At 44.2% G+C, this 144179-nt stretch overlaps 3 protein-coding genes and 2 long non-coding RNA genes across 6 annotated transcripts; 1 reads left to right on the top strand and 4 right to left on the bottom strand.

The window, feature by feature from the left end:
* Positions 1-66628: 66628 nt before the first annotated feature.
* Positions 66629-70627, bottom strand: LOC139580234 (uncharacterized). The gene is made up of 3 exons (XR_011676010.1): positions 70328-70627; positions 67172-67295; positions 66629-67008 (listed from the first exon to the last, which is right to left on the bottom strand). It is a non-coding gene; the product is annotated as an uncharacterized lncRNA (long non-coding RNA).
* A 2941-nt stretch (positions 70628-73568) lies between these two features.
* LOC139581443 (CCR4-NOT transcription complex subunit 6-like) lies at positions 73569-103948 on the bottom strand. Its single transcript, XM_071411211.1, has 12 exons — positions 103476-103948; positions 102463-102587; positions 101953-102139; positions 101626-101711; positions 101413-101517; positions 101254-101322; positions 100945-101102; positions 100622-100776; positions 99752-99906; positions 80045-80278; positions 79603-79811; positions 73569-78236 (listed from the first exon to the last, which is right to left on the bottom strand). Exons 2-12 carry the CDS (start codon positions 102572-102574, stop codon positions 77988-77990), a joined length of 1719 nt encoding a protein of 572 aa, XP_071267312.1. The 5' UTR covers positions 102575-102587; positions 103476-103948; the 3' UTR covers positions 73569-77987.
* A 108-nt stretch (positions 103949-104056) lies between these two features.
* simc1 (SUMO interacting motifs containing 1) lies at positions 104057-112370 on the bottom strand. 2 transcript variants are annotated; one of them, XM_071411209.1, is made up of 9 exons: positions 111711-112370; positions 109497-111029; positions 109087-109413; positions 108743-108903; positions 108474-108584; positions 108113-108244; positions 107846-108002; positions 105122-105206; positions 104057-104393 (listed from the first exon to the last, which is right to left on the bottom strand). In XM_071411209.1, the coding sequence occupies exons 1-9, from the start codon at positions 111852-111854 to the stop codon at positions 104185-104187; spliced, it is 2859 nt and encodes a 952-aa protein (XP_071267310.1). In that variant the 5' UTR covers positions 111855-112370; the 3' UTR covers positions 104057-104184. The 2 variants fall into 2 exon arrangements, with proteins under 2 accessions (XP_071267310.1, XP_071267311.1); XM_071411210.1 differs by having other exon boundaries at positions 110895-111029; positions 111711-112363.
* A 4924-nt stretch (positions 112371-117294) lies between these two features.
* LOC139581444 (uncharacterized) lies at positions 117295-136764 on the top strand. The gene is made up of 3 exons (XR_011676219.1): positions 117295-117522; positions 123993-124100; positions 136548-136764. It is a non-coding gene; the product is annotated as an uncharacterized lncRNA (long non-coding RNA).
* Positions 136765-138896: 2132 nt separating this feature from the next.
* LOC139581904 (protein TsetseEP-like) lies at positions 138897-139649 on the bottom strand. Its single transcript, XM_071412102.1, has one exon. The coding sequence runs from the start codon at positions 139647-139649 to the stop codon at positions 138897-138899; it is 753 nt and encodes a 250-aa protein (XP_071268203.1).
* Positions 139650-144179: the final 4530 nt, after the last annotated feature.

The following is a 144179-nucleotide window of genomic DNA, read 5'->3' as shown; positions in this document are numbered from 1 at the left end:
GGTCAATCTGAAGCCAATGACAGTGAACCACACAGGGTCAATCTCAAGCCAATAACAGTGAACCACACAGGGTCAATCTCAAGCCAATAACAGTGAATCACACAGGGTCAATCTGAAGCCAATGACAGTGAACCACACAGGGTCAATCTGAAGCCAATAACAGTGAACCACACAGGGTCAATCTGAAGCCAATGACAGTGAACCACACAGGGTCAATCTCAAGCCAATAACAGTGAACCACACAGGGTCAATCTCAAGCCAATAACAGTGAACCACACAGGGTCAATCTCAAGCCAATAACAGTGAATCACACAGGGTCAATCTCAAGCCAATAACAGTGAACCACACAGGGTCAATCTCAAGCCAATAACAGTGAACCACACAGGGTCAATCTCAAGCCAATAACAGTGAACCACACAGGGTCAATCTCAAGCCAATAACAGTGAACCACACAGGGTCAATCTCAAGCCAATAACAGTGAATCACACAGGGTCAATCTCAAGCCAATAACAGTGAACCACACAGGGTCAATCTCAAGCCAATGACAGTGAACCACACAGGGTCAATCTCAAGCCAATAACAGTGAACCACACAGGGTCAATCTCAAGCCAATAACAGTGAACCACACAGGGTCAATCTCAAGCCAATAACAGTGAACCACACAGGGTCAATCTCAAGCCAATAACAGTGAATCACACAGGGTCAATCTCAAGCCAATAACAGTGAATCACACAGGGTCAATCTCAAGCCAATAACAGTGAATCACACAGGGTCAATCTGAAGAAAATAACAGGGAACCACACAGGGTCAATCTCAAGCCAATAACAGTGAATCACACAGGGTCAATCTCAAGCCAATAACAGTGAATCACACAGGGTCAATCTCAAGCCAATAACAGTGAATCACACAATGTCAATCTGAAGCCAATAACAGTGAATCACACAGGGTCAATCTGAAGAAAATAACAGGGAACCACACAGGGTCAATCTGAAGAAAATAACAGGGAACCACACAGGGTCAATCTGAAGAAAATAACAGGGAACCACACAGGGTCAATCTGAAGCCAACAGTTATAGGATATGGTCATGCACACAAACACCCACACGCAAACCCTCACACACACTTGAACATGCACACACTCATACTCATTCAACTTTTTCACTCCGGACGCTTTATCTGGACATGGTTCGTCAGCACCTTCAACAGCCGAAGCTAAGTAGTAACATTAACATGATGTCTTCTAATTGCAGTCGCTGTACTCATAATATACAGGAGAACGATCGCCTTATGGCGAGGATAGCTGTGCTGCAAGCCCAGCTTCAGACGCAATCGTTAGGCAAGGGTAATTTCAGTGTAGGAAAGGATGAAACAGCGTCTGTGCCACCAGTAAGTACAGATAGTAACGTTAGTATAAATCCCCCCGCACAGTCCCCGCAGCCGGACAACTTTCTCATGGCTTCTGGAGGGAAATGCTGTAGGAATGCTCAACTGGTGTCGCTCATTCAGCCGACAGAAACTTTCAACCGGTTTTCCCCATTAAGTAGCGAGTCGGAGTCTGAGGCCGAGTCTTCTCTTGTCTCTACTCCTCCCGTTACGGGGTCTGAGACGCCGAAGGCTCCCACCATTAGCTCTGACAAATTGAAAACCCTAGTCATTGGCGACTCCATTACCCGCAGTATTAGACTTAAAACGAATCACCCAGCGATCATACACTGTTTACCAGGGGGCAGGGCTACCGACGTTAAGGCTAATCTGAAGATGGTGCTGGCTAAAGCTAAAACTGGCGAGTGTAGAGAGTATAGAGATATTGTTATCCACGTCGGCACCAACGATGTTAGGATGAAACAGTCAGAGGTCACCAAGCGCAACATAGCTTCAGCGTGTAAATCAGCTAGAAAGATGTGTCGGCATCGAGTAATTGTCTCTGGCCCCCTCCCAGTTAGGGGGAGTGACGAGCTCTACAGCAGAGTCTCACAACTCAATCGCTGGTTGAAAACTGTTTTCTGCCCCTCCCAAAAGATAGAATTTGTAGATAATTGGCCCTCTTTCTGGGACTCACCCACAAACAGGACCAAGCCTGACCTGCTGAGGAGTGACGGACTCCATCCTAGCTGGAGGGGTGCTCTCATCTTATCTACCAACATAGACAGGGCTTTAACTCCTCTAGCTCCACAATGAAATAGGGTGCAGGCCAGGCAGCAGGCTGTTAGCCAACCTGCCAGCTTAGTGGAGTCTGCCACTAGCATAGTCAGTGTAGTCAGCTCAGCCATCCCCATTGAGACTGTGTCTGTGCCTCGACCTAGGTTGGGCAAAACTAAACATGGCGGTCTTCGCCTTAGCAATCTCATTAGGAGAAAGACCTCCTCCATTCCTGCCATTATTGAAAGAGATCGTGATACCTCACATCTCAAAATAGGGTTACTTAATGTTAGATCCCTCACTTCAAAGGCAGTTATAGTCAATGAACTAATCACTGATCATAATCTTGATGTGATTGGCCTGACTGAAACATGGCTTAAGCCTGATGAATTTACTGTGTTAAATGAGGCCTCACCTCCTGGTTACACTAGTGACCATATCCCCCGTGCATCCCGCAAAGGCGGAGGTGTTGCTAACATTTACGATAGCAAATTTCAATTTACGAAGAAAAAAAATGACGTTTTCGTCTTTTGAGCTTCTAGTCATGAAATCTATGCAGCCTACTCAATCACTTTTTATAGCTACTGTTTACAGGCCTCCTGGGCCATATACAGCGTTCCTCTCTGAGTTCCCTGAATTCCTATCGGACCTTGTAGTCATAGCAGATCATATTCAATTTTTTTTTGTGATTTTAATATTCATATGGAGAAGTCCACAGACCCACTCCAAAAGGCTTTCGGAGCCATCATCGACTCAGTGGGTTTTGTCCAACATGTCTCTGGACCTGCTCACTGCCACAGTCATACTCTGGACCTAGTTTTGTCCCATGGAATAAATGTTGTAGATCTTAATGTTTTTCCTCATAATCCTGGACTATCGGACCACCATTTTATTACGTTTGCAATCGCAACAAATAATCTGCTCAGACCCCAACCAAGGAGCATCAAAAGTCGTGCTATAAATTCTCAGACAACACAAAAATTCCTTGATGCCCTTCCAGACTCCTTCTGCCTACCCAAGGACGTCAGAGGACAAAAATCAGTTAACCACCTAACTAAGGAACTCAATTTAACCTCTTGAGAATACAGGGGGTGCTGTTTCAACTTCGACATTTTGCGTTCCCAAATTAAACTGCCTCGTACTCAATTCTTGCTCGTACAATATGCATATTATTATTACTATTGGATAGAAAACAATCTCTAGTTTCTAAAACCGTTTGAATTATGTCTGTGGGTGAACCAGAAGTCTTTCTGCAGCGAAAATCATGACAGGAACTGCGAAGGTCTGAAAACTAGGCTCTGATCTCGGATCAGTTTAAAGCTCTCTATGTGTCCTATGGGTCGAAATGAACTGCACCCGCCTTCCCCTGGATTTCAGTAACCAATGAGAAGTGGAATGGAGTCTCTACGTATTTCTCAGACTTTATAAAAGGCCATGGAGTGGAAGGTCCGTTCTTTTCGACGCTCGTCAAGACGCAAGAGAGGACATCAGGATGGCATGCTCAAAAGCTCTCGTTATCGGCCTAAGATATATCCGTCTGTGATTTAATTCGATATAGGTGTTAGAAACATCATAACGAAGTTATTTTAAACCGATTTATATCAGTTTATGCGAGTATATTGCTATTTTCGGAATTTTCGTAGTATTGCGTTTTGAGGATTTGGACATGTGTGTGCCACGTAGCTATTGTTAGCTGCTAATTCCGAAGTTGAAGAGGACGTTTTACAACAAAGCAACGATTCTTTTGGACAAAGGACACCTTGCCCAAGATTCTGATGGAAGCTCAACTAATAGTAAGAACTATTTATGATGTTAATTCGTTGTTCTGTGGAAAAATGTAAAAGTATTTTTCGTCCATTATTGCGGCACTGGTCTGGCTGTAACGCACACTGTATGTCTAGTAACGTTAATTTTAAAAATCTAACACAGCGGTTGCATTAATAACTAATGCATCTTTCAATTGCTGTCCAACCTGTATTTTTTTTGTCAAGTTTTCGATTATTTATTGATTAGATTAGGTGCCTTTCCAAGATGGCGCCGGCCAGAATGCATGCCATGTTTTTACTGATTACATTGCATAACCACGATTTGTGCTGCTAAATATGCACATTTTCGAACAAAAGCTATATGCATTGTGTAATATGATGTTACAGGACTGTCATCTGATGAAGTCTATCAAGGTTAGTAAAATTATATATCTTTTGCTGGGTTGTTACGATCGCTAACATTTACTGCTGGTAAATGCAGTTGTGATTCTGGCTATTGTGGTAAGCTCATATAATGCTATATTGTGTTTTCGCTGTAAAACACTTAAAAAATCTGACATATTGGCTGGATTCACAAGATGTTGGGTTTCATTTGCTGTACGCTGTGTATTTTTCAGAAATGTTTTAAGATGAGTAATTAGTTATTTGACGTTGGTCTCTGTAATTATTCTGGCAGCTTCGGCACTATTTCAGATTGCAGCTGCAATGTAGAACTGTAATTTATACCTGAAAAATGCACATTTTTCTAAAAAAACATATGCTATACCATAAATATGTTATCAGACTGTCATCTTATGAAGTTGTTTCTTGGTTAGTGGCTATATAAAACTTTATTTAGTCGAATTAGTGATAGCTACTGATGGAGTAAAAAACTGGTGGAGTAAAAAAAGTGGTGTCTTTTGCTAACGTGGTTAGCTAATAGATTTACATATTGTGTCTTCCCTGTAAAACATTTTAAAAATCAGAAATGATGGCTGGATTCACAAGATCTGTATCTTTCATCTGGTGTCTTGGACTTGTGATTTAATGATATTTAGATGCTAGTATTTACTTGTGACGCTATGCTAGGCTATGCTAGTCAGCTTTTTTACTGTGGGGGGTGCTCCCGGATCCGGGTTTGGGAGGAATTAGAGGTTAACCTTGCGCAATACCCTAGATGCAGTTGCACCCCTAAAAACGAAAAACATTTCTCATAAGAAACTAGCTCCCTGGTATACAGAAAATACCCGAGCTCTGAAGCAAGCTTCCAGAAAATTGGAACGGAAATGGCGCCACACCAAACTGGAAGTCTTCCGACTAGCTTGGAAAGACAGTACCGTGCAGTATCGAAGAGCCCTCACTGCTGCTCGATCATCCTACTTTTCCAACTTAATTGAGGAAAATAAGAACAATCCAAAATTTATTTTTGATACTGTTGCAAAGCTAACTAAAAAGCAGCATTCCCCAAGAATGAGGATGGCTTTCACTTCAGCAGTAATAAATTCATGAACTTCTTTGAGGAAAAGATCATGACCATTAGAAAGCAAATTATGGACTCCTCTTTAAATCTGCGTATTCCTCCAGGGCTTAGCTGTCCTGGATCTGCACAGCTCTGCCAGGGCCTGGGATCGGGAGAGACACTTAAGTGTTTAAGTACTATATCTCTTGACACAATGATGAAAATAATCATGGCCTCTAAACCTTCAAGCTGCATACTGGATCCTATTCCAACTAAACTACTGAAAGAGCTGCTTCATGTGCTTGGCCCTCCTATGTTGAACATAATGAACGGCTCTCTATCCACCGGATGTGTACCAAACTCACTAAAAGTGGCAGTAATAAAGCCTCTCTTGAAAAAGCCAAACCTTGACCCAGAAAATATAAAAAACTATCGGCCTATATCGAATCTTCCATTCCTCTCAAAAATTTTAGAAAAAGCTGTTGCGCAGCAACTCACTGCCTTCCTGAAGACAAACAATGTATACGAAATGCTTCAGTCTGGTTTTAGACCCCATCATAGCACTGAGACTGCACTTGTGAAGGTGGTAAATGACCTTTTAATGGCGTCAGACCGAGGCTCTGCATCTGTCCTCGTGCTACTAGACCTTAGTGCTGCCTTTGACACCATCGATCACCACATTCTTTTGGAGAGACTGGAAACCCAAATTGGTCTACACGGACAAGTTCTGGCCTGGTTTAGATCTTATCTGTCGGAAAGATATCAGTTTGTCTCTGTGAATGGTTTGTCCTCTGACAAATCAACTGTACATTTCGGTGTTCCTCAAGGTTCCGTTTTAGGACCACTATTGTTTTCACTATATATTTTACCTCTTGGGGATGTTATTCGAAAACATAATGTTAACTTTCACTGCTATGCGGATGACACACAGCTGTACATTTCAATGAAACATGGTGAAGCCCCAAAATTGCCCTCGCTAGAAGCCTGTGTTTCAGACATAAGGAAGTGGATGGCTGAAAACGTTCTACTTTTAACTTCTTGCAACTATAGGGGGTGCTGTTCCGCATTAGCATTTTTTGGTCTCCAAATTAAACTGCCTCGTGCTCAATTCTTGATCGTACAATATGCATATTATTGTTATTATTGGATAGAAAACACTTTCTAGTTTCTATAGCCGTTGGAATTTTGTCTCTGAGTGGTACAGAACTACTTCTACAGCACTTTTCCTGACAGGGAGTCAGATTTCAGAAATGTTGACCCCTGATCTGGGGTCGGTTTTAAGGTGCCTGTAAATGCTATGGAGAAACCGACACTGCCTACGTCTTCCTCTGGGTGTCAGTACGTCATCACGCTTTGAATGGAGTCGATTGCACAATCAGAGCCACTATAAAACAAGAAGACGTGGAAGTACCGTCCTTTCCCTTCGCGCGTTTTACGCAAGATGAACATCGGACTTGCCTCTTTCCAAATGGTTGTTTAGCCAGTGATATTTCTCCGGTCATGTTTTTAGTCGTTATAGTTGTTAAAAACATCATAATGTAGTTAATTTGAACCGTTTTATAGCAATTTATATCCGTTTAGTGCGATTTTGAGGAATTTCTTTGTCGTGCACTTTGAAGCTTTGGTCACGTTTCGGGGTCTCGGTCGATGTTAGTGGACATTTCGAAGGACAGAGGACATCTATCGACCAAAAGAAGATTAGACCCAAGAAAGGATACATTGCCCAAGAATCTGATGGAAAATCACCTCATAGTAAGAAATATTTAATATGATAAATCGTTGTTCTGTCGAAATATTTTAAACGCATAATCCGCCATTTTGTTTGTTATCGCTTCACTTGGCGAACCCTGTATTGCACAGTAAGGATAATTTTAGAAATGTAAATCAGCGGTTGCATTAAGAACTAATTTGTCTTTCGATTCCTGTCAACCCTGTATTTTTTAGTCAAGTATATGATTAGCTTTCGATTAAACTAGATCACTCTGAAAGATGACGTCCGACATTTTGAGGCTTGATTTGCCAGTATTTTCATTGTATAACCACGGTTTTGTATGGCTAAATATGCACATTTTCGAACAAACTCTATATGTATGTTGTAAAATGATGTTACAGGAGTGTCATCGGAAGAATTCTGAGAAGGTTAGTGAAAAAATTAATATATTTTGGCGATGATTACGTTATAGCTCTCTTTGGCTTGAATCGCTGCTCTGGTAACGTTTGCACATGTGGTATGCTAACTTATCGATTTATTGTGTTTTCGCTGTAAAACGCTTAGAAAATCTGAAATATTGTCTGAAATCACAAGATCTGGGTCTTTCCATTGCTATGCTTTGTCTATTCTTATGAAATGTTTTATGATGAGTAAATTGGTCATACACGTTGCTCTCTATAGTAATTCTAGTCGAGGTGTGATGGTCGGTGCAATTGTAAACTGTGATTTCTACCTGAAATATGCACTTTTTTCTAACAAAACCTATCCTATACCATAAATATGTTATCAGACTGTCATCTGATGAGGTTTTTTATTGGTTATTGGCTATCAATATCTTAGTTTAGCCGAATTGGTGATAGCTACTGGTGGAGAGAAAAAATGGTGGACAAAGAAATTCTGTATTTTGCTAACGTGTTTAGCTAATAGATTTACATATTGTGTCTTCCCTGTAAAACATTTTAAAAATCTGAAATGGTGGCTTTATTCACAAGATCTGTATCTTTCATCTGGTGTCTTGGACTTGTGATTTAATGATATTTAGATGCTACTATCTACTTGTGAAGCTATGCTAGCTATGCTAATCAGTGTGTGGGGGGGGTGGGGGGTGATCCCGGACCCGGGGTAGAGGCTCGTGAAAGGTTAAACTCGGACAAAACAGAGATGCTTGTTCTAGGTCCCAAGAAACAAAGAGATCTTCTGTTAAATCTGACAATTAATCTTGATGGTTGTAAAGTCGTCTCAAATAAAACTGTGAAGGACCTCGGCGTTACTCTTGACCCTGATCTGATCAGTTGGTTATATCTGGAGTACTTCTCCTGCCTTATCCAGTGTCCTGTGTGAATTTAAGTATGCTCTCTCTAATTCTCTCCTTCTCTCTTTCTTTCTCTCTCTCGGAGAACCTGAGCTCTAGGACCATACGTCAGGACTACCGGGCATGATGACTCCTTGCTGTCCCCAGTCCACCTGGCCTTGCTGCTGTTCCAGTTTCAACTGTTCTGCCTGCGGTTATGGAATCCTTACCTGTCCCAGACCTGCTGCTTTCAACTCTTAATGATCGGCTATGAAAAGCCAACTGACATTTATTCCTGATTATTATTTGACCATGCTTGTCATTTATGAACATTTTGAAAATCTTGGCTCTCTCTAATTCTCTCCTTCTCTCTTTCTTTCTCTCTCTTGGAGGACCTGAGCCCTAGGACCATACATCAGGACTACCGGGCATGATGACTCCTTGCTGTCCCCAGTCCACCTGGCCTTGCTGCTATTCCAGTTTCAACTGTTCTGCCTGCGGTTATGGAACCCCTACCTGTCCCAGACCTGCTGTTTTCAACTTTTAATGATCGGCTATGAAAAGCGAACTGACATTTATTCCTGATTATTATTTGACCATGCTTGTCACTTATGAACATTTTGAACATCTTGGCCATGTTCTGTTATAATCTCCACCCGGCACAGCCAGAAGAGGACTGGCCACCCCTCATAGCCTGGTTCCTCTCTAGGTTTCTTCCTAGGTTTTGGCCTTTCTAGGGAGTTTTTCCTAGCCACCGTGCTTCTACACCTGCATTGCATGCTGTTTGGGGTTTTAGGCTGGGTTTCTGTACAGCACTTCAAGATATTAGCTGATGTACGGAGGGCTATATAAAATAAACTTGATTTGATTTGATACACACCCTCACTGGCAAAGAATTCCGTTGAAATTAAAGTATTCTCAGAGTGATCTTCATCTTTGTCCATCACTTAGAAAGAGAGAGAGCGAGAAGTAGAGACACGGAGAGAGAGCACACAGGGGGACAAACACCTACCTGGAGGTGACAGCATTCCCTTCCAAATATGCCCCCTAGACACAACTTTGACAAAACAACCAACAAAAACGGGTTACACCTACAGCTCGTCCTTTAGCAGTAGTAATGTAGATTCATTTCAAGCAGAAAACCTAAGAAAGTTAACAAAAATGACATTTCTTTCCACAGGGCCCTGGGGTGAGACAGGGATGCGACTTGAGCCCCACCCTCTTTAACATATATATATAGCAAATGTGGTAAACCATTGGGTGTTTTGTTTGAGCGCACAGAAATGGGCACAGAGACAGGGAGGTTCTAGTCAGAAGACACGCCTTTACTGGGCAATATAAAATAAACATAACAAAAAAATAACTTAGGGCTAGCTCGGTCCTTCTTCTGGGCCGCCTCGTCTTATTCGATTCCTTGTCCCGGGAGCTTTGTTCCCATCTGTAGGCTCACTCCCTGCCTCTCCTTTTTCTTCCCGTGCTCCATTTCTCCCCTAAGTAACCCAAATTGGTGCCATCAGCGTCGTGGTGAGCAGCCCGGGTACTCCCAGCAGAGGGAACCAACATCGCAGCACAGACCTCCCCTCAATCACCAACCCCCGGAGTAGACCTCCCGGGATACCACACTCCCCCCACCCTTAGCCCTGACCAGGAGGGAGGCGTGTTCAGGGCTAGGTTTGCCTCCCTCATCGAGAGGGCTTCCGCATTGCCGTGCCGGTCCCCCGAACTGTGGATGACAAAGAAAGAGTACCGCTGTAAGGACAGGAACCAATGGGGGGAAACAGTCATTTGTGTCCTTACTTCTTACCATCCACACGAGGGGGGGCATGGTCGGTGATCAGGGTGGACTTCCTCCCGAGGAGGTAATACTTGATCGTGTCCAGCGCCCACTTCACCGCAAGGCACACCTTGACAATCGAGTACTTCTCCCTCGGGAGGAGCTTCCTGCTTACAACATGATGTGCTTATCATCTTCCTGCTCTTGGGACAAGATGGCCCCCACCCTTGTGTCAGATGCTTTTTTTGGGAAGTCTGGGGTGACGAGTATCAGGTACAAACATTCAGGGTCTTAAATGCCGCCTCTGTGTCCTCTATCCACCGCACCTTCTGGGGTAGGTCTGTCAGGGGAGAAGCTATTGCTGATAAGTTAGGTACAAATCGACTGTAGTAGCCTGCTAACCCCAGGATGACTTCACCTGCCTCTTGGTTCAGGAGGCCAGCCATTCCCTAATGGCGGCTATGTTATTTTTCATGGGGCTTCACGTTTCCCTGCCCGATTCTATAGCCCATGTACTCCACCTCGGAGTAGCCCAAGTTGCAATTGTGGGGGGTTAGGACCTCGTTCAGGCCCCGGAAGTCGTTGCAAAAGTGGACGGTCCATCCGGTTTTGGTACCAGCACTATAGGGCTAGACCACTCACTGTGGGACTCTTCCAGTAGGCCCATCTCTAGCATTGTCGTCACTTTCCGCTGGACCGCTTCACTCCAGGCTTCTGGTATCCGGTATGGCCGTTTAAGCACTTTTTCTCCCGGACGTGTGTGGATATGATGTTCCATGAGATCTGTGTGCCCCGGCGCCTCAGAGAACATGGACGTATTCCACTGGACCAACTTCGACGGAGGGCGGGTTCTGCTGTGGCCAGGTCCACGTTGCGCACAGCACCTCTCTGCATGCCATCTCTTCAGTAGGTTCACATGGTAAAGCTGGATGGGTTTTCTCCGACCCGGTTGGCGGACCTTGTAATTGACGTTGCCTACCCGCTCGACGATGTCGTAAGGCCCATGCCACGTAGCCAGGAATTTTCTCTCCGTTGTGGGGATCAGCACCAAGATCTTCTCACCCGGGTGGAACTCTCGTGGTTGGTCCCCCTGGTTGTGTACACATTCCTGGGCGCGTTGCACCTGAGCCATGTGCTCCCTCACCACTGGCCAAATCGCCTTTATCCTCTCCTTCAACGTGTTCCACCACACTGCGCAGGGGGGGTCGGTTGTTCCTCCCAGACCTCCTTGGCTAGGTCCAGCAGTCCGCAGGGCCCACGGCCATACAGGAGTTTGAAGGTGTAGAACTCAGTGGACGCTTGGGGCACGTCACACACAGAGAACATCAGGTGGGGCAGCAGCTGGTCCCAGTTCCTCCCATCTTTCTCGATGACCTTCTTCAGCATCTGCTTTAGGGTCTTATTGAAACATTCAACTAGCCCATCCATTTGTTGATGGTACACGCTGGTCCTCACCTGTTTGATTTGTAAAGATTGAAGACATATTTCATTACACAAGACATGAATGCGGTGCCCTGGTCTGTCAGAATTTCCCGTGGGTTTTCACCTGGCTGAATATTTTTATTTTTTATTTAACCTTTATTTAACAGTGGGTTAACTGCCTTGTTCAGGGGCATAACGACAGATTTTTACCTTGTCAGCTCAGGGATTCGATCCACCAACCTTTCGGTTACTGGCCCTATGCTCTAACCACTAGGCTACCTGCCACCCCATTAATACATGGAAGAGCTCCCGTGCGATACCTTTCGCTGCTGCCGTGCGTAAGGGGAACGCCTATGGATATCGGGTGTCATAATACATGAGTACCAGGATGTATTGGTGTCCCCTCGCGGTCTTCACTAACGGACCCACCAAATCCATCGCCACCCACTCAAATGGCACCCCTATAATGGGCAGATGAATCAAAGGGTTTTAATAATGTGTCCTCAGGGCTGTGATCTGGCACTCCAGGCAGGTACAGCAGTAGTCCTCTACGATGCGCTTCACTCCGGGCCAGTGAAAACGATTCCTGATCTGCTCCCTGGTTTTCTCCATCCCCAGGTGGGCCCCGAGCAGGTGGGTGTAGGCAAGCTGCAAGACAGTATTAACATACTGGGTAGGTAGGAGTAACAAGTATTTTGTCTCCACATTGTGCTTTACTACCTGATATAATAAATTTGGCTTTATGGTGAACTGTGGGTAGCACAACTCACTTACCACGGGTAACAGCTCACCATCCACCGCGACAACCTGGCCCCTCGCATTCTGGAGGTTGCGAGGGGCCTAATTGGGCCGTCCCGAATTGGCCTGTGAGGCCTTCCGTTTTGGGTGGCCCGTCTGGTCCCGCCATCTCCATAAAGGGGAACCTAAAGTACTCCTCGGACAATGGCTCGTTTCCCAGTGCGGGGTCGTCTCCCTCCTCCTGGTCTGACACGGGCTCAGTGGACACCTCTCGTGGCGGGCGTGGGTTGAGCAGGCGACTGTCCTTTTGCCTCTCCTTCCTTCCTTGAGCGTCCGTCTCCCCAGGTCGCACCTCCACAGCGCTTGGAAGAGAGGGCAATCTCTGCCAAGGAAAATGGGCATGTGCAGGTTAGGAACGACCCCCACATGTATCTGGCACTCCCCCCATGGTTGGATACTTCCTTGTGTCCCCGTGTACACATGACACCGTCACCTCCACTTTCCCCTCTCGTGGTAGCCACTGCAGTTGGGCCAGGGTCACCATGCTGCCGGAGTCCAGCAGAGCACTGGTGTTGATGCCAGACATTCATACTGGAACCATCGGAGGAGCCGTCTTGGTGTGCGCCCAACAGGAGGTGACATAACTTGTTGGAGGGCATGGACTCCTCCCGACCGGGGAAGCTCCACCCAAGGTGTCCCGGCTCGCCCCACTCATAGCAGCGCCTCTGATCTGGGTCTAGCAGTGGACGTTGTTGTCGGTTTGGTTCGCCCTCCCACTTCACGGCCACGGCTGGTTCCATCTGGGCCCCCTTCAGCCCCTCGTCTCTCTCTGTGCTTTTCTTCCCCCTCCCCACATCTACTCTCTCCGCCCGGGCCCCTTTCAGCAGATCCTGCGTGTTCTGGTGGGTTTTACCGCAGTCAACAAATCCTCCAGGGTTTCGGGGTTCTGCATACTCGCCGCCTTCCTCATCTCGTAGGGGAGGGCCTCAAGGTACCAATCAAGGAAGACCTATCGATTATCGGGAGGGATGGTACGTCGGCCAGTAGCCAGCCCTTGGTAAGGTGCACCAGGTCGCTAATCTGGGCGTGGGAAGAGATGGTGGAATGGAAGGCCCGGTCGTGGACCACAACTTGCGAGGCTGAATCCATAATGGCTCAGGATCTTGAGTTTGAGTCCCTCATAATTCGCTACCTGGTTGGCGTTCAAGTCAAAGTAGGCCTTTTGGGTCTTCCTGGGAAGGTAGGGTGGTAAAAGGCTGACCCAGTTAGGCTTGGGCCACCTTTCCCGCTGCGCTGTCCTCTCGAAGGTGCACAAATACGTCTCTACATTATCTTCCTCCATTAACTTGACTATGAACTGATTCGGGCTAGAGTCCTGGGTCGTATCAACTTTTAGCTGGGCTATCTCTGCTACCAATTGGTGTTTTTGTTGGCGCTGTTCCTCCAGCGCTTGCTATTGCAGAGCTTGTTGCTTCAGCTGGCTGAGGATAAACTGAGTCACCAGTTCCTCTATGACAATCTCTGTACGCTCGACCCCATGGCACCCAAAGTTACTGAGTTGCCCGCATTCTCCTCCACATGTGGTAAACCGTGGGGTGTTGGGTTTGAGCACACAAAGATGGACACTTAGACTGGGAGGTTCTAGTCAGAAACACCTCTTACTGGGCTACATAAAATAAACATAAACAATAACTTAGGGTTGGCTCAGTCCTTCTTCTGGGCCACCTCGTCTTATTTGGTTCTGTGCCCCCGGAGCTTCGTTCCCATCTGTAGGCTCACTCCCTGCCTCTCCTTTTTCATCCCACAGTGTGCCACGTTGCTCCATTTATGTGGCCTGCACAGCTGGTTGGCACTCTCCCATAATTGGTGCCATCAGCGTCGGGTTGCCCAGCCCGAGTACTCCCAGCAGAGGGACCCAACGCCGCAGCACGTACCTCCCCTTTATCACCAACCCGCGGGGTAGACCTCCCAGCATACTGCACAAAAAAATGGCGAGGGCACTAGAACAGTCTGCAGCACCCGGCCTCACCCTACCAGAATCTGAAGTCAAATGTCTACTGCTTGCAGATTATCTGGTGTTTCTGTCTCCAACCAATGAGGGCCTACAGCAGCACCTAAATCTTCTGCACAGATTCTGTCAGACCTGGGACCTGACAGTAAATCTTAATTAAACAAAAATAATGGTGTTCCAAAAAAGGTCCAGTTGCCAGGACTACAAATTCAAATTTAATCTAGACACCGTTGCCCTAGAGCACAGATAAAACTATATATACCTCGGAATAAACATCAGCTCCACAGGTAACTTCCACAAAGCTGTGAACGATCTGAAAGACAAGGCAAGAAGGGCCTTCTACGCCATAAAAGGAACATACAATTCAAAATACCAATTAGGATCTGGCTAAAAATACTTGAATCAGTTGGTTGTCAGGTCTGGGGTCCACTCACCAACCAGGAATTTAAAAAATGGGACAAACACCAAATTGAGACTCCGATACCCACTAACTATCAAAATCCAGAAAACCACCTAAAAGGAAGCAATTGCCAAACCTTCCACAACAAAGCCATCATCTACAGAGAAATTAACCTGGAGAAGAGTCCCCTAAGCAAGCTAGTCCTGTGGCTCTGTTCACAAACACAAACAGAGGCCCAGGACAGCAACACAATTAGACCCAACCAAATCATTAGAAAACAGATAAGATAATTACTTGACACATTGGAAAGAATTAACAAAAAAACAGCAATTTGGCCCTAAACAGAGAGTACCCAGTGGCAAAATACCTGACCACTGTGATTGACCCCAAATTAAGGAAAGCTTTGACTATGGTCAGACTCAGTGAGCATAGCCTTGCAATTGAGAGAGGTCGCTGTAGGCAGACCTGACTTTCAAGAGAAGACAGACACTGGCCACAAAATGAGGTGGAAACTGAGCTGCACTAACCTCCTGCCAAATGTATGACCATATTAGAGACACATATTTCCCTCAGATTACACAGACCCAGAAAGAATTTTAAAACAAATCCAATTTTGATATTCACATATCTATTGGGTGAAATACCACAGTGTGCCATCACAGCAGCAAGATTTGTGACCTGTTACCACAAGAAAAGGGCAACCAGTGAGAACAAACACCATTGTAAATACAACCCTTATTTCTGTTTATTTATTTTCCCTATTGTACTTTAACTATTTGCACTGTATATAGCCATAACATGACATTTGAAATGTCTGTATTTGGAACTTTTATTAGTGTAATGTTTACTGTACATTTTTTATTGTTGATTTCACTTTTATTTATTATTTATTAAACTTGCATTGGCAATGTACACATATGTTTCCCATGCTAATAAAGCCCTTTTGTCACGTTCCTGACCTATTTCTGTTAGTTTGTTGTATGTGTTAGTTGGTCAGGACGTGAGTTTGGGTGGGCATTCTATGTTGTCTGTTTCTATGTTGGTTTAAGGGTTGCCTGGTATGGCTCTCAATTAGAGGCAGGTGTTTGGCGTTCCTCTAATTGAGAGTCATATTTAGGTAGGTTGTTTCACAGTGTTCGTTGTGGGTGGTTGTCTCCTGTTTCAGTGTTTGTCGCACCATACGGGACTGTTCGGTATGTTTGTACATCGTCATTTTTGTGTAGTCTATTTTTCCCTGTTCGTGCGTTCTTCGTGTTTTATTGTAAGTTCGTATGTCTAGGTTTGTCTACACATTCGTTTTGTTATTTTGTTAGTTTATTCAAGTCTAGTTCGTTTTCTGTCTTAGTTGTTTGGTCGTGTCTTTATTAAATCATGTCATTTCACAAAGCTGCGCCTTGGTTCAATCACTACTCCTCCTCTTCGGTTGAAGAGGAGGAGGACTACCGTAACACCTTTGAATTGAAATATATATAGAGAGAGGTCTGTAGTGTGAACTGACTCAACAGTGTTGTCATTTGATTTATTATCTGGAGAGAAATGAAATAGATATTCAGATACAGAACATTAAAAGAGGGTGTGGCACTCCCTTGAGAAATACACTTTCCATCTCAAAACGACGTTCAATTAAAATCCGTCCTTTCAGCAGGCCGGTGTAGAGGAGGAATCAGCGCACACAGACACGCACAGGAGTACACTCAAGCATGCAGACGGACACACAAACACACGCAGACACACCCTTTCAGCAGGGAGGGATAGAGGAGGAATTCACCAGAGAGACTGACATCAATAAGACCATCCCTAACCCCAAACAGACCTGAGCATCAATACACCTACTCACACACACAAACACTCACACTTATACACACCCACGCTCACACACAGACATATTCCTACACATAAACACACAGACATATTCCTACACATAAACACACAGACATATTCCAACACATAAACACACAGACATATTCCTACACATAAACACACAGACATATTCCTACACATAAACACACAGACATATTCCTACACATAAACACACATACTTATTTCTGCACATAAACAGTAAATAAACCAAGACACACATATAGAAGTGTTACAAAACACACACACACACATGGCCCAGCTGAAATCCCTGGCTGTAATATATTCTGCTGCACACCTCCAGTATTGACTGAGCTGGCTGTGTCTGGTGTCTCTTTAAAGGTGAACAGCTCCTAATCTCACTGGAGAGGAGACGGCCAGGCAGCACCAGATACAGCACAAGATACAGCACAAGACACAGAAAATTCAGCACCAGATACACCCGATACAGCACCAGATACACCATATACAGTACCAGATACACCATATACAGCACCAGATACACCATATACAGCACCAGATACACCATATACAGCACCAGATACAGCAGATGCAGAACCAGATACAGCACCAGATACAGCAACAGTTACAGCACCAGATACAGCACCAGATACATCACCATTTACAGCACCAGATACAGCACCAGGTACAGCATCAAATACAGCACCAGATACAGCAGATGCAGAACCAGATACAGCACCAGATATATTGCCAGATACAGAACCAGGTACAGAACCAGATACAGCACCAGATACAGTGCCAGTTACAGCACCAGATACAGCGCCAGATACAGTGCCAGATACAGCAACAGTTACAGCACTATACACAGCACCAGGTACAGCACCAGGTACAGCACCAGATACATCACCATTTACAGCACCAGATACAGCCCTCCAGTACAGTACCAGATACAGCACCAGATACAGCACCATATACAGCACCAATTACCACGCCAGATACAGCACCAGATACAGCAGATACAGCACCAGATACAGCACCAGATAAAGCACCAACTACAGCACCATATAAAGCAGATACAGCACCAGATACAGCACCAGATAAAGCAGATACAGCACCAGATACAGCACCAGATAAAGCAGATACAGCACCAGATACAGCATATACCGCACTAGACACAGCACCATATACAGCACCAGACAAAGCAGATACAGCACCAGATACAGCAGATACAGCACCAGATACAGCACCAGGTGATAGAGGTCCCGATAGCCTGGTGATAGAGCTGCGTCGGGCTGTAATGTCATGGGAGGGTGCGCCTGGTGATAGAGCTGGGTCGGGCTGTAATGCCATGGGAGGGTGCGGCTGGTGATAGAGCTGGGTCGGGCTGTAATGTCATGGGAGGGTGCGCCTGGTGATAGAGCTGCGTCGGGCTGTAATGTCATGGGAGGGTGCGCCTGGTGATAGAGCTGGGTCGGGCTGTAATGCCATGGGAGGGTGCGGCTGGTGATAGAGCTGGGTCGGGCTGTAATGTCCTGGGAGGGTGCGGCTGGTGATAGAGCTGCGTCGGGCTGTAATGTCATGGGAGGGTGCGGCTGGTGATAGAGCTGCGTCGGGCTGTAATGCCATGGGAGGGTGCGCCTGGTGAAAGAGCTGTGTCGGGCTGTAATGCCATGGGAGGGTGCGCCTGGTGATAGAGCTGGGTCGGGCTGTAATGTCATGGGAGGGTGCGGCTGGTGATAGAGCTGGGTCGGGCTATAATGCCATGGGAGGGTGCGCCTGGTGATAGAGCTGGGTCGGGCTGTAATGCCATGGGAGGGTGCGGCTGGTGAAAGAGCTGGGTCGGGCTGTAATGCCATGGGAGGGTGCGGCTGGTGAAAGAGCTGGGTCGGGCTGTAATGCCATGGGAGGGTGCGCCTGGTGATAGAGCTGCGTCGGGCTGTAATGCCATGGGAGGGTGCGGCTGGTGATAGAGCTGGGTCGGGCTGTAATGCCATGGGAGGGTGCGCCTGGTGATAGAGCTGGGTCGGGCTGTAATGTCATGGGAGGGTGCGCCTGGTGATAGAGCTGCGTCGGGCTGTCACGTCATGTGGTGTATATTGCTTTGGCTAAAGGTATAAGTTGGGGGATAGACAGTTGAAGGTATGAGTTCCTATCACAGGGAGGTTGGCTAAACAGGTGGTTGTGTACTAGTACATTGGCAGTGAGAAAATGTAGAACATGAGCACACACACACACATAAACACACTCCTCAGGTCTCCTCGCTCTTCCCTCTACCTCAGGTCAATTATTCAATTTCTGCTGCTAATTGGATGCCGGCGTGAACCATATTTTGTCCCAGCTGCCAATCACCCGCCGGCTCATGCGTGAATGAGGAACGAGTGCGATGGGTTCAGGGCTCTCTGATTCGTGGGTTTACCTGACGGATGAGGAAGCAGCACCTCGGAGGAGAGAGAGGAGAGGTCCCGAGGCTGGTGCTGAGGTGGTAAGGTAAGTGCCCAACTGAATATCACGCAACAGCCAGCCATCGATCCTGATGGAGAAACATTCAATAAAACCCACTTATCTAGACAGAAGTTTAGCCTCTGCTGCTGTTCTGCCTCACCACTGACTGGGGCTCAGGGTCTGGTGTCTGGTGGGATGATTTAAACAGTAAATGGTCTAGTCTTTATCTGACGCTGAAGAAGGCATGTTTGGCTAAACACATCAATGGTAAGCCAAGACATCATTTCCACAATAAAATCACTAGCATGGCTTTCCTGTTTTGACTTTGGTTGAATGTTCTACTTAACTGACGATAGAAGCACAATCTGTAGCCAATCTGTCTCATAAATGATCTACTAAGTTTCCAGGACTGTTTTTAGCGTAATGGTTTGAATGTGTTTGAAGATCAGTATGTTTAAGAACACACAAAAGGACAGTTAAGCTAATGATGTCACCTTCAAAAGTGACATCATCAGACCAATGATTTCACCTTTACATCAAATGTCACATCCTTAGCATGTCTGTGTAATCGCTACCCAAATATATCATCGTCATCCACTCAGTCATTTCTCTGTAATTCATCCTGAAAGAACCTCAGTAAATGTTGTTTAAGGTGATTTAACCCAGACAATAACAAGATGGAGCTTAGTTTCATCCAACTCTCCACAGTCAACTTCAAATGAGCACTGTCGTACGTAAACGCCAGTAGACATCTATAACACTGGGACGTTCCCAATTTCTTAGACTACAGCCGTGATAAATGTTGAGAAAGGTTGTCTCTTAAAATCAGTTGTTGTAAATGTGTTGTTTTGATCCAACTGGGTACATAAAACATCAGGGGAAAATGTTCCCGGCTAAAAAGCGTCTGGAAAATTGGAATGATACGCCAGCCATCTGAGAATCATCGGAAACTCGACCTCGTTGCGGAGAAATGCTGGTTATATTTCAACAGACACTCATAATGCTTACTGAAGCACTAATAGGTCACCCAGGGAACTGTTATGAGTTTGATATTATTTGACGTTTTGCTTCCGCTTTATTTGTGGGATAGAAACATGTTTTTCCAGAAACTTTTCTTCCTGGAATGTCAATGAAATGACATTTGGAAAAACAATGGGTAACATCTGAAGCTCGTCTAAATACAATTTCCCAAATAATAAACATGCAAACAAAGCTTTCCTTTTTTGTCCACACACACAATCTACAACCTGCCCAGCTGCATCGGAAGAGATGGGAAATCCACCTCCAGGCAAAATATACTCTCACACACACACATACAGAGGGAGAGAAACAGAGCGAGATATAATCCACCTACAGGCATAAAACTTTCTCCCACTTTCCCCATAACTCTGGAACACATGGGCAGTATCCCCGGTGTCCACTGCCAGCTGTACAGAGTACACCTCACTCACAAACACACACACACAACACACTCGGTGGCCTGGGGCAGCATCCGAGGCAGGTCCATGCGATGCTCTCAGGCTTATTGGAATGTAATTTTGGTCTGTTCCCAATTCATCTTGACCACCTCTTCCCCGGTCCACCCCCGGTCTCCCCTCGGGCTCCCTAACAGCCTAAGTATCCATGGTGAAACACACCAAGGCCAAACGCTACTGCTGCGCTCCAGGCACTGTGGATAAGAAATGCTTAGACCATACACCAAAATGTACACCAGGGTTGGGTAGGTTACTTCTAAATGTAATCCGTTACAGTTACTAGTTACCTGGAAGCAAGTAATTTTAACCCCCTTAAGAGGTGCAGGTTAGTAGATGGCCAGGGTGGGGTAGGTTACTTTCTAAATGTAATCCGTTAAAGTTACAAGTTACCTATCCAAAATTGTAATCACAACGTAACTTTTAGATTACCCAAACTCAGTAACGTAATCTGATTACATTCAGTTACTTTTAGATTACTTTCCCTTTAAGAGGCATTAGAAGACAAAAATGTATGTCACCAATTGAACGACATCTATTGCAGGATAAATCAATGTTAAAGTTTACATAGCTGGCCATATATGGATGCTAAATTTTACTTTATGGGTTGGTTATGTAGGCTTCTTCTAACCCATCGCTTTGGCATGCTTTGAGCGCTACTGAAAAGTGCTATTTACATGTGAAAAATGAATGCCATATGCTGCATTTGCTATAGGCCTATTGTTTTCCTATTTGTTGGTGACACTATGATATCTTGATAATATGCAGCTGTTTAAAGGGCAAATCCACAGATGAAACGATAACAAAACGTTCGCCCTGGCTCTGTTTTGATATAAAAAGATGAGGGACGGGCCTGGAAAAATGTAACCACTCTCAGATTAATAGACAGAGCTATGGACCCAAGGATTGATCATCCAAAATTATTGTTTTAACAGTGTTGTGAGGCTATACAGTGTTTGTTTACATTTACAAACATTGGATTTAAACAAGCTTATATTTTGGGTTCTCATGGAGTGTGACAGATGAACTAAGCTCATGAGGCATTTATAAGTTCTATTCTTCAATAATCAATGGAAATATATACAGTACACTACCGGTCAAATGTTTTAGATCACCTACTCATTCAAGGGTTTTTTATTTTTACTATTTTCTATATTGTAGAATAATAATGAAGATATCAAAACTATGAAATAAGACATATGGAGTCATGCAATAACCAAAAAAGTGTTAAACAAATCAAAATATATTTTATATTTGAGATTCTTCAAATAGCCACCCTTTGCCTTGATGACAGCTTTGCACACAGTGCCAGATAGTTTTCCCCAAACATCCTTCCCAAAGTATTCCTTGAAGTAGTCCTAAAGTTTCTCAAAAATATCTGTAATCTGAATACAATATGTTTGCTGGTAACGTAACGGATTACAGTTACCGTTTTTTGCTAATCCCTTAAATGTAACGGATTACATGTAATCCGTCACTCCCCAACCCTGTAGATGGCACAGCTGCAAAGTCTTAAAATCTGATTTTAAACCTCACCCTAACCTTAGCCCCACTGCTATGCCTAACCATAACCTTAAATGAAGAACAAAAAGCTAATTTTGTTTACAAATAGTCAATTTTGACTTTGCAGCTGCACATCTAGTGGAAATTGCTCAGTTCTGCCTCCAGGGCAGGACTCGTCCTAATAAATGTCAACCTGGCATTTAAGAAGTCAAAAATTAATATTACCAATTGAATGACATCTATTGCAGGATAATCAATGTTAGAGTTTACATAGCTGGCCATACATGGATGTTGTATTTTACTTTATGGGTTGGTTATGTAGGCTTCTTCTAACCCACTGCTTTCTACTACAGATAATAATACTGTTAGGTTATATCTTTATATTAAAAAAAACGGAGTCTCTCTGATTTCCAGTCATTCCAATTAAGTTAATCGCCCTTGATCTTCACGAACAGGACTTGGAAATATGGAAATATAGATTAACCAAATTGTTTTACCTGAACATAACCCCAAAACTAAGGACTAATTAGCCTACAAGGTTGTTTAGAAATCTGTTGTCATGGAGGAATGATTGGGCTCATTGCTTTGAGTTGAAAAATAAATGCTGCTCTCAGAAATGGCATGCTTTGAGCACTACAGGAAAATGCTATTTGCATGTGAAAAACTAGATGGTAATTTATCATGAAGAAAATAAAAGCCCCACTTCTGATCTTCTTAAATTATTCTAGTTGTTGACAGTATGGAGCACACTACCACAGGGGAGTTTAGAAGGGAGGAAATAAAACTGTTACCCCATAATGACAAAGCAAAAACAGGTTTTTAGAAATGTTTGCAAATGTATTAAAATTAAAAAACAGAAATACCTTATTTATAGAAGCTTTCAGACACTTTGCTATGAGACTCAAAATTGAGTTCAGGTGCATCCTGTTTCCATTGATCATCCTTGAGATGTTTCTACAACTTGATTGGAGTCCACCTGTGGTAAATTCATTTGAATGGGCATCATTTGGAAAGGCACACACCTGTCTATATAAGGTCTCACAGTTGACAGTGCATGTCAGATAAAAACCAAGTCAAGTCAATTGTCCGTAGAGCTCTGAGACAGGATTGTGTCGAGGCACAGATCTGGTGAAGGGTACCAAAACATTTCTGCAGCATTAAAGGTCCCCAAGAACACAGTGGCCTCCATTATACTTAAATGGAAGAAGTTTGGAAGCACCAAGACTCTTCCTAGAGCTGGCCACCCGGCCAAACTGAACATCCTGGAGAGAACGGCCTTGGTCAGGGAGGTGACGAAGAACCCGATGGACACTTTGATACAGCTCCAGAGTTCCTCTGTGGAGATGGGAGGGCCTTCCAGAAGGACAACCATCTATGTAGCACTCCACCAATTAGGCCTGTATGGTAGAGTGGCTAGAAGGAAGCCACTCCTCAGTAAAATACATATGACAGCCCGCTTGGAGTTTGCCAAAAGGCATCTAAAGACTTTCAGACCATGAGAAACAAGATTCTCTGGTCTGATGAAACCTAGATTGAACTCTTTGGCCTGAATGCCTAGCGTCATGTCTGGAGGAAAACTGGACCCATCCCTACGGTGAAGCATGGTGGTGGCAGCATCATGCTGTGGGGATGTTTTTCAGCTGCAGGGACTGGGAGACTAGTCAGGATAAAGAGAAATATGGAGAGAGCAAAGTACAGAGAGATCCTTGATGACAACCTGCTCCAGAGTGCTCAGGACCTTAGACTCGGGCGAATGTTCACCTTCCAATAGGACAACGACCCTGAGCACACAGCCAAGACAACACAGGAGTGGCTTCGGGACAAGTCTCTGAAAGTCCTTGAGTGGTTCAGCCAGAGCCCGGACTTGAACCTGATCGAACATCTCTGGAGAGACCTGAAAGTAGCTGTTCAGCAACGCTCCCCATCCAACCTGACAGAGCTTGAGAGGATCTGCAGAGAAGAATGGGAGAAACTCCCTAAATACAGGTGTGCCAAGCTTGTCATATGCAAGAAAACCTGAGGCTGTAATCACTGCCAAAGGTGCTTCAACAACGTACTGAGTAAAGGGTGTGAATACAACTTGTCCAATCAAGTTGCAGAAACATCTCAAGGATGATCAAAAGAAACAGGATGCACCTGAGCTCAATATCGAGTCTCATAGCAAAGGGTCTGAATACTTACGTAATTAAGATATTTCAGTTTTTTATTTTTAATACATTTGCAAAAATTTCCAAAAAACTGTTTTCACTTTGTCATTATGGGGCATTGTGTGTAGATTGATGTGGATAATGTTTTAATTAATACATTTTATAATAAGGCTGTAATGTAAGAAAATGTGGAAAAAGTGAATGGGTCTGAATACTTTCTGAATGCACCGTATATAGAATATAGTATTTAGTATATATATGAGGAGAAACTGAAATGTTTTTTGTTTGTGTATTTCCATTTGTGGAATAATTAGATAAAGCCTGGAATAAAAAAAGGGCCACATTTAATTAAATTATAAAAATGTTTAGCTTCTATGTGACAATGTCTCCCACATGAATCTTCTCTTTGTGCCACACTGGGTTCAAATGCCTTCTGAATCATTTTTCTGTATTTATAATTATTGTTTTGCTAACCTTATTTACTATTTTATGTATAGATTTAAGTTAAAAAATATATTATATATTTTTTCTTCACTCTTTATGCGAAGCGCACTGCAGAGAACACCAGAAGAATTATCACTGAATTATCACAGTGAATTATTGTATTGTTTGTTTATGTGTCAATTAATCCCATAAGGGATGGGTTGCTAACTGGCGATTTGACACAAAAATACAAATTTATTTTCATTCATTAATTTTCATTCATTCATCCAGCAATAGTTGAATAGACCAGTGTTACATTATTAAAGTAACCAGTGATTACATGGCTGTACATAGGGCTGCAGCCTTTAAGGTGCAGAGTTGAGTAAGCTGGTGGTAGCCGGTGGCCTTGAGATAGAAGCTGTTGTTCAGTCACTCGGTCCCAGCTTTAATGTACCTGTACTGACATCCATATAGATGAGAACGGGGTGAACAGGCCATTGCTCGGGTGGTTGATGTCCTTGATGATCTTTTTGGCCTTTCTGTGACATTGGGTGCTGTAGTTGTCCTGGAGGACAGGCAGTGTGCCCCCAGTGATGTGTTGGGCCGACCGCACCACCCTCTGGAGAGCCCTGCGGTTGCGGGCCGTGCATTTGCCGTACCAGGCGATGATACAGCCAGACAGGATACTTTCAATTGTGCATCTGTACAAGTTTGTGATGGCCTTAGGGGCCAAGCTAAATTTCTTCAGCGTCCTGAGGTTGAAGACGCGCTGTTGTGTGATTGGACCATTTCAGATTATCAATGACGTGTACGCCGAGAAATGTGAAGTTTTTCACCTTCTCCACTGTGGCCCGTCGATGTGGATGGGGGCGTGCTCCGTCTGCGGTCTCCTGAAGTCCACAATCAGTTCCTTTGTTTTGTTGACGTTGAGGGAGATGTTATTTTCCTAGCACCACACCGTCAGGGCTCTCACCTCCTCCTTGTAGGCTGTCTCGTCATTGTTGATTTTCAGACCTACTACTGTTGTGTCATTTACAAACTTGCTGATTGGGTTGGAGGCATGTGTGGCCACGCAGTCATGGGGGAACAGGGAGTACAGGAGGGGGCTGAGCACGCACCCTTGTGGGGTACCTGTGTTGAGGATAAGCGTAGCGCAGGTGTTGTTTCCTACCTTAACCACCTGGGGGCGGCCCGTCATGAAGTCCAGGACCCCAAGCTTAATGATGAGCTTGAGGGTAATATGGTGTTGAAGGCTGAGCTGTAGTCAATTAATAGAATTCTTACATAGGTATTCCTCTTGTCCAGATGGGAAAGGGCAGTGTGATTGCGTCGTCTGTGGACATGTTGGGGCGGTATGCAAACTGAAGTGGGTCTAGGGTGTCAGGTAAGGTGGAGGTGATATAATCCTTAATTAGCCTCTCAAAGCACTTCATGATGACGGAAGTGAGTGCTACGGGGCGATAGTCATTTAGTTCAGTTACCTTTGCTTTCTTGGGTACCGGAACAATGGTAGACATCTTGAAGCAAGTGGGGACAGCAGACTGGGACAGGGAGAGATTGAATATGTCCGTAGACACTCCAGCCAGCTGGTCTGCACATTCTCTGAGGACGTGGCTAGGGATGTCTGGGCTGGCAGCCTTGCGAGGGTTAACACGCTTAAATGTCTTACTCATGTCGGTCACGGAGAACGAGAGCCCACAGTCCTCCGAAGCGGGCCGCGTTGGTGGCACTGTGTTAAAATTAAATAAAATGTTATTTGTCACACACACATGGTTAGCAGATGTTAACGCGAGTGTAGCGACATGCTTGTGGTTCTGGTTCCAACAACGCAGTAATATCTAACAAGTAATCTAACAGTTCCCCAACAACTACCTAATACACACAAATCTAAAGGGGTGAATGAGAATATGTACATATAAATATATGGATGAGCGACGGCCAAGCGGCATAGGCAAGGTGCAATAGATAATATAAAATACAGTATATACATGTGATATGAGTAATGTAAGATATGTAAACATTATTAAAGTGGCATTATTTAAAGTGGCATTGTTTAAAGTGACCAGTGATCCATTTATTAAAGTGGCCAGTGATTGGGTCTCAATGTAGGCAGCAGCCTCTCTGAGTTAGTGATTGCTGTTTAGCAGTCTGATGGCCTTGAGATAGAAGCTGTTCTTCAGTCTCTCGGTCCCAGCTTTGAAGTACCTGTACTGACCTCGCCTTCTGGATGGTAGCAGTGTGAACAGGCAGCGGCTCGGGTGGTTGTTGTCAATGATTATCTTTTTTGCCTTCCTGTGACATTGGGTGCTATAGGTGTCATGGAGGGCAGGTAGTTTTCCCACGGTGATGCGTTGTGCAGATCGCACCTCCCTCTGGAGAGCCTTGCGGTTGAGGGCGGAGCAGTTGCCGTACCAGGCTGTGATATAGCCCGACAGGATGCTCTTGATTGTGGATTTGTAAAAGTTAGTCAGGGTTTTGGGTGACAAGCCAAATTTCTTCAGCCTTCTGAGGTTGAAGAGGCTCTGTTGCGCCTTCTTCACCACACTGTCTGTGTGGGTGAACCATTTCAGTTTGTCATTGATGTGTACACCGAGGAACTTAAAACTTTCCACCTTCCCCACTGCTGTCCCTTCGATGTGGATAGGGGGTGCTCCCTCTGCTGTTTCCTGAAGTCCACGATTATCTCCTTTGTTTTGTTGACGTTGAGTGAGAGGTTGTTTTCCTGATACCACACTCTGAGTGCCCACACCTCCTCCCTGTAGGCTGTCTCGTCGTTGTTGGTAATCAAGCACACTACTGTTGTGTCGTCTGCAAACTTGATGATTGAGTTGGAGGCGTGCATGGCCACACAGTCGTAGGTGAACAGGGAGTACAGGAGGGGGCTGAGCATGCACCCTTGTGGGGCCCCAGTGTTGAGGGTCAGCGAGGTGGAGATGTTGTTAACTACCTTCACCACCTGGAGGCGGCCCGTCAGAAAGTCCAGGACCCAATTGCACAGGGCGGGGTTGAGGCCCAGGGCCTCCAGCTTGATGATGAGCTTGTAGGGTACTATGGTGTTGAATGCTGAGCTGTAGTCAATGAACAGCATTCTAACATAGGTATTCCTCTTGTTCAGATGAGGTAGGGCAGTGTGATGGTGACTGAATCGTCTGTGGACCTGTTAGGGCGGTATGCAAACTGAAATGGGTCTAGGGTGGCCGGTAAGGTGGAGGTGATATGATCCTTGACTAGTCTCTCAAAGCACTCCATGATGACAGGAGTGAGTGCTACGGTGCGATAGTCATTTAGTTCATCTAGGGATGCGGCTAGGGATGCCGTCTGGGCAAGCAGCCTTGCGAGGGTTAACACGTTTAAATGTTTTACTCACGTCGGCCACGGAAAAGGAGAGGGTGGGGGTGGGGGGGCGCAGTTCTTGTTAGCGGGCCGCAACGGTGGCACTATATTATCCTCAAAGCGGGCAAAGAAGGTGTTTAGTTTGTCTGGAAGTAAGACGTTGGTGTCTGTGACGTGGCTGGTTTTCTTTTTGTAGTCCGTGATTTCCTGTAGATCCTGACACATACGTCTCGTGTCTGAGCCGTTGAATTGCGACTCCACTTTGTCCCTGTACCGGCATTTCACTTGTTTGATTGCCTTGCGGAGGGAAAACTACACTGTTCATATTCAGCCATATTCCCAGACCTCTTTCCATGGTTAAATGCGGTGGTTTGCAGTTTCAGTTTTGCCCGAGTGCTGCCATCCATCCACAGTTTCTGGTTAGGGTAGGTTTTAATAGTCACAGTGGGTAAAACATCTCCAATGCACTTTCTTATAAATTCCATCACAGAGTCAGCGTATAGATCAATGTTTTTCTCTGAGGCTGATTGGAACATATCCCAGTCAGCATTATCAGAACAATCTTGAAGCGTGGATTCCGATTGGTCAGACCAGCGTTAAATGATTCTAGTCACTGGTACATCCTGTTTGAGTTTCTGCCTATAAGATGGTAGGAGCAAGATGGCATTGTGGTTGGATTTGCCGAAGGGAGGGCAGGGGAGGGCTTTGCATGCATCGCGGAAGTTAGAGTAGCAGTGGTCGAGTGTATTACCCCCGCGCATATTGAAATCAATATGCTGATAGAATTTAGGTAGCCTTGTTCTCAAATTTACTTTGTTAAAAACCCCAGCTACAATAAATGCAGCCTCAGGACATATGGTTTCCAGTTTACATAGAGTCCAGTGAAGTTCCTTTAGGGCTATCTTGGTGTCTGCTTGATGGTGAATGTACACAGCTGTGACGATAACTGACGAGAATTCTCTTGGAATGTAATATGATTTGATTGTGAGGAATTCTAGATCAGGTGAGCAGAAGGACTTGAGTTCCTGTATGTTGTTATGATTACACCATGAGTCATTAATCATGAAGCATACACCCCCGCCCTTCCTCTTCTCAGAGAGGTGTTTATCTCTGTCGGCGCGATGCATGGAGAATCCCGATGGCTGAACCGATTCTGACAACATATCCCGAGAGCCATATTTCCGTGAAACAGAGAATGTTACAATCTCTGATGTCTCTCTGGAAGGCAACCCTTGCTCGAATTTCATCTACCTTGTTGTCAAGATACTGGACATTGGTCAAGAGACTGGAGGGCAAAGAAGTTGTTTAGCTTGTCCGGGGGAGCAAGATGTCGGTGTCTGTGACAAGGCTGGTTTTCCCCTTGTAATCCGTGATTGCCTGTAGACATATGTATCTGAACTCTGTACTGCTCGCAGAACCGTACACAATAATTTATTAATTTTAATGCGCAGACATGGACATTAACTCCATTACCCAGAATACAACAGGGGATCCTGACACCCAGGGACCAATCAACTGCACTTTACTGTGTGAACAAATTACTCATAGAGAGGGAGAGGGGGAGAGAGAGAGAAAGTGTGAGAGAGAGCGAGTGGCATGGGGGGCGTTGGGTTTGGAGAGAGAGTATCTCACCTTAATGTTGTGTAAAATGGTTTATATATTTTAACACCTTCTCATAGCACCTCCACCTCCAAAACCTTCCCGACCTATTTGTCACATACTAATCAACAAATACACTCATAATAACTACATAAGAGCAATGTCAGAACCAATCTAAAGGTATTGTAACCCACTGGAGAGTCTCCCACATACACATATCTGTTCCAGTTGAAATCTGCCATGCTTACAGCGTGACGAAGAAACAATCTCTCTCTTTCTCAATCTAATAATCCTGTCTTTTTTATTTGTCCAGGGACTGCCCCTGCCTTCCTAGGCTGCACCACGTCTGTCCTAGTCTTAGTTCCTGAGCCGAGGTGGAGGGAGGAATGAGGAGTAAAGGATGAGGGAGGGAGGGTTGAACAGACAGTCCAGGTGATTGCTGGCTATGTAATAACTATTGGGGATTTGGACCAACAATTTGTGAGCGAAAGACTTTCACAAAGAGGTAGGTTGAAGTGATGAAAATATATGAAGGACACCGTTGCAAAAGAACCTGTTTTTCAGCATAACTAGCACCACGTATTTTGTATTAAAGGTAACTATTATTGCTGATCAGTTGTGGTGTTGTGGAGGTCACAGAGAGCTGAGATTTGAATAGGCATACGTAGTGCTCCATTCCAAATGTCTTACAGGCTGACAAGAAGCGGTGCCACAGGAATATGTCACCCCCTATTGGCTAATGTGACCACAGCCTCAGTTCCTCTCAAGACTGTCACCTCACACTCCTGATCAGGGCCCGTATTCAGAAAGCTTCTCAGAGTGTGGATCTAGTTCCATTCATTATAATCTAAAAGGAAAAACTGATCCTAGATCAACACTCCTACAAGTCAATCATAATACACAATATATTGAGTTCTCTGGTACAGTCTGCTTTTAGCCTTGATACTCGCTGGAACACAGATGTGACCTCTAATCACACACACACGCAGACCTATACACAAACACACGCATGCGCACGCACTCTCAACCCCCCCCCCCCCACACACACACACACGCAGACCTATACACAAACACACGCATGCGCACGCACTCTCAACCCCCCCCCCCCCCCCCACACACACACAAAACATACGCATGCGCACGCACACTCAAAACACACACACACATGCAGACCTATACACAAACACACGCATGCGCACGCACTCTCAACCCCCCCCCCCCCCCCACACACACACACAAAACATACGCATGCGCACGCACACTCAAAACACACACACACACGCAGACCTATACACAAACACACGCATGCGCACGCACTCTCAACCCCCCCCCCCCCCACACACACACACACGCAGACCTATACACAAACACACGCATGCGCACGCACTCTCAACCCCCCCCCCCCCCCCCCACACACACACAAAACACACGCATGCGCACGCACACTCAACCCCCCCCCCCCACACACACACACACACACGCAGACCTATACACAAACATACGCATGCACACTCAACCCCCCCCCCCCCACACACACACACGTACAAACGTACACACATACGTACGTCACCTTTACTGTTAACATTTTAATCATGGTTAACTGACCTCTGGCCTGCTAAGAGGATCCCAGGTATTAGAGTACTAGGCTGTAGAGACAAATACCTAGGAGGCAGACATCACCGGGACACATTCACATTAGAAAAGCTATTACCTACCTCACACAGATGAAACACTAGGGCCTTACATAAGCTGCCTGGCCCGGGTGACTGGGTCCATATGAGGGACCACTGGGTTGCACACACAGATTCCTCTCCTGGACAGGGTTGTCACAGCCCTTAAAGTCAGGTTTTATCATTTGTAGCTCTGCTTATGAGATCAGTGATTACAGTGTGGACCAAATATTCTCCTCCCCTCCCTCCATCTCTGTGATGTACATGGAACAGCACCATCCTAGGAGGCTGGTGGCAGGAACGGAGTCAAACATGTTCTTTCCATATGTTGGATCTGTTAGAGAACGTTCCATGTATTCCATTTCAGCCATTACAATGAGCCTGTCCTCCTATAGCTCCTCCCAGCAGCTGTTATGTTTTGTTCTGTTCTGGACAACAACCGTTTCCTGGTCCTCACCCCACACATATGTCTTGTAAATTGAATGCAATGTATTTTTTTTATTATTATTTTTTTTACCCCCTTTTTCTCCCCAATTTCGTGGTATCCAATTGTTAGTAGTTACTGTCTTGTCTCATCGCTACAACTCCCGTACGAACTCGGCGAGGCAAAGGTCGAGAGCCATGCGTCCTCCGAAACACAACCCAACCAAACCGCACTGCTTCTTTAACACAGCGCGCATCCAACCCGGAAGCCAGCCGCACCAATGTGTCGGAGGAAACACCGTACACCTAGCGACCTGGTCAGCATGCACTGCGCCCGGCCCAACACAGGAGTTGCTAGTGCGCGATGAGACAAGGATATCCCTGCCGGCCAAACCCACCCTAACAACGCTAGGCCAATTGTGCGTCGCCCCATGGGCCTCCCGGTCGCGGCCGGCTGCGACAGAGCCTGGGCTCGAACCCAGAGTGTCTGGTGGCACAACTACTGCGCCACCCGGGAGGCCCCGAATGCAATGTATTGTTGACTTGTGCGTCAATATCCGTGATGCATATTTCACTTGCAAATTCTTCAAATAATGATTCATAGCAATGACACCATGCTTCTATACCACACGTCCATCATCTCACATCCCTGTCCAACATCTAAGATCCCTGCACCTGGTCACTGTCGTAGATACTCCCTAAAGATTGAAGTGCCAGGTGACATGCACTACCTCGTCACAATCCCCGTTAACACTTAGATCAACCTCTCAGGCAAATGACAGGATTTACTTTGTACAGGATTTTTCCAAACAGTCCATGATCTGAATCACACTGGAATATGATAAAACACCCTTGATATAACTTTCCACAACTTGCCCAGCATAGAAAAAGTAAGACAAGTCATCCAAATCCTATTTAACTTTTTACCTCTAAACTTAAAGAGAGGAGAGTTAAGCACTCCCAAGGCCAATCACTGAATGATGGCTTTCTCGCTGCCTTTCTTCTCAACGAGCAGTACAGACGGCAACCACTTTTAAGGGCCAGTCTCTGTGGAGTGTGTGTGTTTTATGTGATTGCCCGCATGTGCTCACATGCAAGCATGCACGCACGCGAACGCACACATACTCAAACACTCTCACACGCAAGGCCACCGGGGAGAAAGAAACAGGAGTTTCAACCCAACACACACACACTCATGGCCCAGCATGAAGTAGTAACCACAAGAGAAAGTCCACAGCTCTGGTTGATGTGGTGTGGTGCACAGTAGGACAGAATTAGAGAGTGGATCAGTGAGTCCACTTCCCCCTTAATCCTGTCTGTTATTATCACAGCTATACCCCTCTTTAACCAGGGAAGACAGAGGAACTCATCCATCTTTACCTCGTAAAAGAGGAGAGGGTGCTGAAAGGAAAGACGGAGACGGACATTTGAACTGAGAGTTCTGAAATGTAAAATATAGGTAATACAAACAATAATGATAGTAAAGAATACTGATAATGACATTAAACAATACCGATAATGATAATAAACAATACGGATAATGAAGGGTTAACAATACTGTAATGATAGTCAACAATAATGTCATGATAGTAAACAATAGCGATAATGATAGTTAACAATATTGGTAATGATAGTAAAAAATACTGTAATTATAGTAAACAATAATGTACTGATAGTAAACAATAGTGTAATGATAGTTTAAAAAATGATAATGATAGTAAACAAGACTGTAATGATAATAAACAATACGGATAATGAAGGTAAACAATAATGTATTGATAGTATACAATACTGTAATGATAGTAAAAAATTATTTCATGATAGTAAACAATAATGAAATTATAGTAAATAATAATGTAATGATAGTAAACAATACCGATAATGATATGAAACAATACCAATAATCATAGTAAACATTTACATTACATTTAAGTCATTTAGCAGACGCTCTTATCCAGAGCGACTTACAAATTGGTGCATTCACCTTATGATATCCAGTGGAACAACCACTTTACAATAGTGCATCTAACTCTTTTAAGGGGGGGGGGGGGGGTTAGAAGGATTACTTTCTCCTATCCTAGGTATTCCTTAAAGAGGTGGGGTTTCAGGTGTCTCCGGAAGGTGGTGATTGACTCCGCTGACCTGGCGTCGTGAGGGAGTTTGTTCCACCATTGGGGTGCCAGAGCAGCGAACAGTTTTGACTGGGCTGAGCGGGAACTGTACTTCCTCAGAGGTAGGGAGGCGAGCAGGCCAGAGGTGGATGAACGCAGTGCCCTTGTTAAACAATACTGTAATGAAAATAAACAATACCGATACCGATTGTAAACAATACTGATAATTATAGTAAACAATACTGTAATGATAGTATACAATACTGTAATGATAGTAAAAAATAATGAAATTATAGTAAATAATAATGTAATGATAGTAAACAATACCGATAATGATATGAAACAATACCAATAATCATAGTAAAGAATACTGTAATGAAAATAAACAATACCGATACCGATTGTAAACAATACTGATAATTATAGTAAACAATACTGTAATGATTGTAAACAATAATGTAATGATAGTAAATAATAATGTAATGATAGTAAATAATAATGTAATGATAGTAAACAATACTGTACTGATAGTAAACAATACTATAATGATAGTAAACAATACTATAATGATAGTAAACAATACTATAATGATAGTATACAATACTGTAATGGTAGTAAGTAATAATGTAATGATAGTAAACAATACTGTAATGATAGTAAATAATACTGTAATTATAATAAACGATACTGTAATTATAATAAACAATACTATAATGATAGTAAACAATACTGTACTGGTAGTAAACAATACTGTAATTATAATAAACAAAAATGTAACGGTAGTAAACAATACTATAATGATAGTAAACAATAATGTAATGATAACTATCAATAATGCAATGACAGTAAACAATACAGATAATGATAGCTATCAATAATGTAATGATAGTCAACAATAATGTAATGATAGTAAACAATACCGATAACGATTGTAAACAATACTGATAATTATAATAAACAATACTGTAATGCTAGTAAAGAATACCTGATAATGATAGTAAACAATACTGTAATTATAATAGAGTGCACGTGTTCAGCATACACTGACTGGACAAAACATTCTTTATTTGACATACACTGACCAGGTGAATCCAGGTGAAAGCTAATGATCCCTTATTGATGTCACTTGCTAAATCCACTTCAATCAGTGTAGATGAAGGGGAGGAGACAGGTTAAAGAAGGATTTTTAAGCCTTGAGACTGATTGTGTATGTGTGCCATTCAGAGGGTGAAGTGGCAAGACAAAATATTGAAGAGCCTTTGAACAGGGTATGGTAGTAGGTGCCAGGCGCACCGGTTTGAGTCAAGAACTGCAACGCTGCTGGGTTTTTCACACGCAATAGTTTCCCGTGTGTATCAGAACGGTCCACCACCCAGAGGACATCCAGCCAACTTCACACAACTATGGGAAGCATTGGAGTCAACATGGGCCAGCATCCCTATGGAACGCTTTCGACACCTTGTAGAGTCAATCCCCCGACGAATTGAGGCAGTTCTGAGGGCAAAAGGGGAGGGGTGAGGGGGTGCAATTCAATATTAGGAAGGTGTTCCTAATGTTTATACACTCAGTGTACATGTAGCTATTTATCTATTTAACATGTGCCTTTCTACATGTTGGGGTATATTTGTATTGTTTTGGCACAGAAAGACATGGTTATCAGCCTGTGTGGGGTGAGGGGAGCAAGGTGGCGTTTTGAGTGACCAGTGCATGTGCACGAATGCGTGCGTGTGTCCATGTACGCATGCGTGTGTGTGTGCACGTCTGGGGTTATGGGGCTAAGGTCTAATAAAGGCCTTGATACCCTCTTCATGGAGCACTCTGAAGTTGCCTCCACTCCATCAAGTCAGTGTGCTGTTGCTCAGCAACCAGGGGTCCGGTGTTCCCGAGCGACGCTGTTTGTTCCCGGAGGAAGGAAGAGAGAGATCGAGGGAGGTGGCGAGGGTAAAACACAAATTGGTAAATGGAGGACTTGGACCCAGGGAGCCCTGGATCAATGCCTGAACAAACAAGCTCTTTCACTCACTCCTCTGTCTCTCTCGTTCTGCCTCTCTCACAGTGTTTCTGTCTTTCTCTGTCTCTCTCAATCAATCATTTTCATCACAACTTTATTTTATTTCTCTTCTTTCGTTTCTCTCTCTTTTCACTCTCCTTCCCCCTCTTTTTGGCTCCCTCTTTCTTTCATCTCTCTCTCCCTCATTCCCCTCTTTCCTCCCTCTCTTTCGCTCTGTCCTGTGTCAATGTGCATCAGTGAATGTTCCTGTGTAATTATATTTCCCCTGTCTATTGACTGATGAACAGGCTACAGGCACCAACCTCGTAGCTCAACTCAGGGCTTCCCTGTTACTTTATGTTATTGTATTACCAAGCACTTCTATTATGATGACTGTTTATGTGTGTGTGAGTTTGTTCATGCATGTGTGTGAGTTTGTGCATGCATGTGTGTGAGTTTGTGCATGCATGTGTGTGAGTTTGTTCATGCATGTGTGTGAGTTTGTGCATGCATGTGTGTGAGTTTGTTCATGCATGTGTGTGAGTTTGTGCATGCATGTGTGTGAGTTTGTTCATGCATGTGTGTGAGTTTGTGCATGCATGTGTGCGTACTTGTGTGTGTTTGTGTGTACATCCGTACTTGCATGTATGTTCAGTCAGCGCAGTCAGTTTGAGGCTCGGAAAATGACACTCTATACAATTGACCCGTAATGATTGAGTCACAGGTGAGGTGTTGTCCAGATTACATAATTTAAGTAAAGTAGGCAAGACATTACAGCTGCATAGGATGAGGAAAAGGTGGCCACCAAACGAAAGACGTGAGAGACATATTCAACGTGAGAGACAAGACGTGAGAGACATATTCAACGTGAGAGACAAGACGTGAGAGACATATTCAACGTGAGAGACAAGACGTGAGAGACATATTCAACGTGAGAGACAAGACGTGAGAGACATATGCAACGTGAGAGACGTGAGAGACATATTCAACGTGAGAGACAAGACGTGAGAGACATATTCAACGTGAGAGAAAAGACGTGAGAGACATATTCAACGTAAGAGACATGACGTGAGAGACATATTCAACGTGAGAGACAAGACGTGAGAGACATATTCAACGTGAGACACAAGACGTGAGAGACATATTCAACGTGAGAGACATGACGTGAGAGACATATTCAACGTGAGAGACATGACGTGAGAGACATATTCAACGTGAGAGACAAGACGTGAGAGACATATTCAACGTGAGAGACAGGACGTGAGAGACATATTCAACGTGAGAGACAAGACGTGAGAGACATATTCAACGTCTCATTGGGGACAATAAGTTGATAGAAACGTATTATGCACCAAAGTACACTTTTGGATTTTGAACCACCAAAGATCATGTTTGTAGTTATTTCCATTTAAATTCCATTCAATTCAGGAAGTTAACCAAATTCCAAATACAATTTCAAATGTTCCTAATTGAAAAGCATTGAAGAGAATTGGAATGTCTGACCAAACTCAGTCCTGGGGCCCCCCCTGGGTGTAAGTTTTGTTTTTTGCCCTAGCACTAGACAGCTGATTCAAATAATCAAAGCTTGATGATGAGTTGGTTATTTTAATCTGCTGTGTGGTTGCTAGGGAAAAAAACTAAACGTGCACTCAGGGAGGGACTTAGAGTTGGGTATAGTTCTCTTGGTCACTAGTACCCAAACTTGTGTGCACTGTGACCCACATAAAGCCACTTAATATTCTCTTGTGACCTGCCGGATACACAAAACCATTGATTCTAACTGTAACCTAGTCTTAACCTCTATCCACAGTGTCCAGAAAGAACCATTTTGGGTCTGGATGTATCAGTGGCAGGCTGACAGCCATAGTGGTCCAGCGTCTGTGTCCACCATTATGGTTCTACCATCTGTGTCTGCGGCTTTTCAGTCTATAATAAACAAACTATAATTATTTTACAGACACTAACATTTCTCAATGTTGAAAGCAGAGTTTGGTTCTGGTAATGACTTTCATAGGGGTGACTGAAATGACTGCAGCGACCAGAGTCTATGAGGACCAGGCTATGACAGGCTATGACAGCAACAACCAAATATATCAACATAGAGCAATGTAAAATGTGGCTGGTCCTCATCGGATTTCACAATTCAGAAACTTCTGAGCGCTAAATAGATTTCATTACCAGAGTTGGAGACAATTCCATTTCAATTCAACTCCGGTCATTGTTATTTTGTATTATAAACTGGGTGGTTTGAGACCTGAATGCTGATTGGCTGACAGCCATGGTATATCAGACCGTATACCACGGGTATGACAAAACATTTATTTTTACTGCTCTAATTACATTGGTAACCAGTTAATAATAGCAATAAGGCACATCGGGGTTTGTGGTATATGGCCAATATACCACGGCTAAGGGCTGTGTCCAGGCACTCCGTGTTGCGTCGTACGTAAGAACAGCCCTCAGCCGTGGTATATTGGTCATATACCACACCACCTCGGGGCATATTGCTTAAACATACCATTCCTGTTCAATAGCACCCAATATCTTTGATACATAAGAACATTTCAACATTGGTTCAGACTCTTTTTACAGTTGATGTAAATGGAATTGGCACCACTAGTTACACCCAGAGCCTGAATTTATTCGACCGAAAGCATATTTTAATAACTCATAGTCCCCATAGAGCCTGATCAAAACAAACCCTGAATGCACATTCAAGCGTGAGAAAGTCTACTCGTTCCGTCTGCCAAGTATGGCTTGCAACACCACAGAGAAAGTCAAGCACGGGCCAGAGCACTGAGAACTCACCAGGACATAGCGTTCAGCACAGCATCCCTCTCTTTCTCACTCTCTTCCCTTTCTTAACCTAATTATATCTCTCCTCCTCCCTCCTCTTTTCCGTGGCTTCTGGCTGTCTCTCTCCCACTAATGACATGGTGTGATAGCTGGTGCCTGCCTGCCTGCCTGCCTGCCTGCCTGCCTGCCTGCCACCACGGACCCAGAGCCTGGATCACATGTGGTTCATAACAGCTCCTGACCACTTCTATATATGTTGGTGTCTGTGCCAAGCAATGACACAAACACTCTGCATGGCTGGAGAGGGCGAGAGGGGGGTGAATAAACAGCGAGAGAAAGAGAGGAGAGAGGGGTGAGAGAAACAGCGAGAGAGAGGGGGTGGAGAGAGAGGGAGAAAGTAATAGAGAAAGAGCTAGATTAAAGGAGAAAGAAAGAAGCAGACAGGCAGTTATAAACATTAAAGATTCCAGAAAGTATGTCTGTGAGTATGAGTCCATATAACTATCAGAGAGAGAGAGAGAGAAGAGAGGGAGGAGAGAGAGAAAGGAGAGGGAAAGGTGGAGAGAGAGATAATCGTGAGGGAGAGAGAGAGAGAACATGGTAGTTCACAGGCCAGTCTAGAACACTGACATTTTGATAATGAACCCATGGAAGCATACAGTAGGGGAGGCATTATACATCACACAGACGGATACACACACACAGTACACAGAGACACAGAGACTTAATCACCTGCTTGTTATGACCGCTGAGGAGCTGTGAACAGACAGAGTGAAAAAATAACGACTAAACAGAGAGGGGGAACGAGAGAGAGAAGACAAACAGGTTGCTTGGACTGGGTTTCAATGATGGACTGGGTTTCCATGTTGTACCGGGTTGCCATGTTGGACTGGGTTTCCATGTTGGACTGGGTTGCCATGTTGGAAAACCTAAGAAAATACCATATCATGAGTTAGAAACATGAATAAACAGCAACTAATTTACAGCTAGGCCTGTCTGCAGGAGCAGTAAGAAGTCTCCAACCCAACATGGGGAGCAGATACCCTACATGAAGAGGTTGTCTGTGCCCCCGAGTGGCGCAGTGGTCTAAGGCACTGCATCTCAGTGCAAGAGGCGTCACTACAGTACCTGGTTTGAATCCAGGCTGCATCACATCCAGCTGTGATTGGGAGTTCCATAGAGTAGTGCAGAATTGGCCCAGCGTCGTCCGGGTTTGGCTGGGGTAGGCTGTCATTGTAAATAAGAATTGTTCTTAACTGACTCGCCTAGATAAATAATAATGAACAGATACTTCTCAGATGCCATGTCAAGCTTGTGGTTAACTTTTATTTGGTGTTGGGTTTATAGGCACAGCATACTAACATTATGGCACATGCATTAATCCTGGCTCCTCTAGTCGCTGGTGCTGCATTGGGATAGAGGACAGATACAGAGTGTACGCAGTACAGCGATTAGTAAGAGTTGGCCCCTATTGTTTGGGTACTGGCTATTGTGAAATTGGAAAGGTTCAGCTTATTTGAAGGAACAGGACGTACACATCAATTAAATAGAATCACATTTGTCGTGGGAGGTGGATTCTATGTCTATGATACACAAGGTCCACTGAATAGAATCTGAATAGAGACATCCGATGTACGTAGAACATTCTGGAACAATCTTTCTCAAATGTGGATCATATCAGTTACTTACAAATCTTTGTCAGGTGTCTTGATACACGTAAAAGGTCATCATCATTACAATTCTATATTGGTTAGCCATATAAACTAAACTGTGTTATTATTATAGATATATAGATACGGTGTATTACTATGATAGATATATAACTACGGTGTATTGCTATGATAGATATATAACTACGGTGTATTGCTATGATAGATATATAACTACGGTGTATTACTATGATAGATATATAACTACGGTGTATTACTATGATAGATATATAACTACGGTGTATTACTATGATAGATATATAACTACGGTGTATTGCCATGATAGATATATAACTACGGTGTATTACTATGATAGATATATAACTACGGTGTATTACTATGATATATATATATAGATACGGTGTATTACTATGATAGATATATAACTACGGTGTATTGCTATGATAGATATATAACTACGGTGTATTGCTATGATAGATATATAACTACGGTGTATTACTATGATAGATATATAACTACGGTGTATTACTATGATAGATATATAACTACGGTGTATTACTATGATAGATATATAACTACGGTGTATTACTATGATAGATATATAACTACGGTGTATTACTATGATAGATATATAACTACGGTGTATTACTATGATAGATATATAACTATGGTGAGTAACTACGATAGATATACTGTATATACGATAGATATACTGTATATACAGTACTAGTCAAAAGTTTGAACACCTACTCATTCGAGGGTTTTTCTATATGTTTTACTATTTTCTACATTGTAGATTAACATAGAAAATAACACACATGGAATCATGTAGTTAGCAAAAAAGTGTTAAACAAATCAAAATATATTTTCTATTTGAGATTCTTCAAAGTAGCCACCCTTTGCCTTGACAGCTTTGGACACTCTTGGCATTCTCTCAACCAGCATCATGAGGTAGTCACCGGGAATGCATTTCAATTAACAGTTGTGCCTTGTTAAAAGTTAATTTGTGGATTAATTCATGTTTCAGTCAGTTGTGTTGTGATAAGGTAGGGATGGTATACAGAAGATAGCCCTATTTGGTAAAAGACAAAGACCATATTATGGCAAGCACAGCTCAAATAAGCAAAGAGAAATGACATTCCATTATTACTTTAAGACATGAAGGTCAGTCAATACAGAACATTTCAAAAACGTATAAAGTTTCTTTAAGTGCAGTCAAGTGCTTTGATGAAGCTGGCTCTCATGAGGACCGCCACAGGAAAGGAAGACCCAGAGTTACCTCTGCTGCGGAGGATACGTTCAGTAGAGTTAACTGCACCTCAGATTGCAGCCCAAATAAATACTTTGCAGAGTTCAAGTAACAGACACATCTCAACGTCAACTGTTCAGAGGAGACTGCGTGAATCAGGCCTTCATGGTCGAATTGCTGCAAAGAAACCACTACTAAAGGACACCAATAATAAGAAGAGACTTGCTTAGGCCAAGAAACATGAGCAATGGACACCAGTGGAAATCTCTCCTTTAGTCTGATGAGTCCAAATTGGAGATTTTTGGTTCCAACCGTCATGTCTTTGTGAGACACAGAGTAGGTGAACGGATGATCTCAGCATGTGTGGTTCCCACCGTGAAGCATGGAGGAAGAGGTGTGATGGTGTGGGGGTGCTTTGCTGGTGACACTGTCTGTGATTTATTTTGAATTCAAGTCACACTTAACCAGCATGGCTACCACCACATTCTGCAACGATACGCCATCCCATCTGGTTTGTGTTTAGTGGGACTATCATTTGTTTTTCAATAGGACAATGACCCAACACACCTCCAGGCTGTGTAAGGGCTATTTGACGAAGAAGAGTGATGGAGTGCTGCATCAGATGACCTGGCCTCCACAATCACCCGACCTCGACCCATTTCAGATGGTTTGGGATGAGTTGGACCGCAGAGTGAAGGAAAAGCAGCCAACAAGTGTACAGCATATGAGGGAACTCCTCTGTTTCCTCAACTCCTCAAGTTAGAAAAGCATTCCTCATGAAGCTGGTTGAGAGAATGCCAAGAGTGTGCAAAGCTGTCATCAAGGCAAAGGGTGGCTACTTTGAAGAATCTAAAATATATCATATATTTTGAAACTACGGTTTGTTACTATAAAAGATATTTAACTATGGTGTGTTACTATAATAGATATATAGATACGGTGTGCCTCTGATGGATATATAACTATGGTGTGTTCCTATACACACATGATCCTAGGATCTCTCATTTACAAACATATCTCTCTTGAACATTATCGCCTGTTCACCCGTTTCACATTTCCATGGGAACCAGCAGGAGCAGCAAGGGTGTGTGTGTGTGCATATGTTGTAGGTGAGACAATGTTAGCACCTTAAAGATTCTACATTTTTTATGCTATGTTCTACACATCTGTATTTTATCCAGGTTTCTCGCTGCAGGCCAGTATTTTCACACAAATGAAACAGAAAAGTAAGAGAAAAATGTAGCCTTTTGTTATTAACCAAGTTATTACAGCACAACTTACCTAGCTACATTTTAATCGACATCGTTAAGTTTATTTGGTATGAAATGTAGCCAAGGTTTTAGACAATCCTTGACATAAAATGTAGCATTAGGCTTTTCCCGGTGACGCACCAATCAACCAAACGGATTCCCGTTCGTTTGTTTACGAGCTGCAGAGACACCGTCCCGGTGATTTTTTAAAGACAGTGTTTGAAATTTTTTATGAGCTCAAATTGGTTCATTACTTTTTAATGGGCTGTGTGGAAGCCCCAGAACCCAGATTGTTTTCTTGTGGTGAACAAACATGCTCTGTTCTGGATAATGACTCACATTCAAACTTCTAACCATGTCAGCACAGATCAACAAGGCAGATTTTTATACTATAATATCCTGTCCAGACATTCCATCCTATATTAAAAGTAATTTGACACCTAGCCAAGTATTCTCTCAGGAGAGTGCAACCAAACTTTTAGCAAACACAGAACTGAGCTGGCTACAGCACCTCATCCCTCGTCCCAGAGTGGAATTACACTGAAATTTAGATTGGAAATACCAGCAGCCTCTCTCTGAGGAAGGAACTTCTTTATGTTATGGAAATGTACTCTAACATGACAAAATAACTTTGATACCTTTGTCATTCTTCCACACAGAGCTGTGGAACATGCCTCCAAGTGAGCAAAATGAGGTGATGTCACCCTACCAGGGTGCTCTAGTAAATCTCTGTAGGAGGTACTGATACAAAAGAAAGGACTTTTATGGAAATATGAATGGTATTGTAAAAGAGTTTGCATGGTGTGTCTGTGTGTGTGTGCGTGTATGGAAAGAGATTTTTAACCCTCCTGTTGTGTTTGTTTCATGTTAATTAATTACGTGTTCCCGGTCCAAAATGACCGCCCCATATAGCTGATTATAAATCCATAATAATCCATATATTATCACCTAATGTTGTGTTAGATCTTTTTATCAACTTAAGTTCTTGTGAACATTATACATTTTTAACTTCTATTTGCTATTTATTGCCTGTAGGGCTCATTGACCTGAGTTCATACAACGTTTTTGAGTAAAAAAAAGCATAATGTATGGATTAGTTTGACTATAGGAAACACTCAGATGAAACATATTGTGCTATTTATCACAGACTACCTGTGTCAAAGTTTAACAAGGACATTTGTTTTGAAACCATTTCAAATGTTTAAATAGTGGCAGGATTTTATGTCATCAACCTGGGATATGGCGTATCTCGTTGGCCCTGGGGTCATCCTGATAACATTTCCAGCCAACAGCCGACCTCTCTTCTCAGGTGGGGATGCAGACCAGGACAAATTCCCATTATTTGACTGGAACGTAACAACAACCTCAGCAGGGCCCTCTTCCTCATCACTGGATTGTTCCTAGTTGTCTCTTGGTCTGGATCATATTCTGTGTTGTCTTCAACTTCTGACACTTCCTCCTCTAATGCATCTTCACTGTCAGTTTCCTGGCCTCTCTCCTCCTCACCAGTGTCATGATCAAAGATATGATCAAGAGCCTCACATACAGTGTATCGTTTGGTCATTGTGCTGCCACACAATGAATTGTGAGCAAGGCCTCAAAAAATCTTTATATACCAGAGCTGCGAGAAAAGTTATATATATTATTCAAACAATGTTGCGATTGTTTGTGAGAATGCCAACAGGTGTAGTTCCCGTGGGGAAAGATTCTATTGGGGAAAGGTTGCAATGGAAGCCAAGAAGGGGAGTAAGGTGGGTGTGTGTGTGTGTGTCTGTGCTCAAACACACATGCATGTGGGGGTCTGGGAGAGGAAGTGTGTCCATCTGATGAATGGGCATGTGCCTGAACTCAATTTTATACACTAATTGTAGTCTCACTCATTCATTTCTAATGACCGGTCATTTTTGACCAGACAAAGTCATAGAACCTTATGACAATCAGATTAAATTAACTACTTGTTTCAGAGAGAAAACTTTGACCGGAACACAGCAGGAGGGTTAAACAGACATGGATCCTGTCCTACCTCTTAAATGTCTGAGGAAAACAACAATCCAAACAAAATCTAAGGAATCAGAATAGTTTCCAGAAAATATTTCCAGAAAAACAACAATAAATGTTCCCTAAGTCAAAAACATTGAAACTCAGAAACGGCATTATACAGTATACTGGGCTTATACTGGGCATATATAAGTCTTATGAGGTTGTGACTGTTACATTGAACTTTGTTCTGTTCAGCAGGGCAAAATCATGATGATGAATATAACATAGTACTTTGTCAGCTGCTTAAATCACTTTATAAAGGGTTGTCACCTCATCCAGATCTGGGCCCGTATCCACAAAGCGTAGGAGTGCTGATCTAGGATCTCTCCATATAAGTTGGCATTAGGTTTTTCCCGGTGACATTAACAATGTCTACACTATATTTATGATCAATTTGATGTTATTTTAAATCGACAAAAAATTGGCTTTTCTTTCAAAAACAAGGAAATATCTAAGTGATCCCAAACTTTTGAACGGTAGTGTAGATATCATATAGATATCATTTTGTTTATTTAACCTTTATTTAACTGGGCAAGTCAGTTAAGAACAAATTCTTATTTACAATGACTGCCTACCAGGGAACAGTGGTTTAACCGCCTTGTTCAGTGGCAGAACGACAGATTTTCACCTTGTCAGCTCTAACCACTAGGCTACCTATAGATATCCTATAGATATATAGATATAATATAGATCAAAGATCGTGGCCAGAGTATATATCAAGAGTGGGTGGGGATGGAGGCATGTAAATGGAGGTCTTTAGGTGTCACACCCTGGCCTTAGTTATCTTTGTTTTCATTATTATTTTAGTTAGGTCAGGGTGTGACATGGGGAAGTATGTGTTTTGGGTTGTCTAGGGGTTTGTAGGTTTAATGGGGAAATGTCTTGTCTAGGTGTTTGTATGTCGATGGCTGCCTAGATTGGTTCTCAATTAGAGACAGCTGTGGTTTATTGTCTCTAATTGGGAGCCATATTTAAGGCAGCCATGGGCATCATGTGTTTGTGGGTAATTGTCTATGTTGAACGTTTGTTGCTTGTCTGTGCACTTACGTTATTTAGCTTCACGGTCGTTTGTTGTTTTGTTAGTTTGTGTATAGTGTTCGTTTCGTGTTTTTTCTCTCTTACTAAATAAAGAGATGTATTTTGCACACGCTGCGCCTTGGTCCTCTCTCTCTCACGAAGACGATCGTGACATTAGGAGAGTATGGTTTTGTATTGGTGTTTTAAATCAATACTATATTGTAGATGGTCACGTTGCACATAAAGACAGAATACAGTCCCTGATGGAACAGGTGTGGAGATGGTGGTATGGGAATGGAGGAGAGTAGTTAAGTCATTCTGTAGCATTAAGGAGATATGTCACGTTTAGAATGATCCTTTTCAGACCAGGGAAAATGACACAGGGATGTCTGTCGGACAGAGGAACTCAGATCTCTCTCTCCTTATCTCTTTCTTTCTCCCTCGCCACTTCCCCATTGTCTCTAACTCTCCCTCTCAGGGAAACCAACAACAGAACGGTACACCAGTGGTATGATGGACACAAAGGCCACAAACATCTGTCAGAGAGCAAGCAGATATTTGTTCTGCTTCATTCTGAGCAGGAACACTATTAGGCTGCTTTAAGCCATCCATCACCTCTCCGCCCCGGGAGCTAGCGCCACGTCTCCTTTCAACTATGTGGAGGTCATAATAACAGACAAGGGGTGAGTGGTTGAGATCTTCACTGACGTTTCTACTGGGTCCACCAGCCAGACTTAGACTGGCCGTCGGCAGGGAAACTTGACATTTCTGACTGGGGGGGATGGGTCGGGACAGGGGACACACACTCAGGTCAAACCAATAGATGGGGTTCTGACAACCACTGCTGCTCAGGTGTCAGCCGGCCGGGTTAGCAGGGTGCGGGAGCTACACAAGTGTAACCCTCTCTCAGTTGTCTAACAGTAGGAGGCAGTTCAAAGACCCTGGGTGGTTACGCAACTCAGATTACTGTCCGGTACCCTCAGTCGTAATACAGTTCACTGTACATAAGAACATGCATTAGGAAGTAAGAATGTTGCAAAACAGTTTTTTCCCATATGTTTTTCCTGTTTCATCACAGCAACAGTGTAGGCCCACTGATTCTCTGTATGTCTCGGTGTTCAGTCTGAGGGCCACAACTACCACACTACAAAGACTTGATCAGACAGCAGACAGATACATACAGACAGACGGACAAACATAGGCGCACGCACACAGGCATATAGACAGGCAGATAGAACAACAATGCTGTCTGGCAACTATCTAAGGCAGATGTGAATGAAGAAAACAGTATTACACTAATCAAAACACTGTGAGATTCTGTTACCAGAACACTTGACCTTGGTCGCCATGACAATAGAATATCGTCATGTGATCTCCACCTCGGGATACAAGAACGCTTTACCAGCATCCTAGGGAGCTCACATGCCAGCTGCGTCATTATTTTTCTTCCTCAGCTCTCTTCGCTCTCTCGTTCCACAACAACAGTGTTTCGGTGATGCATTCTTTAACCAACTGTTTTGTCAGGGGATGCTAAACAAAAGGCTGAGCCCTTGAACCAAGAGTGGATGAAAGAATGTGAATATGATGATGGAATCTGCAAGGCTGTCTATAATAACTGTCATTATCTTTTGGGGTTTGTCTTTCGTTTTCTTCATGGGTGTGATTGGTTAGGTTATTGTGTTGTGCAATGCATTCACACTGTCGCATTATCTTGAGTTCTAAAGATCGCCATGTTATTATAATCTTATCTTCCTTTTAGCTCAATAGCTAGTCAAAGAAACAAGGCAAGGGAAATAAGCTGCTCATAAAAATTTGGACGAGGTCTTTTGCGTGAGCAACAGGAATTGTTATATTGGAATCCATTTGGCTGGAGCAGATCATGATACTATCATCACCTATTATCCTTCAGATCAGTGACCAGGAAAGAAAAAAGGTCCTCAGTAAGCAACAGACACGTAAAGGAAACACAAATCAAACTTTACTTGTCACATGCGCCGAATAAAACAGGTGTTGTAGACCTTACCATGAAATGCTTACTTACAAGCCCTTAACTCTTTCTTGAACTGCATTGTTGCTTAAGAAAATATTTTACAAATAAACTCAAGTAAAACATATTTTTTTTAAGTAACACAAAATAACGAGACTATACACAGGGGGTACCGAGTCAATGTGCGGTGGTACAGCTTAGTCGAGGTAATTTGTTTATGTAGGTAGGGGTAAAGTGATTTTGCATAGATAATAAACAGTGAGTAGCAGCAGTGTAAAAACAAATGGGCGGGGGGGGGGGGGGGTCAATGTAAATAGTCCTGGTGGCTATTTGATTAATTGTTCAGCAGTCTTATGGCTTGTGTGTAGAAGCTGTTAATAAGCCTTTTGGTCTTACTCTTGGCGCTCCGGTATCGCTTGCCGTGCAGTAGCAGAGAAAACAGTCTTAGACCATTTTTGGGGCTTTCCTCTGACATCACCTAGTATATAGGTCCTGGATGGCAGGAAGCTTGGCACCAGTGATGTACTGGGCTGTTGGCACTAACCTATGTAGCGCCTTGCGGTTAGATACCGAGCAGTTGCCATACCAGGCGGTCAGGATGCTTTCGATGGTGCAGCTGTAAAACGTTTTGAGGATCTGGGGACCCATGCCAAATCTTTTGTCTCCTAAGGGGGAAAAGGTTTTGTTGTGCCCTCTTCACGACTGTCTTGGTATGCTTTCGACCAGCATACCACCCTGCATACCACTGCTGGCTTGCTTCTGAAGCTAAGCAGGGTTGGTCCTGGTCAGGCCCTGGATGGGAGACCAGATGCTGCTGGAAGTGGTGTTGGAGGGCCAGTAGGAGGCACTCTTTCCTCTGGTCTAAACAAAGATCCCAATGCCCCAGGGCAGTGATTGGGGACACTGCTCTGTGTAGGGTGCCGTCTTTCGGATGGGACGTTAAACGGGTGTCCTGACTCTCTGAGGTCATTAAAGATCCCATGGCACTTATCGTAAGAGTAGGGGTGTTAACCCCGGTGTCCTGGCTAAATTCCCAATCTGGACCTCAACCATTAGGGTCACCTAATAATCCCCAGTTTACAATTGGCTCATTCATCCCCCTCCTCTCCCCTGTAACTATTCCCCAGGTCGTTGCTGCAAATGAGAACGTGTTCTCAGTCAACTTACCTGGTAAAATAACGGATAAATAAAAATAAATAAAATAAAAATGATAGTTCATTGGTGATGTGGACACTAAGGAACTTGAAACTCTCAACCCGCTCCACTACAGCCCCATCGATGTTAATGGGGGCCCTGTTCGGCCCGCCTTTTCCTGTAGTCCATGATCAGCTCCTTTGTCTTGATCACATGAAGGTATATGTTGTTGTCCTGGCACCACACTGCCAGGTCTCTGACCTCCTCCTTATAGGCTGTCTCATCGTTGTCGGTAATCAGGCCTAGCACTGTTGCGTCGTCAGCAAACTTGGTGTTGGAGTCGTGTTTGGCCACGCAGTATTGGGTGAACAGGGAGTACAGGAGGGGACTAAGCACGCACCCCTGAGGGGCCCCAGTGTTTGAGGATCAGCGTGGCAGACGTCTTGTTGCCTACCCTTAACACCTGGGGCGGCCCGTCAGGAAGTCCAGGATCCAGTTGCAGAGGGAGGTGTTTAGTCCCAGAGTCCTTAGCTTAGTGATGAGCTTTGTGGGCACTATGGTGTTGAACGCTGAACTGTAGTAAATGAACAACATTCTCACATAGTTGTTCATTTTGTCCAGGTGGGAAGGGGCATTGTGGAGTGCGATTGAGATTGTGTCATCCGTGAATTTGTTGGGGCGGTATACGAATTGGAGTGGGTCTAGGGTATCCGGGATGATGCTGTTGATGTCAGCCATGACCAGCCTTTCAAAAGAATTTCATGGCTACGACGTGAGTGCTGCAGGCGGTAATCATTTAGACAGGTTACCTTACTTCCTTGGGCACAGGGACTACGGTGGTCTGCTTGAAACATGTAGACATTACAGACTCGGTCAGGGACAGGTTGAAAATGTCTGTGAAAACACTTGCCAGTTGGTCAGCGCATGCTGAGTACACGTCGTGGTAATCCGGCTGGCCCCGCAGCTTTTTGAATGTTGACCTGTTTAAAGGTCTTGCTCACATCGTCTACCGAGAGTTATCACACAGTCGTCCAGAACAGCTGGTGCTCTCACGCATGCTTCAGTGTTGCTTGCCTCAAAGTGAATCTCCCTTTTTACATATGTTGATGTTGGGGTGGTGTGGAAATGATTAATTAAAGTAAACATTTTTAGAAAAGTCCCATTAAAGGAATTGGGCCATATTCATATATACAGTCAATCTCCTGTGTGTGTCTCCATACCACGTACTGGAACAGAGAAGTGGGCCATGGTGAGAGAGTAGATGTATCAGTGTGTCGCCAGTCAGACTGGCAATGCCCACTTAGGCTGTAGGGCCTACAGACACACAAATGCACCCACCATCCACTCTCTTTTTCCTTCTCTCTCGCTTCCTCTCTTTTTCTCTACCGCTCTCTTTGGGCCCTACCTGGCAGCATTCCCTGCCAGCATACCACACATACCTCGTCAGTCACAACCCTGGCAGTGAAGCCCAGGATTAAGCCCAGGATTGTCAATTGGCATTAAATAACCTTCTGCTGATTCCAGGTAAATGGGTGATTGTGTCTTTTGGACCTGTATGAAGGGTGTGATTGTTAGGATTCTGTCAATCAATGACATATTATGGAATGGAAGCTCTTTGCTTTCAGCTCGTTGTGAAGAGACTGGGGGAAAACAACAGAGGGATGTGGTGTGTGTTTCAGTTGACCACAGCCAGGGCTCAGCATCTGTGGCGTATACAAAACACACGAGTGCACACATACACCTCTACACACACACATACACCTCTCTACACATACACCTCTCTACACATGCACACCTCTCTACACATGCACACCTCTCTACACATGCACACCTCTAAACATAAACCTACACACACCTCTACACATACACTACCATTCAAAAGTTCCTCTGTCCAGTGTCTGTTCTTTTGCCCATCTTAATCTTTTCTTTTTGTTGGCCAGTCTGAGATATGTCTTTTTCTTTGCAACTGCCTAGAAGGCCAGCATCCTCTTCACGGTTGACATTGCGACTGGTATTTTGCGGCTACTACTTAATGAAGCTGCCAGTTGAGGACTTGGGAGGCGTCTTTCTCAAACTAGACATTCTAATGTACTTATCCTCTTGCTCAGTTGTGCACCGGGACCTTCCACTCTTTCTATTCTGGTTAGAGCCAGTTTGCGCTGTTCTGTGAAGGGAATAGTACACCGCATTGTACGAGATCTTCAGTTTCTTGGCAATTTCTCGCATGGAATAGCCTTCATTTCTCAGAACAAGAACTTACGAGTTTCAGAAGAAATTTCTTTGTTTCTGGCCGTTTTGAGCCTGTAATCGAACCCACAAATTCTGATACTCCAGATACTTAACTAGTCTAAAGGCGGCCAGTTTTATTGCTTCTTTAGTCAAAACAACAGTTTTCAGCTGTGCTAACATAAATGCAAAAGGGTTTTCTAATGATCAATTAGCCTTTTAAAATGATAAACTTCGATTAACCTAACACATCGTGCCATTGGAACACAGGAGTGATGGTTGCTGATAATGGGTCTCTGTACTACTATGTAGATATTCCATTGAAAATTTGCCATTTCCATTAACAATGTCTACACTATATTTACGATCAATTTGACGTTATTTTAATGGACACAAACTTTTGAACGGTAACGTATCTCTACACATACAGTACCAGTGAACATTTTGGACATACCTAATCATTCAAGGGTTTATCTTTATTTTGACTGTTTTCTACATTGTAGAATAATAGTGAAGACATCAAAACTATGAAATAACACATGGAATCATGTAGTAACCCAAATATTTATTTTATTTGTTTTAATCAAAATATATTTTACCAATCCTTTGCCTTGACAGCTTTGCACACTTGGCATTTTCTCAACCAGCTTTTTCAACATTCTTAAAAGGAGTTCCCACATATGCTGAGTATTTGTTGGTGGCTTTTCCTTCACTCTGCAGCCCAACACATCCCAAACCATCTCAACTGGGTTGAGGTCAGGTGATTGTGGAGGCCAGGTCATTTGAACTCCATCACTCTCCTTCTTGGTCAAATAGCGGTTGGAACCAAAAATCTCAAATTTGGAGTCATCAGACCAAAGGACAGATATCCACAGGTCTAATGTCCATTGCTCATGTTTCCAAGTCTCTTCTTCTTATTGGTGTCCTTTAGTAGTGGTTTCTTTGCAGAAATTTGACCGTGAAAACTTGATTCACAGTCTCCTCTGAACAGTTGATGTTGAGATGTGTCTGTTACATTAACTCTTTGAAGCATTTATTTGGGCTGCAATCTGAGGTGCAGGTACCTCTAACGAAATCATCCTCTGCAGCAGAGGTAACTCTGGCTCTTCCTTTCCTGTGCCGGCTTGATGGTTTTTGCGACTGCACTTGAAGAAAGTTTCTAAGTTTTTGAAATGTTCTGTTTTGACTGACCTTCATGTCTTAATGTAAAGAAAGACTGCCATTTCTCTTTGCTTATTTGAGCTGTTCTTGTCATAATATGGTCTTGGTCTTTTACCAAATAGGGCTATCTTCTGTATACATCCCTACCTTGTCACAACACAACAGATTGGTTCAAACGCATTAAGTAAAGAAATTCTACAAATGTACTTTTAACAAGGCACACCTGTTAATTGAAACATGTTTTATTTTGTTTTTTTCACGTTTATCTAACCAGGTAAGTTCTCATTTACAATTGTGACCTGGCCAAGATAAAGCAAAGCGACACAAACAACACAGAGTTACACATGGAATAAACAAGCGCGCACAGTCAATAACACAATAGAAAAAAAAGAAAGTCTATATACAGTGTGTGCAAATGGCGTGTGGAGGTAAGTCAATAAATAGGCCATAGTAGCGAAGTAATTACGATTACAATTTAGCAGATTAACACTGGAGTGATAGATGAGCAGATAATGTGCAAGTAGTGATACTGGTGTGCAAAAGAGCAGAAAAGTAAATAAAAATAATATGGGGATGAGGTAGGTAGATTGGGTGGGCTATTTACAGATGGACTATGTACAGCTGCAGCGATCGGTTAGCTGCTCAGATAGCTGATGTTTAAAGTTAGTGAGGGAGATATGTCTCCAAATTCAGCAATTTTTGCAATTCGTTCCAGTCATTGGCAGCAGAGAACTGGAAGGAAAGGCGGCCAAAGAAAGTGTTGGCTTTGTGGATGGCCAGTGAAATATACCTGCTGGAGCTGACATAAGGCGGGGTTTTATCTAGCAAAGACTTATAGATGACCTGGAGCCAGTGGGTCTGGCGACGAATATGTAGCGAGGGCCAGCCGACTAGAGCATATAGGTCGCAGTGGTGGGTGGTATAAGGGCTTTGGTAACAAAACGGATGGCACTGTGATAGACTGCATCCAGTTTGCTGAGTAGAGTGTTGGAAGCTATTTTGTAGATGACATCGCCGAAGTCGAGGATCAGTAGGATAGTCAGTTTTACTAGGTTAAGTTTGGCGGCGTGAGTGAAGGAGGCTTTGAAGTGAAATAGAAAGCCGATTCTAGATTTGATTTTGGATTGGAGATGTTTGATATGAGTCTGGAAGGAGAGTTTACAGTCTAGCCAGACACCTAGTTATTTGTAGTTGTCCATATATTCTAGGTTAGAACCGTCCATGGTGGTGATGCTAGTCGGGCGGGCGGGTGCGGGCAGCGAACGGTTGAAAAGCATACATTTGGTTTTACTAGCGTTTAAGAGCAGTTGGAGGCCACGGAAGGCGTGTTTGTATGGCATTGATGCGCGTTTGGAGGTTAGTTAACACCGTGTCCAAAGAAGGGCCAGGTGTATACAGAATGGTGTCGTCTGCGTAGAGGTGGATCAGGGAATCACCCGCAGCAAGAGCGACATCGTTGATATATACAGAGAAAAGAGTCAGCCCGAGAATTGAACCCTGTGGTTGAAGGTAACTACCTAATGAAGCTGGTTGAGTGAATGCCAAGAGTGTGCAATGCTGTCAGCATGGGAAAGGGTGGCTACTTTCACGAATCTCAAATATATTTAGATTTGTTTAACACTTTTTTGGTTACTACATGACTCCATATGTGTTATTTCATAGTTTTGATGTCTTCACTATTATTGCACAATGTAGAAAATAGTAAAAATAAAGAAAAAGCCTTGAATGGGTAGGTGTGTCCAAACTTTTGACTGGTACTGTACACCTACGCACCAGTCTCCCCTTATGCACGCACACAACTATGTGGGGAGAATCAGTGAAATTGGCTTGGTATAATGGAGTGCCTGTAATGAGAAGTGATGTGAAGACTAAATAATGAAATAAGCGAGCCCTGTTCTCAGCCTTCGCTCAGCTCCATACTGGTCAATAGCTGACAGACACAGACAACCCCCTCACGCTCAAACACACACACACACGCAAATACTATCCAACACAGACCCTCAAACTAAGACACACCTAACTCAACACCAACAACTCTTGCATATGAAGAGAACATGTTGCCTTCTACTGTTTTCAACTGGATTAATCGAATTGAAAAACAACATATCTGTCCACTGCAGACTAACACAGAGGAACAGCTCAGGAACAGTCCTGTATCCTCAGTTCACATCTAGAGTTGTTATTCTCCTGTCAGAGCCCCACTATGGAGTCAGGAGGGCATCGTGCTTTGATAACATGTCTTCATGCGTTACTATGAAAGTATGCTGATAACATCTGCCATGCACGTGGCGTCACTCCACCCCTCTGTCAGCCCTGTCTGAATCTGTAGTGAGTTAGTGCTGCAGCTGAGTGACTGGAGCTCTCCGTGTTCCAGCTTGGGGGCAGATTTGGAACACACAGATCTTTATATACACACACAACTACAGTTGTGGCCAAAAGTTTTGAGAATGACATAAATACACATTTTCACAAAGTCTGCTGCCTCAGTTTGTATGATGGCAATTTGCATATACTCCAGAATGTTATGAAGAGTGATCAGATGAATTGTAATTAATTGCAAAGTCCCTCTTTGCCATGCAAATTAACTGAATTCCAAAAAAACATTTCCATTGCATTTCAGCCCTGCCACAAAAGGACCAGCTGACATGTCAGTGATTCTCTCATGAACACAGGTGTGAGTGTTGACGAGGACAAGGCTGGAGATACTCTGTCATGCTGATTGAGTTCGAATAACAGACTGGAAGCTTTAAAAGGAGGGTGGTTCTTGGAATCATTGTTCTTCCTCTGTCAACCATGCTTACCTGCAAGGAAACACGTGCCGTCATCATTGCTTTGCACAAATAGGGCTTCACAGGCAAGGATATTGCTGCTAGTAAGATGGCACCTAAATCAACCATTTATCGGATCATCAAGAACTTCAAGGAGAGCTACAACATCAATTGTTGTAAAGAAAGCTTCGGGCGCCCAAGAAAGTCCAGCAAGCGCCAGGACCGTCTCCTAAAGTTGATTCAGCTGTGGGATCGAGGCACCACCAGTACAGAGCTTGCTCAGGAATGGGAGCATGCAGGTATGAGTGCATCTGCACGCACAGTGAGGCGAAGACTTTGAGGATGGCCTGGTGTCAAGGGCAGCAAAGAAGCCACTTCTCTCCAGGAAAAACATCAGGGACAGACTGATATTCTGCAAAAGGTACAGGGATTGGACTGCTGAGGACTGGGGTAAAGTCATTTTCTCTGATGAATCCCCTTTCCGATTGTTTGGAGCATCTGGAAAAAAGCTTGTCCGGAGAAGACAAGGTGAGCGCTACCATCAGTCCTGTGTCATGCCAACAGTAAAGCATCCTGAGACCATTCATTCACAATTTTGCCTAAGAACACAGCCATGAATAAAGAATGGTACCAACACATCCTCAGAGAGCAACTTCTCCCAACCATCCAGGAACAGTTTGGTGACGAACAATTCCTTTTCCAGCATGATGGAGCACCTTGCCATAAGGCAAAAGTGATAACTAAGTGGCTCGGGGAACAAAACATCAATATTTTGGGTCCATGGCTAGGACACTCCCCAGACCTTAATCCCATTGAGAACTTGTGGTTAATCCTCAAGAGGGAGGTGGACAAACAAAAACACACAAATTCTGACAAACTCCAAGCATTGATTATGCAAGAATGGGCTGCCATCAGTCAGGATGTGGGCCAGAAGTTAATTGACAGCATGCCAGGGCAGATTGCAGAGGTCTTGAAAAAAAAGGGTCAACACTGCAAATATTGACTCTTTGCATCAACTTCATGTCATTGTCAATAAAAGCCTTTGGCACTTATGAAATGCTTGTAATTATACTTCAGTATTCCATAGTAACATCTGACAAAAATATCTGGACCCTCTCTTTCTAAAACTATCCACCGCCATTGTTGCAACCCCTATTACCAGCCTGTTCAACCTCTCTTTCGTATCGTCCGAGATCCCTAAAGATTGGAAAGCTGCCGAGGTCATCCCCCTCTTCAAAGGGGGTGACACCCTAGACCCAAACTGTTACAGACCTATATCCATCCTGCCTATCTAAAGCCTTCGAAAACCAAGTTAAAAAACAGATCACCGACTCTTTCGACTCTGTCAATCACCGTATTCTTATCGGCAGACTCAATAGCCTTGGTTTTTCTAATGATTGCCTCGCCTGGTTCACCAACTCCTTTGCAGACAGAGTTCAGTGTGTCAAATCGGCGGGCATGTTGTCCGGACCTCTGGCAGTCTCTAAGGGGGCACCACAGGGTTCAATTCTCGGGCCGACTCTTTTCTCTGTATATATCAATGATGTCGCTCTTGAGGGGGCGATTCCCTGATCCACCTCTACGCAAACGACACCATTCTGTATACTTCTGGCCCTTCCTTGGACACTGTTAACTAACCTCCAAACGAGCTTCAATGCCATACAACACACCTTCCGTGGCCTCCAACTGCTCTTAAACGCTAGTAAAACCGCCCAACTAGCATCACCACCCTGGACGGTTCCGACCTAGAATATGTGGACAACTATAAATACCTAGGTGTCTGGCTAGACTGTAAACTCTCCTTCCAGACTCATATTAAACATCGCCAATCCAAAATCAAATCTAGAATCAGCTTTCTATTTCGCAACAAAGCCTCCTTCACTCCCGCCGCCAAACTTACCCTTGTAAAACTGACTATCTTACCGATCCTCGACTTCGGCGATGTCATCTACAAAATAGCTTCCAACACTCTACTCAGCAAACTGGATGCAGTCTATCACAGTGCCATCCGTTTTGTTACCAAAGCCCTTATACCACCCACCACTGCGACCTATATGCTCTAGTCGGCTGGCCCTCGCTACATATTCGTCGCCAGACCCACTGGCTCCAGGTCATCTATAAGTCTATGCTAGGTAAAGCTCCGCCTTATCTCAGTTCACTGGTCACGATAACAACACCCACCCATAGCACACGTTCCAGCAGGTATATCTCACTGATCATCCCCAAAGCCAACACCTCATTTGGCCGCCTTTCCTTCCAGTTCTCTACTGCCAGTGACTGGAAATAATTGCGAAAATCGCTGATGTTGGAGACTTTTATTTTCCCTCACCAAATTTAAACATCAACTATCTGAGCAGCTAACCGATCGCTGCAGCTGTACATAGTCCATCTGTAAATATCCCACCCAATCTACCCACCTCATCCCCATACTGTTTTTATTTTAGTTACTTTTCTGCTCTTTTGCACACCAGTATCTCTACTTGCACATCATCTGCACATCTATCACGCCAGTGTTAATGCTACATTGTAATTATTTCGCCTCTATGGCCTATTTATTGCCTTACCTCCCTACTCTTTTACATTTGCACAAACTGTACATAGATTTTTCTATTGTGTTATTGACTGTACGTTTGTTTATGTGTAACTCTGTGTTGTTGTGTTTGTCGCACTGCTTTGCTTTATCTTGGCCAGGTCACAGTTGTAAATGAGAACTTGTTCTCAACTGTCCTACCTGGTTAAATAAAGGTGAAATAATTTATTTTTATATATTTATATAGTGCTTTACTTTTGACCCTGCCACTGTCCAAACCTAAGAAGGATTCTTATTATAACTGACCGAGGAGCAGCTCTGCTGGAGCTGAAATTAAAGGTCAACTGCCACTTAGAACCAACTTATCTGGTTTTAAACAGCCAATGTGGCATCGATATGAGTCAGATTCATTCCACTGTCAAAATGTATTACAAAGTGTAAATAGGATCATTTTGGTCATGAAGTTAGTCTCATCCAAAACGAAGTTTGGTAGGTGACTGCGTCATGACTTAATTGAGGGTTTGGTTTACAATTATTTCAACAATTCATACCCCTTCTGCTTAATAACACGTGGTGGTGCTGTGTTTTCTGGGAAAAGACTGGGCGAGTATGCTTTGTATAGCCCGGTGGTCAGGGCTTTACTTTCTATTCTCCTCTTGCTCGCTACTTTAACTCAAAAATAGAACTGAATTAGCCCTTGTTTGTTGTGATTGAATGGCAAAAACAACAAAAAACACCCACATGAAACCACATCCCGAAGACAACTCTCATTTGCCATTTCTTAATGTGCATTGATGAAAAACAAGGCTAAATCACAAAGTGTAGTTCTCCTTTAAGACTGATTGTAGTAAGACAAGCTTGGGTTGTGTCACTGCACGAAGCAGTGTGTGTGGAGTCACGGAGGCTTGGCAGACATGTACTTTTACATTTCAATGCAAGGTATGGTAATATTATAAGCTGCTTTCACTGTAAATAGACATGTAAGCACATGCACACAGTGCATACACTACCGGTCAAATGTTTTAAAACACCTACTCATTCAAGGGTATTTCTTTATTTTTACTATTTTCTACATCGAAGAATAATAGTGAAGACATCAAAACTATGAAATGACACATGGAATCAAGTATTATCCAAAAAAGTGTTAAATAGCCACCGTTTGCCTTGATGAAAGCTTTGCACACACTTGGCATTCTCTCAACCAGCTTCATGAGGTAGTCACCCAGAATGCATTTCAATTAACAGGTTTCCTTCCTAAAAGTTAATTTGTGGAATTTCTTTCCTTCTTAATTAATGCGTTTGAGCCAATCAGATGTGTTGTGACAAGGTAGGGGTGGTATACATGTCTTCACAATGTAGAAAATAGTAAAAATAAAGAAAAACCCTTGAATGAGTAGGTGTTTTAAAACTTTTGACCGGTAGTGTATACACACACACACAAATGGCAGTAGAAATCCCCTCCGGCACTCTGTGGTGTATCCTAGCAGAGTGAAGAGGGAAAACATCTCTGAATGTTTTAAAATCCCAACCAGCTATTACAGCAATCATTCCACAGCTGCAGTATAATTACTCTGTAGCCTTAGACTGCTACACACACACAAATACTACAGACTACACAGGCATAAACAAAGGCTCACCCCAGCCAACAACAGTCTCTCAGAGATCTGTAACCTACTCCCATGGTTACTGTGCCACATAGCTAGGTCCCAGAACAACTACAGCCTAGGTCAGAGAGTGGCACCAGCTTAACCCCTCTCTCCCCGTCAGTCCTACAAATCATATGGCTGCATGGTGGAGGCAGAAGGTTTAGAGGGCTATGGGGCCTCTGGTAAGAAGACTGGGAGCAGGACCCAGGAGGTTAACTAGAAGAGAGAGGTCAAAGAGAGAGAGAAAGAGGGAGAGAGAAACCAACTGTGTCTCCCTCTCTGTGTGTGTGTCTCCGTCTCTCTGTGTGTGTGTCTCCGTCTCTCTGTAGGTGTGTGTCTCCCTCTCCCCCTGTCTCCGTCTCCCTCTCCCCGTGTCTCCGTCTCCCCCTCCCCGTGTCTCCGTCTCCCCCTCCCCGTGTCTCCGTCTCCCCCTCCCCGTGTCTCCCTCTCCCCGTGTCTCCGTCTCCCCGTGTCTCCGTCTCCCTCTCCCTGTGTCTCCGTCTCCCCCTCCCCGTGTCTCCGTCTCCCCCTCCCCGTGTCTCCGTCTCCCCCTCCCCGTGTCTCCGTTTCCCCCTCCCCGTGTCTCCGTCTCCCTCTCCCCGTGTCTCCGTCTCCCTCTCCCCGTGTCTCCGCCTCCCTCTCCCCGTGTCTCCGCCTCCCTCTCCCCGTGTCTCCGCCTCCCTCTCCCCGTGTCTCCGCCTCCCTCTCCCCGTGTCTCCGCCTCCCTCTCCCCGTGTCTCCGCCTCCCTCTCCCCGTGTCTCCGCCTCCCTCTCCCCGTGTCTCCGCCTCCCTCTCCCCGTGTCTCCGCCTCCCTCTCCCCGCCTCCCTCTCCCCGTGTCTCCGCCTCCCTCTCCCCGCCTCCCTCTCCCCGTGTCTCCGCCTCCCTCTCCCCGTGTCTCCGCCTCCCTCTCCCCGTGTCTCCGCCTCCCTCTCCCCGTGTCTCCCTGTGTGTGTGTGTCTCCGTCTCCCTGTGTGTGTGTGTCTCCGTCTCCCTGTGTGTGTGTGTCTCCCTCTCTCCCTGTGTGTGTGTGTCTCCGTCTCCCTGTGTGTGTGTGTCTCCGTCTCCCTGTGTGTGTGTGTGTCTCCGTCTCCCTGTGTGTGTGTGTGTCTCCGTCTCCCTGTGTGTGTGTGTGTCTCCGTCTCCCTGTGTGTGTGTGTGTCTCCGTCTCCCTGTGTGTGTGTGTCTCCCTCTCTCTCTGTGTGTGTGTCTCCGTCTCTCTGTGTGTGTGTCTCCGTCTCTCTGTAGGTGTGTGTCCCCGTCTCCCTCTCCCCGTGTCTCCCTCTCCCCGTGTCTCCGTCTCCCCGTGTCTCCGTCTCCCTCTCCCCGTGTCTCCGTCTCCCTCTCCCCGTGTCTCCGTCTCCCTCTCCCCGTGTCTCCGTCTCCCCCTCCCCGTGTCTCCGTCTCCCCCTCCCCGTGTCTCCGTCTCCCCCTCCCCGTGTCTCCGTCTCCCTCTCCCCGTGTCTCCGTCTCCCCGTCTCCCTCTCCCCGTGTCTCCGTCTCCCTCTCCACGTGTCTCCGTCTCCCCGTGTCTCCCTCTCCCCGTGTCTCCGTCTCCCTCTCCCCGTGTCTCCGCCTCCCTCTCACGGTGTCTCCGCCTCCCTCTCCCCGTGTCTCCGCCTCCCTCTCCCCGTGTCTCCGCCTCCCTCTCCCCGTGTCTCCGCCTCCCTCTCCCCGTGTCTCCGCCTCCCTCTCCCCGCCTCCCTCTCCCCGTGTCTCCGCCTCCCTCTCCCCGTGTCTCCGCCTCCCTCTCCCCGTGTCTCCGCCTCCCTCTCCCCGTGTCTCCGCCTCCCTCTCCCCGTGTCTCCGCCTCCCTCTCCCCGTGTCTCCGCCTCCCTCTCCCCGTGTCTCCCTGTGTGTGTGTGTCTCCGTCTCCCTGTGTGTGTGTGTCTCCGTCTCCCTGTGTGTGTGTGTCTCCGTCTCCCTGTGTGTGTGTGTGTCTCCGTCTCCCTGTGTGTGTGTGTGTCTCCGTCTCCCTGTGTGTGTGTGTGTCTCCGTCTCCCTGTGTGTGTGTGTGTCTCCGTCTCCCTGTGTGTGTGTGTGTCTCCGTCTCTCTGTGTGTGTGTGTCTCCCTCTCTCTGTGTGTGTGTCTCCCTCTCTCTCTGTGTGTGTGTGTGTCTCCGTCTCCCTGTGTGTGTGTGTCTCCCTCTCTCTCTGTGTGTGTGTGTCTCCCTCTCTCTGTGTGTGTGTCTCCCTCTTTCTCTGTGTGTGTGTGTGTCTCCCTCTCTCTCTGTGTGTGTGTGTGTGTCTCCCTCTCTCTCTGTGTGTGTGTGTGTGTGTCTCCCCCTCTCTGTGTGTGTGTGTGTGTGTCTCCCTCTGTGTGTGTGTGTGTGTGTGTGTCTCCCTCTGTGTGTGTGTGTGTGTGTGTGTCTCCCTCTGTGTGTGTGTGTGTGTGTGTCTCCCTCTGTGTGTGTGTGTGTGTGTCTCCCTCTGTGTGTGTGTGTGTGTGTCTCCCTCTGTGTGTGTGTGTGTGTGTCTCCCTCTGTGTGTGTGTGTGTGTGTGTCTCCCTCTGTGTGTGTGTGTGTGTGTCTCCCTCTGTGTGTGTGTCTCCCTCTGTGTGTGTGTGTGTGTCTCCCTCTGTGTGTGTGTGTCTCCCTCTGTGTGTGTGTGTGTGTCTCCCTCTGTGTGTGTGTGTGTGTGTGTCTCCCTCTGTGTGTGTGTGTGTGTGTCTCCCTCTCTCTCTGTGTGTGTGTGTGTGTGTGTCTCCCTCTCTCTCTGTGTGTGTGTGTGTGTCTCCCTCTCTCTGTGTGTGTGTGTGTGTCTCCCTCTCTCTCTCTGTGTGTGTCTCCCTCTCTCTGTGTGTGTGTGTGTGTCTCCCTCTCTCTCTGAGTGTGTGTGTGTCTCCCTCTCTCTCTGAGTGTGTGTGTGTCTCTCTCTCTCTCTGAGTGTGTGTGTGTCTCCCTCTCTCTCTGAGTGTGTGTGTGTCTCCCTCTCTCTCTGAGTGTGTGTGTGTGTGTCTCCCTCTCTGTGTGTGTGTGTGTCTCCCTCTCTGTGTGTGTGTGTGTCTCCCTCTCTCTGTGTGTGTGTCTCTCCCTCTCTCTGTGTGTGTGTCTCCCTCTGTGTGTGTGTGTCTCCCTCTCTCTGTGTGTGTGTCTCCCTCTCTCTGTGTGTGTGTGTCTCCCTCTCTGTGTGTGTGTGTGTCTCCCTCTCTCTGTGTGTGTGTCTCTCCCTCTCTCTGTGTGTGTGTCTCCCTCTGTGTGTGTGTGTCTCCCTCTGTGTGTGTGTCTCCCTCTCTCTGTGTGTGTGTGTCTCCCTCTCTCTGTGTGTGTGTGTCTCCCTCTCTCTGTGTGTGTGTGTCTCCCTCTCTCTGTGTGTGTGTGTGTCTCCCTCTCTCTGTGTGTGTGTGTCTCCCTCTCTCTGTGTGTGTGTGTGTGTCTCCCTCTCTCTGTGTGTGTGTGTGTCTCCCTCTCTCTGTGTGTGTGTGTGTCTCCCTCTCTCTGTGTGTGTGTGTGTCTCCCTCTCTCTGTGTGTGTGTGTCTCCCTCTGTGTGTGTGTGTCTCCCTCTCTCTGTGTGTGTGTGTCTCCCTCTGTGTGTGTGTCTCCCTCTCTCTGTGTGTGTGTCTCCCTCTCTGTGTGTGTGTGTCTCCCTCTCTCTGTGTGTGTGTGTGTGTCTCCCTCTGTGTGTGTGTGTGTCTCCCTCTCTCTCTCTGTGTGTGTGTGTGTCTCCCTCTCTCTGTGTGTGTGTGTGTGTGTCTCCCTCTCTCTCTGTGTGTGTGTGTCTCCCTCTCTCTCTGTGTGTGTGTGTCGCCCTCTCTCTCTGTGTGTGTGTGTGTCTGGCCTCTCTCTCTGTGTGTGTGTGTGTCTCCCTCTCTCTCTGTGTGTGTGTGTCTCCCTCTCTCTGTGTGTTTGTGTGTGTGTCTCCCTCTGTGTGTGTGTCTGTGTGTGTCTCCCTCTCTCTGTGTGTGTGTCTGTGTGTGTCTCCCTCTCTCTGTGTGTGTGTCTGTGTGTCTCCCTCTCTCTGTGTGTGTGTCTGTGTGTGTCTCCCTCTCTCTGTGTGTGTGTCTGTGTGTGTCTCCGTCTCCCTGTGTGTGTGTCTCCGTCTCCCTGTGTGTGTGTCTCCGTCTCCCTGTGTGTGTGTCTCCGTCTCCCTGTGTGTGTGTCTCCGTCTCCCTGTGTGTGTGTCTCCGTCTCCGTCTCCCTGTGTGTGTGTCTCCGTCTCCCTGTGTGTGTGTCTCCGTCTCCCTGTGTGTGTGTCTCCGTCTCCCTGTGTGTGTGTCTCCGTCTCCCTCTCCCTGTGTGTGTGTCTCCGTCTCCCTCTCCCTGTGTGTGTGTCTCCCTCTCCCTGTGTGTGTGTCTCCGTCTCCCTCTCCCTGTGTGTGTCTCCGTCTCCCTCTCCCTGTGTGTCTCCGTCTCCCTGTGTGTGTGTGTCTCCCTCTCCCTGTGTCTCCCTCTGTCTCCCTCTGTCTCCCTCTGTCTCCCTCTCCGTCTGTCTCCGTCTCCCTCTCCGTCTCTCTCTCCGTCTGTCTCCGTCTCTCTCTCCGTCTGTCTCCGTCTCTCTCTCCGTCTGTCTCCGTCTCTCTCTCCGTCTGTCTCCGTCTCTCTCTCCGTCTGTCTCCGTCTCTCTCTCCGTCTGTCTCCGTCTCTCTCTCCGTCTGTCTCCGTCTCTCTCTCCGTCTGTCTCCGTCTGTCTCCGTCTCTCTCTCCGTCTCTCTCTCCGTCTGTCTCTGCGTCTGTCTCCGTCTCTCTCTGCGTCTGTCTCCGTCTCTCTCTGCGTCTGTCTCCGTCTCTCAGTCTCTCCGTCTCTCCGTCCCGTCTCTCCGTCCCCGTCTCTCCGTCCGCGCGTCCCTCCCTCCGTCCGTCCCTCCCTCCCTCCGTCCGTCCGTCCGCGCGTCCCTCCCTCCGTCCGTCCGCGCGTCCCTCCCTCCGTCCGTCCGTCCGCGCGTCCCTCCCTCCGTCCGTCCGCGCGTCCCACCCTCCCTCCGTCCCTCCCTCCGCGCGTCCCTCCCTCCGTCCGTGCGTCCCTCCCTCCGTCCGTCCACGCGTCCCTCCCTCCCTCCCTCCCTCCCTCCGTCCGTCCGCCCCTCCCTCCCTCCCTCCGTCCGTCCGCACGTCCCTCCCTCCGTAAGTCCGCGTCCCTCCGCCCGCACGCCCCTCCCTCCGTCCGTGCGTGCGTCCCTCCCTCCGTCCGTCCGTCCGCCCCTCCCTCCCTCCGCGCGCCCCTCCCTCCCTCCCTCCGCGCGCCCCTCCCTGCGTCCGTCCGCGCGCCCCTCCCTGCGTCCGTCCGCGCCCCTCCCCGTCCGTCCGCGCCCCTCCCCGTCCGTCCGCGCGTCTCTCCGTCCGTCCGCGCGTCTCTCCGTCCGTCCGCGCGTCTCTCCGTCCGTCCCCGCGTCTCTCCGTGCGTCTCTCCGTCTGTCCGCGCGTCTCTCCGTCTGTCCGCGCGTCTCTCCGTCTGTCCGCGCGTCTCTCCGTCTGTCCGCGCGTCTCTCTGTCTGTGTGTCTCTCTGTCTGTGTGTCTCTCTGTCTGTGTGTCTCTCTGTCTGTGTGTCTCTCTGTCTGTGTGTCTGTCTGTCTGTCTGTCTGTCTCTCTGTCTGTCTGTCTGTCTGTCTGTCTGTCTGTCTGTCTGTCTGTCTGTCTGTCTGTCTGTCTCTCTGTCTGTCTGTGTGTCTCTCTGTCTGTCTGTGTGTCTCTCTGTCTGTCTGTGTGTCTCTCTGTCTGTCTGTGTGTCTCTCTGTCTGTCTGTGTGTCTCTCTGTCTGTCTGTGTGTCTCTCTGTCTGTGTGTCTCTGTGTGTCTCTCTCTCTATCCTCCCTGTCTCCCACACACACAATCTCAGCATTGCCATCATGTCGTCCCGCTCCCCATGTTGGCTATATTCATGGCCGTCTACCTTCACACTCATTAGTCTGTGTGGAGCGTAGGACCTGTCATCCTCTTTCCCGCTCTCCCTCACACACACACAGTGAGGAATGTAGGACCTGTCATCCACCCACCCAGGCGTCTCTGGAGCCTGTGACCCGCGGACACACCGTCTAGCCAGCCGCTTCCAGCCCCAATGACAATTAGTACGGCCAGCGCCTAGACAGGAGAGAGAGACAGAGAGGGGGAGAGAGGGGTTCTACTTGACTGTCATTGTGAGGCGACAGCTCCCTGAGGAGAGATGAGACTCCCTCCGGTGGCTCCCTGAGGAGAGACGAGAGCTGAGACTCCCTCCGGTGGCTCCCTGAGGAGAGACGAGAGCTGAGACTCCCTCCGGTGGCTCCCTGAGGAGAGACGAGAGGAGAGACGAGAGCTGAGACTCCCTCCGGTGGCTCCATGAGGCGAGACGAGAGCTGAGACTCCCTCCGGTGGCTCCCTGAGGCGAGACGAGAGCTGAGGCGACCCCTGTGGCTCCATGAGGCGAGACGAGAGCTGAGACTCCCTCCGGTGGCTCCCTGCGGCGAGACGAGAGCTGAGACTCCCTCCGGTGGCTCCCTGAGGCGAGACGAGAGCTGAGGCGACCCCTGTGGCTCCATGAGGCGAGACGAGAGCTGAGACTCCCTCCGGTGGCTCCCTGAGGCGAGACGAGAGCTGAGGCGACCCCTGTGGCTCCCTGAGGAGAGACGAGAGCTGAGACCCCCGTGGCTCCCTGAGGAGAGAGGAGAGCTGAGACCCCGGTGGCTCCCCGAGGAGAGACGAGAACTGAGACCCCGGTGGCTCCCCGAGGAGAGACGAGAGCTGAGACCCCGGTGGCTCCCTGAGGAGAGACGAGAGCTGAGACCCCGGTGGCTCCCTGAGGAGAGACGAGAGCTGAGACTCCCTCCGGTGGCTCCCTGAGGAGAGACGAGAGCTGAGACTCCCTCCGGTGGCTCCCTGAGGAGAGACGAGAGCTGCGACCCCGGTGGCTCCCTGAGGAGAGACGAGAGCTGCGACCCCGGTGGCTCCCTGAGGAGAGACGAGAGCTGCGACCCCGGTGGCTCCCTGAGGAGAGACGAGAGCTGAGACCCCGGTGGCTCCCTGAGGAGAGACGAGAGCTGCGACCCCGGTGGCTCCCTGAGGAGAGACGAGAGCTGAGACCCCGGTGGCTCCCTGAGGAGAGACGAGAGCTGAGACCCCGGTGGCGTTTCTCCTCTCCTCTTGTTCAGGAGAAATCTAGCCGGCTAAGAGCAATTATTCTCCCTTCAACTAGTAATGCCGGTGCGTGAGTATGTGTCTGCCTGCGTGTGAGTATGTGGCTGCAGGTAGAGGAGCAGGCTGGTACAGTGTGAAATGCTGAGCAGTTTGGCTGATGATGACTTATCATTAAATACACCGACCTTTAGATCAGCCTGACACTCATTAGTTCCTCTAATAAATATAGAGCCATGCCCTCCGAGACCTGCTCCATTACCTAACTGACAATATATACATACAGACACGACGCTGTGTGTGCGCCAGTGGAGGCTTGTGACTTGAAGAATTGAGGAGGATGGGAGACCCGCAGTATAGGTGCGTAACGTACCGAGACGACAGTGTGTTTCAAAAATCGTCAAAGACAAATTATTTTAACCTAAAGCATTTAATAAAGACATTTATAGTACAGTATTATGGGGAATGAGAATGAGAGGGCTACTTACACAGTGTTGGGAAGGGATCACAGCCGTGACTGAATGAGAGGGCTACTTACAGTGTTGGGAAGGGATCACAGCAGTGACTGAATGAGAGGGCTACTTAGTGTTGGGAAGGGATCACAGCAGTGACTGAATGAGAGGGCTACTTACAGTGTTGGGAAGGGATCACAGCAGTGACTGAATGAGAGGGCTACTTACAGTGTTGGGAAGGGATCACAGCAGTGACTGAATGAGAGGGCTACTTACAGTGTTGGGAAGGGATCACAGCAGTGACTGAATGAGAGGGCTACTTACAGTGTTGGGAAGGGATCACAGCAGTGATTGAATCAGGGAATGAGGCATCAGTTGAGGTGTTCAGAGGCTTGAACAATGCAGGACAGGATTTGACTGAGGAGACAAAACAATAACACAACAAACTACTCAGTTAGACAAAAGAGCTAAGAAAGAGTTAGTCCAAGCAAGGAGTAAAATCATTGATGAGTAACAATGTGATTGTGTTTGTGATTGACTCTACATACAGAAATGAGAGAAAATGTATAGGGGTACTCACAAATTCAATGTGCCAGTGGACGAGCGGGCACATGAGACGCAGCTTCAGTTCATGTCAGGAGAAAGTTGACAAAGGTAGTGCAGTGGTCATCACCTCTTAAATCAGGGAACAGGAGGGTACTTGGCTGTAAATACAAATAGCAGATACATTCCATTACAGCTGTGCCATCGTAGGTATGGACAACGAGTTTGTCTATAACTTAAACATCTCAAAATGTACAAAGTCAAACAGACTGAGCATCTCACCCACTTGACACATCATAGTAGCTCAAGAAACGTTCCTGAGTAAAGCCCTGATCATCCACATACCTGACAATAACTGACAACTGCAAGCAGACTGGAGGCACCATAGGTCCTAGAGTGGGGGGGCAAATTTTTACCCCCTGGGGCCTGGAGTTTTTCCTTATATGTTAAACTAACTAGGAAACCTCTGGACCCCTATAAGGTATGACAGTGATTAATCGGTTGTAAAAAGGTTTTATATGGGCTATGATGGGACCAGTTTTTCCTAATCAGGTCACAATTTTTTTGAACCATGTCAAACTATTTGTTCACAAAAATGATATTTAGATTAGGAGGGGGATTTCCTCTACCCAGACAACAACTGATAGACAATAGAACTCACAGCTGAGCTTGCTTTGTGCATGTTTGCATCATGCAGGCCTGGGCAACTGTAGGCCTTACAAAACATTTACTCACATCCGTCATCACTATTATGTTGATTCATTAATTCCAGTTAATCATTAGGGATTGATAACGTATTGGCAGCCTAGCCGGACCAATTTTGAATATTAACTCAATTTGATCACATTCCCACTTTCTCCTGACACACAAGTGGACTATACAGTGAGGGAAAAAAGTATTTGATCCCCTGCTGATTTTGTTCGTTTGCCCACTGACAATGAAATGATCAGTCTGTAATTTTAATGGTAGGTTTATTTGAACAGTGAGAGACAGAATATCAACAAAAAAATCCAGAAAAACGCATGTCAAAAATGTTATAAATTGATTTGCATTTTAATGAGGGAAATAAGTATTTGACCCCTCTGCAAAACAGGACTTAGTACTTGGTGGCAAAACCCTTGTTGGCAATCACAGAGGTCAGATGTTTCTTGTAGTTGGCCACCAGGTTTGCACACATCTCAGGAGGGATTTTGTCCCACTCCTCTTTGCAGATCTTCTTCAAGTCATTAAGGTTTCGAGGCTGACGTTTGGCAACTCGAACCTTCAGCTCCCTCCACAGATTTTCTATGGGATTAAGGTCTGGAGACTGGCTAGGCCACTCCAGGACCTTAATGTGCTTTTTCTTGAGCCACTCCTTTGTTGCCTTGGCCGTGTGTTTTGGGTCATTGTCATGCTGGAATACCCATCCACGACCCATTTTCAATACCCTGGCTGAGGGAAGGAGGTTTTCACCCAAGATTTGACGGTACATGGCCCCGTCCATCGTCCCTTTGATGCGGTGAAGTTGTGCTGTCCCCTTAGCAGAAAAACACCCCCAAAGCATAATGTTTCCACCTCCATGTTTGACGGTGGGGATGGTTTCTTGGGGTCATAGGCAGCATTCCTCCTCCTCCAAACACGGCAAGTTGAGTTGATGCCAAAGAACTCCATTTTGGTCTCATCTGACCACAACACGTTCACCCAGTTGTCCTCTGAATCATTCAGATGTTCATTGGCAAACTTCAGACGGGCATGTATATGTGCTTTCTTGAGCACGGGGACCTTGCGGGCGCTGCAGGATTTCAGTCCTTCACGGCGTAGTGTGTTACCAATTGTTTTCTTGGTGACTATGGTCCCAGCTGCCTTGAGATCATTGACAAGATCCTCCTGTGTAGTTCTGGGCTGATTCCTCACCATTCTCATGATCATTGCAACTCCACGAGGTGAGATCTTGCATGGAGCCCCAGGCCAAGGGAGTTTGACAGTTCTTTTGTGTTTCTTCCATTTGCGAATAATCGCACCAACTGTTGTCACCTTCTCACCAAGCTGCTTGGCAATGGTCTTGTAGCCCATTCCAGCCTTGTGTAGATCTACAATCTTGTCCCTGACATCCTTGGAGAGCTCTTTGGTCTTGGCCATGGTGGAGAGTTTGGAATCTGATTGATTGATTGCTTCTGTGGACAGGTGTCTTTTATACAGGTAAGAAACTGAGATTAGGAGCACTCCCTTTAAGAGTGTGCTCCTAATCTCAGCTCGTTACCTGTATGAAAGACACCTGGGAGCCAGAAATCTTTCTGATTGAGAGGGGGTCAAATACTTATTTCCCTCATTAAAATGCAAATCAATTTATAACATTTTTGACATGTGTTTTTCTGGATATTTTTGTTGTTATTCTGTCTCTCACTGTTCAAATAAACCTACCATTAAAATTATAGACTGATCATTTCTTTGTCAGTGGGCAAACGTACAAAATCAGCAGGGGATCAAATACTTTTTCCCCTCACTGTAAATACATAATGTTACCAATTAGTTTAACCTGACCAGATGGACAGCGCACAGTCTGTATGCAGCTGCTCTTATTAGTAGTCTACAGTTGATCAGACTGAAAAATAGTCTCGTTTTCATCCCATACAGCATGTCAGATTTCTAATGTTTAGAATACAGCATGTCAGATTTCTAATGTTTAGAATACAGCATGTCAGATTTCTAATGTTTAGAATACAGCATGTCAGATTTCTAATGTTTAGAATACAGCATGTCAGATTTCTAATGTTTAGAATACAGCATGTCAGATTTCTAATGTTTAGAATACAGCATGTCAGATTTCTAATGTTTAGAATACAGCATGTCAGATTTCTAATGTTTAGAATACAGCATGTCAGATTTCTAATGTTTAGAATACAGCATGTCAGATTTCTAATGTTTAGAATACAGCATGTCAGATTTCTAATGTTTAGGTGCAGCCTAGGCTGCTGCAACATTTATGTAATGAGTTTTCGCTTGTGTCTGTCCGTAGTGATTATGTGTTATCTTTGCTAAATAAATACCGGAGGTAAGTGGAAAGCCTACTCGAGCGCACGCGAAACAATGCGCTGCGTCAAACTAATGGATGATGCGATGGAAGCTATCAAAACCATTCGGAATTGTTTTCAACATCTCAGAAAAGACAAAATTCGATATGTTCAGCAAGTAAAGCATCGTAACGTGCAATTACCTCTGCAAGCTCCTTGAAGTTGCGCTTATCGGCGGAACTTTCCATCTCGTCGTGTCCTCTAAAAGGAAATTACTGCATGCCCAAAAACGCAGGCAAGGCCAGCCAACTTAATGAAAGGCTCCCTGTTAACCAGCTATACTTTTGATACCGGGTGGTATTGAACGATCTCACATTTTCATCCTTCTTCATGAAACTGATCTCAGGCAGAGATCGACCCTCGCTTTTAATTTGCACCTTTTCCGTGTACCCCAGAGAATGAAAGGGGTTCTTCAACAAAAAGTCCACAACATTTTCGGCAGCGTTGGCCATTCTACCATTCTGGCGCAGAAAACTGCACACTCGTGCTGGTAACGTTAGCTAGCTAGCTATTGTGGTTAGCAAGGCAATTTTAAATAAATTGCACTAACTGGACACAAAAATAAAGTTCTGAAACCAAGAAAACAATTTATAATATACCTCCTCTGTGTCCTGTAATTTGAAAAAAATAATTTGAATTGAATAATATCCCAAAAATGCTCAACTATCAATCTCTATCCAACAATGTCACCAAGCTTCTCAATATAACCCCCATAATGCTCTGTAGCACAATCCCAATACAACTCAATAGGTTCGTTCTCTGGTCCTAATTATATGATTGGATGGACAACATGTCAGTTCATACTGCAAAAGCTTTGATTGGTTGGAGGACATCCTCCTGAAGTGGTCATAACTACCATGTATGTCTATAGAAGGGGTGGGGTCTACGAGCCTCCTAGGTTTTGTATTGAAGTCAATGTAGCCAGAGGAGGACGGCAGCTAGCCTACAGCTTCACATCCCCCCGCTGTTCTAAATATCCTAGTTGACCAGTGAGCAGACCACAGGTGACTAGTCTAGTTAACACATTCCACATGTGGCCTACCACCTGACCACACAGCTCTCCTCAGAGAAAACCATTCTGCTCTGTTAAAGACCTGCATCCCTTCCCTTCCAAACACACGCAAGAACGCACGCTCACACACACGGAATGTGCACGGCACTCACACACACAGTAGGTTATGAGTGTTTCAGCCATGCGAGTTGGCCGCCAGTCATAACTCACGTGTCTCACCTTTCTCGTTAATAAACGGTATACAGCCCACACCCCAGCTTTAACAGGAGTGTGAAAGTTTACAGGCCTACAGCTCAGGTGTCTCTTTGAACACGTGTAAAAAATCTTTGTAAAGTTAGAATTTAGCGACAGCGAGTCAGAACATTACAAACAGGACTTGTTGTAACAATACCCGCTAAGTAATCTACCATTGATAATGTCAACCATCGGCTCAAATCCAGGCCTATTTCTCCACATCACTAGATGGCTTTATGAACCCTGCTGTCCATCATAAGTGTTTACATTTCTCATCTGGCTCAGTGTTCCATTCTGGAGCTTTATTAATGGAACCAACAACAGTAGAACCCAGAACAGTAGAACACAGAGCTGACAGCGCTTCACACACACAGAGACTCTGTTCTCCTCTCCTGCTCCGTTCGCCTACTTCGTTCTCCTCCCCCCTCCATGGAGAGACGCTACATCAGCACCCAGATATATACACAAGCAAATAAGGTGTGCAAAGAGTGCAAATATGCACTCACGTGCGCACACACACACACACCAAGTGATGTGCCAATGACAGAGCACGAGGCAGGCATGTTTACTGATCCTCATGTTCACGGTTGGTCATGTAGAGTTTATTTTGTAAAGAGGGGGAAAAGAAGGAGGATAGAAGCTACATCTGCAAGCACTTTACAGGCTTCTGGACTCAGGCTGCCACGTTAGCACAACACTGATGGACCGCCAGCACTGGAGTCAACCAGGCAGGATCACACACACGCAGACATCCGCTTCAACATCAAATTCCACATTTACGAGAAAAGGTTCATGACCTCAGTCTCAAAAGCAAAAAATTTCAACAAAATAACTCCATTGAATTCGAAAAAACATGTTTTGAAAGCTCCGGCTGAATGGCGAACGCTAGCAGCATTATATAAATGAAATGGGTGTTTTTTTCACAGGTAATTTCAGTGAGAATAACTTCACAGCAATTTCTGTTAGAATTTAAAGGCCCAGTGCAGTCAAAACATGATTTGTGTTTTATATACATTTCCACACTCAGAGGTTGGAATAATAATAATGAAATTGTGAAAATTATAATTCCCTTTTAGTGTAAGAGCTGTTTGAAAAGACTGCCTGAAAGTTCAGCCTATTTTGGTGGGATGGAGTTTTGGCCTTCCATGGTGACATCATGCAGTAAATTAGTTAATAGACCAGTAAGAAAGAGTTCCATACCTATCTGCCAAAAACAGATTGTTTCCCCCTCCAAAATCAGACCAATCCCATTGCTAAGAAGCTATTTTAATTTATTTTAGAGAATGTTAAGTTAAAACAATCACAGTAAGGTGCCTAATTGTTACCCAGAAATGATTTGATATTGAGATAAAAGCAGCTGCATTGGGCCTTTAAAGAATACACCGGTGCTCAATAAACTAGACAAATATAGTAAAGTCAGTATTGCACTTTCCACCAGATTAACAGTATTTAGTCAGAACCTGTACAGTACATATTGTACCTATGCTGTTGGGGAAAGCATTTCCCTCCTAATTTCCTGTCTTAACACCTCCTATAGTGCCAGGTAGGTAGGCTGGCTATCCTTCTGGCTCTTTGGCTCAAGAGCTGTGTGTTTCACAGATCCTGAGGCTCAGTGTGTGTGCCTCTATATGCCTCTACTTATTAAGCACATCATCATCAGGGTTAGTTCTGGATGGAAGGCAAGTTCACCCCACCGTCTGTTTCTGATTCTAAGGTGCCTATGGTCGTTCAACCCTAAACGACTCATTTTAAGGGTAAACACCTGCCCTACCTCAGCCATAAATGTCCCTTTTCATCCCAAAAGCCACCCTGTAACTCAGAATATTGGATTGTACTGCAGTACATGTCATATGTTCACTGAATACCCTGACAGCACGTAAATGTATAACAGATCTGTTCAAACGACATCATCCTTATACAACTCAGCACAACGGTGTTTGTGATCTGAAAGCGCCATCTTGTGGTCGTAAAAGTACTTACCTACTTCGTGGTACCTACTTCGTGAAACATCAGGCTGCAACAATCTTCTGCCACTGGAATCCATCTTCTACCTATATTATAATAGTACAGGCAGAAAAATATCACATCAGGGAACCACATTATGTAACATCCACTGCAAAGAATCAGAGGGAGACAGATTGAAACAGTACTTGAATTTATTTACAACCATTAGTAGGAAAATACATAGCTAGGTAGGAGTAAAGAAAATGTGTTCAACAGAAAACTAGTCCAGTCGAACCAAAGCGGCAAAAAAAAAAAAAAACTTGTTTACCATTGTCCCTTAAATTTGTATTATTGAGTTTAAAAACAGCTGACTTGATTCTTTGAACATTGTGCCAGTGTTCTTTGCTGGTATTCCATGAATGGTAAACAAGTAGTTGGTCCAGTGTATGTACACAGTGACAGTGTACTCAGCTAGCTACAAATTGACAAACCTGACCAAACTACCACCACTATCGGCAAGGGCGAGGGTGAAGCCTAAATATACAAGCTGGAGGAGAGAAAATGCTGGAATGGGGTGATCGGAATCAGCAGAAATTGAAAAAGTATTAGATAAGTTTCCAAATAAAATAATTTTCAAAAACATTTTCTTAATGACTGTCTGGGTATTGCCAACTTTCTGGGGAATGGAAATGGCCTGTCTGAAATGACTATTGGACTATTGCAAGCCAAACTCATTTTGACATGGATAAATGCAGCACTCATGTTGTTTAAGGAAAATACTTCCTTCCTTTACAACCCTACAAGTCATGACAGTGGTATTTGGATGTACTGTATAGAAGGTTAAAGAGGGTGCTTCACATTTGGACAGAAAGCAGCTTTGACAGGGAGCGCAGTCAGATTCCTATAAAACACCTAGAAGTCAACAGTAAAGTTATAGTGATCACTAACTAACCAAAGCTCATGGTGACATCAAGCCGTGTTATTCCCCTTTTTTCTCCAATCAAAACCAATGTTGGGGGTTCAAAACATGAGGGTTAGTAGACTTGGTGACCTACTCTGTTTAGCCACTGTGAAACAAGAACAGTGAGATGGACCAAATAGTGCTCTCATCACAGGACCAGTCCATCTACCAGCAAAATGCCTTCAGCTTAGTTTTACACTCGCGTTTGTTTCACACTAGTCAACAATAGTGCGGTCTACAACTGAATCAGCCAGTAAGACAAGGCTCCCCCGGTTCTAAGACAACATACATCTTAAGCCTAAGCGACAACCCCCCCCCCCCCAAAAAAAAGTTGAGAAAAATAAAGTTCAATATCCACGTTTGGGAAGGCAAATTACTATTAGGAATGATTCCTTCAATAAGCATTCTGCGTCCACTTCTAGAGCAACCCAAAGTCAGCCAAGTCCACAGTTCATCAAAAACACTAATCTACCAAAAAGAGAACCATTTGGTTGTTGGAGGTATGGAAAAGCAATGAGTAAAAGTGAAAACAATGTAGCAATCAGAATACACATTAAAAACACAATTCAACATTTTAGAAAGGAAACATGATACATATTTTATTCACACTTTACAAAAAAGCTACTACAACAGTATCAGCAATTCAGGGTTATCAAACCAGACATTGGTTTCTGGAGAGAAAAAAAAAGGGGAAAGTAGGGACAGAAAACAACTTTTAAAGGACATTAATATTTCAATCTTTTTCCTCTGTAAAAATTCATAAAATGCTAACTTTAGCACAGTGGCTTCAGTATCATATTTACTTTAAAAAGGTGATCATATTTTATTTAATTGACAAATCATTGTGGGCTAGACGGGGCAACTAACATAAGTGTGCATTATTACATTTCCTGTTAAAAATGTGAGTTGCAACAGTGTCAGTCACTATTGACATATTTCATGTTTTGGTCCCGGTGATAAAACAGATAGATAATAGCAACAAGTCTGTGTGGGCCACCTGATAGCCTGCCCTACAGATGGTACCAGAGTGGCTGGAACCATACAGGGGCTTCAGTAGAGGGGTTAAAAAGACAGGACTAAAGGAATACACTTGACCGTTAAGGGGTTAAAGGGGAACATGCTTTTGTAGATTCAGAATTTAGATTCGTGGTGGAGGCTGGGGCAGGGTCAAGAGAGGCTAGGTGGCTATGGGGATAAGGGGTTCTAGAGTACAAGGAGGGTGCAAAACATTATGGAACTGAGGGGGCTTACAAGAGGTCTTCGCTTTGCCCCAGAAAAAACAAGACAAATATTCCATACCTGATTACTAGATCGCTCACCCAGGAGGAGAGATATACATACACACACACACCCCATAACATGCTCACAGCTCATACAAAAAATAATATCCCTAACATAAGCCAAAAGCACAAAATCTTCACAAATGTCTCGACAGTATTTAAAAATAAACAGAAGAGGTTGTTCCGGCGTTCGCCGATTGTAAATAGTGCAAGACTACAAACTGCGAAGGTGAGGCACAATGTTCCGGTTGTACAACACTGGAATTATGGAATAGTGGAGGTGTGATGTGAAAACCCTCTGAGGACATATCTGAAATGACACTTTATTTCCCCATGTAGTACACACTTGACCAGAGCCACACAGGACTGGTCAACAGTAGTACACTCTTGACCAGAGCCACACGCTTGACCAGAGCCACACAGGACTGGTCAACAGTAGTAAATTAAAGGGAATAGGGTGTTATTGGTATCCACAAAGTGTCTCAGAGTATGGATCAGTTGTTTCTTTTAGATCATAATGAATAATATGGACAGATCCTAGATCAGCACTCCTACTCGGATGCTTTGTGGATACAGGCCATGGTGTTACTATGGCCTGAACTGTGAATGGATGAATGGTAGGTTAGGTTGGTGGCAGGAAGGCTTATTAATAGAATGGGTGAGAAGCATCAGGAGGTTTAGTCAGTAGATCTATTTACAATCTGAGCAACATGCCCTCAAATCAAAAACAGCAGGAAACCAATCAATACTGATACATCAAAACAGTTAACCTTGGGGGGGGGAGTGAACGCTCAGAACAACCCCTTACGTATTTTGTACAAGCTGGTAATTTGAATTAATCTTAACATTTCCTGGATAAAAATGTAGTCATAGTTTACAATACAATCCTGTATTTTCCTCAAATCAGATCAGTACAAAAACCGCCAGAAAACAGGTCTTTAGTGGCTCATATACAATCATGTAAAGACTGAATCTACATTTATATTCTGTACAAACACTGGTGGAAAAACCCCACTGCTGTAGAGTAGGGAATTTATGGCTGGGGGAAAGTCACTACTGGCCTCAAGAGACAGTGCTACAAGATCTGTGTGTGTGTGACCGTGAGAGGATTGCTGGTTTAAACTCCTGTAAATCAGCTAGTGACCTCCCTCTGCTTAAAAAAATAACAAACTAAGTGAAATTTGTTGATAATTCCCCATCCCATTGCCCCTCAGCCAAAACCCCATTCCCTATTACGAAAGGTGGTAACTGGTCCAAACGAAGTCATGAACAAGAAAATGGATGACCGTCGCGTACGCAAACAGGAGGTAATAGTGTGCAAAAAGGGATTGCCACTAATGACATGTTATGCAACTAAACTCATTACATTTGGTTTCAGTCCAGAGAATCCAGATGCGTTTCTAGCACTATGCCTGACCGGCAAGCCGACAAACCTGTGCTAACTAGAGCTAAGCTTGCCACACGTGGGTCCAGACAAGTGTATTTGGTGGATGCAGTAGTCCTAAAGGATAACAATACGTCTAAAAACCTCAACAGTGAGTCTTAATGCACCAGTGGGGTTAGTTTCTATTGCACCACTTGGATAGGGAGACAATGGACTGAGTTCTATTAGTCAATGGAGAGGACTGGTAGCACCAGGTGAGCACCACAGTAGTGGACCCACAAAGAGATGGGCCCTGTAGCAGAGAGAAGGAGCGCTACTCTCTCCTATGGGATGCTCCAGATATATGGGAGATATCTAAGTACCATCACATTGAGCCCAGCGGAGAGAAAAGCGAAGGCCCACCCCGAGCCTTGGCTGGTAGGGAGAGTGAGACAGACCAGTCTAACACTGTTTTTGCTGGTTTGAGATTGGTATAGGACAGACCATCAGCTCGAATTTTGAGATGTGGTGTCCTTTCTCTCCTTGCCTCATGAAGGTGTCCACAGCTCTCAAGTGACAGAGATTTTCTTGTGCCATTGTTCAAGACTGCACAGGTCATGTCAAAGTCAACAAGAGTCTGCTGGTACTGCTAAAAATTAATCTCAATATCTATAATGGGCCAAGGGGATATTGTGAAATTGGATGCTACCATCTGTTAAGGAGTTACAAAAGCATTATGGGTAAGAATGACAGGGGGATCTAAAACACAAGATAATATAATGGACAGACAGGATTTACTTTAGCATTATCAAAATGAAAACAAGGAAAATAAAAAATATATCTATAATAACAGAAATCCCTGTCGGCCAGACCTCACTGTATGGCTGATTCTTTTTTAACAGGATGGTTGCCTGTCTTGTCTTCCTCCTTCAGTTTGAAGAAGAGGCGATGGAGGGAGAGGCTTTAGACCAAATTACAGCGTCCCCCTCCCCCCGGTGGTGTCTCACGACTACCTGCGGCCTCCAGGCAGGTGGATGCCGTTGACCTGGTTGTTGACCTGGTTGTTGACCTGGCCCTGGGGCAGGGTGCTGGGCAGCAGCAGCTCCAGTTGGGTGAACAGGGAGAAGTGGTCAGAGGGGATGTGGGGGTGCGGACAGCCGCTGATATTGTTCTCATGGAGCCAGTTGGAGTCCAGGGGACCCAGGATTCCCAACACGTTGAGCTGAGGCTTGGAGTAGAAGATGTAGTCAATCACACCCTGAGGAGAGAGAGAGAAAAGAGGGGGATGAGTGAGGAGCCTCGGTTAGGGAAAATGTGTGCCGGGCAATTGGCAGACCCCATTTTAGTTTACCGGACAAATTACATTTACTGCCAAATCTAATGGAAACCCAAATAAATCCAGTCATGTGGCTAACGCTGTTTTAGGAGTGCCCAGACCACATGTAAGTGACCGCAATGAATATTGATCTACAGAAGCAGGAATAATAAACAATCCAAAGGACAAACTGCTACTCCTACTACACGTAACAGAAAGCCTACATGTCCAACGTGATTTGTACTAGCAGTTTAGACCCCAAACAGACGCAAGTTTACCGCACACTACCTTCTCAGACTGTTGGCTAACCTTAGGCCTAACAGAAAACAAAGGTCAGCAGAGTTTCTAAACCCAGAGGGCCAACAGAGCAATACTTCAGGGAACGCTGGCGAAGCAGACTCAGCAGACCAGGCCAGGGTCTTGGGTTTGAGAAGTCAATAAAGGTGAGAAATCCTTCTTAGGTTGTCAATTTGCTCGATTTCTAAAGGCACAGCCTAAATTGGAGCCAATGTCTTAAGTTGAACATGTTATTTCTCCAACCTTGTGAAAGTGACAAACTGACATGCCTTTGATTTGGTGGCCTGCACATGTGAAGATCGGCACGAGATGACCATTAGACACGATGAAATGTTAATGTCCATAAGCTTAGCTAGCCAATGCCGCCATGACATAGCCTACACGTGTGATCAGGGATTTTTATTGGAGTAGCAGTTTCTACACATCTGCATAACAAAATATTTATTGATGTACAGGAAAAGAAAGTTATACTCTTCCTTAAAATGGACTGATATGACATTTCTGTACAAACACTACTGCAGGTCTGTCAACCTCTTTGGTGCGGGCTGGTACCAGTTGATTCAACGTTGCAAGTCTGACCTCAAAACAGGCAGGTAGACTGAGTAAGCCACAGAGATTATGCAATTGGAAAGACCTGCAACAACCTCCATACAATGTGATTTAAGCCATTTTATTATCCCTTTCTTCCCTTAAAATAAAAATCAGGATGTATTCTGCCAGACATTGTCCAGCAATGTCAGCTTATGTATTTTTGGGCCAAAAGCAGTCAATTATTTTTCTGCACACAATGTCAGATTAGATGAAACGTTTACAAAGCAGGTGCATGTTCCAGTAAAGACTGACAACAGTGGGGGGTTAGGTAAATTTCAATGTTTTTCTTCTTCTATGTTTTTCCAGAAAAACACAATTTCCTGACTAATCAGGACTAGATCAAACAGCAATCTGTAATATGTCAAGAGAAGGCCTCAGAGACAGTGCTTCAGATGTGCTTGTGTTTGAGCGCCTCCCTCACCTTGAAGTCGAAGGTGTAGTTGGTGTAAGGCATCAGGCTGTCCTCGTAGGCGCTCCTCAGCTTGAAGCCGTGGGTGATCCTGGAGTTGGACGTGGAGTTCCCGTTCTTGCCGTTGCAGTTAAAATTGGTGAGGCTGTCGAGGTAGCGCAGCTCCTTGAAGTCCTTGTGGGTGCAATCCACTCCACCTTGACTCAGGTACTCCACCACGCCTGGGGAGAGACGGTAGGGATTTACATTGGTCCTGTTCAATATGGGGGAATGAGCCAACTAAACATCCAATAAGACAGATGTTCATTTTCCATTGCCCTACTGAACACAAGCGAGGTGGACAAGTGTCTTCATTACTTCATTCACAGTAACCATCACCTAACAAGCAGCTAGTGTGCCCATCACTACACTGCTTGCTTGTACCTTTCCCTTCCTTTCTAACTCAGTCACTCACCAGAGTCTGGTAGAGAGTTGAGGTCAGCACAAAGCACTAGAGGGATGCTGTTGGTCTCCCCAGAGACAGAGGAGAGTTTGAGGCTGCGCGTGGCCTTGTCCACAATGTTCTTCACCTCAGACAGGAACATCATGGTCTGGACCAGCTTGACGTCAGAGTACTCCGGGTCCCAGTGCATGTGGGCATTGGCCACCAGTAGGAGCTGTTTCTCCATGCCGTGCAGAGACTTCCCCGCTGGAGAGGAGAGAGAGAAGTTTGGGGTTTACTTTAAAGGCAGAGCACAGCTAAGGAAAACTCGAGCTAGGGAAGCGCAGCAGTCACTCCCCTTTTGAAGTTCTAGGATTGAAGTAAAGGAGTTGTGGTACACACTGGGCCAGATTAAGAAAATCACAGGCCCCGGGCTTTGGCTACTAAGACAATGACAAACAGATCAATCTGGTCTTGAATTCAAACAATAGCCCAGGCCAATGAAGCGACAGTAAAATATTTTAGTTCATTGACTACACATACAGTGCATTCGGAAAGAAGCCACACCCCCTTGACTTTGTACCACATTGATGCTTAAAAAAAAACTAACAATCTACACAAAATATCCCATAATGACAACACTAAAACCAGTTAAGAAATGTTTGCAAATGTATTAAAAATAAAAAGCAGAAACACCTTCACCTAAGTATTCAGACCCTTTACTAGGATACTCAAATTATATTTTTCACATGGGTCGAATACAACAGATCGAAGTCGACCGATTATGATTTTAACGCCGATACCGATTATTGGAGGACCAAAAAAAGCTGCTACCGATTAATCAGACAATTTTTATATATGTAATAATGACAATAACAACAATACTGAATGAACACTTATTTTTAACTTAATATAATACATAAATAAAATCAATTTAGTCTCAAATAATGAAACATGTTCAATTTGGTTGAAATAATGCAAAAACAAAGTGTTGGAGAAGAAAGTAAAAGTGCAATATGTGCCATGTAAAAAAGCTAACGTTTAAGTTCCTTGCTCAGAACATATGAAAACTGGTGTTTTTTTTTGTCTTCAATATTCCCAGGTAAGAAGTTTTAGGTTGTAGTTATAGGACTATTTCAAATATCTTTGACTATTGGATGATCTAATAGGTACTTTAGTACTGCCAGCCTAATCTCGGGAGTTGATAGGCTTGAAGTCATAAACAGCGCAATGCTTGAAGCATTGCGAAGAGCTGCTGGCCAAAGCAGGAAAGTGCTGTTAGAATGAATGCTTACGAGCCTGCTGCTGCCTACCACCGCTCAGTCAGACTGCTCTATCAAATCATAGACTTAATTATAATAACACACAGAAATACGAGCCTTAGGTCATTAATATGGTAAAACCCGGAAACTATCATTTCGAAAACAAAACGTTTATTCTTTTCAGTGAAATACGGAACCGTTCCGTATTTTATCTAACGGGTGGCATCCATAAGTCTAAATATTGCTGTTACATTGCACAACCTTCAATGGTATGTCATAATTCAAAAAATTCTGGCAAATTAGTTCGCAACAAGCCAGGCGGCCAAAACTGTTGCATATATCCTGACACTGCGTGCAATGAACGCAAGAGGTGACAATTCCCCTAGTTTAAGATTGCCTGCTAACATGAATTTCTTTTAACTAAATATGGAGGTTTAAAAATATATACTTCTGTGTATTGATTTTAAGAAAGGCATTGAGGTTTATGGTTAGGTACATTCGTGCAACGATTGTGCTTTTTTCGCAAATGCGCCTTTGTTAAATCATCCCCCGTTTGGCGAAGTTGGCTGTCTTTGTTAGGACGAAATGGTCTCCACACAGTTCGCAACGAGCCAGGCGGCCCAAACTGCTGCATATACCCTGACTGTTGCACAGAACGCAAGAGAAGTGACAATTTCCCTTGTTAAAAGAAATTCAGTTAGCAGGCAATATTAACTAAATATGCAGGTTAAAAAAAATATATACACTTGTGTATTGATTTTAAGAAATGCTTCGATGTTTAGGTACACATTGGTGCAACGGCAGTGCTTTTTTTACACCACCCGTTTGGCGAAGTAGGCTGTGATTCAATGATAAATTAACAGGCATCTCATCGATTATATGCAACGCAGGACAAGCTAGATAAACTAGTAATATCAACCATGTGTAGTTAACTAGTGATTGTTAAGATTTATAAAAACAATGATACGTTTAATGCTAGCTAGCACCTTACCTTGGCTCCTTGCTGCACTCGCATAACAGGTAGTCAGCCTGCCACGCAGTCTCCTCGTGGAGTGAAATGTAAAATCGGCCATGATCGGTGTAAAAAGAAAATGCAGATTACCGATTGTTATGAAAACATGAAATCGGCCCTAATTAAAATCGGCCATTCCGATTAAATCGGTCGACCTCTAGACCTTAGTGAAATGCTTACTTACAAGCCCTTAACCAACAATGCAGTTAAGAAAAAGTATTAAGTAAAAAAAATAGTAAAATTATATAAGAATAACGTTCAAGAGCAGCAGTAAAATAACTGTGGTGAGGCTATATACAGGGGGTATCCAGGTTAGTCGGGGTAATATGGGGGGGGAACAGGTTAGTCGAGGTAATATGTACTTGTAAGTAGAGTTCAAGTGACTATGCATAGATAACCAGAGAGTAGCAGCTGCGTAAATGAGGGGTTGAGGTGGGGACGACAACGCAAATAATCTGAGTAGCCATTTGATAAACTGTTCAAGAGTCCTATGGATTTGGGGGGGGGGGGGGTAATGCTGTTAAGCCTTTTGGACCAAACAAGCGGTACCGCATGCCGTGCGGTAGCAGACAGAACAGTCTGACTAGGGTGGCTGGAATCTGACAATTTCTAAGGCCTTCCTCTGACACCGCCTGGTATAGAGGTCCTGGAAGCTTGGCCCCAGTGATGTACTAGCCAGTACGCATTACCCTCTGTAGTGCCTTGCGGTCAGAGGCCGAGCAGTTGCCATACCAGGCAGTGATGCAACCAGTCAGGATACTCTCGATGGTGCAGCTGTAGAACCATTTGAAGATCTGAAGACCCATGCCAAATCTTTTCAGTCTGAGGGGGAAATCGGTTTTGTCGTGCCCACATCACAACAGTCTTTGTGTTTTGACCATGATAGTTTATTGGTGATGTGAACAAGGAACTTGAATCTCTCTGCTCCACTACAGCCCCGTCGATGAGAATGCGGGCGAGCTCTGTCCTCCTTTTCTTGTAGTGCGCAATCTCCTTTGTCTTGATCACGTTGAGGGAGAGGTTGTTGTCCTGGCCAGGTCTCTGACCTCCTCCCTATAGGCTGTCTCATCGTTGTCAGGCCTACCACTTGTGTCGTGGGCAAACTTGGTGTTTGAGTCGTGCCTGGCTATGCAGTCATGGGTGAACAGGGAGTACGGGGGGGGGGGACACTGAGAACGGATCCCTGAGGCACTCGTGTTGAGGATCAGATTTTTATGAATCCAAGATGGCGTAGCAGTCGGACTTGTTTGTCTTGTCCCACGTAAGTAGTCGGTCTCATCGTTTTTCAGTATATACACTCCTCAAAAAAATAAAGGGAACACTTAACTTCTTGAGAATACAGGGGGTGCTATTTTTCCATTAGCATAATTTGCTCTACAGATTAAACTGCCTCTTATTCAATTATTGCTCTTACTATATGCATATAAATAATACCATTGGAAAGAAAACAATCTCTAGTTTCTAAAACCGTTTCAATTTTGTCTCTGAGTGATACACAAGTCATTTGACAGCACTTTCCCTGACCAAGAAGTAGAATGCAAGAAGTCTATGCTCGCTTCAACGCTCTGCCTATATATGGTCATGACCCCTATGACCAGAAACACACTTCATTCGCCTTCCTCTGGGTGTCAAGAGGACGTCAGAGGAGAAATTCTTTGTTTATCTGGTACTGACGTGAAATAAGACCTATTTCTTTGGCGTGACCGACAACTTCCGGTTTTCTGATTCGCACGAGTTGGAACTGCGATTGTGTACTGTTTTGCTGGCGTTATGGATGAAAACTATCTCCGTGTCGAATTTTGTTTGATACATGTGACCATATCATCGTAATGTATGTTTTTTCAATATAGTTTAATCAGATTATTTGAATTTTTTCGGGAGTTTTGTGGTGTTCCGTTGTCTGATTTTATTTACGTTTGAGAGATCCGTGCCACTCGACCAGTACCTGTGCTAAATGGAGTGGGAAAGGAACAATTCTGAACGGAACCAACGACTCATCTTGACAAAGGACACTTTGATCAACATTCTGATGAAAGATCAGCCATAGTAAGACCCAATTTACGATGTTATATCATATCTGTTGTGCATGTGAACTGGCCGTGGGCGCCTAGCCGAATCTGCCTGGTATAGCTATGCTAATTTAGCGCTACATTTTGTTTTCGTTATAAAACATTTAATACATCTGAAATATTGTTTGGATTCACCAGATGTTGGGCTTTCAATATCTGTACGCTGTGTATTTTTCTGAAATGTTTTAAGATGAGTAATTCGTTATATGACGTTGGTCTCTGTAATTGTTCTGGCTGGGTCAGCACTATTTCAGATTGCAGCTGCAATGTAGAACTGTGATTTATACCTGAAAAATGCAAATTTTTCCCCCAAAAAACTATGCTATACCATAAATATGTTATCAGACTGTCATCTTATGAAGTTGTTTCTTGGTTAGTGGCTATATATATTTTTATTTAGTCGAATTAGTGATAGCTACTGACGCAGGAAAAAACTATTGGGAGTAAAAAAAGTGTCCTTTGCTAACGTGGTTAGCTAATAGATTTACATATTGTGTCTTCCCTGTAAAACATTTTAAAAATCTGAAATGGTGGCTTTATTCACAAGACCTGTAGCTTTCATCTGGTGTCTTGGACTTGTGATTTAATGATATTTAGATGCTACAAGTTACTTGTGACGCTATGCTAGCTATGCTACTCAGTGGGGGGGGGGGGGGGGGGGGGGGGTGCTACCGGATCAGGATTGGTGACTCGTGAGAAGTTAAACACAATGTAACTCCAAGTCAATCACACTTCTGTGAAATCAAACTGTCCACTTAGGAAGCAACACTGATTGACAATAAATTTCACATGCTGTTGTGCAAATGGAATAGACAAAAGGTGGAAATTATAGGCAATTAGCAAGACACCCCCAAAAAAGGAGTGATTCTGCAGGTGGTGACCACAGACCACTTCTCTATGCTTCCTGGCTGATGTTTTGGTCACTTTTGAATGCTGGCGGTGCTCTTACTAGTGGTAGCATGAGACGGAGTCTACAACCCACACAAGTGGCTCAGGTAGTGCAGTTCATCCAGGATGGCACATCAATGCGAGCTGGGGCAAAAAGGTTTGCTGTGTCTGTCAGCGTAGTGTCCAGAGCATGGAGGCGCTACCAGGAGACAGGCCAGTACATCAGGAGACGTGGAGGAGGCCGTAGGAGGGCAACAACCCAGCAGCAGGACCGCTACCTCCGCCTTTGTGCAAGGAGGTGCACTGCCAGAGCCCTGCAAAATGACCTCCAGCAGGCCACAAATGTGCATGGACCCTTCATTGCCAACATGGAGCCCTGCCGATCCATCACGACTGGTCTGCCGACGTAATCTTCCCATGTGGTTTCAACAGGCTGTTGCGTTGTCACCGAAGACTGCTAGCCCCGGCCCGCTAGCTTTCTGAACGCCGTGGCTCCAGCTCGCCTCGCAACGTAGCGACTACCGGACTCACCTATTGCTGCTCATTGGAACCTAGGATCACTTGGCTACACATGCCTTTCTCTAATGTCAATATGCCTTGTCTTCTGCTGTTTCGGTTAGTTTTATTTCACTGTAGAGCCCCTAGTCCAGCTCAACATGTTTTAGATAGCCCTTTTGTCACACACCCCACACATGGAGACCTCACCTGGCTTAGCTGGTTTCTCCAGAGACGCAAGCTCTCTCATCGTCACTTAATGCCTAGGTTGACCCCCACTGTACTCACATCCTACCATACCCTTGTCTGTACATTATGCCCTGAATCTATTCTACCAGGCTCAGAAATCTGCCCCTTCTATTCACTGTCCCCAACGCACTAGACGACCAGTTCTTATAGCCGTTAGCCATACCCTTATCCTATACCTCTGTTGATGTGGGGGCAGTATTTTCACATCCGGATGAAAAGCATGCCCAAACTGCCTGCCAGAAGCTGGTATATGCATATTATTTGTAGATTTGGATAGAAAACTCAGAAGTTTCTAAAACTGTGAGTACAACAGAACTTATTTGGCAGGCGAAACCCCGAGGACAAACCATCCAGGATTTTTTTTTTGAGATCCCCATAGAAAACCCATTAGAAATCCAGATCACTCATTTCAAGGCACTTGCTTGGAGTTCCTATCGCTTCCACTGAATGTCAACAGTCTTTAGAAATTGGTTGATGTTTTTCCTTTGATAAATGAAGTAGCCCTGTTCAGAACGAGGGTCGAGGGAAGTGTATTGTTTGATAGAAGCGCACGACCAGAAAAGCACGCTCCACTGTTTTCCTCCGGTATTGAACGCAGTTTATGCTGTCTTAAAATTTGCTAGATTATTTAAGTTAAAAAAAATACCTAAAGTTGTATTAGGAAAGTTGATTGAAATGTTTGGACAAGGATTACAGGTAACTTTGTAGTCATGTTGCACGATTTGGAACCGGTGTTTTTCTGGATCAAACGCGCCAAATAAAATGGCCATTTTGGATATTTGACGGAATTAAATCGAACAAAAGGACCATTTGTGATGTTTATGGGACATATTGGAGTGCCAAAAGAAGAAGCTCGTCAAAGGCATGAATTATATCTTTATTTATGAATTTCGTGTCGCGCCTGGCGGGTTGACATATGACTGTCTGTTTGATGGGGTGCTATCCTCAGATAATAGCATGGTTTGCTGTCGCCGTAAAGCCTTATTGAAATCTGACACGTTGGCTGGATTAACAACAACTGTAGCTTTAATTTGGTGTATTGCATGTGTGATTTCATGAAAGTTTAATATTTATAGTAATTAAAATTTGGCGCTCTGCCATTTCACCGGATGTTGGTCAGGTGGGACGGTACCTAGCCTAGAGAGGTTAAAACTTCTTATGGCTGCAATCCCGCTAACGGGATGATATGACAACAGCCAGTGAAAGTGCAGGGCGCCAAATTCAAAACCCCCCCCAAAAAACTGAAATCTCATAATTAAAATTCCTGAGACATACATGTGTTTTATACCATTTTAAAAGGTAATCTTGTTGTTAATCCCACCAAAGTGTCCGATTTCAAATATGCTTTTCGGCGAAAGCACTACAAACGATTATTTTAGGTCACACCAAACCACAATAAGCACAGCCATTTTTCCAGCGAAAGATAGCAGTCACAAAAAGCAGAAATATAGCTAAAATTAATCACTAACCTTTGATGATCTTCATAGGACTTCATGTTAATCAATACATGCATGTTTTGTTTGATAAAGTAAATATTTATATATAAAAAAATCTGAATTCACATTGGCGCGTTACATTCACTAGTTCCAAAAACATCCAGTGATAGTGCATAGCCACATCGTTTCAACAGAAATAGTCATCATAAATGTAGATGATAATACAAGTTATACACATGGAATTATAGATATACCTCTCCTTAATGCAACCGCTGTGTCAGAATTCAAAAAAAACTTTACGGAAAAAGCAAACCATGCAATAATCTGAGACGGAGTTCAGAACAATAGTAAAATTAGCCGCCATGTTGGAGTCAACAGAAACCAGAAAATACATAAATGTTTCCTTACCTTTGATGAACTTAATCAGAATGCAGTCCTAGGAATCCCAGGTCCACAATAAATGCTTGATTTGTTCGATAATGTCTGTTATTTATGTCCAATTAGCTACTTTGGTTAGCGCGTTGGTAAACAAAGTCACAAAGCACGTCCACTATAACTTGACGAAATGTCCAAAAGTTCCGCAAGTCAGTAGAAACATGTCAAACGATGTATTGAATCAATCTTTAGAATGTTTTTAACATCCATCTTGAATAACGTTCCAACCGGAGAATTACATTGACTTCAGTTGAGCGATGGAACGGAGCTGCCCCTCACGTGAACGGAGCTGCCCCTCACGTGAACGGAGCTGCCCCTCACGTGAACGGAGCTGCCCCTCACGTGAACGGAGCTGCCCCTCACGTGAACGGAGCTGCCCCTCACGTGAACGGAGCTGCCCCTCACGTGAACGGAGCTGCCCCTCACGTGAACGGAGCTGCCCCTCACGTGAACGGAGCTGCCCCTCATGTGAACGGTCACCTCATGGCAGTGGTGAATCATTCCTGTCTTCTTCGGCCCCCCTTCACATTAGAGTCACCAGACAAAGTTCTATTGACTGTTGACATCTAGTGGAAGCTCATCCATATCTCGCTGTAATTTCAATGTGATCTTGGTTGAAAATCTACCAGCCTCAGAAAAAAGGAAGTGGAACTTCAGGTTTTTGCCTGCCATATGAGTTCTGTTATACTCACAGATATAATTCAAACAGTTTTAGAAACTTCAGAGTGTTTTCTATCCAATACTAATAATAATATGCATATATTAGCAACTATGACTGAGGAGCAGGAAATTTACTCTGGGCACCTTTCATCCAAGCTACTCAATACTGCCCTTGCAGCCATAAGAAGTTAACCCAGGCCCTGTAGCCCCCAGCATCACACCTATTTCCCAGGTGCTCTCATTTGTTGACATCTGTAACCGTAAAAGCCTTGGTTTCATGCATGTTATCATCAGAAGCCTCCTCCCTATATGTTTTTTTATTCACTGCTGTGGCACTCCTCCAACCCTGATGTCCTAGCCGTGTCTGAATCGTGGCTTAGGAAGGCCACCAAACATTCTGAAACTTCCACCCAACAACAACATTTTCTGTCAAGATAAAACTGCCAAATGGGGCAGAGTTGCAATCTACTGCAGAGATAGCCTGCAGAGTTGTCATACTATCCAGGTCTGTGCCCAAACAGTTTGAGCTTCTACTTTTAAAAATCCACCTTTCCAGAAATATGTCTCCCTGTTGCCGCTTGTTATAGACCCCCCTCAGCCCCCAGCTGTGCCCTGGACACCTTATGTGAATTGATTGCCCCCCATCTATCTTCAGAGTTCGTACTGTTAGGTGACCTAAACTGGGACATGCATAACACCTACATCCTGCAATCTAAACTAGATGTCCTCAGTCTCACAAATTATCAAGGAACCTACTAGGTACAACCCGAAATACATAAACATGGGCACCCGCAGATAACATACTGACAAACTTGCCCTCTAAATATACCTCTACTGACTTTAACCAGGATCTCAGCGATCACTGCCTCACCGCCTGCGTCCGTAAGGGGCCCGCAGTCAAACGACCACCCCTCATCACTGTCAAATGCTCCCTAAAGCACTTCAGCGAGCAGGCCTTTCTAATCGACCTGGCCCGGGTATCCTGGAAGGATATTGACCTCATCCCGTCAGTAGAGGATGCCTGGTTCTTTAAAAGTGCTTTCCTCACCATCTTAAATAAGCATGCCCCATAAAAAAAAAGGTAGAACTAAGAACAGATATAGCCCTTGGTTCACTCCAGGCTTGACTGCCCTTGACCAGCACAACGTCATCCTGTGGCGTATTGCATTAGCATCGAACAGCCCTCACGATATGCAACTTTTCAGGGAAGTCAGAAACCAATATACACAGTCAGGAAAGCTAAGGCTAGCTTTAAGAAACAGAAATTTGCATCCTGTAGTCCTAATTCCAAAAAGTTTTGGGACACCGTAAAGTCCATGGAGAATAAGAGCACCTCCTCCCAGCTGCCCACTGCACTGAGGCTAGGAAATACTGACACCGCCGATAAATCCACCAACGATGATAATCGAGAATTTCAAAAAGCATTTCTACAGCTGGCCATGCTTTCCACCTGGCTACCCCTACCCCGGCCAACAGCTCTGCACCCACCGCAGCAACTTGGCCAAGCCCCCCGCTTCTACTTCACCCAAATCCGGATCCCGACAAATTGTAGCAACCCCTATTACAAGCCTGTTCAACCTCTTGTATAGTCTGATATCTCCAAAGATTGGAAAGCTGCCACGGTCATCGCCCTCGTCAAAGGGGGAGACACTAGAGCCAAACTGTTACAGACCTATATCCATCCTGCCATGCCTTTCTAAAATCGTCAAAAGCCAAGTTTACAAACAGATCTCCGATCATTTCAAATCCCACCGTACCTTCTGGTTTCCGAGCAGGACATGGGTGCACCTCAGCCACGCTCAAGGTCCTAAACGATATCATAACCGCCATCTATAAGACAGTACTGTGCATTCCGTCATCAACCTGGCCAAGGCTTTCGACTGTCAATCACTGCATTTTTAAAATCGGACTCAACAGCCTTGGTTTCTCAAATGACTGCCTCGCCTGGTTCACCAACTACTTCAAAGACAGAATTCAGTGTGTCAAATCAGAGGGTCTGTTGCCCGGACCTCTGGCAGTCTCTATGGGGAAGCCACAGGGTTCAATTCTCGGGCTGACTCTTTACTCATATATACACTGCTCAACAAAATAAAAGGGAACACTTAAACAACACAATGTAACTCCAAGTCAATCACACTTCTGTGAAATCAAACTGTCCACTTAGGAAGCAACACTGATTGACAAATTTCACATGCTGTTGTGCAAATGGAATAGACAAAAGGTGGAAATTATAGGCAATTAACAAGACACCCCCAATAAAGGAGTGCCACCCTCATGGAGTCTCATGGACCACCCTCATGGAGTCTGTTTCTGACCGTTTGAGCAGACACATGCACATTTGTGGCCTGCTGGAGGTCATTTTGCAGGGCTCTGTCAGTGCTCCTCCTTGCACAAAGGCGGAGGTAGCGGTCCTGCTGCTGGGTTGTTGCCCTCCTACGGCCTCCTCCACGTCTCCTGATGTACTGGCCTGTCTCCTGGTAGCGCCTCCATGCTCTGGACACTACGCTGACAGACACAGCAAACCTTTTTGCCACAGCTCGCATTGATGTGCCATCCTGGATGAGCTGCACTACCTGAGCCACTTGTGTGGGTTGAAGACTCTGTCTCATGCTACCACTAGAGTGAAAGCACCGCCAGCATTCAAAAGTGACCAAAACATCAGCCAGGAAGCATAGGAACTGAGAAGTGGTCTGTGGTCACCACCTGCAGAACCACTCCTTTATTGGGGGTGTCTTGCTAATTGCCTATAATTTCCACCTTTTGTCTATTCCATTTGCACAACAGCATGTGAAATTTATTGTCAATCAGTGTTGCTTCCTAAGTTGAGTTTGATTTCACAGAAGTGTGATTGACTTGGAGTTACATTGTGTTGTTTAAGTGTTCCCTTTATTTTTTTGAGCAGTGTATATATCTCAATGTCACTCATGCTGCTGGTGATTCTCTCATCCACCTCTACGCAGACAACACCATTCTGTATACACCTGGCCCTTCTTTGGACACTGCTAACAAACCTCCAAACGAGCTTCAATGCCTTACAACACTCCTTCCATGGCCTCCAACTGCTCTAAAAATGCTAGTAAAACATTATGAGTGCTCCTCAACCGATTGCTGCCCGCACTTCCAGCATCACTACTCTGGATGGTTCTGACTTAGAATATGTGGACAAAAACCTAGGTGTCTGGCTAGACTGTAAACTCTCCTTCCAGACTCAAATTAAGCATCTCCAATCCAAAATCAAATCTAGAATCGGCTTCCAATTTCGCAACAATGCCTCCTTCACTCATGCTGCCAAACATATCCTCGTAAAACTGACCGTCCTACCGATCCTCGACTTCAGCAATGTCATCTACAAAATAGCTTCCAATACTCTACTCAGCAAATTGGATGTAGTCTATCACAGTGCCATTCTTCTTGTCACCAAAGCCCCAAATACTACCCACCACTGGGACCTGTATGCTCTCGTTGGCTGGTCCTCGTTACATATTCGTCACCAAACCCACTGGCTCCAGGTCATCTATAAGTCTTTGCTAGATAAAGCCCCGCCTTATGTCAGCTCACTGGTCACCATAGCAACACCCACCCGTAGCACGCGCTCCAGTAGGTATATTTCACTGGCCAGCCACAAAGCCAACACTTCCTTTGGCCGCCTTTCCTTCCAGTCCTCTGCTGCCAATGACTGGAACAAATTGCAAACATCTCTGAAGCTGGAGTCTATATCTCCCTCTCTAACTTTAAGCATCAGCTGTCAGAGCAGCTTACTGATCACTGCACCTGGACACAGCACACCCAACTCTCTTCCCCATATTGTTATTTATGTTTTTGCACCACCATCACGCCAGTGTTTATGCTAAATTGTAATTATTTCACCACTATGGCCTATTTATTGCCTTACCTCCCTAACCTTACAACATTTGCACACACTGTACATAGATTAACCTATTGTGTTTGACTGTACACTTGTTTATCCCATGTGTAACTTGTTGTTGCACTGCTTTGCTTCATCTTGGCCAGGTCACAGTTGTAAATGAGAACTTGTTCTCAACTGGCCTACCTGGTTACATAAAGGTGAAGAAAAGTGTTACCTACCTTTACTTCCTGCCCGTCAGGAAGTCCAGGATCCAGTTGCAGTGGGAGGCGTTTCATCCCAGGGTCATTAGCTTAGTGATGCGCTTTGAGGGCAGTATGGTGTTGAACACTGAGCTGTAGTCAATGAATGGCATTTTCGTAGGTGTTCCTTTTGTTCACGTGGAAAAGGACAGTGTGGAGTGCAATAGAGCTTGCATCATCTGTGGATCTGTTGGGGGCGGTATGCAAATTGGAGTGGGTCTAGGGTTTCTGGGATAATGGTGATGTGAGCCATGACCAGCCTTTCAAAGCATTTCATGGCTACAGACGTGAGTGCTACGGGTCAGTAGTCATTTAGCCAGGTTACCTTAGTGTTTTTGGGCACAGGGACTATGGTGGTCTGCCTGAAACATGTTGGTATTACAGACTCAGACAGGGACCAACTTGGCAGTTGGTCAGCACATCTTTTTAAAGGTCTTTGGTCAGCTACGAAAAACGTGATCACAGTCATCCGGAACAGCTGATGCTCTCATGCATGCTTCAGCGTTCCTTGCCTCAAAGCGAGCATAAGGAATTTAGGATCGCGGCTGGGCTGCTCTTTGTAGTCTAATAGTTTGCAAGCCGTGCAGTATGATTCAATCTTAGTCTTGTATTGATGCTTGGCCTGTTTGACGGTTTGTCAGAGGGCATAGCGGGATTTCTTATAAGCGGCTGGGTTAGAGTCCCGCTCCTTGAAAACAGTAGCTCTACTTTAGCTCAGTGCGGATATTGCGTGTAATCCATGGCTTCTGGATGGGTTATGTAAATACGGTCAACGTGGGGACGACGTCATCAATGCACGTATTGATGCCGTCGGAAGAATCCCAGAACATATTCCGGTCTGTGCTAGCAAAAAGTTGTGTAGCTTAGCATCTGTCATCTGACCACCTCTGTATTGACAGAGTCACTGGTGATTCATGCTTTAGTTTTTGCTTTTAACAGGAGGATAGAATTTTGGGTAGAATTGCCAAATGGAGGGTGAGGGAGAGCTTTGTACACATCTGTGTGTGGAGATGTTGCATATTTAACATGCTGGTCGTAATTAGGTAAAACTGATTTAAGTTTCTCTGCATTAAAGTCCCCGGGCACTAGGAACGCCGCCTCTGGATGAGCGTTTCTGTTTGCTTATGGCCTTATACAGCTCATTGAGTGCGGACTTCGTGCCAGCATCGGTTTGTGGTGGTAAATAGACAGCTATGAAAAAATGATGAACACACTATTTAACAAGAGTTGTCTACAGATTATCATGAGATACACTACCTCAAGCGAGCAAAACCTTGAGACTTCCTTAATATTAGATTTTGTGCACCAGCTGTTTACAAATACAGACCACCACCCTTTGTCTTACTGATGCAGCGTAAAGCCCGCCAGCTGTATTTTATCCATGTGGTCGTTCAGCCATGACTCGGTGAAACAAGGCGGTGACCCGTTCCTGTAGGTTCATGCTCTACAACATTCGCAGAGTACGACCCTGCCTCACGCAGGAAGCGGCGCAGGTCCTAATCCAGGCACTTGTCATCTCCCGTCTGGATTACTGCAACTCGCTGTTGGCTGGGCTCCCTGCCTGTGCCATTAAACCCCTACAACTCATTCAGAACGCCGCAGCCCGTCTGGTGTTCAACTTTCACAAGTTCTCTCACGTCACCCCGCTCCTCCGCTCTCTCCACTGGCTTCCAGTTGAAGCTCGCATCCGCTACAAGACCATGGTGCTTGCCTACGGAGCTGTGAGGGGAACGGCACCTCCGTACCTTCAGGCTCTGATCAGGCCCTACACCCAAACAAGGGCACTGCGTTCATCCACCTCTGGCCTGCTCGCCTCCCTACCTCTGAGGAAGTACAGTTCCCGCTCAGCCCAGTCAAAACTGTTCGCTGCTCTGGCACCCCAATGGTGGAACAAACTCCCTCACGACGCCAGGTCAGCGGAGTCAATCACCACCTTCCGGAGACACCTGAAACCCCACCTCTTTAAGGAATACCTAGGATAGGATAAAGTAATCCTTCTAACCCCCCACCCCCCCCTTAAAAGAGTTAGATGCACTATTGTAAAGTGGTTGTTCCACTGGATATCATAAGGTGAATGCACCAATTTGTAAGTCGCTCTGGATAAGAGCGTCTGCTAAATGACTTAAATGTAAATGTAAACATAAGATAGTTAATGTCCCGTTGGTAGGATATTCGTGATTGTAGTGCGTCTATTTTGTTATCCAATGAATGTAAGTTGGCTAATAGGACTGACGGTAGAGGCAGATATCCAGCTCTCCTGCCAAAGACGGAGATGAGGGCCTTGTCGGGTGTCTGAAGTAAATCCTTTGCATCCGACTCGTTAGAAACATTTGTCCAGTAAGTACTCGCTGTTCTGATATCCAGAAGCTCTTTTCGGTCATAAGAGACAGTAGCAGAAACATTATGTACAAAATAAGTTACAAATAACACGAAAAAACAAGACAACTGGTTAAGAGCCCGTAAAAGTGGCAGCCATCTCCTCTAGCACCACATGATTTGGAAAGGTACACCTGTCTATGTAAGGTCCCATAGTTGACAGTGCATGTCAGAGCAAAACTCTAAGAAGGGTACCAAAAAAAATGTCTGCAGCATTTAAAGTCCCCAAGAACACAGTGGCATCCAATCTTAAAATGGTAGAAGTTTGGAACCACCAAGACTCTTCCTAGAGCTGGACGCCTGGCCAAACTGAGCAGTCGGGGGAGAAGCTGCTCCTTGATGAAAACCTGCTCCAGAGTGCTCAGGACCTCAGACTAGCAGATGGTGAAGTGTGATAAATTACTTCAGAGAACGTGTTTCCAAAGCTCCAGAGTGCAATGCCAGCAAGTTTTACACCACTCCAGCAAATGCTTGGCATTGCACATGGTGATTGTTTTCTCGTGAGCAGTTGCTTGGCCATGGAAACACATTTCATGAAGCTCCCGACGAACAGTTCTTGTGCTGACATTGCTTCGAGGCAATTTGGTGGCATCCTATGACGGTGCCATGTTGAAAGTCACTGAGCTTTTCAGAACGGGCGATTACACTGCCAATGTTTTTCTATGGAAATTGCATGGCTGTGTGTTCAATTTTATACACCTGTCAGCAACGGGTACAGCTGAAATAGACAAATCCACTCATTTGAAGGAGTGTCCACATACTTTAGAAACTGGGTTGTTCGAGCTCTGAATGCTGATTGGCTGACAGACGTGGTATATCAGACCGTATTCCACGGGTATGACAAAGCATCTCTTTTTACAGCTGTAAATTAGGTTTGTAGCCAGTTTATAATAGCAATAAGGCATCTCAGTGCTTGGTGGTATACGGCCAATATACCATGGCTAAGGGGCTGTACACAGGCACTCCACTTTGTGTTGTGCCAAGCCCTTAGCTATGGTATATTGGCCATATACCACACCTTCTCGTGCATATTTTTTTATTTATATATATATTATATATGTATATTATATATATATACACACACGGAAAATAAACAAAATGTAATTTCACAGTTCATAAGGAAATATGTAAATTGAAAAATGAATTAGGCCCCAATATGGATTTCATGACTGGGCAGGGGCGCAGCCATAGGTTGGCCTGGGAGGGCATAGGCCCACCCAGACAACCAGAATAAATTTTCCCCCACAAAAAGTTATTTATTAAAGACAAATGTATGTGTATTTAACATTTCTGGGATCTTTATTTCAGCTCATGAAACCGATAATTTGCATGTTGCATTTGAGATAGATATACAAATAGGATACATACAGTAGGCTACTAAATAAAAATGTCCAGTGGCACACTGACTCATCTAATGATAAAGATGAAGCCATAGGCTACTCACGGTGACAGCTGATGCACTTCTCATCTGAAGATGAGCTACTTTGAAAAACAGTGCTGCTGTCAGCCCTAAAAAATGTGAGATGAGATTTTTCTACTGGTTCTAGAGAGATTAGTGTTCTCTTTTTAGCAGTAGGGATTTGCTTTCCAAACTGAATTTCTCACAGTTGTACATTTGCACAAGGCAAACAGACAGCCGCAACCAAACATAGAAATAAAATCAATAGATGGCCGATCCCATTCAAATCAGGGCTGGTAGACATTTTTTAATATGCAGTTAATGTCATTAATCAGTTACCCACCGAGGCAGGGCCCCCCCCAGTCACACGTGGGCTCCCTACCTCTACTCCTCAGCCCTGGTAAGCCCCTGCATTTAACAGGCCCTTGGTACACATTTAAAACAGTTTGGAGACAGCACATTCCTAAGCATTGATGAAAAAGACACTACCCCCCACCCCCAATTTAGTTTAACGCCGATGTTCAAAACCGATGTCAAAGCTGAAGTGCATACCTTTAATGTAGGTGACGTAATGACGCCACAAAAAAATACCGCGCTATTCGTGCATTACATCATTCCTAACCAACAATGTCTGCTGTGTGGATCTATTTTGATGTTTCAAAGGAAGATAACAAAAAGGCCACATGCAACGTTTGTGCTGCTATTATTTCCTGACGGGAGAAAGTGAAATCATTCAATACCACAAACCTAATTACTCATTTGAAAGTGCATCACCCCCAGACGTTCAGCGACTACTGAGAATAAAAGCAGAAAAACTAAGAGCACACTTCCAACAACTAAACAAGTTCATGTCGACTAGTCATTTGAAAGAGAACGAAAATTTCAGCGAGACAACTCGAAAGCGAAATCCAGTAATGCCAAGATAATGTAATTCATTGCCTTTGACAATCAACCGTTCTGTTGTGGATGTTGGCTTTCGCCTACTGGTCGAGCACATCAAGCACCGGTACACACTACCAAGTAGGCGCTATTTTTCCAGATATTTCCCTACCAGAGTTACAGTATTGTTGAATCGCACATCCACGAAATACTTGCTATGGGCGTTGCGGCTATTAGCGTCACAACTGACATTTGGACCAGCGACATCAGCACCATGAGCAAGTGGAGTCTGACTGCACAGTTGGTTGACGAGGATTTCGTACCGAGGAAAGCCATATTGCATGTTCAAGAATGTGCTGGTTCTCATACCGCAGCTGCCATTTCAACAGCATTTGAGAAAATGTTTGAAACTTGGAAAATCCCCCAAAAAGTACACCCTGTGAATTGTGATAATGCACGTAACTTAAAGTCTTTGGAAGAATACGGAGTTGCCAGTTTGCCATGCATGGCACACACGGTGCAACTGGCTATGAATGAAGGTTTTTTGGTGCCCAATGCAGCATATCTGACAGTGGCAACAGGTAGGAAGATAGCGGGTCATTTTAAACACTCACCGCTAGCATACAGCACCTGCAAGCAATACAGGAGCAGCTTGGAGTGAAAATTAAAAGGCTTAATTAAGATGCTTCCACCAGATGGAACAGTCCTATTTACATAGAGCCTGCTGGAACAAAAATAGGTGCTTGACGTGTACGCTACCGACTTGGAATTACCTGCAACAATCAGTACAAACCAGTGGACTCATTGAAAACATGCATACTCCTAGCTCCATTCGAACAACTGACCCAAGAAATAAGCTCTTCAACTGCGTCTGCAGCAGACGTGATACCCGCTGTCATGGCATTGAAACACCTGCTCAACAAAACTGCCGACACAGACCTTGGGGTTAAAACTTGCAAAAGTACTCTACTAGACGCTGTGAACAAGCAATTCAGGGGCATTCTCTGATGCTCTTTACTGTGTCACCACCATGCTCGATGCTAGGTACAAGGACCGCTACTTCGACCCAGACAAAAAAAAACAGGGTTACTGTGAAATGTTAGACAAGATGGAAACAGACACAGTAACAGCACACACCCAAGAAGAGGACCCACAACTTTAGAGGCCATGGACAGACAGGGCTGAAACTTCACTGTTTGACATATGATGAAATCCTGGTTGTAAGTGAAAGAAATAAGTTTTGTTTATTTTTTACTGGTAATGGGGACATACGTAAATGCCAACAAAATAACTTTTTTTTGTCACAGACGTATTTTCATTTTCTGTTACTACATCGGCCTAATGATCCTTTGGAATGCAAGAATAAAGCAATATGTTGTATTAAATGTACGACTACCCCCCATTATTTGCAGATACTAGGATACCTGAGAACCTACTATTCCCAGGAAAGATGCACTTGGATACTGGAGAAGTAACAAGCACCGTTTTCCCCATCCTAGCTAAAGCTGCACGTAAGTATCTTGGTTCTCCCTGTACTAGTGTGGCCAGTGAGCACCTTTTCAGTGCTGCTTCACACATTGTAGACGAAAAAAAGATTCTGGTGACAAAGTTTAGCAGGTCCTCTTTGTGAAGAAAAACCTTCACCAAAAGTTAAAATTGTAAATGGGTGGTCATATTGTAACCCAGGCATCTAGAGTCACTGGAAAAATGTTTACTAAGCCCAATGGATTTTCTGTTGTTCATTCATGGCTGGCATAGGTCAAAATTTCCATTTAATTTAAAACTCAAGTGTTTAAAAAAATACAAATATTTCCTAAATGAAAGATTAGATGTGTTATAAATTTGCTCTCATTTTACTAATCAAGTCAGTTGAGCACATTTGAAAATGTTAAGTTGTGCCATTTATAGCAGTTTATGACAGTCTAGAGTCATTTTGCCAAGCATTTAAAGCTCAAATGATTAACTGCATTTTAGTTTAAACCAATATTTATTTCAAAGCATTTAAGTTTCTCCATACGGTCCAAACTGGATAGTAGGAAGAGCCACCAACAACTTAACCATCTTTGTAACGCAGGGCAGCTAAAATATTTGTCTGTTAGAAAAATTACATCTGTGAATGTATTTTAAGTTAAACAATCGGTTCCTAACTGAACAAATTAACATATGACACCGTTTCAACTATTTAACTGTACTAGAACCCTTAAAAGGCTGCTAAAATATATATATATATATATATATATATATATATATATATATATATATATATATATATATAGGGGGGAATATTGGAATCGGACAAAAAAGTCATATCGGTGCATCCCTACTTATACTTGTTCAGTCTTATGAACTCCAAAGGAGTAAGAACCAGATGAAGAGGCAGGTGTCACGAGCGGGATCTAAGGTGAGATAGGACAGGGCCACGGCTAGGTGTGGGGACTTGGGTTAGAAATAGGACAGGGCCATAAGTACTCACAGGATTCCTCCATCATCTCCTTGCGGACCTCCAGCAGTACGGCCACTCCGATGTTGTCCTTGGTCATGACCCTGTTGAGCATGGCCTCAGAGCCCTCAGAGTTAGCCATGGCTAGCTGGTTAAACTCCACCGTGTGTTTCTGCACCACGCTGAACCTGAGGGAGGACAGAGCAAGAAATAGAGAGCAGCAAGGGTTAACAGGGAGAGAAGCAGGGAGAGGTGTTATAAAAGTCTGTCACTAACCAGGTTTCTATCCAACCTTTATGCAAGTAAAGTAGGTCAGATAGAAAATCATGACATGCCTGACGGAAACAGCACATTTGTCAGATTAACTTTCTAAATGTAGACAAGGTGGTATCTTTGTGTTTAAAAGTAATTAAATATTGATAACCATCGCATTGAAGTAAACTTGGGAGTCAGGCAATGATGTTTTGTCCTCCTACAACTTGGAAAAGCATGCAGGTTATTAGGCTACAGATAATAAACTATTAACTTCAGGGTAGTGAAAGTGCACGGTGATGAGCTTCATGTTCCTCTCCAATAAATACCAAGGGTGTTATTCTGGTGACATTATCGATGCTTGGCTGCTGTTTGACAAATAAATTGCTCTTATCCATAAGAATCTCATCATGTAGGTAGCCTACCCATCCCATCTGCGAACTGTTGGCTAGAGAGCATGTGTCAAGACCAGAGTGGGCACATTTGCTATTTAACAACCATCAGCGGAGATGAAAATATAATGGAAACCCATGTAACAAGTAATTGTTTATATTCAAATGAAAATCTGTTGCCAATTGTATGGATACCTAGTAATTGAGTATTGTGGTCAGGGAAAAAGAGATGCATTGACAGAACTTCAGTTGCACTCACTTTTCTGTCCTGTAGAATACTGCGCAACCGTCCACATGTTTGCGGTCTGACTCATGCATGGTTCTGGCTCGAGACTTGGGGCTGAAGAAGCCCTCATAGCCCTGCTCCTTCAGCTCTGGCAGGAAGTACTGGTAGTACTGCTCTGTCTCCACTTCCTGTTGAAAACAAAGCAATAACATGAGTGGACAGATATGACTGAATGCACCCATAACATGTACCAGGGAAATCCAGTGTGCGCACTCCGGGCAATCAGTTACATGAATTGATCAGAGCGAAACCATAAGGACAGAAGCAGTTTATCCCTGGTTGAGGTAAACATGTACCTGTAGGCTGATGATGTCAGCGCTGCAGTTCATGATCTCCTGCATGATGGACTTCTTCCTGTACTCCCAGTTGAGGGCCCAGGAGGGGCAGTAGCCGTAGAGCTGGCGTGTGGCGTACTTATCACACAGCACGTTGTAGCACATAACAGAGAACAATGCTGAGGAGGAACAGGGAGAAAAATTGGAAATGGCATCTTATTCACCTTAATGCTTCCCCCCCTCATTTATACTTATATTGAATTGTGGTTTTGTGTGATAGGCTGTGTGCTGGGGTACTGTGTGTACAGGGACTGTCTGCTGGCTTCTCACCAGAAGGCCTCGTCTGGTCAGGCTCCTGGAGTGCGATCCACGACCGGGATGGGGGCTGCTCTGTGGGGGCTGGGGAGAGGGTTATCCACCTTAGCCATTGGTACTTTTTTTTTTTTTTTTTTTTTACAATATCAAAAACAGTGTGAGAGGCAGACTTACTGCATTTGATTGAACCTGCCAGATTGTCCAGCAGGTAGTTGAGCAGTTTCCTGGTGCCATCATGCTCCTGGTACAGGCTCATGATTTCTTGTGCAAGTGGGTTTCCTGTTAGGAGTGAAGAACACAATGTTGAATGACATCAAATAAATGCCACGGGATCAACAATGGGGTCTCTAAGATACAATTGTTACCAAAACGATAAGCCACACTCACCTTTCAACCCCAGTGTTTGTAACTGAAACAGTTTCCCCAATTCAAATGGCAGAACCCGCAACTGGTTGTTATTTAAAAGCAGTTCCCTGTTGAGGGCGGACACATGGAAACGCAAGTGTCAGAGACTAGCCCCCCTGACAATACAGCCCCTTCCTCAACCTTCCCATAAATAAAACACATTGACCAGTCATCAATACAGGCAAAAGCAAATCTTCTGAACCAAACAGGCTTTTTAAAATGGGACAATGGTTATTTTCAGCACCAACCAGTTACAAGCCCAGTTTAGAACAAAGTGAATCGTGGGAATCATGGTTCCCAGCGAATCACCTGAGAGACACCATGTTGCCGAGCTCTGCCGGCAGGCTCCTGATCTTATTGGACGATAGATCCAGGTACAACAGGTTGTGTAGTTTGGCAATGTCGGGTGGGATGCGTGACAGACAGTTGTCAGCGATGTGTAGGGCAGTGAGGTGGGTCAGAGTCCACAGAGACGGGCTCAGGCTTCTGACATTACCTGGAGACAGAAATGTGGAGGGGGAGACCGGTAGATAAACATACACTGGTGAGTCAGGTCTCTGTGTGATGGCTTTCTATGCAAAGCAGATACAGGTTGACTTCTACCCAATTTGAATGTACATAAGTAAACACTCATGCTGGACTTCATGGTCGAGACAAAATACAGGCCTATAATAGAGGCCCTTATCCTCTAAGGATGACTAGAATGCTGGTCACTTTACAAAAAAGGTTGTGAGAAACTGGCCTAGACTATCCCCACATGGTCCTAATATGAGAACAGCACCCCTCCACAGCCTCCAGGCCAACCCCTGCCGTGCTCACCAGTGATTTCCAGCTCAGGCCAGTAAGACTTCTTTCCATTGGCTGCCTCCTCAGTTGACATGATGGTGTACATCCGCCTGGGGTCTGGCGGGTCATATTTTTCTTTGGGCATTCCTGCTGTAACACTGTGTAGAAAAAGTTAAAACTATGAACATTATTCACTGATAAAATAAATATCAAACACCTTGAGGTATGTATGGTGCACATCTGACATTTTTTAGAATGACTTCACTAAATGCTACTTCACAAACATGCACAGGCCGGCCATTCAGGCCATCCTTGTAACTTTTCAAGAGGGTGTCACTTGAGTTTGACAACTTCTGGGAATGAGGCTCAAGAAAGATGTGGCTATTATTGGCTGGCAGATAATTATTTCTGAAATTAGTAACTCAGTTACAATGTCATGAGAATGTATTGCTTTACAGATTACCACCCAGTGATTTCAATAAAGTTGTATTTATGTAATACTCAAGGCATGACATAACAGTTAAGTTAACTACCTAGCCAATTAGCTAGCTACACACCAGGCCGCATAAAGCAATAACCACAATCACCAGCTAACTTAATTATAACAAATTGGCTGGCTAGCTAGCTAATTGAGTGGCGCGTTGAAGCCATAAAGTCAGGAAAACAATAGCTAACTGGCCTAACATGTTAGCTAGGGGCTAGCTAGCAAGTTAGCCAACGGTCATTAATACCGAATAACTTCGCGAGAATGATAGTTAGCTAACCAATTAATTAAGATAACGTTCGCGTAATTATTTTATAACTGACCATAACACATTAGCTAGGCTGACTGAGCAACAGTAAACGTTAACTAGCTAACTCACTTATGTTATGGCTAACTAGCAAACCCCCGCTGAAAGCTAGATAGCCACATTTTTCTAACCTGTCCGACTTCATATGGCTAGGTAAGGTAATATCAACGCAGTAGTAATTTGAAACATGAGCTGTGGATCTGTCTCATCCAAATAAACTCAAATAAACTCGTCGCCTGTGTTGATGATTTTTACCTGCAAACGCATACCAACTCGCGAGGACGTGTGCGTGCTCTTTTGTTTCTACTTGCTTCACTCGTTTCCGCTGCTGTATTACAGGGAGAAAACAAGCATCATGGCGACTGTCAGGATTTTTTTCCCTTCTCTACGATGACAACTCTTGATGCTATTGGCTGGCTTTTGGACGGACCGCACCATCTGTGACTGAACCAGCGACTTTGGGTGAACATTTATGGACCAAACGCAACTTCAGGGGTGTGTTCAAGAATCAACAGCTGTTAATCAAACTGCTATGATATCACATGGCTCTGAACTTATTATGAGGTGAAACCTTCATTGGTCGTTATAATGAGCAAATCATGGCCACTGTAATCCAACTCCTAATGAAGGGGCGGGCTGAGCTATACACTAAACTATGTTCTTCATACACTTGTTTCTTCACTTGACTGGAGACCATGCAAACTATCAGCATATGGGTCTTGAATTACTAGCTTACTTCTTCTGATGCTGGAAAAAGAAAGAATTGGATGCAGTCAGACTGTCTACACAGGTCCCACCAATACTAAGTCAATAGCAAACATAGTTAAGACAATTAGTTTAAAAAAATAATAAATATTTATTTAAAACAATTCATTGGGGGAAAAATTTGAAAACTGAATGAATCATTACAAAAATAAATAGAAATCAATCAACAGCCGCTTGAACCAAAGCGCTGAGCTTATCGTCAATGAGAGGAGGCCAGCAGATGATCCTGCAGGTAGGTGAGGGACTCGTGGATGTGTGGAGGCAGGTCTTGGCCCAGGTCAGCCTGGGCTCTGGACAGGAAGGTCTCTATAGCCTCCTGGACCGCCAACCGCGACAAAGAATCATTCACTGTCTGGATTGGAGCGCGACCGTAGCCCCCTCGCTCGGTGACGGCAGAGCGCAGGTGACCTGGAGGTTTCAAGGGGTCAAAGTGCAGATGGGTTAGGACATGATTTCCCAAACTAGGGGTCGCCTGATTTGAAAATAGGGTTGCGAGAGAAAAATCGTGCTTGGTTTATAGAACCAGGGTAACGTCTAACCTCCGGTAGCCACTAGATGTAGTTGTAATAAATAGAGCGGTTTCTATTTTCTTCCTACAATATGTGTCTCTATCGTTGAAAGGTATTAAGCAACAAAATAGTATGACCCCATCACTGAAAGATAAGACTCTCAGGAAAAATGTGTCTTCTATTTCCCTCTGCAATGCCCACAAGTCTCATTAGAACAGAGTGGACAAGATTAGGCACAAAATCAGACTGAGGGGAAAAAACATAAATGATGTTATTTTCTACACAGAAGATCACACAATGATTTCCTGGTGATCTTCTGAACTTCCCAATACCTTTCAGATACATTTAATTTACTTCAAACCATACTGCCTTCAGACTGAAATACTGTCAAAAGTACTTTCAGACTGATTTGTAATAGACTGTCATAGACCCAATAAAAAAAAGAACATGGTGGGGTTGCAAATTCTTTAAATATCAAAATGGGGTCGTGGGCCAAAAAAGTTTGGGAACCCCTGGGTTAGGAGGACAAAACTAAGGGGAAAGCCTAAAGAGGCTGTGACCAATTTAAAAGTTAAATAAACTGTTCAGGAATGCTCCTTTTGATGGGTGAATCGTTCAGTGGCCCACCTTTCATCACTTCCTCATAGCTCAGCAACAACATCCATAGTAGTTGGACCAACTCCTCCCACTTCTTCCAGCTCTCAGCTCCATCCTGAAGAACAATAGAAACGGACTGAGCCTATGCTACATACCTTTATGACTTCTCTTACTATTTTAGTAAAACAATTGGTCCGTGTACTGTTTTTTGAGATGCCATATAAATGAACATGACTTCCTTCATCAATTCAAAATCTAGTGCTAGTATTCACCTTAGAGTCAGGTGGGAGGGTGGCGTTGTGCAGTACTAGTACTCACCGTAGGGTCAGGTGGGAGGGTGGTGTTGTGCAGTACTAGTACTCACCGTAGGGTCCGGTGGGAGGGTGGCGTTGTGCAGTACTAGTACTCACCGTAGGGTCAGGTGGGAGGGTGGTGTTGTGCAGTACTAGTACTCACCGTAGGGTCCGGTGGGAGGGTGGTGTTGTGCAGTACTAGTACTCACCATAGAGTCCGGTGGGAGGGTGGCGTTGTGCAGTACTAGTACTCACCATAGAGTCAGGTGGGAGGGTGGCGTTGTGCAGTACTAGTACTCACCATAGAGTCAGGTGGGAGGGTGGTGTTGTGCAGTACTAGTACTCACCGTAGGGTCCGGTGGGAGGGTGGTGTTGTGCAGTACTAGTACTCACCATAGAGTCAGGTGGGAGGGTGGCGTTGTGCAGTACTAGTACTCACCATAGAGTCAGGTGGGAGGGTGGTGTTGTGCAGTACTAGTACTCACCATAGAGTCAGGTGGGAGGGTGGCGTTGTGCAGTACTAGTACTCACCATAGAGTCAGGTGGGAGGGTGGTGTTGTGCAGTACTAGTACTCACCGTAGGGTCAGGTGGGAGGGTGGTGTTGTGCAGTACTAGTACTCACCATAGAGTCAGGTGGGAGGGTGGCGTTGTGCAGTACTAGTACTCACCGTAGAGTCAGGTGGGAGGGTGGCGTTGTGCAGTACTAGTACTCACCGTAGGGTCAGGTGGGAGGGTGGTGTTGTGCAGTACTAGTACTCACCGTAGGGTCCGGTGGGAGGGTGGTGTTGTGCAGTACTAGTACTCACCATAGAGTCAGGTGGGAGGGTGGCGTTGTGCAGTACTAGTACTCACCATAGAGTCAGGTGGGAGGGTGGCGTTGTGCAGTACTAGTACTCACCATAGAGTCAGGTGGGAGGGTGGTGTTGTGCAGTACTAGTACTCACCGTAGGGTCCGGTGGGAGGGTGGTGTTGTGCAGTACTAGTACTCACCATAGTCAGGTGGGAGGGTGGCGTTGTGCAGTACTAGTACTCACCATAGAGTCAGGTGGGAGGGTGGTGTTGTGCAGTACTAGTACTCACCATAGAGTCAGGTGGGAGGGTGGCGTTGTGCAGTACTAGTACTCACCATAGAGTCAGGTGGGAGGGTGGTGTTGTGCAGTACTAGTACTCACCGTAGGGTCAGGTGGGAGGGTGGTGTTGTGCAGTACTAGTACTCACCATAGAGTCAGGTGGGAGGGTGGCGTTGTGCAGTACTAGTACTCACCGTAGAGTCAGGTGGGAGGGTGGCGTTGTGCAGTACTAGTACTCACCGTAGGGTCAGGTGGGAGGGTGGCGTTGTGCAGTACTAGTACTCACCGTAGGGTCAAGTGGGAGGGTGGCGTTGTGCAGTACTAGTACTCACCGTAGGGTCAGGAGGGATGGTGGCGTTGTGCAGTACTAGTACTCACCGTAGGGTCAAGTGGGAGGGTGGCGTTGTGCAGTACTAGTACTCACCGTAGGGTCAGGTGGGAGGGTGGCGTTGTGCAGTACTAGTACTCACCATAGAGTCAGGTGGGAGGGTGGTGTTGTGCAGTACTAGTACTCACCGTAGAGTCAGGTGGGAGGGTTGCGTTGTGCAGTACTAGTACTCACCGTAGGGTCAGGTGGGAGGGTGGCGTTGTGCAGTACTAGTACTCACCATAGAGTCAGGTGGGAGGGTGGTGTTGTGCAGTACTAGTACTCACCGTAGGGTCAAGTGGGAGGGTGGCGTTGTGCAGTACTAGTACTCACCATAGAGTCAAGTGGGAGGGTGGCGTTGTGCAGTACTAGTACTCACCATAGAGTCAGGTGGGAGGGTGGTGTTGTGCAGTACTAGTACTCACCGTAGGGTCAAGTGGGAGGGTGGCGTTGTGCAATACTAGTACTCACCATAGAGTCAGGTGGGAGGGTGGTGTTGTGCAGTACTAGTACTCACCATAGAGTCAGGTGGGAGGGTGGTGTTGTGCAGTACTAGTACTCACCATAGAGTCAGGTGGGAGGGTGGTGTTGTGCAGTACTAGTACTCACCATAGAGTCAGGTGGGAGGGTGGTGTTGTGCAGTACTAGTACTCACCATAGAGTCAGGTGGGAGGGTGGTGTTGTGCAGTACTAGTACTCACCGTTGGGTCAAGTGGGAGGGTGGCGTTGTGCAGTACTAGTACTCACCGTAGGGTCAGGTGGGAGGGTGGCGTTGTGCAGTACTAGTACTCACCGTAGAGTCAGGTGGGAGGGTGGCGTTGTGCAGTACTAGTACTCACCGTAGGGTCAAGTGGGAGGGTGGTGTTGTGCAGTACTAGTACTCACCGTAGGGTCAGGTGGGAGGGTGGCGTTGTGCAGTACTAGTACTCACCGTAGGTTCAAGTGGGAGGGTGGCGTTGTGCAGTACTAGTACTCACCGTAGGTTCAAGTGGGAGGGTGGCGTTGTGCAGTACTAGTACTCACCGTAGGGTCAGGTGGGAGGGTGGCGTTGTGTAGGAAGTGTAGCAGCAGACTCAGAGACATGGGCAGAGGGGTCTTCTGTGGACTTGCATGGTGAAGCAGGTGCTCTATCAGCTTACATCTCAGTAGTCTGCTCTCCAGGGTCTCCAGCATCAGCATCCTAGGCAAGAGAGAAGGTGAAGCGTTGATGCTGTCTGTCTCTACACAGCAAGCATAGTCCTCCTGACACGTCCATTCATCTCAACATCCCCTCCATCCTCAAACCCTGACCTGTGTTGTCTCAGACAGACAGTGCTGATGAGCGTGTGGAAGAGTTCCCCAGAGAGTTTGCTGGAGTTGAGAGCCGGGGAGCGATCCACCTCCAAGGCAAAGGACAGCATCTTCTGGAGGAGGAACACCATTCTGACACACATAAGGCACATGACACACATAAGGCACATGACACACACACACACACACACACACACACACACACACACACACACACACACACATTGACTGTGTGTCCTCTGTTTCTATTCTGTATCCTTCAAACTGACCTGATATGAAGGGTGGGGTGCTATATTTCCAATCTCAAAACAATGAGTCAAGGGGTGTGGAATGTTGTATGCAGATGTAATTTTTAACTCACTTTAGATGTTCATCTTTTTCCTTCTGTGTTTTCACCTCAATGTTAGCAGACATGTTGCCTTTGTCCCCTGTTGATTTCACAATAGCAGCAAAGAGCCAATTGATAACATCTCTGATGGGAGGGAGAAGATGTAGAAAATAATTAAACACGAATTAAATTGTCATACAAACCTCAACAAAATGCACATCTGTCTCTTTTCTCAGGAACTGATAAAGACAAATATGTATATATATATATATATTTTATTCTCCTGGACACACAATGCTCACCTGACCTGGGTGAACCGTACATCACATGACAGGGTTGCCTTGGCGATGGAATGGTGGAGATCACGGAAGGAGAGTTTGACCCGGAAGTCATCCTCCATGGTCTGGACGATGTACTGCAGCAGCATACGCACCACCTCACAGCAGAGCCTCCTGCCACGGCTCTAAGGAAGAGGAGAATTGACGGGAAGGGCAGGTGGTCAGATCAACTATCCTAGTGAAAGCATAATACCCCTGTAAACCTGATGCTTGTGGAAACATTGCTTCCCTCACTGCTCTAATAAAAACTGGGTGTATAATCATAATCAATTGTTAAGGTGCTGAGAGAGGCCTGTCACTGTCCTTACCTGTTCAGCAGCCATGACTGACGTCAACAGCTCCCAGTCCCATGGGATAGTGGTCTGATCGGTGTGATTGTGCCTCTGGGTCCTCATGAGGAGAGTGTAGGCCTCCAGACAGAGAAAGTCGGGACACTGGGGGTCTAGCAGGATGCCTCTGAGGAGGTGGGTGGTGATGTCGATGGGGGGGAAGAAGCGGGGCTGCAGCAGGTCAGACAGCAGCTGCAGGGTGCCCTCTGGGTAGTTCTCCTCCATGGTGCTGTACACCAGGCTCAGGCTCTGTCTGCACAGAGGCTCTGGGTCACCAAAACCATCATCCTCCTCTTCCTCATCCTCCTGGAAAGGGAGAAAGAGAAAAACAACAGAAGAGAGTGAGAGAAACCACAGGAAAATGTGGGGAAAATGTCTCTCCTACTTACCAGGTGCTGAACTGGTCCAGCCATCAGCTGCCTCAGTTTCCTGAGCTGGATTGGACACACATAGCGTCTGTCCTCTCTGCTGACCTCCATGTCATTCTCACCACCAACCATCTCCTCTCCTTCCTTGCCATCCCTCCATGCAGTAGTCATCAAGCCCTCAGCCCCCAAACCAGGCTGGCTGGCCTCAGGAGATCTGGGCCCTGCCTCCACATCCATGTCCTCAGACCGCAGCGACATGGGAGGGTCACTAGGGATACTACTACACATGTACAGGGGGCTATCCATAACCAGATCCGCATCAGTCTCATCCAAAGGCCAGTCTGGGGACTCCCCAGCTAGGATGACTGTGGACGTAAGGCTGGGGGTCCGGTTGGGCGTCCGGTTGGGCTGGCTCTCATTATTGCTATGAGTTCCTCCCATGCAGGAGCCAGGGGAGTTGGAGCCGGTGGTTAGCTGGGAATTCTGGGGAGCCTGCTGGTCTGGTTCTATGGAAGGAGAGCAGGGACTGGAGATGGTGTGGTTTAAGCCCTGAAGTTGATTTATTTCCTCCAACAGCACTGATCCTGTGCCATTGGTAGGGGAGCTATAGGGGTAGACTGGATCCTGTTTAAGACTCTGGTTGAGACACACTGTCTGATCATCAGGTAGAGGTGGAGAGAGAGAGCTCTCAAAGGGGATGTGTGTAGGGGAATAACAGGTGTCGTTGTGCCGAGTTTCACGTACACCCCAATCCTCTGAGAACCTGAAAGGGTCTGGGTCTGTATCATCAGGGACGTAATAGGGGCTGTCTAGGCTTTGGGGGGAGAGGGAGAGAGTAGCATAGAGTAATGATTGTGGAGACCCTGGTTCTTCCCTTTCCTCTGTCAGAAGAGGTGTATACGTTGTAAACATAGACTCTATTTCTTGCTCTTCCAATGCATGCTTTTCTACTTTTCCAGTGCAGCTTGTCGGAGCTTCATTTGGAATGGTTATTGAGGTTTGGGTCTTGGCCTTGAGGCATTCTGGCTCTTCTTTCCCTTCACACAGTGGTTGAGAAGTTATACCCAAGCACTGTTGTGACTCCCAAGTTATCTGGTAAGAGGAAGACCCTGAGGCTTTTGCCTTCTCTGCTGGCGGTTCAGATTTAGGCACACTTGGTGATTTGACAGGACATTTTGGAATGTCTACGTCTGAGCATTTCACAGCGTTCTTGACATCTGGTGGTCTAGTTGAAGATGAATCCCTGAGAGAACTCTGATTGGACTCAAGGATGTCACGTTCTTCTGCTTTTAAAACAGCTTTGTTCTCCAACTCTTGTTCAGTTGGGGAGCGGGACAGAGAATCTGGACTTTTGGTGTGTGGTCCTTTGTGTTTTGAAAGTCCCTCAGTCTTTTTCTCTCCCTGAGGTAGTGGACTCACCGGCCCTGGATCTGAGTGATCCGAGAGGTTGTTGTCACTCAAGTCCACCACTTCTACAGGCCCACCTGGGTCCCTCCTCCTGCGCCTCCTTGGTGGTGGTAGTGCCCACCTCCGACCAGTAATGTCAATCACAAACTGAAAGAGACAGGTGTACCACAGTAAATAGAATCTCATTCTAGTTCTATGAGGTAAACATCAACATAAAGTATATTTCATTTAAATGTTTGCATTGACTGATCTCAGGTTGCTGAATATGTATGCCATCGACTGCAGACGCCATTATTTAATATTCTCAATATCATCAACAACAAAAAACATTAACCCTGGCCTGACCAGGTGTGTTTTTGGACAGTCGCGTCGTTACGTTATAACTGCTAACGTTAGCTAGCTAGCTGGACAACGATTTGGTCTACTCTCAAACTATTACCAGGTAAATAGAGTATGGCTATACCACATTGAATATCTTCAACAACAATGTAACGTTAGCTATAATTTTCAAAATGTTGATAAGAAAAGTTAGGTCGGGTCAACAAGTTCAGTAAATCCCAAACTGCAGCTGAGGAGTTGGTGAGTGAAGTGTATCAACCAATGACTGTCTGTATACAGTAGCGCCAGTTTGTGGCACGCGCCACGCCCTCAACTGGTTTTGCATTACATTAACAAACAGCTAATTAGCTAGCTGTCAATGCCAACAACTTTTTTTTCTGAACAACTACATCATTTGGGCCTGCAAGCTACCTACTCTTGTATTTTCACACGTGCCATATGTCAAACAAACCTCTTCTGTTGTTGTACGGGGTAGCCCTTGCAACTTACCGGTGTGTAGGCAGCCAGATTGACCCATCCTCCTCTGATAAAAGGTATTGCTTCGGCCTTGTTCTCGGTGTCACTGTAAACGCCAACAACTTCAACATCCGAGTCCTCTCCGCTCCCCGAGCTGAGCGAAATTATATCATCCATCTCTGTGAACTTCTCAAATTAGCTAGCCATTTAGCTAGCACCTAGCTAGCTAGTTAGCCAGCGAACCAGCGGGAAGCACTCATGAGTCTGATGGTACGATAGCTATCTAACGTAACTAAAATACAGCGAGCAAATTATATCCATTTTATGAAATCGATGCCGTAAATAAAGAGATGATCCAAAAAGAGTCACAATATTTATCAAGTAGCCACAGAACAAAGCAAATCCGTAAACTTTTTCGTTTTTGCGGTCACGCGATACTTTAGCTAACGTTACATGGACTTCTTCCGTTTGTGACACCTGCCGCCGCTGCGCTGTGTACGTTACTTATTAAAATTATTTTGATAATATCAGTTTCAAAATAACAGAGATGTCACGCCTACTCAAGTTTCTTTACCATAACTAGCCAATTCTAATTACAAAGTGTAACGGTGATTGGAATCGCATCTAGCTAGCTTACATGTTCCATTTCCTTGTTTTGAGCTGGATCATACTGGAGGAAGCTCTACCGCAGTTTAACTGACCCTACACCTACCAGTAGAGGGAGATGCAGGTCATGAATTTGTATTTTTATTGTATTTTTTATTTAACTAGGGATGGTCATAAACTAGTAAAGTAGAAGGAGCGCAAAGAGGAGACCTTACATATTCTGTGCCCGGCCACAAGACTGCATTTTTCTGTAATGCATGTTTGTGTGGGGAAATTCCCTGCAATATTATGTTAAAAAATATATATATAATGCACCACAAATTATGTTAAGTAAAAGCCAGTTATGTAAATGTGTGTGTGTGTATGAGACAGCTGTGCAGTTACTGTGACTCCAGGGTTATGGAGACTACAAGAGAGCTATTCCACTGAAAACAAAACATTGTGACATGTGACGCACTGCCCTCTCCTCCCTGGTCCCTGGGATTTACTTCTGACACTTGACAGCCCCTGACGAACATTATAAAAGAGCTCAATTATCAGTGACCTTCAAAGCCTTGGGCCATAAGGGCACAAACCATGCTGTGCCAGAGGGGGGAAACAGCTGTAATTAACTGTGACCTGGTAACCTGGTGCGGGGGTCTTTGAGTCTTCCTCCAGAATTAGTTTTGGCATCTAAAACTAATTTCCTGCATTTCTACACAATCTATATAATATGACGCATGGCCCTTCTAGCCGTCTCTATTTAGAATAACAAAAAGTAAGCAAAAATGCCCACAGTCACCAAGCTTAAGTAAGAGAACATTATTAAATATGTTTAAGTGATTGATAAGACTGAACTAGATAAAAGATAATTCAATAATCAATATTGAGTTGCACCTTTAACCAATAGCCTAACGACTCTTTAAAAAATGTATTACAAAGACTTATCAAGACATCCTTAATATCAAATTTCAGCCAGACCGCCCAGCCAGCCCGAGCCACCTGCACGCCCAAACCCCACCAGTCTAGTCAATAACTCAACTCTCTCCCGACCCCCACCAGTCTAGTACATAACTCAGCTCTCTCCCCAACACAATTTCCTTCCCACCTTTAAAAAAAAACATTTCCCAAGGGAAAGATTTTTGTAACAAAAGTTTTAAAAAAACACACAAAAAAAACATCCACCTACACATACAGTGGCAAGAAAAAGTATGTGAACCCTTTGGAAATACCTGGATTTCTGCATAAATTGGTCATCAAATTTGATCTGATCTTCATTCAAGTCACAACAATAGACAAACATAGTGTGTTTAAACTAATAACACACAAATTATTGTATTTTTCTTGTATATATTGAATACATAATTTAAACATTCACAGTGTAGGTTGGAAAAAGTATGTGAAATCCTAGGCTAATGACTTCTCCAGAAGCTAATTGGAGTCAGGAGTCAGCTAACCTGGAGTCCAATCAATGAGACGAGATTGGAGATGTTGGTTAGAGCTGCCTTGCCCGATAAAAAACACTCACAAAATGTGAGTTTGTTATTCACAAGAAGCATTGCCTGATGTGAACCATGCCTCGAACAGAAGAGACCTCAGAAGACCTAAGATTATGAATTGTTGACTTGCATAAAGCTGGAAAGGTTTACAAAAGTATCTCTAAAAGCCTTGATGTTCATCAGTCCATGGTAAGACAAATTGTCTATAAATTGAGAAAGTTCAGCACTGTTGCTATTCTGCCTAGGAGTGGCCGTCCTGCAAAGATGACTGCAAGAGCTTAGTGCAGAATGCTCAATGAGGTTAAGAAGAATACTAGAGTGCCAACTAAAGATTTACAGAAATCTCTGGAACACGCTAACATCTATGTTGAAGAGTCTATGATACGTGAAACACTAAACAAGAATGGTGTTCATGGGAGGACACCACGGAAGAAGCCACTGCGGTCCCAAAAAAAACATTACTGCACGTCTGAAGTTTGCAAAAGTGCACCTGGATGTTCCACAACGCTACTGGAAAAATATTCTGTGGACAAATGATTCTACAGTTGAGTTGTTTGGAAGGAACACACAACACTATGTGTGGAGGGAAAAAAGGCACAGCACACCAACATCAAAATCTCAACCCAACTGTAAAGTATGGTGGAGGGAGCATCATGGTTTGGGGCTGCTTTGTTGACTCAGAGCCTGGACAGCTTGCTATCATTGATGGGAAAATGAATTCCCAAGATTATCAAAACATTTTGCAGGAGAATGTAAGGCTCTGTCCACCAATTGAAGCTCAACAGGAGTTGGGTGATGCAACAGGACAACGACCCAAAACACAGAAGTAAATCAACAATAGAAGAAAATATGCCTTCTGGAGTGGCCCAGTCAGAGTCCTGAACTCAACCTGATTTGAGATGCTGTGGCATGACCTCGAGAGCAGTTCACACCAGACATCCAAAGAATATTTCTGAACTGAAACAGTTTTGTAAAGAGGACTGGTCCAAAATTCTTTCTGACTGTTGTTCAGGTCTGATCCACAACTACAGAAAATGTTTGGTTGAGGATATTGCTGCCAAAGGAGGGTCAACCAGTTATTACATCCAAGGGTTCACATACTTTTTCCACCTTGCACTGTCAATGTTTACACGGTGTGTTCAATAAAGACATGAAAATGTATAATTGTTTGTTATTAGTTTAAGCAGACTGTTTGTTTATTGTTGTGACCTAGATGAAGATCAATTTTATGACCAATCTTTGCAGAAATCCAGGTATTTCCAAAGGTTTCACATAGAGTATACATTAACACACAGAAACAGCACATCCTCCATATAATTCATCTCATAGGCCTAATAGTACTGTAGAGCTCTTTAGGATCTTAGTGAAACATTCATTTTTGTCTTTCAGCCTTAGATGTTAGGCCAAGGCCAGAGTGACAACCCACAGGACGGCAGTGTCCTCTGTCCAGTGTCTGTGTTATTTTGCCCATCTTAATATTTTTTCTTTTTATATGGCTTTTTCTTTGATACTCTGCCTAGAAGGCCAACATCCCAGAGTCGCCTCTTCACTGTTGACATTGAGACTGGTGTTTTGCAGTTACTATTTAATGAAGCTGCCAGTTGAGGACTTGTGAGGCGTCTGTTTCTCAAATTAGACATTCTAATGTACTTATCCTCTTGCGCAGTTGTGCACCGGGGCCTCCCACTCTTTCTATTCTGGTTAGAGCCAGTTTGCACTTTTCTGTGAAGGGAGTAGTACACAGCGTTGTACGAGATCTTCAGTTTCTTGGGAATTTCTCACGTGGAATAGCCTTCATTTCTCAGAACAAGAATAGACTTACGAGTTTCAGAAGAAAGTTCTTTGTTTCTAGCCATTTTGAGCTTGTAATCGAACCCACAAATGCTGATGCTCCAGATACTCAACTAGTCTAAAGAAGGCCAGTTTTATTGCTTATTTAATCAGCACAACAGTTTTCAGCTGTGCTAACATAATTGCAAAATGGTTTTCTAATGATCAATTAGCCTTTTAAAATTATAAACTTGGATTAGCTGACACAACGTGCCATTGGAACACAGGAGTGATGGTTGCTGATAATGGGCCTCTGTACGCCTATGTAGATATTCCATTAAAAATCAGCCGTTTCCAGCTACAATAGTCATTTACAACATTAACAATGTCTACACTGTATTTCTGATCAATTAGATGTTATTTTAATGGACAAAAAATGTGCTTTTCTTTCAAAAACAAGGACATTTCTAAGTGACCCCAAACTTTTGAACGGTAGTGTATTTTCAAACAGGACAAAACAAAGGCTACAAAACATTAACAAACACACAACAGCTGTTAGATAGTGATATGAGGTGGCTATTATAGCCATATCTGACAGATAGCTAGAGCCGAACTGACTGTGGAACTCTTGATGATCGGCTATGAAAAGCCAACTGAAAATTATTCATGATTATTATTTGACCATGCTTGTCACTTATGAACATTTTGAACATCTTGGCATAGTTCTGTTATAATCTCCACCCAGCACAGCCAGAAGAGGACTGGCCACCCCTCATAGCCTGGTTCCTCTCTAGGTTTCTTCCTAGGTTTTGGCCTTTCTAGGGAGTTTTTCCTAGCCACCGTGCTTCTACACCTGCATTGCTTGCTGTTTGGGGTTTTAGGCTGGGTGTCTGTACAGCACTTCGAGATATTAGCTGATGTACGAAGGGCTATATAAAATAAACTTGATTTGATTTGATTTGGTAGCTACTATCTAGTTAATTCACCTCAGTCGAGAGGGGAGGAAACATTAGATAATGTTACATGTCAGTTACAAGTTCAGCACTGCGAATAAACAGTAGTTTCATTTTTTTCTTCCTGTTAAGTCAAACAGCAGTTACCTTGCCAGCTACATCTGTCAACTAAATAGTAGCCCGTTTCTGCTCTGCTTGCTTTTACAACAAGGAGTAAGAGCGCAACGCATGCACACTGACAGCAATTGCCTCTGTTCAACTCTCCCATGCTTGTCTAAGCCTCTACGACTAACAGTGGAAGATTACTTTCTCGTCTCTAATATGTAGGCTCACTTTTGGTGAACAGTCCCATCACAAGTCAGACTGTTGAATAAACTTAATTTGAACGTACTTTACCCGATGTCCGCTGATTTTGTCCTTATGTGGGAGGCACCGGTGGCCGGTGGCACCTTAATTGTGGTGGAGGGGCTCATAAAAATGTCGGGAAAATAAATAAATGGAATGGTATTGAACACATCAAACACATGTTTCCATGTGTTTGATATCATTCCATTTACTCCTTTCTAGCCATTATTATGAGCCGTCCTCCCCTCAGCAGCCTCCTGTGGTATGAGGTAATCTGAGACAAAATATCCACAGAGCAATCTTATTAACCCGACTTTCAGTACACTGGTCTGGATATCGGTTTGTATTTCTGGTTTGTATTTTCAATGCTGATGCAATTAACATGCGACTTGCACAATATGTCAACAATGGCTCAGTTTAACCGAAGCACAAACTAAACATTGTCCAACGCAATCAGCTGGAAAATTTCACAAGCACTTCCAGCTGATTGTAAGGTAACAGGCTTTAGTCGACAACGTGCGATTACATTTGGCTATTGTTTACACATTGTGCAACACATGAAATGCGTCAGGATATGGAAAATACAAGCAACCGAACCTACCGATGCCGCAAAAAGTCTGGGAAACAACACTTTCCTGTGGATACCCTATCTCCACCTTCTACCGCCAAAAGGACCAACAGCACGGACAATCGGTAAAATATGTTTAAATATAACTTTATTCAACATTCTAGCTTGTAGAGACTATTGTGTCTTTTTTACAGCAACTTCTTTCAGACTGATATCCATGAAGTAACCATGTTAACAGTCCGATGTTTAGACAAGTGCTGATCCTAAGCCAGCCTTTCAAAAGCTTTGCCTTCACACAACCTGTCCGAAAGCACTGTGCTGTCTGTGCAGTCCTAAATCCAGCAGTCTGAAACTGCACAACAGACCGCTCTGAGGCGTCTGCATGGTCCTAAAGCACACTGGGGCAGTATTTTGTATCAGAGTGAAATGAAAAAACTAGGGAGGGGAATAAAAATGCAATTTGAGAATGTTAACAGTGCTAGTGCTTGTGCTTCTGTGTTAACATGATAATATTATACTGAGGAGATGCTACATCACAGGATGTAGAGTGTGCACTAAGCCATTGATTCAGTGTGATAACAAATGGCATGAAAAATAAAATGAGAATATTCACATTTCCAGGTTTCCAAGGTGATATACAACAGGGGAATTGTCCTGTATACATTGCCTGCGTCAGGGGCTACACAGCCTATGTAGTGTTGGAAATTAAGCTTCCAACCACTGGTACAACCTTAGTCTGTTTTCTCCAGAAGGAGTCAATCCTAACCCATTGTGAGGCGCTTTGCGATTTGATTATAGGCAACAAAAGACATGTGTTATGTATCAATACTCAGTATATTTCTTTCAGCATGACCTTGAATGACATCAATCATTAGAACACACTTCCAAATATTGTTGAAAGAGGAATCATCATCAGATATCAGATAATCTACACAGCAACATCTATCTATTCAGTCAGTGTTCTGTACATAACATGGTTGTGAAGGTACTGACAGACTACCTGTACTTTTAGAGCTGAATACGATGAATAATAATGTTGTGTGCGTGTGCGTATCCGTGTGTGCCTGAGGTGCAGTGAATCAGGCTGTTACACAGAGAGAAAACAGACTGAGTTGAATTTCACAAACAAAAGCCACTGCCTGGTAAAGCATCGTCACCTTGGTAGATATGTCTTTATCCAGGAAATCAATGCTGCTGACAGCTGCATAGACGGCTTAGAAAAACAAACAATGAAATGTAATTGGCAAAAATTGACTTTCATACATTTTTATACACTTTTATATCTAATATTGTAGATACTCTTACTAGCTGATATGGACAGATTCCACACCAAGATGTAGGAGTTTGTAATAGAAGCACTTTGTCTTGCATAAAGTGGATATTGGCAATTAATTAAATTGTTTATTCAATGAATTGTGTTTAATTTGTTAGCTTGGGAAATCGCCACAAAACTCCAACTTCTAAACCTGATGAGGACTGATATTCAAAACCCACAAGAGAAAGATGGCGCCAACAGACATGGCAGCTCTGCTTCTAGCTCCTAAGCAACTTTGCAGTATTTTGTTTATGTCCCATCCTACGTCCTGATATTGCCATGTTCTGAACACTAAATGATGCTGTTCCTGCTATTAGGTGATTAAAAATACATAATCCCCCCCTCAATTTTATTGGGATCGTTAAACAAATTACAAAATTACATATTGGTTTCCATAGCCTGTAAGCATTCTATGGACAAGGTACAACAGCAACCCATGCTTTGGTTTTGTTTACCTGCCCACTGTTTCAAATGCTAACGATTTAGCATTTGTGGCACAAATCCAATTCAAGTCAATTGTATATATATTAGCATTTTCATGCTTCATGTTCAAATCATCCTAAAGTATCCATACATTTGTGTAACTCAATTACATTACTTGAAATTATTTAGATATGAAGTGCGAAAATGCTAATATACAGTTGAAGTTGGAAGTTTACATACACCTTAGCCAAATACATTTAAACTCAGTTTTTCACATTTCCTGACATTTAATCCTAGTAAAAATTCCCTGTCTTAGGTCAGTTAGGATCACACCCTTTATTTTAAGAATTTGAAATATCAGAAAAATAGTAGAGAGAATGATTTATTTCAGCTTAAAAAAAAATCTGCACATTCCCAGTGGGTCAGAAGTTTACATACACTCAATTAGTATTTGGTAGCGTTGCCTTTAAATGGTTTAACTTGGGTCAAACGATTTGGGTTGCCTTCTACAAGCTTCCCACAATAAGTTGGGTGAATATTGGCCCAATCCTCCTGACAGAGCTGTAACTGAGTCAGGCCTCCTTGCTCGCACATGCTTTTTCAGTTCTGCCCACCCATTTTCTATAGAATTGAGGTCAGGGCTTTGATGGCCACTCCAATACCTTGACTTTGTTGTCCTTAAGCCATTTTGCCACAACTTTGGAAGTATGCTTGGGGTCATTGTCCATTTGGAAGACCCATTTGCGACCAAGCTTTAACTTCCAGACTGATGTCTTGAGATGTTGCTTCAATATATACACATAGTTTTCCATCCTCATGATGCCATCTATTTTGTGAAGTGCACCAGTCCCTCCTGCAGCAAAGCACCCCCACAACATGATGGGGGTCTTTCCTCCAAACATAACGATGGTCATTATGGCCAAACAGTTCTATTTTTGTTTCATCAGACCAGAGGACATTTCTCCAAAAAGTACGATATTTGTCCCCATGTGCAGTTGCAAACCGTAGTCTGGCTTTTTTATGGCGGTTTTGGAGCAGTGGCTTCTTCCTTGCTGAGCGGCCTTTCAGGTTATGTCGATAGAGGACTCGTTTTACTGTGGATACAGATACTTTCTACCTGTTTCCTCCAGCATCTTCACAAGGTCCTTTGCTGTTGTTCTGGGATTGATCTGCACTTTTCACACCAAAGTACATTCATCTCTAGGAGACAGAACGCGTCTCCTTCCTGAGCGGTATGACGGCTGCGTGGTCCCATAGTGTTTATACTTGCGTACTATTGTTTGTACAGATGAACGTGGTACCTTCAGGCATTTGGAAATTGCTCCCAAGGATGAACCAGACTTGTGGAGGTCTGAGGTCTTGGCTGATTTCTTTTGATTTTCCCATGATGTCAAGCAAAGAGGCACTGAGTTTGATGGTAGGCCTTGAAATACATCCACAGGTACACCTCCAATTGACTCAAATTATGTCAATTAGCCTATCAGAAGCTTCTAAAGCCATGACATAATTTTCTTGAATTTTCCAAGCTGTTTAAAGGCACAGTCAACTTAGTGTATGCAAACTTCTGACTCACTGGAATTATGATACAGCAAATTTTAAGTGCTACAATCTGTCTGTAAACAATTGTTGGAAAACTTACTTGTGTCATGCACAAAGTAGATGTCCTAACCGACTTGCCAAAACTATAGTTTGTTAACAAGACATTTGTGGAGTGGTTGAAAAACAAGTTTTAATGACTTCAACCTAAGTGTATGTAAACTTCCCTCTTCAACTGCAGGTACCATTAACTTGCATTGGATTTGTGCAACAAATGCTAAAAGTTAGTCTTTGAAAAAAGTATAACTACAGAAATTATTTCAGACCAGTCTGAGATGGTGGGTGTCGAAATCCTCTTTCTTGTGCTTTTTGAGGTGGAACAACCACAGAGAGATATTTAATTTAAAAAAATTAATAATTCACAGACCTTGAACATAAAACATTCTCTGGATAGCTTATAATCACAGCAGGTCTGTTGAAGAAATAAAACATCAGAAAGAACCCCTCATCTGAACCCTATTATCTTGTATAACCAGGAATTAGCATAGGGAGGGAGGACAGTCTGCCCACTAAATTCCTGGCTTTACTTAATGGCTGAGTATGAATTGGAGTGCATTAGTGGTACTTCAGAAGTACTGGTTCCCTTCGAGTTTCTCTGTTATTCAGCAACACATCTTTTCACTTGGTATTGATTTTCACCTCTCTCTCTTTCTTAGCCTGTAAACACATCTTGCTGTGAACGTTTTTCAGATAATCCTTTGTGCCTCAGACTCATGTAGGAGTTGGCTGTAATCATACCACGCAAGCCGACTCCAGATCGACTGACACTAAAGATCTAATTAACCCTTGGACGGAAAAAACTATCGTCCCATGAATCTAACAGGTAGAATAAACCTATTCAGAATGGCATGGCTCGCAAAGTTTTTATACTTAGTCTTGGTAATACCAATTACCTCGTCGAAGACATTCTTTAAAAACGTATACTTGGTCATAACAGACTTTCTATGGGCAAATAAAAGTCATAGAATTAAAAGGAAAGTTTTACATCATCCTAAGTCTTTGGGTAGTTTTAACTTTCCAAACTTGGAATTGTATCAACTCACCACCCAAGGCCTTTACTTGCGACATATAGTTCAATGCACTAAAGAGGAACGATGGATACATATTGAAGATGAGCATGTTCATCACCAGAATCTTTTGATGTGTCTATTTTCCAATGATAAAGCTAAGAACAATAACAACTTCATAGTTAAGAACACTACAACAACATGGAAGAAAATGTTACGTATTCTACAAGAACTAATATCTTTCCCTAAAAACTCGACCCTATGGAGTAATCCTTGGACAGCTTGTCAGAATTCACCGATAAAATGATCCACATGGAAAACAAAAGGCATAGAAACTGTAAATGACTTGGTAATAGGAAATAAATGTATTTCCATAACTGCATTATTGCTGACAGTCATCTGTCAAATATTCGAAAGATGACGTTTACATAACCCTAGAAAGGTCTGGATGGCTGTCTTCTGACTTGGGAAATTCATAATATAAGTAATGTAAACATATTTTTCTAAATGTATTCATCTGTCGAATAAACGTGTATTTACCTCCCTCTGGTGGTTTGCTGCGTCATTACATCAATTTATATCACTTCACTGCAACGTTACGTCAAAGGGGCGGTCCTTAGAAAAACATTTATCCAGCTCGACTGCTTTACAGCAGACATGGCAAAACAATCACTGTACAATAAAGAATTCGACCTACACACTTTATTAAACCTAAAATAAGTAAAGAACTAATTTTGTTTACGTTGGAGGCAGACACTTTCCATATGCTCAGAATGACAAAATCGAGACCTTTACATAGCCCTTCTCAACTTGTCTATAGGAAGGATGCATGCTGTTTAAATGGCCCAAATATTGATTTAGACGCTAACAAACTTAACAGATTATGACTATCACTAATGTCATGATATGTTTGATAAAGTAATAAAGAAGGTGAAATATTTTGGGTAGATGTTCCTAAAACATTATAGTGAAAAGGCTTATTCATTCACAATTTTTTTTTTTTATATCATATTTGTATGTTTTATTATACTTTTATTGTGTACTAGATCATATGGGTTTACCTTTTTTTTTTTCTCAGACATAAATGAAAGTCAAAAGTCATAGCTTTCTAGAACACTGCCACATTAATCAAATATATTGCTAGACTGATGAATACATCTATAGCGAAACAGTGCAGAACAGCTGTCAGCTCAACTGGTTCAAAAGCAATTTTGGATTGATCAATGTAGATATTTTCAAATACATGCAACTTCAAAGTTTTATATCACACAATTTGGATTTGAAATCTTTAAGACATCAGAGCAACCTTGAGGGAAACCTATTTGAGTTAGCAAAGGATATTCATATGATAGGTAAAATATACAAAATCTTGCGGAGAGCCTGTCCAACTGACAATCTCTTAGAAAAAAATAATAAACTACTGGAACCAAAACTTAAAAATAACTGATGTTGTCACAAGATGGAGGGAATGTTGGAACATAACTAACAAAATTACAGTGAACAAAAATGTACGCTTTATCCAGTATAAACTAATTTATGGCATTTATTTTACAAGAGACAAAATTCCCAAATTCTACAGCACAATGGCAGTCATGTCTTAAGTGTAAATCTGACAATGACTCAATAATCTATGCCTTCCGGGAATTCTATGAAGTCCAAAAGTCATGGGCGGAGTTAGAAATATTGTTGTCAAAAGTATTCCAATGTAAACTTACTTTTAATCTGTCTGTCTGCATATTTCAAGACATGGCATATGGGGGTGTAGTGAAATACCCAATGGGTTGGATGATACTTTTGTCATCAATCATCTTGAAAAAATGTATACTTAAAAACTGTAAATCAACCAATCTGTCGTTAACACAATGGAAAGGTCAAATGCTTTATTATCTAAATGTTGAAAGTGCGTGGGCGACGGAGAGAAACAAAATGGTGCAGTTTGAGGCCATGTGGCGGCTCGTGATGCGGGCGCTGGAGATGGGGGTGTGGGCAGGTGGGTCTGGGAAGGGGTGATGTAGTTGATGTCTGTGTGAGGTTGTCGTTTGTATGTGTATGTTTTGCATTGTAAAAATATAAATAATAATATTACAACAACATAAAAAGGAAATCAAAATATATACTCACAATTGATTGAAACACAACTTTATTAATCTTCATCTTGGAATGCCAACCTATTTTTGTAGTTCACTTTATAGCCAACCTCCATTTGACTGTGGTTCTAAAGACAATATATCCCTGTGTCGTACTCCCTATTCAGACAGCAGCAGTGTCCTGTTGACAAGAGGGGAGGTGGTTAAGGTTGGAGATAAGAAGCTCAGAGGATGCTGGGTACACGGAGGGACAGCAAAGCAGGATGGGGTCTGGGGTAAGTTGAAGGCTGTGTCTCATTCCAAAAATTATATTCCCTTCTGTTCTTCCCTCACTCACTCTCCTTCCTTCTCCCGTCCCCCACTCCCCCATCACAGATCTGATAGGACTGGATAGGCTATAGATCCAGTACCAGTCAAAAGTTTGGACACACCTACTCATTGCAGGGTTTTTATTAGGATAATTTTATAATTATTTTTACTATTTTCTACGTTGTAGAATAGTAGTGAAGACATCAAAACTATGAAATAACACACATGGAATCATATAGTAACCAAAAAAGTGTTAAACAAATCAAAATATATTTTATATTTGAGATTCTACAAAGTAGCCACACTTTGCCTTGATGATTGCTTTGCGCACTCTTGGCATTCTCTGAACCAGCTTCATGAGGTAGTCACCTGGAATGCATTTAAATTAACATGTGTTCCTTGTTAATTAAAAGTTAATTTGTGGAATTTAATGCGTTTGAGCCAATCAGTTGTGTTGTGACAAGGTAGGGGTGGCGTAGAGAAGTTAGCCCGATTTGGTAAAATACCATGTCCATAGTATGGCAAGAAGAGCTAAAATAAGAAAAGAGAAACGACAGTCCATCATTACTTTAAGACATGAAGGTCAGTCAATGCGGAAACTTTCAAGAACTTTTAAAGTTTCTTCAAGTGCAGTCGCAAAAACCATCAAGCCCTATGAAGGACAGACTCAGAGTTACCTCTGCTGCAGAAGACAAGTTCATTAGAGTTACCAGCCTCATAAATTGCAGCCCAAATAAATGCTTCACAGAGTTCAAGTATCAGACACATTAACATCAACTGTTTAGAGGAGACTGCGTGAAGCAGGCCTTCATTATCGAATTGCTGCAAAGAAACCACGGCTAAAGGACACCAATAATAAGAAGAGACTTGCTTGGGCCAAGAAACACGAGCAATGGACATTAGACTGGTGGAAATCTGTCCTTTGGTCTGATGAGTCCAAATTTGAGATTTTTGATTCCAACCGCCGTGTATTTGTGAGACGCAGAGTAGGTGAACAGATGATCTCTGCATGTGTGATTCCCACCGTGAAGCATGGAGGAAGAGGTGTGATGGTGTGGGGGTGCTTTGCTGGTGACACTGTGATTTATTTAGAATTCAAGGCACACTTAACCAGCATGGCTACCACAGCATTTTGCAGCGATACGCCACCCCATCTGCTTTGTGCTTAGTTGTTTTTTCAAAAAGACAATGACTCAACACACCGCCAGGCTGGGTAAGGGCTATTTGACCAAGAAGGAGAGTGATGGAATGCTGCATCAGATAACCTGGCCTGCACAATCACCCGACTTCAACCCAAATGAGATGCTTTGGGATGAGTTGGACCGCAGAGTGAAGGAAAAGCAGCCAACAAATGCTCAACATATGTAGGAATTCCTTCAACACTTTTGGAAAAGCATTCCAGGTGAAGCTGGTTGAGAGAATGCCAAGAGTGTAGAAAGCTGTCATCAAGGCAAAGGGTGGCTACTTTGAAGAATCTAAATCTATTCTGAATTGTTTAACACTTTTTTGGTTACTACATGATTCCATGTGTCATTTCATAGTTTTGATGTATTCACTATTATTCTACAATATGGAAAATAGTACAAATAAAGAAAAGCCCTTGAATGAGTAGGTGTGTCCAAAGTTTTGACAGATACTGTATATTTCAGAAACTAGATGCAGTATTTGCTCAGTTTCACACAGTCATTACAGATCCATGAATGGGAGTGAAGAAGGGACAGCTCTTTTGGATTGAGATGCAGCCCTGAGGCTGAGTCACTGTACACATTGCTGGGGGACGCCAGACAACAGAGGGCCAAAATAGAGAGGAGATAGATAACTATATTTACCCCTCAGCATCCTTGTCTGTCTCAGAGCAGAGATAGCCCAGTGAACACACACACACACACAACTTTGTCATCAAACCATCACAGACAGAGTTTAGTTTCCACAGCCAGTGGCTGACCTGGGGTCGTATTCAATTCAATTAATAAATAATGGCAAACCAGTTCATAGGATGAATTTGAATCAATTTATAGATGGAATGTAGTGAACAACATCAGAGTACATACTATTCATTTTAAGCTCTGCTTAGTGTAGTGAACAGCACAGAGTGCTGAGCACAGAGTGCCAATAGTATTAGTTTTACGCTCTGCTCAGTGTAGTGAACAGCATCACAGAGTACAGTGCATTCGAAAAGTATTCAGATCCCGTTTTCCAAATTTTGTTACGTTACAGCCATATTCTAAAATGGATTTAAAAAAATAAGCGATCTACACATAATACCCAATAATGACAAAGTGAAAAAAGGGTTTTAGACATTTTTGCAAATGTATTAAAAATTAACCTTATTTACATAAGTATTCAGACACTTTGCTTTGAGACTCGAAATTGAGCTCAGGTGCATCCTGTTTCCATTGATCATCAAATCAAATGTATTTATATAGCCCTTCTTACATCAGCTGTACAGAAACCCAGCCTAAAACCCCAAACAGCAAGCAATGCAGGTGTAGAAGCACGGTGGCTAGGAAAAACTCCCTAGAAAGGCGAAAACCTAGGAAGAAACCTAGAGAGGAACCAGGCTATGAGGGGTGGCCAGTCCTCTTCTGGCTGTGCCGGGTGGAGATTATAACAGAACATGGCAAAGATGTTCAAATGTTCATAAATGACCAGCATGGTCAAATAATAATAATCACAGTAGTTGTCGAGGGTGCAGCAAGTCAGCACCTCAGGAGTAAATGTCAGTTGGCTTTTCATAGCCGATCATTGAGAGTATCTCTACCGCTCCTGCTGTCTCTAGAGAGTTGAAAACAGCAGGTCTGGGACAGGTAGCACGTCCGGTGAACAGGTCAGGGTTCCATAGCCGCAGGCAGAACAGTTGAAACTGGAGCAGCAGCACGGCCAGGTGGACTGGGGACAGCAAGGAGTCATCGTGCCAGGTAGTCCTGAGGCATGGTCCTAGGGCTCAGGTCCTCCGAGAGAGAGAAAGAAAGAGAGAAAGAGAGAATTAGAGAGAGCATACTTAAATTCACACAGGACACCGGATAAGACAGGAGAAGTACTCCAGATATAACAGACTGACCCTAGCCCCCCGACACATAAACTACTGCAGCATAAATACTGGAGGCTGAGACAGGAGGGGTCAGGAGACACTGTGGCCCCATCCGATGATACCCCCGGACAGGGCCAAACAGGAAGGACATAACCCCACCCACTTTGCCAAAGCACAGCCCCCACACCACTAGAGGGAAAACTTCAACTACCAACTTACCATCCTGAGACAAGGCCGAGTATAGCCCACAAAGATCTCCGCCACGGCACAACCCAAGGGGGGGCGCCAACCCAGACAGGAAGATCACGTCAGTGACTCAACCCACTCAAGTGACGCACCCCTCCTAGGGACGGCATGAAAGAGCACCAGTAAGCCAGTGACTCAGCCCCTGTAATAGGGTTAGAGGCAGAGAATCCCAGTGGAGAGAGGGGAACCGGCCAGGCAGAGACAGCAAGGGCGGTTCGTTGCTCCAGAGCCTTTCCGTTCACCTTCACACTCCTGGGCCAGACTACACTCAATCATATGACCTACTGAAGAGATGAGTCTTCAGTAAAGACTTAAAGGTTGAGACCGAGTCTGCGTCTCTCACATGGGTAGGCAGACCATTCCATAAAAATGGAGCTCTATAGGAGAAAGCCCTGCCTCCAGCTGTTTGCTTAGAAATTCTAGGGACAATTAGGAGGCCTGCGTCTTGTGACCGTAGCGTACGTGTAGGTATGTATGGCAGGACCAAATCGGAAAGATAGGTAGGAGCAAGCCCATGTAATGTTTTGTAGGTTAGCAGTAAAACCTTGAAATCAGCCCTTGCCTTAACAGGAAGCCAGTGTAGGGAGGCTAGCACTGGAGTAATATGATCAAATTTTGGGGTTCTAGTCAGGATTCTAGCAGCCGTATTTAGCACTAACTGAAGTTTATTTAGTACTTTATCCGTGTAGCCGGAAAGTAGAGCATTGCAGTAGTCTAACCTAGAAGTAACAAAAGCATGGATACATTTTTCTGCATAATTTTTGGACAGAAAGTTTCTGATTTTTGCAATGTTACGTAGATGGAAAAAAGCTGTCCTTGAAACAGTCTTGATATGTTCATCAAAAGAGAGATCAGGGTCCAGAGTAACGCCGAGGTCCTTCACAGTTTCATTTGAGACGACTGTACAACCATCAAGATTAATTGTCAGATTCAACAGAAGATCTCTTTGTTTCTTGGGACCTAGAACAAGCATCTCTGTTTTGTCCGAGTTTAAAAGTAGTACGTTTGCAGCCATCCACTTCCTTATGTCTGAAACACAGGCTTCTAGCGAGGGCAATTTTGGGGCTTCACCATGTTTCATTGAAATGTACAGCTGTGTGTCATCCGCATAGCAATGAAAGTTAACATTATGTTTTCGAATGACATCCCCAAGAGGTAAAATATATAGTGAAAACAATAGTGGTCCTAAAACGGAACCTTGAGGAACACCGAAATTTACAGTTGATTTGTCAGAGGACAAACCATTCAGAGACAAACTGATATCTTTCCGACAGATAAGATCTAGACCAGGCCAGAACTTGTCCGTGTAGACCAATTTGGGTTTCCAATCTCTCCAAAAGAATGTGGTGATCGATGGTATCAAAAGCAGCACTAAGGTCTAGGAGCACGAGGACAGATGCAGAGCCTCGGTCTGACACCATTAAAAGGTAATTTACCACCTTCACAAGTGCAGTCTCAGTGCTATGATGGGGTCTAAAACCAGACTGAAGCATTTCGTATACATTGTTTGTCTTCAGAAAGGCATTGAGTTGCTGCGCAACAGCTTTTTCCCAAAAAATTTTGAGGAATGGAAGATTCGATATAGGCCGATAGTTTTTTTATATTTTCTGGGTCAAGGTTTGGTTTTTCAAGAGAGGCTTTATTACTGCCACTTTTAGTGAGTTTGTTACACATCCGGTGGATAGAGAGCCGTTTATTATGTTCAACCTAGGAGGGCCAAGCACAGGAAGCAGCTCTTTCAGTAGTTTAATTGGAATAGGGTCCAGTATGCAGCTTGAAGGTTTAGAGGCCATCATCCTTGAGATGTTTCTACAACTTGATTGGAGTCCACCTATGGCAAATTTAACTGATTGGACATGATTTGGAAAGGTACACACACACCTGTCTATGTAAGGTCCCACAGTTGACAGTGCATGTCAGAGCAAAAACCCAGCCATTAAGGTCGAAGGAATTTACCAAAGAGCTTCGAGACAGATTTGTGTCGAGGCACAGTTCTGGGGAAGAGTATCAAAACATTTTTGCAGCATTGAAGGTCCCCATGAGCACAGTGGCCTCCCATCATTCTTAAATGGTAGACGTTTGCCAAACTGAGCAAACAGGGGAGAAGGACCTTGTTCAGGGAGGTGAACAAGAACCCGATGGTCACTCTGACAGAGCTCTAGAGTTCCTCTGTGGAGATGGGAGAACCTTCCAGAAGGACAACCATCTCTGAAGCACTCCACCAATCAGTGGAGTGCTGTGGCCAGAGTGGAAGCCATTCCTCAGTAAAAGGCACATGACAGCCTGCTTGGAGTTTACCAAAAGGCACCTAAAGACTCTCAGAACATGAGAAACAAGATTCTCTGGTCTGATGAAACCAAGATTGAACTCTTTGGCCTGAATGCCAAGCGTTACGTCTGGAGGATACCTTGCACCATCCCTAAGGTGAAGCATGGTGGTGGCAGAATCATGCTGTGGGGATATTTTTCAGCATCAGGGACTGGGAGACAAGTCAGGATCGAGGCACAAATGAACGGAGCAAAATACAGAGAGATCCTTAATGAAAACCTGCTCCAGAGCACTCAGGACCTTAGACTGGGGCAAAGGTTCACCTTCCAACAGGAACGACCCTAAGCACACACCCAAGACAACGCAGGAGTGGCTTTGGGACAAGTCTCTGAATGTCCTTGAGTGGCCCAGCCAGAGCCCGGACTTGAACCCAATCGAACATCTCTGGAGAGACCTGAAAATAGCTGTGCGGCGACGCTCCCCATCCAACCTGACAGAGCTTGAGAGGGTCTGCAGAGAAGAATAGGAGAAACTCTCCAAATCCAGGTGTGCTAAGATTGTAGCATCATACCCATGAAGACTCAAGGCTGTAATCACTGCCAAAGGTGCTTCAACAAAGTACCGAATAAAGGGTCTGAATACGTAAATGTTATATTTCAGTTTTTTTATTTTCTATAAATTAGCAAACATTTCTAAACACTGTTTTTGCTTTCTAATTATGGGGTATTGTGTTTAGATTACGTACTTGTGGTGAAGTCAGGTGCAGGAGAGCAGAGAATTGTGAACAGGCGCACACTTTATTTTGGCAGGAAAGAGATACAGATGGACGCAGCTGCGTCAAAAAACCTCCAGCCAACAAGGCAAAGTGTAAAGCAAAACAGTTACAAAACATCAAATGTATAACAATACAAACAGGCTTCGTGAAATAACACTGGGAAAAAACGCACGCAAGCCTAGTGCGTACAAAAACACGTAACACACAAACAATTTCACACAACGACATGAGGGGGAACAGAGGAATAAATACATGTAGTGTGATTGGGGAATGAAAACCAGGTGTGCAGGGAACAAGACAAAACAAATGGATAAATGAAAATGGAGCAGCGATGGCTAGACAGCCAGTGACGTCGACCGCCGAACGCCGCCCGAACAAGGAGAGGAGCCGACTTCGGCGGAAGTCGTGACATGTGGAAAAAGTCAAGGGTCTGTATACTTTCCGAAGGCCCTATACATACTGTACTCTCAGCCAACCCTCTCCATCTGTTCTATAAATTAACTTGTGCCTACTTGAAAAAATACTATAGCATACTATTTTATAAGTACCTGTTTTTACAGACTTTATTGTAGTATTTACTGAAGTGTTTTTGCTGACTTCACTGTAGTATACTGTAAAATTTACTGTAGTGTTTTTGTGGACATTATCGTAGTATACTGCAGTGTTTATTGTAGTGTTTTTGGGGACATTACTGTACTTTTTACTATAGTGTTTTTGTTTTATTATCTTTATAAAATTAGTGTGCAGTATTCTACAGCACACTATGCAATTCTATAGTAAGTACTACACATGATCGTGGGATACAACAGAGTGGAGTATAGCATTCTACAGTATACAGTACTGTTGATTACTACAGAATACTATACGTACTATAGTATTCTATAGTAAACTGTAGTATTCTTTATGTGGGTGTGGAAGTTTTGTAAGTCTATATGAGTGTATTGATTAAGTTGGAACTTACATCTGGGATATTTAAACTCTGGATTAATGTGCCAAGCCCTTTTAGATACCTTTGGGCAGTTTTTAATGAATACAGCAGTAGGTGAAAAATAAAGATGAACAAACAGGAGATTTTGCTTACTGTAGCACTTCACAACTCTGCTGGCCCATAAGGCCATATCCTCTGTGCATTGTTATTATCAATTGATGGATGACTTACTGTTTGGTCTCTGGCCATACATTCTCATAACACAGATGAATTGGATTCTATGAGTTTTTGACATTGCTGTAAAAATGAAGGGTGTTATTAAATATTCAACAAGGTAATATTCCCTTTTGTGTCTGTTAAGGACTTTTAGATATTGTTGTTGGATGCTCACAGAAACAATACAAAATGTGCTTCCAGCATTATTCAACAATGAATGCAACAGAATAACAACTCTAACTCAGAATTATGAAAGCTAAATAACTCTAAAATGAATCAAAGGTCATCCTTGTGCAAACAGAGAACAAATCGGTTTGCCTGCCTGCCTGATCCTCAGACGTGGCTGTTGGCCTGTCACTGATGCTGTTCTGGCCAAGGTCAGAGTGGCGTTTTGGAGTGGTGCACCTGTGACCCCTGGTATTGGTACAGTGATGACTGTTAGGGTGACAATGAGCGATACTGTGTCATTACCAGTGAGTGCTGTGGCCGGGATAAGAGCTAAGTGCTTGACAAGCTAGGCCAGATGGCCTGGATGGAAAGAGAGAGAGATTGTACAAAACCTTATACTTACCTAACTCCACAAAATCCAACCCGTCTCCGATCCCCATCCGCCAGCTATACGATCCAGTACAGACTAAAAGAGCCAGCAGCCTGGAACCACAACACACCTGTCATGCATCCTGCCATGCTCTGTCATGAACACCCCCGGCTCTGCTAGTGGCCCCACTCTCTGGCGCTTAATATCCCCTAATCCATCTGAGTGGTATAGCATGCCAGGGGCAGAGGCAGGAAGTCTTGATGGCTGACCAGGGCTCTAGTGAGTCACACACTAGGCTGCCCAACGCAACCCACCTTACACTGTCCACAGTGTATGACAAGCGTCTGACAAGTGGCAACTTCTGACTGAGAGGAAATAATGTGTCATGATACGCAAACTGAGATTTAAAGGGATATAAAGCCTCAAACTGTGTTGTTGGAAACCCTACTTTAACTTAAAGATTGAGAGTGGGATGTTATGTTACTTTGTTAGAAGAGTGGAGCCATTTAAGTTCCCAAACTAAATGATGTAATGGAGTAATGTCCATTGTAAGTGAGATAAAGAGGTTTCATATCTTACTTTCCTTTTTTAGGGAAGAAATGTTTACTTGAAAAACTGTTGCCTCTGTTGGGTGGATAGAGAAAGAGTTGACGTTCAACTAATTGGAAGGACAAGGATAAATTAATCATGCTGTGAAATGAAGCTGAAAAAATGACACAATGATTGCTCCATGTCTCCAATTCTTTTATTTGCTAAATGATCTGGAGTATCAAGGAGAGGGGCGTTCGCACCAAGGTAAACAAGCGCTCGTGGATATTTAGGGGAGATGTTTTCTGCGATAATAAAAGCCACAATCAAACTCACCGCCGCCTGACACAAAAATAACAGGGAAAGAGGCCAAACGTCAAATGAGATGAATGTGCTAATGAACACTTGGCACCGGATAGAGATTCAGATGGATGCCTCGAATTTCGCAGGTCTCCGCCGTAAAATCCAGGAATGGCTGGGCCATATGCAGTGCCTTCAGAAAGTATTCATACCCCTGGACTTATTCCTTATTTTGTTGTGTTACAGCCTGAATTCAAAACTGATTCAATTGCTCTTTGAGGTTTTAGGCTGGGTTTCTGTATAGCACATTGTGACATCGGCTGATGTAAAAAGGGCTTTAGAAATACACTTGATTGAGATGTTTTTTCTCATGCATCTACACACATGACAAAGTGAAAACATGTTTTTAGAAATATTAGCAAATTGATTGAAAATTAAATACAGAAATATCTCATTTACATAAGTATTCATACCCCTGTGTCAATACTTTATAAAAAAACACCTTTGGCAGTGATTACAGCTATGAGTATTTTCAGATTTGCCTTAGATTTTCTAGTAGATTTAAGTCAAAACTAACTTCACCACTCAGGAACATTCACAGTTTTCTTGGTAAGCAACTAGTGTAGATTTGGCCTTGTGTTTTAGGTTATTGTCCTGCTGAAAGGTGAATTAATCTCCCAGTGTCTGGTGGAAAGCCGACTGAACCAGGTTTTCCTGAAGGATTTTCCCTGTGCTTAGCTCCATTCCGTTTATTTGTTATCCTGAAAAACTCCCGGTTCTTAACGATTACAACCATAGTCATAACATGATGCAGCCACCGCTATGCTTGAAAATATGGAGAGTGGTACTCAGCAATGTATTGGATTTGCCCCAAACATAACACTTTGTATTTAGGACAGAAAGTGAATTGCTTTGCCACATTCTTTGCATTATAACTATAGCGCCTATTTGCAAACAAGATGCATGTTTTGGATATTTTTCACTCTGTCAATAAGGTTAGTATTACAGAGTAACTGCTGTGTTGTTGATCCATCCTCAGTTTTCTCCTATCACAGCCATTCAACTCTGTAACTGTTTTAAAGTGTCCATTGTCCTCATGGCGAAATCCCGGAGCAGTTTCCTTCCTCTCCAAGTTAGGAAGGACACCTGTATATTTATAGTGACATGGTGTATTGATACACCATCCAAAGTGTAAGTGATAACTTACCGTGCTCTAACACCATGCTCATATGGATATTCATTGTCTGCTTTTTTATTTGTACCCATCTACCAATAGGTGCACTTCTTTGCGAGGCATTGGTAAACCTCAACCTTGTGGGTGAATCTGGGTTTGAAATTCACTGCTCCACTGAGGGACCTTACAGATACTTGTATGTGTGGGGTACAGAGATGAGGTAGTCATTCAAAAATCATGTTGAACACTATTACTGCTCACAGAGTGAGTCCATGCAACTTATTATGTGACTCGTTAAGCACATTTTTACTCCTGAACTTATTTAAGCTTGCCATATTAAAGGGGTTGAACACTTATTGACTCAAGTAAACTTTCCATTTTTAATTAATTTGTAAAAATGTCTAAAAACATAATTCCACTTTGACATTAAGGGGTATTGTTTGCAGACCAATGGCAAATAATGTCAATTTTAAATTCAGGCTGTAACACAATTTTTTTGGGGGGGGAAAGTCAAGGTGTGTGAATACTTTCTGAATGCACTGTACCAGGTTGTGGCAGGAATGCGACAAATCTAAAATATGTAGCTCTGACCATAGTCATAAAAGTAAATGAATTGGCTTCACAACCACTCAACATGACAGACATGGGAGCTGCCCATTACAAAGCCTTGAGGCTTACATGTGATTGAACATGGACTTCTATAGGTTGTTATCAATATAAAGTCACAATAGCTTTCGATTTGGCTGCTGGGGGCAAGAAGACCTCCAGCTCAGCTAAAACCATTGACAACTATGCTGTTTAAGGGACTGATAAATACATTTTATAACTATTTGGTTTTAATATCATCACCTCTTGAAGAGCATAGTCAGAACTATAAATTTGAGATTATTCCACATTTAACTCTATCATCAGAGTTATACAGCAATCAGTAAACTTTACATTTACATTTTAGTCATTTAGCAGACACTCTTATCCAGAGTGACTGTCACGATCGTCTTTATGTGGAAGAGTGGACCAAGGCGCAACGTGATAATGATACATCTTCTTTAATAAAATGAAGACGAAACAAATACTTATACAAACTAACAAAACAACAAACGTGACGCTATACAGACTAAGTGCTAACATGCAACATAGACATAGACAATTACCCACAACCTGCCTAATGCCTATGGCTGCCTTAAATATGGCTCCCAATCAGAGACAACGATAGACAGCTGTCTCTGATTGAGAACCACTCAGGCAACCATAGACATACCTAAACACCTACACAGAACACAACCCCATAAACTCTACCAAAACCCCCTAGACAATAGAAAAACCCTCGACTAGACAAAAACACACCAACATCCCCCATGTCACACCCTGACCTAACTAAAATAATAAAGAAAACAAAGATAACTAAGGCCAGGGCGTGACAGTGACTTACAGTTAGTGCATTCATCTTAAAATAGCTAGATAGCAATATCAATTAATCATGGATTTTCAGTTACTTGAAGGTAGCCAGATACGTTTGGTATGTAGCTAGTTAGCTGAAGCAAACAAAATGTGTCATTTAGCTTGCTTCGTCAGATATTAGGCTTTTAGAAAGAGCTTGAAATCGTCCTGGTAAAGTTGTCAGTCGGACTATTGTCATCACCACTGTAGATGGCAATCAAATCAAACAATATTTGTATATAGCCAACTAGTTTTTCCCCTGAAAGTTAGCTTGTTAACTAGCCATATTGACGTGATCTGTTGTTAGCTAGCTAGCCGATTTGTCATTATTAGCTAGCTAGCCAATTCAATCAATGTAACCTATCATGTCTGTCAGCAGCAATCGTGATTAAATACTCTTAATTAAAAACAATGTTCAAAAGGGGATCATGTTAGCTAACTTCTATAGGTAGGCCTACTTTGGTTTGAGAAAAAAGTACATTAGGTCTACTTACCACTATGTTTAGCCAACTGTACAAAGTTTCTACTGGTAACTTGCAAAGTAAACATTATCAGCCAACAGTAACGTTACATTGGCAAATGCGCTCTTCTGCTGCTTGACAGGCAGACCCAACAAAGGATGGGAAATTAACCTAAACCACTCATACTTGTCAGGTATAGTTAACTTTTTTACATACCAATCAAATATACAATTAATGGTGGCCAATAATGAGAGATATCAGGCAACCCTCACTTATCGGAAATGACATGATCAGTTGATGTTTACTGAGCATGAAAAGATTGAAGTTAGGCCTACTTGCTGTATAACTCAGATGATAGAGCTAAATGTGTGCAATTGTTTTGCATGCAATTGTCACGCATGATCTGTTTCACCTGTCTTTGTGATTGTCTTCACCCACCTCCAGGTGTCACCTGTTTTCCCCATTAGTCCCCAGTGTATTTATCCCTGTGTTTCCTGTCTCTCTGGGCCAGTTCGTCTTGTTTTGCCAAGTCAACCAGTGGTTTTCCTAGCCCTGACCCTGGCCTGTCCTGACGCAGAACCCGCCTGCCTGACCACTCTGCCTGTCTGACCTCGAGCCTGCCTATCCCCTTCAACTTTTTTGGACTCTGACCTGGTTTATGAACTCTCGCCTGTCCTCGACCTGCCTTTTGCCTAGCCCTTTTGTTATAATAAATATCGGAGCGCAACCATCTGCCTCCTGTGTCTGCGTTTGGGTCTCTCCTTGTGCCCTTATAGGAATAATCAAAAATGTGTAGTTCTGACTATGCTCTTCAAGACTTGATGATATTACAACCAAATTGTTAACATTTATTTAACAATACCTTGAAAACTGCACACCGTTGTCAATGGTTTTAGCGGAGCTGGGTCTCCTTGCCGCCAGAAGGCAAATAGAACGCTCTGCACCTTATTGTGACATTTTATTGATAACGAAACATTTGTTGAAAAAAAATCATCACAGAAAGTTAAAATAACTTTTTGACAGCAATAGAGAGTGTAGGCCTAAAGCCTCAATCCCCTTTGATTAAGAAGTATATCTTAAAAGCACACAGAACACTCTGTATTGGATCTTTATTCTAAGACATGATCAAGGTTTTGCAACGAAAGTTTAATTATAAGTCTGCGGAGAGAAAGCACAAAGGATTATTAAATGAAAGTGCTTTGTCAGTATGTTCACTCCAAATTGAGGTCTGTGAGGTTAATGTTTTAAATAACCTTTTAGACTTTGGTTCATTTCACTTGACATTATGAAGAATCAATATAATTCCAAACTCAAATAAAGGATTGTGTTTTTGCATTTTCCTTTGAGGTCTGCAGGTGGGAGATCAGTGAAAAGAACATCCCTCTAAAGCTTACAGTTCATCATGGAATGATTAGTAAAACTAAGCGACTCGAGACAAAGATGATGACATTTTAAGACCCGAAACAAAGATAATAACATCCTATGACCCTAGACAAAGATAATAACATCCTACGACCCGAGACAAAGATAATAACATCCTATGACCCTAGACAAAGATAATAACATCCTATGACCCTAGACAAAGATAATAACATCCTACGACCCGAGACAAAGATAATAACATCCTATGACCCTAGACAAAGATGATAACATCTTACGGCCCTAGACAAAGATAATAACATCCTATGACCCTAGACAAAGATAATAACATCCTATGACCCTAGACAAAGATGATAACATCTTACAACCCGAGACAAAGATAATAACATCCAACGACCCTAGGCAAAGATAATTACATCCTACGACCCTAGACAAAGACAATAACATCCTATGACCCTAGACAAAGATAATAACATCCTATGACCCTAGACAAAGATGATAACATCTTACGACCCGAGACAAAGATAATAACATCCAACGACCCTAGGCAAAGATAATAGCAGCCTATAACAACATAGTTATTACAGCCTGTACGACCAATGAATTGGAGATCGGTGCTTAGTACCAATCGAACAGAACAGTGAAAGGAAACTGCTGTATCATCCTAATTTGAGCATTAAATCAGTAAAACGTCCCCAACAACTCCATTGATTTCCCATTTATCACCCTCTCCCAGCCCTTCAGTCGATACAACAGATGGCTGCTGCTGCCTAATAGACCGTGTTTGGCTTTCATTATTACGGCAGGTATTTTAGCCCGAGGCAATTAGCCACATGTTTATTGTCATCTGGCTAAGGCCCAATACCCCCCCTCCGAGAGATAGGACCTGGTCTCAACCTACTCTATCCACATAGCGCTAGGTACATTTCACATCAGGGAATTATCCCAGACGTTTGACCTTTTACCCAGAACTTAATTTGCCATGATATAGCTTGGATGTTCCAGTACAGTTTGTCTGAAGGTGCACGCAATCTGAGGTAAATGTTGTCCTTTATTTTGGGCTAAATAAAGGTCAGTAGTCATGTATGTATCCAGAGCTGCCATCTGCCCTGCATACAAACACACACTAAACTGAAACTGTTGTTGTTTTGGTGTAAGAGGAAAGGGGTGTGATTCCCTGTTAGGGCGGTGTGAAACACCAGCTAGCTGCACACATGGACGATCACACGTGCACACACGTGCACACACACACACACACACACACACATGCATACACACACACATGCATGCACACACACACACACACACATGGACGATCATGCGACATCGGCACACTCACACAGATAAGTGACCAACGGACACAGTGTTTATGTGTGTGTGTGTGTTTGCTGCTGACAGGCAAAATTGTGGTGGTGGTAGGTGAGAGTTGAAAGCTTGGGAGTGAGATGGGAAGTGAGAGCTTGACCTGTGTTATGGGGTGTCAGGTCACTGGTATGGGAGTCAGGACGGGGCTGGGAGTCAGGACAGGGCTGGGAGTCAGGACGTGGCTGGAAGTCAGGGCAGGGATGGGAGTCAGGGCGGGGCTGGGAGTCAGGGCGGGGATGGGATTCAGGACGGGGCTGGGAGTCAGGGCGGGGCGGGGCTGGGAGTCAGGACGGGGCTGGGAGTCAGGACGGGGCTGGGAGTCAGGGCGGGGATGGGAGTCAGGACGGGGATGGGAGTCAGGACGGGGATGGGAGTCAGGACGGGGCTGGGAGTCAGGGCGGGGATGGGAGTCAGGACGGGGCTGGGAGTCAGGGCGGAGCTGTGAGTCAGGACGGGGCTGGGCGGGGCTGGGAGTCAGGGCGGGGATGGGAGTCAGGACGGGGATGGGAGTCAGGACGGGGATGGGAGTCAGGACGGGGATGGGAGTCAGGACGGGGCTGGGAGTCAGGGCGGGGGTGGGAGTCAGGGCGGGCTGGGAGTCAGGACGGGGCTGGGAGTCAGGACGGGGATGGGAGTCAGGACGGGGCTGGGAGTCAGGACGGGGCTGGGAGTCAGGACGGGGATGGGAGTCAGGACGGGGATGGGAGTCAGGACGGGGCTGGGAGTCAGGACGGGGATGGGAGTCAGGACGGGGCTGGGAGTCAGGACGGGGATGGGAGTCAGGACGGGGATGGGAGTCAGGACGGGGCTGGGAGTCAGGACGGGGATGGGAGTCAGGACGGGGCTGTGATGCACATCCACCTCTCATTAGGTGTGTTGATGACATCACAGCAGGAAGCTGGAGCCCAACCAGCAGGATGTGTGGTATTGTTTCACAACTTGGAATAGGGATTGCTGGAAGGGGCTGGGATGTAGGCTTATAAGTGAGAGTGTGTGTGTGTGTGTGTGTGTGTGTGTGTGTGTGTGTGTGTGTGTGTGTGTGTGTGTGTGTGTGTGTGTGTGTGTGTGTGTGTGTGTGTGTGTGTGTGTGTGTGTGTGTGTGTGTGTGTGTGTGTGTGTGTGTGTGTGTGTGTGTGTGTGCAAGTGTGTGTTGGAGGAAGTGTTTACTCACAACTGTCATGAAACCCCCAACCTGTTGTCTCCAAACAAGTCTAGATCAGACACTGAAGTCTCGATCAGACACTTATGTCTAGATCAGACACTTATGTCTAGATCAGACACTGAAGTCTAGATCAGACACTGATGTCTAGATCAGACACTGATGTCTAGATCAGACACTGATATCTAGATCAGACACTGATGTCTAGATCAGACACTGATGTCTAGATCAGACACTGAAGTCTAGATCAGACACTGAAGTCTAGATCAGACACTGATGTCTAGATCAGACACTGATATCTAGATCCGACACTGATGTCTAGATCAGACACTGATGTCTAGATCAGACACTGATGTCTAGATCAGACACTGATATCTAGATCCGACACTGATGTCTAGATCAGACACTGATGTCTAGATCAGACACTGAAGTCTAGATCAGACACTGATGTCTAGATCAGACACTGATATCTAGATCCGACACTGATGTCTAGATCAGACACTGATGTCTAGATCAGACACTGATGTCTAGATCAGACACTGATGTCTAGATCAGACACTGAAGTCTAGATCAGACACTTATGTCTAGATCAGACACTGAAGTCTAGATCAGACACTGATGTCTAGATCAGACACTGATGTCTAGATCAGACACTGATGTCTAGATCAGACACTGATATCTAGATCAGACACTGATATCTAGATCAGACACTGATGTCTGTTTGTTGCTGTGCATGATCAAATTCGATTTCTTAATCAAATAAATTGTATTGGTCGCATACACATATTTTGCAGATGTGTTCCTAGGTGCAGCGAAATGCTTGTGTTTCTAAATGAAGAAATGTCAGATCGAGCAATGTCAGAGTCCAGAATAAATATATACATTTGAAGTTGGAAGTTTACATACACTTAGGTTGGAGTCATTAAAACTCGTTTTTCAACCACTCCACAAAGTTCTTGTCGGTTAAGTAATTTTTCCAACAATTGTTTACAGACAGATTATTTCACTTATAATTCACTGTATCAAAATTCCAGTGGGTTAGAAGTTTGCATACACTAAGTTGACTGTGCCTTTAAACAGCTTGGAAAAATTCCAGAAAATTATGCAATGGCTTTAGAAGCTTCTGATAGGCTAATTGACATAATTTGAGTCAATTGGAGGTGTACCTGTGGATGTATTTCAAGGCCTACCTTCAAACTCAGTCCCCCTTTGCTTGACATCATGGGAAAATCAAAAGAAATCACCCAAGACCTCAGAAAAAAAATTATACACCTCCACAAGTCTGATTCATCCTTTTGAGCAATTTCCAAACACCTGAAGGTACCACTTTCATCTGTACAAACAATAGACACCATGGGACCACACAGCCGTCATACCGCTCAGGAAGGAGACGCGTTCTGTCTCCTAGAGATGAATGTACTTTGGTGCGAAAAGTGCAAATCAATCCCACAACAACAGCAAAGGATCTTGTGAAGAAGCTGGAGGAAACAGGTACAAAAGTATCTATATCCACAGTAAAACAAGTCCTATATCGACATAACCTGAAAGGCCCCTCAGAAAGGAAGAAGCCACTCTCCAAAACCAGCATAAAAAAGCCAGACTACGGTTTGCAACTGCACATGGACAAAGATCGTACGTTTTGGAGAAATGTCCTCTGGTCTGATGAAAGAAAAATAGAACTGTTTGGCCATAATGACCATCGTTATATTTGGAGGAAAAAGGGGGAGGCGTGCAAGCTGAAGAACACCATCCCAACCGTGAAGCACGGGGGTGGCAGCATCATGTTGTAGGGGTGCTTTGCTGCAGGAGGGACTGGTGCTCTTCACAAAATAGATGGCATCATGAGGCAGGGGAATTATGTGGATATATTGAGGCAACATCTCAAGACATCAAATCAAATCAAAGGTTATTTGTCACATGCGCCGAATACAACAGGTGTAGACCTTGCAAAAAAAGGTGTTAGGTGAACAATAGGTAATTAAAGAAATAAAAACAACAGTAAAAAGACAGTGAAAAACAGTAGCGAGGCTATATACAGTAGCGAGGCTATAAAAGTAGCGAGGCTACATACAAACACCGGTTAGTCAGGCTGATTGAGGTAGTATGTACATGTAGATATGGTTAAAGTGACTATGCAAAAATTATGAACAGAGAGTAGCAGTAGTGTAAAGAGGGGAAGTTAGGAAGTTAAAGCTTGGTCGCAAATGGGTCTTCCAAATGGACAAGCATACTTTAAAAGTTTTGTCAAAATAGCTTAAGGACAACAAAGTTAAGGTATTGGAGTGGCCATCACAAAGCCCTGACTTCAATCCTATAGAAAATTTGTGGGCAGAACTGAAAAATTGTGTGCAAGCAAGGAGGCCTACAAACCTGACCTAGTTACACCAGCTCTGTCAGGAGGAATGGGCCAAAATTCACCCAACTTATTCTGGGAAGCTTGTGGAAAGCTACCCAAAACGTTTGACCCAAGTTAAACAATTTAAAGGCAATGCTACCAAAATCTAATTGAGTGAATGTGAACTTCTGACCCACTGGGAATGTGATGAAAGAAATAAAAGCTGAAATAAATCCTTCTCTCTACTATTATTCTGACATTTCTCATTCCAAAAATAAAGCGGTGATCCTAACTGACCTAAGACAGGGAATTTTTACAAGGATTAAATGTCAGGAATTGTGAAAAACTGAGTTTAAATGTATTTGGCTAAGGTGTATGTAAACTTCCGACTTCAACTGTATATGTATATGATGGTGTGTATAGACAGTATGAACAGTATATGAATAGAAAAGGTGTGTACAGCAGTTGCCCGTCAAAACTGATATTTACTGTAAACCACATTTTTTTTAGTGTAGTTGATGATTGTCCTGACGCTGCCTTAAACCTTTTCTGTGCTGTTGAGGAGATTGCTGAAGTAATGCCAGTCAGTCCAGGATGTGTTTTTTCATCAGACCTTGATAAATGGGAGTGCTGTTTTTCTTTATCTAGACTGTGCCAGCACCTGAATACTGAAGACAACACAGTACAGGACCTTATGGGGGGAAAAGTTGATGCCGGTTATGTCTACAATTATTCAAACCACAACTACAATGCCTTTATTGAAGTCACATACATTTACTTAACATGATACCAATAATAAAATTGCTCTTAATTCTCCCTCTGGTCTTTCACATCGTCAAGGTTAAAAATAGCCTTACAACTGGATGAGTTAAAAATGTTCTGGTGTTGTGTGAAATGTTTTGGTGTTGTGTGAAATGTTTTGGTGTTGTGTGAAATGTTTTGGTGTTGTCTGAAATGTTTTGGTGTTGTCTGAATTGCTTTGGTGTTGTCTGAAATGTTTTGGTGTTGTCTGAATTGTTTTGGTGTTGTCTGAAATGTTTTGGTGTTGTCTGAATTGTTTTGGTGTTGTCTGAAATGTTTTTCTGCTCTTCTGCTATCTCAAAAGGCATGTTGTCCTGGTAATGACTGAACTGGAGCAGAGGTGAGCTGAGGTGGGGCTGGGGCTGTGTCTGTATTACAGGTGGAGCACTAGGGGCATATCTGCATCACCAGACCTCGCTCTGATCCACTTTGACAGTCACCCTTTAGGCGAGGAGAACCTCTCAGCACTCACTGGAAGCTACAGCTTAGACTCAGGGATGGATGGGGGCAGGTTGGGGGTTGGTGGTGGGGAGGTAGGGGACCACTGCTGCATGTATCCCTGCAGAGGGAAGCTATAACTGAGCCTCCCTGACAACATACACACACACACACACACACACTCAAACCTCCTGTCTGCACACCCTGTTTATTTAGCAAATGGAGTGCCCTGGATATTTGTGGCGAACCTAAAATGACTCAATCATAGATCTGCAGCAACGTGCTCAGAGCCGAGCTGCGTTTTGTCGAATTGCAATCAGCCGTGCTTTTCCCTGTTACCCTGGGTGGCCGTCATAGCTTTGTCCACGTGTCTCCACGCCTCTATGGGGTAAATAGCTTTATCCTCAGCCCTACCACAGCACAGCTGAACAGAGCACTCTGGCTGTTACGTCACTCTGCCCCTGCAGCAAATGTGGTCAGAGGAACAGACAGACAGGTATTCTCTCATTTCCGTCTCATTGTGTAATATGGGAGAAAGAGAGAGAGGTGAATGTAGAATGCACAACATGTCATCACTGATAGGACAAATTAGGCATGCTTTTCTCTGTAAATTGAGACATCCTTATTTAAAACATAGCTAAGTTACTGGTTCAGTTTCCATCTCT

This window comes from Salvelinus alpinus, chromosome 7 (assembly GCF_045679555.1).
Source record: "Salvelinus alpinus chromosome 7, SLU_Salpinus.1, whole genome shotgun sequence".
In the NCBI taxonomy this organism is placed as follows: Eukaryota; Metazoa; Chordata; class Actinopteri; order Salmoniformes; family Salmonidae; genus Salvelinus; species Salvelinus alpinus.
Note: the sequence above shows the minus strand (reverse complement) of the source record. Positions and strands in the feature narration are given on the sequence as shown.

Excerpts from the sequence above, each read along its gene's own strand:
- LOC139581904 (XM_071412102.1), bottom strand. The coding sequence starts at position 139,649 with ATGAGAGGTGGATGTGCATCACAGCCCCGTCCTGACTCCCATCCCCGT.
- LOC139581443 (XM_071411211.1), bottom strand. The coding sequence starts at position 102,574 with ATGCCCAAAGAAAAATATGACCCGCCAGACCCCAGGCGGATGTACACC. Across the intron at positions 102,140-102,462 it reads GCCTGAGCTGGAAATCACTG|GTAATGTCAGAAGCCTGAGC; the intron begins GTGAGCACGGCA and ends TTCTGTCTCCAG. Across the intron at positions 99,907-100,621 it reads GTATTCTACAGGACAGAAAA|GTTCAGCGTGGTGCAGAAAC; the intron begins GTGAGTGCAACT and ends GTCCTCCCTCAG.
- simc1 (XM_071411209.1), bottom strand. The coding sequence starts at position 111,854 with ATGGATGATATAATTTCGCTCAGCTCGGGGAGCGGAGAGGACTCGGAT. Across the intron at positions 109,414-109,496 it reads CTGGACCAGTTCAGCACCTG|GAGGATGAGGAAGAGGAGGA; the intron begins GTAAGTAGGAGA and ends CTCCCTTTCCAG. Across the intron at positions 108,003-108,112 it reads GTCTGTCTGAGACAACACAG|GATGCTGATGCTGGAGACCC; the intron begins GTCAGGGTTTGA and ends TCTCTTGCCTAG.